The sequence below is a fragment of the Scleropages formosus genome, chromosome 19 (genome assembly GCF_900964775.1).
Source record: "Scleropages formosus chromosome 19, fSclFor1.1, whole genome shotgun sequence".
NCBI lineage: Eukaryota > Metazoa > Chordata > Actinopteri > Osteoglossiformes > Osteoglossidae > Scleropages > Scleropages formosus.
In genome coordinates this window covers 22,702,977-22,847,155 of record NC_041824.1, presented here as the reverse complement: position 1 = coordinate 22,847,155, position 144,179 = coordinate 22,702,977, and the positions used below count along the sequence as shown (strand labels likewise).

General features: G+C 38.8%; 7 protein-coding genes and 1 long non-coding RNA gene across 10 annotated transcripts; 1 reads left to right on the top strand and 7 right to left on the bottom strand.

The window, feature by feature from the left end:
* Window positions 1-39,606: 39,606 nt before the first annotated feature.
* Window positions 39,607-105,093, bottom strand: LOC108939272 (homeobox protein Hox-D3-like). The gene is made up of 4 exons (XM_018760451.2): window positions 105,027-105,093; window positions 46,796-46,940; window positions 46,282-46,579; window positions 39,607-40,379 (listed from the first exon to the last, which is right to left on the bottom strand). The coding sequence occupies exons 3-4, from the start codon at window positions 46,337-46,339 to the stop codon at window positions 39,700-39,702; spliced, it is 738 nt and encodes a 245-aa protein (XP_018615967.2). The 5' UTR covers window positions 46,340-46,579; window positions 46,796-46,940; window positions 105,027-105,093; the 3' UTR covers window positions 39,607-39,699.
* Window positions 65,467-67,001, bottom strand: hoxc4a (homeobox C4a). Its single transcript, XM_018760448.2, has 2 exons — window positions 66,478-67,001; window positions 65,467-65,939 (listed from the first exon to the last, which is right to left on the bottom strand). Exons 1-2 carry the CDS (start codon window positions 66,911-66,913, stop codon window positions 65,560-65,562), a joined length of 816 nt encoding a protein of 271 aa, XP_018615964.2. The 5' UTR covers window positions 66,914-67,001; the 3' UTR covers window positions 65,467-65,559.
* Window positions 91,559-94,233, bottom strand: hoxc5a (homeobox C5a). The gene is made up of 2 exons (XM_018760453.2): window positions 93,711-94,233; window positions 91,559-92,474 (listed from the first exon to the last, which is right to left on the bottom strand). The coding sequence occupies exons 1-2, from the start codon at window positions 94,231-94,233 to the stop codon at window positions 92,260-92,262; spliced, it is 738 nt and encodes a 245-aa protein (XP_018615969.2). The 3' UTR covers window positions 91,559-92,259.
* LOC108939273 (homeobox protein Hox-C6a-like) lies at window positions 96,097-101,352 on the bottom strand. Its single transcript, XM_018760452.2, has 2 exons — window positions 98,049-101,352; window positions 96,097-97,225 (listed from the first exon to the last, which is right to left on the bottom strand). Exons 1-2 carry the CDS (start codon window positions 98,446-98,448, stop codon window positions 96,921-96,923), a joined length of 705 nt encoding a protein of 234 aa, XP_018615968.1. The 5' UTR covers window positions 98,449-101,352; the 3' UTR covers window positions 96,097-96,920.
* LOC108939275 (uncharacterized) lies at window positions 102,732-115,721 on the top strand. Its single transcript, XR_001966499.2, has 3 exons — window positions 102,732-105,098; window positions 109,603-109,705; window positions 115,296-115,721. It is a non-coding gene; the product is annotated as an uncharacterized LOC108939275 (long non-coding RNA).
* Window positions 112,735-116,397, bottom strand: hoxc8a (homeobox C8a). Its single transcript, XM_018760450.2, has 2 exons — window positions 115,723-116,397; window positions 112,735-114,469 (listed from the first exon to the last, which is right to left on the bottom strand). Exons 1-2 carry the CDS (start codon window positions 116,156-116,158, stop codon window positions 114,153-114,155), a joined length of 753 nt encoding a protein of 250 aa, XP_018615966.1. The 5' UTR covers window positions 116,159-116,397; the 3' UTR covers window positions 112,735-114,152.
* Window positions 116,398-120,606: 4,209 nt separating this feature from the next.
* Window positions 120,607-123,166, bottom strand: hoxc9a (homeobox C9a). Its single transcript, XM_018760449.2, has 2 exons — window positions 122,447-123,166; window positions 120,607-121,188 (listed from the first exon to the last, which is right to left on the bottom strand). The coding sequence occupies exons 1-2, from the start codon at window positions 122,991-122,993 to the stop codon at window positions 120,944-120,946; spliced, it is 792 nt and encodes a 263-aa protein (XP_018615965.1). The 5' UTR covers window positions 122,994-123,166; the 3' UTR covers window positions 120,607-120,943.
* Window positions 123,167-132,932: 9,766 nt separating this feature from the next.
* On the bottom strand, window positions 132,933-137,053 carry hoxc10a (homeobox C10a). Of its 3 annotated transcripts, none has more exons than XM_018760446.1 (3): window positions 136,906-137,053; window positions 136,243-136,799; window positions 132,933-133,595 (listed from the first exon to the last, which is right to left on the bottom strand). In XM_018760446.1, the coding sequence occupies exons 1-3, from the start codon at window positions 136,974-136,976 to the stop codon at window positions 133,318-133,320; spliced, it is 906 nt and encodes a 301-aa protein (XP_018615962.1). In that variant the 5' UTR covers window positions 136,977-137,053; the 3' UTR covers window positions 132,933-133,317. The 3 variants fall into 3 exon arrangements, with proteins under 3 accessions (XP_018615962.1, XP_018615963.1, XP_018615961.1); XM_018760447.1 differs by having other exon boundaries at window positions 132,933-133,592; XM_018760445.1 differs by having other exon boundaries at window positions 136,243-137,053.
* Window positions 137,054-144,179: the final 7,126 nt, after the last annotated feature.

Below are 144,179 nucleotides of genomic sequence, written 5' to 3'. Positions count from 1 at the left end.
CCTGTTGAGACTTTCTCACATTAAGTGACAAAACGCTGCTTTGGTCTCAGACAGGACCACCCCCCACCCCCGAACCCCCCCTCCGGTGAAGTGCAGCAAAAAGGCCACCAGAGGGCGCTGTTTGATTCACTGAAACGCTCCTTTTTTAGATTTGCGTCATATATTTTCCTACATTATTTGGTTATTAATGCTAAAAATTGTTTTACGCTTCTATAATTAATTGAGGTTTCACCACATACGTTTTATATGCATTGACGGGTTAAGCCGTTTTCATATATATTATGGTAATAATCAAATAATGATATAACTTTTTTAATTTACAGTAAGACAAAAGTTATGATGTTCTGGATGGTGCAACAGCATTTTTAGATAAGCTGTTGTATCACATTTTGTAGGGACATTTCAGAATGTTTCGAAAACACATGGCTAAAGAATACAGCATGGTATCTTCACCCCCTTACATTGTATTCAGTTTGTCGAAAACAGTACAGACACCATCTATCTGTTCATCTATCTATCGATGGGACTGTACTGTCATATCAAGATTTCAAAAGAAGCTCAGAAAATTAAAGTTCTGATAAAGGTATACAAACATTATGTATATAATATGAATATAACCATATGTATTTAAATTTTACAGAGTTCTGAACTTAGTTATTAAGTGTAATACACAGGGCAACATCCTATAATAAAGTTATGGTCTGTGAGGGGACAGTAAAAGGGACCGTCTCAAGTTAGGTGACCTGCAGTATCAGACAGGTGCAGTATAATACAGAAATATAAACACGTTTGTGTATACTGTTTACAAAACGCACTGATACACACACTGATCTGTCATGTTTAATACTGGAAGAGGAAATGAGGAGACAATAGAAACACAGGATTGACCAAAACTGTTTGACCTCTGGGTGGTGGTGGGGTCAAAGGTCAACTCACTTGACCTCATACCGATACGCACACTCTTAGACAAAACACTTTCACAAATACACATTTGGCCTGATATGCGTCCGTGTGATTTCGCTCACTCTCGTTGCCTCTCTTGCGCACACAAAGAATAAATGATCCAGGGAAGAAGTGATAAAGTATCTGTTTTTCGTAGCTGTACCATCCCCCAGCCCACCCCCCCCTTCCTCGACACATCCTCCCGTCCTCCCGTCCTGCTGCATCGAACCCTTTCCCCAGCTTCAATTCTGTGCAGAAATGGATTCTGCACGAGTAGAAAAAATAATCTGGGTGTGGCTGGATACCATAAAAGCGTAAGATAAAATGCTGACAATTTTTGAAGATTCTGCCATTGATAATGATTAAACTGGGTTCAATCTCCTAATTTTTTCATCTCTTCTCCCATCTGTGAGCTGCGGCTGCCTCGCCCTCTCACTCTCTCCCGCTCTCATCCCTCACTGTCATCCTTCTGCTCCCAGCCATCGACCTCCGACCCCAGTCAGGTTCAGCAGTAGGTCAGGAGTTTGGGAGGGGCGGCGGTGGTGGTGGTGCTGATGGTGGTGGGGGGGGGGCAGCTCGGGGGCTGCCGGCTTACTTCCTTAGCTGTTCATACAGCTGCCGCTGCCATGGCAACGGCACCAGACCGCACACCAGACTGTAGATCAGGGAGATCAGGATACGGAGCCGAGCCAGAAACAGTCCTGTAGCGTTTGCACTTTCCGTGCCTCCCTCCAGCCCAGCTCTTTACTCCGTTCTCCGTGCTTCACACAAAAGTCCTATAAACAAAGGCGCGCGCACACATGCACACACATGCGCGCACGCACACACACACAGGCATTGCATCTTCACAGCTCAATGAGCACATTATGCAGTAAATGATGTCACCAGTTTATAAATTAAAGAAAGAAATTCAAGGGTTGGGAGAGAATTTGGTCGACACATGTCAGCGTAAATGATTAGAGACACATCTTCGTTCACATCATAATCATAATTTCTTTTTCACTCGAAAATTGTGATAGGAGAAAAAGCTGGAGATTGTTTTCACCTTCTGATCAATTATATTTAAATTGCAAAAACAAGGTACAAGCAAGCGTTCAAAAACAGTAAATCACCTTAACTCCTACACTGGAGTGAGTTATTTCGGGAACATATTGTGTTTTAGAGAACGGCTTTTCTCCTGAAATCAGCATATATGCAAATTTGAAGTGCCATGCAGATTTCTGAACCATTCATTGTCTGTAGGCTGGAAGAAAGAGAAGGCCAGATGAGGGTAAAAGCAGGACAAGAAAGAGAGGGAAACAATGGAAGGAATGTGTTTGACATCCTGCCATCTCTCCAGGTGTGCAACCGCGGACCATACACACGTGTGGAGGATGCAAGGTGGAGGGTTGCAGGGTCCCAGCTAGGGGGGAACATCACAGCAGTGCTGTGTGACTCAGCTACTGCTTATTATTCTATGCTCACACAACTATTCTCTTGCTCTCTCTGCTTGCCTTGCTAACAAATAAGAGCAGTAGGATCATCTTACAAAGGCAGAGGCTGTTGTCAAATTAGCTTCGATTGGTAACTTTGATTATTCCTACTCTCGGAATGAACAGCAGAGTTCAGTTGTGCTGCCAGGTCCATGCACTCTACCAGACCTGCAGTCTTCAGCCCCCATCACCAGGGGGTTAGGGCTGTTTTCAGGCCAGTGTTGCCCCTGCGAAACAGGGAGACGTCACATTACGGCAGGAGGCTGGACACCGAGGGCTTACAAAGTCCTTGTTAACCATCGGCTTGTCACACACACACGTGGTATCATTTCAAGTATGTGAGGCCTACAGAGCACAAATTCCAAAAAAAAAAACAGTTGAACTTGTAATAATGCCTAATTATTAAAAACAAAGTCGGTTAAAAGGTGAAAGACAACATTAGGTGATCATCTATGTTTTATAGTTGCTTTATAAATAAAGAGCTGCCAAGTTTTAGATGAGAACACCGAAAGTAAAAAGGTGTCTGGAATAAAGTCCAAGGGTTTTACCTCAAGTTTAGCTTTAGCTGACATTTTTCTCCAAAGCGACTTACAGTGTTAAGCTGCTTATGACTATTTACACAGCTGGGTAATTTTTACTGGAGCAATTTAGGGTAAGTACTTCGCTCAAGGGTACTATAGCCAGATTTCAAACTTGTGACCTTTAGAGCAGCTCCAACCACGACACTACCAGCTGCACCAAACACGTCCTCAAACAACTGGCATCAACAACATGTACTACAGCAACGTTTTCATAAAGACACACACACTCACACCCGAACAGCACGCTGCAAACACACGATGCACCAGAGTCATTCACAAGCACATGAAGTTCCGCAAAGGGCTGTGAGACTGAGCTCAGCTCAGGATCCCCAGGGCAGCTTCCCACCGAGACCCGCTGCTTAGACCCGGTGGCAGCAGACAGAGCCCACAGGGGGAGCTGTGAGCACAAATCACACTCTGGTGGACATCTGCTCTGGGGATCTGGACCAGAAGACTTCCCAGCAACAACAGCAGTAATAGCAATATTGACAGCGACAGAAATGGAAGTATAAGGCTTAAGCTGTTGATGAACGTAAGAACAACTCCACATTTTCCACTCTCGTTCTAGATGTTGGACACTTCTTGGACTATATTCCTCAGAATTATTACTGAAACTTTAAACTGTCGTGATCAGCATACCTGTCGTGTACTGGTTTCTGTATAATGTATCTAATACCTTTTAAATTTCTTGTATTAAGGTTTGAAATGTTATCCCGGCCCTCACCCAGATGTAATTCTGTTTCTCGGAGAAACAATGTCCTGCTCCAACATTTAATGAAAGCCGACATAATGGCTGTTGAAAATACTTACTGTCTTTTATATTTGTTTGACAATTTAACAATTTGGGAAGTGATCAGACTTAATGTTTTATTAATTTTCTGTTATTAAATTTTGTCTTCACAAGTGGATGACATTTGTGTCATTCTGCTATTCAGAGAACAAAGGTAGACAAACACATCTTTATCTTTTGAAGAATGAGTAAACTTCCACTGTACACTGTGGACTACAGTAAAACACTGTAGGGGTCTCACAGGCACCATCCTGCACTGGTGGGTAGGGGATGAAAAACACAGGTACTGATGTGATGCTCTAGGAGTCCCTGTGAGTGGAGATGGAGGAAAAAGGCAGAGACGGTGTGTGTGTGTGTGTGTGTGTGTGTGTGTGAGAGAGAGAGAAAAAGAGAATTTCCCAATGCAGGCTGTACATATGTGAGTTGGTGTGTGGATGCGTGTGTGTGTGTGAGATAATCTGTTTGGAATCACAACGCATTCCCTGAGTGTGTGTGTGTGTGTGTGTGTGTGTGTGTGTGTGGGTGTGTGTGTGTGTGTATGTGTGAGAGAGAGAGAGAGAGAGAGGCCACGTTCTGCTGACCTTGAGGGGACATCTCTGAGGAAACTGTCTCTGCATAGTAAACCCTTCAAGTAAAGCTTGAGGTTCTGCAAGCAAAAAAAAGAACCTTTTTTAAAAATTGTCAGGTTTTTTAAAGGAAAAACTATATGTGCACAACGTTTAATGAGGTCTGAGTTAGGAAACATTTATTATAGACGGAGTGACTATGAAATCTCTGTGTGGAAAGGTAACAGCTGTATGTGTGTGTGCTGTGTACTAATGTGTCTCAAATTACCATGTAATCTGTAGTCCACCATGCAAACTGTGTTCTGAGATAATGCCTCACAGTGCAGTGTGTGTGTGCGCGTGTGTGTGTGCGTGTGTGTGTGTGCGTGTGTGTGTGCGTGTGTGTATGGGGGGGGCACAGTGGGAGACATTCCAGGGGCAGGTGGGCTGTTTGTGTAACCAACCTGAGCATCTCCAAATGGGGCACCTGGTTCCCCCCTTTTCTTAGAGGTAATTTAGTGAGTTATTTCTATGAACTGCCTGGTGTGTTCTTGTCCTCCCCCATCGCTGGGAGTCTTTCTCCCTCCCTTTTGTGGTTTGTGTGTATAGATTTTTGTGTTTAGGAGTTCAGCCTTTTCTTCTTATAATCGCATCACACAGGACTGAAAATGTGCAGTCCCATAAGTCTCTCTCTCACACACACACACACACACACACACAGGGTCACTCATGAAGTGCCACGCACTCTCTAACAGACTGACAATGAGGCAGTCCCGAGTGTGTTTATTGACACACTTCGCACACATACACATACTTTCTTAGCCCAGATCAGAGTTCAGAGGTTGTTGGATTAGAAAAAAGTGAGTCGATAAAATGACTTTGAATGATCAAGAGCTGCACATCCATCCCTGGTATGACGGGCAGGTGTGGCGATGAGCGCAGGGGAAGCAGCACTGTGGCATTTGGAGGGCAAGAGGAGGGGTAAAACGGAACCTCTGACAGGAGGTGGGGAGGTGTTGCTTCGCTTTGCCAGATAACGGCACAATTAATGACATTTAAGGAGGCAAAATTACACCGTTTCAGCATTTAATCTCCACCACACAGAGCAGCAGGACTAAAGTCTGTCCTCACTTGCAGCATCTTGAACCTCAGGACACTTTCGGTGTTTGTCTTGTTTCTCAATAAGACCTGCCAGCACAAACCCTGCCTGTGCTTTTCTAGGAGATTTTTATACGTCTTATTTGTCCATCAATTCATCGATGTGAGTGACACACTTGTCTGTGACAGAAGGTTCGATTGCAGGTGCTGAACAGGGTTGAAGAACTGGTTTTGCCACCGAAAGGTTGCAGGCTCGAACCCGTGGTGCGAAATGGCTGTTGTTCCTTTGAGCAGGGTGCTTAACCACGGTAAAAAATGTAGATATGCAAACAGATAAGAGGCAGATAAATGTTGTGTCTCAAAGGGCAGGACAAATGTTTAAAGAAGAGGCACATTTGCAATGCTAAGTGTACAGTCATTTCCTACAGTTTCTATAAAACATCTCGTTGTGTTTACAGTTTGATCCTGTTTCCTGACACCTGAACTCCCGGAATGAAAAAAACATTGTTATCGATTGGCTTGGGACCTACGGAGAGGCGCAAGTTCAGTTTGAAGAGAACGCACCGCGGGAAGTCCTCTCCCGAGTTGTCCCACACCCTCGGACTCCCTGGGGTTCGAGGTGCGGCGCCAGAGAAGCGGTGCTGCCAGTTGGGTTGTTGCACAGAGTCTAAGTTAAGAACTCTAACAATCCCAGGTGACACGACTGTTTCCAATTAGAGCAGGTTCGGGAAGTGACATAAAACATCGACTGACTTTAAGTGAACGGAGAGTCTCAAGCGCTGCTGAGAGGTGTTCAGGTCGGGGTCCCTCGGCGATGCCGACGGTTCTCTGTAATGGGGCGCGGGGGTGATGCTGATGATCAACAGCAGAACCCGTGCTCCCCGCTGCCCCGACGCCGACTGGGTCAAATCTGTTTCATTACCTCCTCCATTTCTGCTCCCTGGGGTGCTCCCTCGCGCCCGTGGCCAAGCGATCATCTTGGACTGGGTAGGCCTCCATCGATTTCCTCTCAATTCCCAGCTCCCCCAATTACCCGCGCTCGGGCTCACTCGCACCGTCGCCGTCGAGGTGTGAGACAAGGCCCTCTGCGAGCGCTTAGTTTGTGCTGCTAATGGCTTTTGTTGTTTCCTTTCATTAGGGGAGCCTGTTAAGTGGGCCTTCCAGCACATGGTCAGTAGTAAAGTGGAGTCACACATCATCACGTACGATCCTGTGGTCACACATCCACTTTCACGCCGCAAAGATCTTTTTTTTTTTTTAACCAGCCACGGAGTCTGAACGCAGGTCTGTTGAGACATTAAATGTTTTCAGACTAGTTTTGGGGCTTCCTCTCATGATGGCGAGGACTTTCAGCTTGGTACTCTGGCCCCTCTCTGGTTCAGACATGTGTTTATGTGTGTGCGCCGTTTTTATTCCTGTGTGTCTGGGAGATGTGTCTGTAACCCAGCCCCGCCCCCACCATCCAGCAGCACCGGAGACCGAGTACAGCCCTGGCTCCTTAATGACTCTCATCCCTCTCTGTGCCGCGTTATTAATTAGCTCAATGAGCCTTACCGAGGGGACCCGGGCGGCGGATTACGGCTCTGGCACACACACCTATGGATGCCTGGCTGGGTCTTGCAGAGCAGTTCGCACCTTCCGCCCGCAGCCGTGGGGTGTGGCCTGCGAAACTGCGGGGAAGGACACTAGTGGAGCCAGTGAGTCGGCCCACATGGGCTCGCACGTCCCATCCCTCTCCCCGCTTCCCTCTCTCAACGGGATGTGAGCAGGGCACTTGAGCTGTCCGCTGGAGTCAAAGCTCACGTTCAAACAGCTGCGTTTTGAATGCCCGGCAACTGTGGCGTTTAAATCGCCATCAGCATTGTTGTCACAACGGCAAAACAGGGAAAGGCAGGGGAACATCATCTCCTCCAGATGCCTTCCAACTGCACTCAGCTAATGAACATTAATGCCACTGTCAGAGCGGGATGGAGCAGCAGGCAGCACCGGGCCGGCCTATAACTGTGCACGAGGACAACAGGGGAGGATTCGCACACAGAAAAGGGAACTCCATTATCAAACGAGAAGAGTCATCTTTTATAATGAGACAGGTGTTGTACTTATCATTTGTCACGTGAGCTCAAGTCAGAAGCGGGAGCACTGGCTGTGTAGGACCAGCAATGTCGGAGTGGATCACGTGGGGTACATGGTTACAGGTGCACGCGTTTTCCTTCACGATGATCGACAGCTAAAGTACAGTTCACTCACTCGAAGGCTCTGGCTCTTCTTTCGCTTTGCAGACACGGACGATGGTGAAGCCCCCGGGAACGTTTGTGAGCGTGCATGTGCGCAAATTAACGTAAATATACGCGTTTACACATAAAAACAAAACATGCATGAATGTTATCTGCGCGTAACGTCTGCCTTTATGCCTCGACTAATGTATGTTTGTGTGTGTTGCTGCAGATAACGCGTGTATGAATTCATCTGCGCCAGTGACTGTGCGTAGCCGAGCGTGAGGGTCTGTGTTGGCTCGACATCTCCACAGTGACACCTATGCATGGTGTGATTATTGACTGGCTGACCTCCTGGTGACCCTGGCGCTCTGCGAGTAAAGGGCAGGGAGTTAGTGTGTGCCGCGCCACTTGTCAGGAGCTGTCAATATGGTGACGAATGGGGGTGGCTGTTATTAAAGCAGAATTAGAGCGGGGAGGGGGACGTGGGATAAATGATGGCACACATGGCTCTGCAACGGAGGCCGGGGAGCCGGATGGTGCACCATCAGTGTCATCAGTCTTTATTATCCTCCGGGGAGTACGAGGGAGCGGGCGGCCGAACGGACCCCGGGATGCTGCCGGCACCCCTCTGCTATCCGCTGCCTCCGACCGTCCGGTGCCTTGCCCGCCGGGGCCCTTCGCTCAGCCTGGACGGCTCTCCGGCCTCCCTCCATTTTCTCATTTGCTACGAGAGGGGAAGGCCCTGGCACATCCATCATTGTGAAGTTGCAGAGCGCGGTAGTGCACGTGGGGCACGGACCAAAGACAGCCTACATGCAGTAATGGGCGGGGAATGGGACGCGGTGGACACCGTGCAAGAAAGGGGACGCAATGGGCGCTGCACAACGCGGGGGACACGGGGGCGTACTTCACGATGGGGAAAGGAGCACGGGCTGCTTAGCGTGTACCCCGAAGCGTAGACGTGGAGCAAAGCATCAAGGGCTGGTCCAGCAGCAGGCGAAATACTACAATTCCAACATGACCTGTGATTTTCCTCTGCGACTCACTCTGTTAATCTCTCCTCCTTTATTTTTAATTAGTGGCTTATTTATTGACATTCCAGTTAGTGTCACTCCTCATTTTGAGGTGATTCTGTCTTCACTGCACGACAAAGAGCCGTTTGCAGCAGTCACAGCTCCCTGCTTCGGCTCGCACCCAGATAGACCTGCTTCCTTCCGTCTGTGCGCTCACCTTCTCGGAGCACACGGCCTCATCGGGTACATGCTGCTTCTATCGGCGAACTCATGAATAATGCAGCGGCGCAATTGTCTTCTTCTGGAAAACTCTATGGGGATGGTGAACCCAGTGAATTTACCACTTGCTCACTATCTTTTCCCTTCACCTGCTGGCTTAAGCCCCGCTTCTCATTTTCATATCTGGTGCTTTGCTGGTGGAAGGGGGCAGTCGTTCTCGGCGTCACTGGAACAACACAGTCATTCATCACCCTTCGTCACCCACCAGGTTCGCGCCGCACCGTTGCTCCCCATCAGACAGCGTCGAAATCCGAGCGCTCGGACACACTTCGGTCCCGTACTTCTCAGCTGGGTCCTGGGACGAATAAATGTTTTTCATTCATTGTTATAAATATTGCGTTTCTGTTTATCTCCTGTGTATTTCCCTCCATCTAAAACCAACAGCCGCTTCGCCAGTCACGTTGTATCCTGGGAAGGTTAGGGTGTAAAATAAGTTGCATCTTCAAGAGGAACTAAATACAGAACCGTGCAACTAAGAGTCATCAGCATCACCTTCTGTACAGCTATAAACTCTAAGGGTTGAACCTTATGGAGAACATTCACATGCTCACTTTGAGATGCATTTCAATACTGCTCTTTAAAGTTGATTTGAAATGATCTTTGGGAAGCTTAGATGCGGTGAGCGCTTTATAAGAGACTAATTCATGCAAGGAATTGGTACCCACAGGTTACCCAATTAGGCCAAATGAAAGGCACTCTGAGATGATCAGTCATGGGCACCCAGTCAGCCATGTGTTCTCAGCCCTCTATTGTGTCTGCTATCTCCTCAAAACACCTGCAGCCACAGCGCCTCACTCCTCACTTGGGCTCCCCGCATCGCCCCCAGTCTTTGTCCTCTCCCCTCACATCAGCACGGATACGCTGTCTATATATCAACGTGTATGTATTTATATAAAAAAAAACCTGGCTGTGGGGTTTATTGACTAAACATTAGGCGAACATTATCAGGTGACGGCAAAGTTATTTATGAGTCGGCCGTAAAAGCGGCAGGCCTGAGTTATGTGGGAGCAAAGCGCAGGATGATACCTACACATAAACCTGTGTCTGCTTGCATCTCCCTGTGCCAACACAGCAGCTGGCTGTGGACTTGTGCAGATGGCCGAATAACTTGTGGATTTGCAATATGCGCTATGAATGTTTCAGGTAGCCTTCCGTGCTTTGGGTGAACACTTTATTCCCAAGAAATTCAAATATTAGTGTCATCACTGTTCAGTACTGTGGTTGCATATGTATGGTTATGTTCTAAATATATTACCTTTCATCTTAGATATGCCAGATGTCATAAGAATATGGATCTATTTCTAAGATAAATAAGAGGGATGACATGAAATGGACAGGCTATTACAAAGATGACTAGAAAATGAATATACCATAAGTAATGTTCAATGGGCCTGGGATCCCTGATACTCGGAGCATCTAATACTAGCCTTTTATCATTTGAATATACCAGTATAAAAAACATGGCATTTATCAGGTCACTTTAGGCTTTGAACTGTGACAAACAATTTACTTTTCTGGCTTTGTTTAAAATTTTTACTATATTTATATAGAGTATATAAACTTCAGCTACTGTTTTTTTATTTAATAATTTAAAGTAATTACAACCACATCTGAGGGGGTGCGGTGGCGCAGTGGGTTGGACCACAGTCCTGCTCTTCGGTGGGTCTGGGGTTTGAGTCCCGCTGGGGGTGCCTTGCGACGGACTGGCGTCCCGTCCTGGTTGTGTCCCCTTGCGCCCTGAGTTGCCGGGTTAGGCTCCGTGACCCCGTATGGGACAAGGAGTTCTGAAAATGTGTGTGTACAACCACATCCAAAACTGGTGTGCCAAAAATTAGACTGTTATCAAAGGTCATTATGAATCCCTTTTATACAGCTGAATATTTTTGGAGCAATTGAGATTCAACACCATCTACAGGGTACAATAGCAGGATTTGCAGGACTTCAACTTCCAACCTTCAGAATGCAAAAATATTCTGTCCTTGATGCTACACATTGCTCCTAGTAAGGAATAGCTCCCCAAATGAGTCTAACCCTTTTTGAAAAATATCTTAAAAGGGAAAAAATGTAGTGCTGAAAGCTAGGACAGCCAAGAGAATAGGTAACAGTGAGTCCTGGATGCCCTGATTTTGCTGGAAAGTTGCCACATGCCTGACTAGTCATGCGTCCAAGAAGGGCAGGCAGTCTGAAAATAAGCTGGTTTTTAAAGACAACGTCTAGTCAAGGACTTCCTCATGCAGGCAGAGAGAAACCAAGCACACGATTGCCCATACAAGAGACACTCGTTCATATAATATCCTGTCATAAACTCATGGGTATGAAATCACTGCGCCACTATCCACTCTGCTGAAAGGTATGTGATGTGGATCATCTCTTTCATGACTCCTAGTTTTATTTTATTTACTTAGCAGATACCTTTGTCCAAAGGGACATACATCCAGGTTTGTGTATGAAAATTATTGCAATTATTCACCCATTTATACAAATTAATATTTTTTTCTGGAACAGCTCTGGGTAAGTGCCTTGATCAAAGGTACTACTGTAGAGGTGGGGATTCAAACCCTTTCAACTGAAAGGCAAAGATTACCCTCAGAAATAACTAACTTAAAGCAGAGATATTAACATCACCTCCAAAATACAAGTCTTGTGTGGCCTGCAAAGACTGTATTTTGTGACAAGAAGGGGCTGAACAGTCCAGTATTTACCAAATAAAGTGTGTAGTTATCTAAGTAATAAGACTTATCAGGTGCAAAAGTGAAAGCCCTGCCAAACAAACGTTTAATACAAAATGCACTGTTTAATTAAACAAATATATTCTTAGAGAACGTGCATAAGATTGGCTTTTAAAATAAATATTTGATGAAAATATGGTTCACCTGAGAGTTTCCGTCCTAAAACAGCTTTGATTCTTTAAAACTTTTACAGTTTTGAATAAACCCATATGACCTGGTTTGCATGGATTCAAGACTGTCACAGTTCCATCGTGTTTTCCAGTAAGTCTTATGTAAAAGATAAAAATAGTTAATTTTTTCATATTATGTGGAATATCCCCAAAATGATGACACTTAAAACAGCCAAGAACCTCCATTACTAATGATGACTACAGAGGCATCTAAAGTATACGTTTTGGCATGAAAAGGTACAAGTCATGGGACAACAACCTTGCATAAGGAGCCTGGGCAGCCTTCAGCTGAAGCACACACCTATTCACGCTCCACCCCCATCTCATCTTTCTCAGCACTCAAGCAGGTCAACAAACAAAAAGCAATTATGTCGGGCAGCTGCCGCCAGGGAGTGGGTAATTACAGCAGTGTGGACAGCTTCATTCTAAACAGGTACTAAAAGCATCATTAATCTTCCTCACATTGACGTTGCTTCGTAGGTCATGTGACTGCGATAGCCTTGGTTCTGGAAATGAGCTGCGGAGGGGGCATATCTGGAGGTGATTGGCAAACCGTACGCATCCTTGCAGAGGGCAGCCAGTCAGCTGGGAATGACCTGCCGATGACCTTGCATCACTTGACCTGCGAATGCCTGAAGGTCAGCTCTTGATCAGGAGGAGCTCATGAGAAAATGAGGACTGTGATATGCGCTGGGGGAAATGAGGCACACAGAGGAGAATAAAAAGGTCAAAACAGGCAGACAAAAGTGTAGGTGACATAACTATCAGAAAGGCCATTGTTAAAGTGTTAACAATGTTATGTTTAAAAGTTATTTTTAAAAACCTAAAAACTGGGTAATTTCCCATTTAAGTTACATAGGATCAAACACGAAGTGTTCAATGTGAAATACATTTTCAGGTATGCTGCAAATGTTGCATTATTTCCTTGGTTTGCATCACGAGAGCGAAAAATGGTGGTTCACAAAAGAGGTGTTTGAGTTGGCCGAATGCACTGAGACACTGAGAAAGAACAACATGTAGGAAAACATCAGACATCGCACACAGGACAATTTTATCAAACGATGTGCTTTTGATACAGATGCATAATCCGAATTGTTCAATAGATATGGCAAAGACATTTCCTGGATTTATCATATTTTCGCAGCTTTTAATGATCATTTAAAGCCTCTGCCTCTGTGTGTATTTCAGTGATGCAGTGGAGACATGGGGAGGCTATGGACACTCTGTGGATGAGAGATGAGGATCAATGTGTCAGTAGTAGCGGCTGTCCTGACATGATTAGAGGCTAAAGTTCATGCACTGGGTCTCTATTCATTTCCGTGTGCGGACTGAGGGATGGAACACAAAGCCTTATGTGAAAGAAAGCCTCCTCAAACCATACTCCTCCCTCCCACCCTCCTCTCTCTGCTCCATCCGTCTGGAAGACCGTCACTATGGCAACCCCACCCAGGGCAAAAGCTAAGGGGACCGATGTTGTGTACCGTTGCAGGGCTCTTTATAATTTTGGTTGCATTGAGAGAATGGGTCAAAATGAGTACACAATTTAAATGTATTTGTTCACAAACCAGACTCAGCTATGCACAGAGGTGAAAGACAAGGATATCCAGGTGTAAACTGACAGAAGTGATTTTTCTGAGATATCCCAGGATTACTGCTGAACAGCTTTTATATGCATACATATATATATATACATATATATTTGTTAATGTGCTGTTGAAAATAGTTGCTATACCAGATTTGTGTGGATCAAACAGTTTATAGCTACATTTCATGAAATAAACATTGAATAAAATCCTGGATGGCAATTTAATAGCATTGCATTGCATTCATTTCTTATCTGACTCATTCAAGGACAAAATGACCCCTGAGGGCTGATGTGATAGGAGGGAAGCCCTTTTTCTGAAGCCCGGTCTGAGAGGAGAGCCACCTTTTACTTATCATACTGTTACTGAATGTTCTCTTGCTGGAATTGTTTCTTTAGAAATAATGGATATCCGTCATGCCCTCACGGAAGACAAAAATGCGTGCTTCGTAAACAAAAATGGCAGGATATCTTCTTGACCCTATGGTCATGGTCATAATGAATGGAAGAAGGACTGTAACCTTGACATAGTTTCACCTCTATTGGCATCTCTGTCCCAGGCGCACTCCCAGACCTCCCCTCCCCCTCTCCTCGAGAGCAGCTCTCCCTCTGCAGCTAGAAGTGCTGAGTGCAGCTGTTTGTTTCACACACAGAAAATCGCTGAGGCTGTAAGCTGTCCCCAAACATCTGCTCTCAGTGGTGAAAAGGAGAAGCAAGGCCTTTGTGTTTCTGTGCACGCACGTATGTGTCTGTGTGTGCGCGTACATGCGTGCGTGAACGTGAGCGGGAGAGACTGATAATCAACACTGAAGCGTACTACAAAGGATGTGTGGAACAAGGTAACGTGGAAATCCCACATCCCAACATAAAAAGATGTATGGCCTTGTGCCACTGAATTGGGGGAAAAAAACTGTAGTCAGCAAAGCCTTTCAGAAAATGATATTTCTTTCCAATGTAGACCAGCTGAAAAAAGAAAACAAGAAAAATTAATACATCTCCCACAATCTTTTGTTAACTACTGACTCCTCTGAATGAAGCACATTGAAATCCAACCCTCTGCCAACAGAAAAGAGCCCTGAAAGTATTGACTTCCAAAGACCTCAGATGCTTTACAGCCGAGACAAACAACGAGACTCAATGTCGCAGAATGCCAAAGCCTTTGAAAATGTAAACAACCAAGGCAAAGATATTTGCTTAGAAAAAACTCTGCATCTATCCAACAGCCAGATTTTAGTCAGTTTAAAATTTGTAAGAGGTGTGCAAACATCCACATGAAATAGATAAACACGACTTTAGAGAAACTATTGACAGCAACTTGTCATTAAGCTCAAGCATAAAAATGGGCATATCCAAGCAAAAAAAATAAACTACATCTATAATATCGCTGATAGTACTAGACAAAACTTGTTAAGAGGCACAACAAGTCAGGCTTCAACTTGCTTACTGCAATTAGTTTGTGGAAGGGAGAAGTTTTTCACTGCTTTCAGAATTAGATCGAAGCACATATTAATTTTTGTACAATTATGTAATAACAAATTACTACATACCATAGAAGATGGTGAAAGGTGAATGCCAATACAACAAAGCATCATTAAAGTAATTAAGAATGGTTAGCTCCTACATGAAACGTTGGATGATTCTTAAACAACAATGCTATATACAGACCTTGGTATAATAGACCACAAAAATTCAAGAACATTGTGCACTAACAACAACCATAAAAATAGCAACCTATGAAACGTCAGTGGTATTACATTACACAAAAGAAATCTAAAATTAAAATGATTACTAAACATATTTTAAAGAACTTAGAACATTATACACTGACATCAAATGCAGAATAGAAATTATACAATATGTGGTCAATGTTTTCTGAAGCCTGGAATTGGTTATGACTTGACCATAAAATTGATTCAGTCAAATGCAGACATTTTATGAAATTAAAAAAATAAACTGGAGATGCAAAATTGCCTCTGGAAGTGAATACATCCTAATGGAGAACAGAACTTTTCACAAGTTATGAACAAACAATCTTGAAGTCAAATGGGTTCAAGAGTTTTCACCTCTGTGGCCAAGAGATTATGCATTATCAAAATACAATAAGACATTCAAGGGGTTGTGGAGCTGCCTCTTAGTTTTTGACCGAAAACATCATCACAAATACACTAAACATATTTCTAAGCATCTCTGTCACAAGGATTTTGAACCGGTGATATCCAGTTCTTACCCTAGGGACCCAAAGGACCACACATTTTTGTTGAAACCCAGTACAGTACCTCACACACCTGGTTTATGTAATCACACAAAAAACACAACCCTTAAATGACTTCTTCTTGCACTTAAAACTCAGTTTAAATAATTTGCTTAGTAAAAGCTCCTTTGCTGAGAAAAATAACATTTTGGAGACTATGGCTTGAACTTTCAAATAGTGTTAGTTGTATGTTTATATTAGACTATTTAAAAAAATGTTGTTTCCATTTCAATTTTAAATGTGAACCATTTTAAAAAAAAAGAGTTCAGTTCTAACTGTAACTGCAGAATTTCTTCAGTCTTTGTGCTTTCAACTTCTATGGAGTTTGTGGTGTCGGAAGCACTGGAAAATCCTTCTGGAATGCCAAATAAACAGCTGATTGAAGCCCTTTTAAAGTAGAATTTATGTAGAAAGTTAGTTGTGTAAATGCCTGCATCCTGAACCCGACCTTGGGGTTCAAAAGAGGTGTGAAGAAGGATTCGACCTTCACCAGAGTCGTAGTTCTAGATCAATCTCAGAAGATCTCAACACGTATCGACTGGGAAAATGCACCATGTAATAAGACCAGTTTGTCTCCTAAAGTCAATAATTGGTTCAAAAGGCACTGGTTAAAGTTTGTAAAAACTATGAAATCAGCTTAAAAGTCAATGAAATGCATCTGGTCAGTGTCTATTTTTCTTCTAAAAATGAATTGAACAGTTATGTGTCTTTTTAAATCCTATTCGAGACTTCTAAATAGTGACCTGTAAATTGTAGGACAATATCAGAACCTTTGTAAAGCGACAGGGGAACCATCAGGGCTTCCAGCCTAGGATGGAGCGCGTGGGTTCGAACCCACGACCATCGCCGCTTGAGGGTTGCTTTCACAGATCAATATGGTGACAGAGCTGCTGAAAACATTAACAACAATGTTGTTTCTATGAAGGTAATCATATAAATATTAATGTCTTCGAAGATTTATGATTATGCAGTGTCTCCTTCCCGTCAATTTCCATTTCTTACTTGCAAGTTCAGTATCACGAAAAAAATTTTTTGCCTGATAAGCGGTGACAACATTCCGAGTGTGTTTTCAGAACTGGTCCGTATTGGTCTTTTCTGCTTCTCCTCGGAGTTTGAAGTTTCACAGAGGAAAAAAAAAAATCTGTGACTATCCATAAGCGATATTTCATGAAGTATTTTATGAAAAAAACTAAAACAATGCAACAAGAAAACATACACACACCCACACATGCAAATCGTTAAATAATGAAAAAGTTTATTAAATGTGAAACCTCTGTTGACAAAACGATTGCTTTCTATTTTAAATGTGAAACCCTAAAGTATTCAGAATACAGCTTTGCCCTGTATTCCTTTCGACTCTAGATTGTTAGTACCCTTACATGCTCTCCTAGGTGATCATCGGTATTCCTGAAATATAACACACCTGTAAAATTCGGGTACACATAAAAACATGAAAAAGGGTGGATATTAAAACAATAAAAATAAATAAATTTTCACTGCATTTTTTTTCCATTTGTGTTTGATGTAATCAAGTAGTGCAGTAGAAGAGTAATAAACCTGCAATACAGGTCTAAGAAGAGAGGGTTTTACCTGCTGATCTCCGGTACGCACAGGTCAGGTTGTCACAATCGTGACTGAACTGGAAAGGTGTGAGTATCGCGCTCTGGACGAAAAAAGCGGTGGTCCCGCGTCTCTGTCACGCGCTCACCCGCGACTGTCTCGCGCACGGACGAAGTTCGCCTCTGACTTCAGCAGGTTAACGGTCAGTGGTCCAGGATGGTCTTTCACACCCTTAACCCATGTCTTAATGTTAGTAAACAGGGAAAAAACTCCCAAAACTTCACACTTAACTTTTCCAATTAAAAATGTTAAATAAAAATAAAAAACGTGTGGGAAACAGCTAAGAAAAAAAATCATGATACAGATATTTCTTAGTTTTGATCCTTCCTTTAAAAAATTATTTGTGATTTCTTGTGCATAAACGTCTTTTTATAAATAAGTATTACTTTTCATAAAGGTATAATAAGGTATGGATGCTGTTTCCCCAACCCTAGGAAATGATGCCTTTGTTTTCAGTGTTGCTGTGGCTTGTGGAGATTAAAAAAAAAAAAAAAACAGTCATTCTAAAATGCAAGGACTGAGATCTTATTTCATCCTCCCACAGTCAGTCGTGTCCCGAGGCGCATCAGAGGTCAGAAGGTTAAAGGTGAACTAGAGGAGTAACAGCATATATTAGCAGACGCTGGACATGTGCACGAAACACACACATAAAACAAATGGAAATTACTTTTCATACTTAATGGAATTAACTATAAATTATTAAAATGAATTTGACACTGTTCTGACCCCAGTACTATGTACTCCTATGTAATACTATGAAAAGATTCCACACGGGTAAATTCTGAGAATAGCAAAAAAGTGGAAAAAACTGTGATACAAGGTAAGAGCCTGTCTCTGTCTGTGAGAGTCTACTTGTTATGTCTTGTTACACACAAGCTTCAGCCTTTAATTCATTTTGAATAAAATATGTGTATTTACTGAAGTGTTAAAACAATATTTCCAGCATGTCAGCAATTAACTTCCCAGGGTAAAAATTAAAAAAAGCCACCATCACTGCTGCTGGATTTTATTTCTCTCCACATTTCATGGCATTTAAACCAGATATTAGAAGAAAACACCCGTCACAAATAAATTCTAGGAGCACAGTAGCTCTTGTCGGAGAATTTACAGGTTGATTTAGTGAAGAACCTGGCAGTTCACTCAGCGGTCTATTGTTTAACACACCAGGAGCTTAAAGCAAAAATCAAGTGGTAAATTGAAGAGTTTTTCACCGCAGCCAACTGTTACTCAACAGCATTTGAGATTTTTTTTTTTAGAAAATATTTTGTATTCCACCATTCAATGAAAACATACTAACATTAAAAATAGTATAGGATAAATACAAAGAACTTATCAGTAACTCTAAGTGTCAATCAATCAGTGACATTGACTTCAGAACATTCATTGATAATAGACAAAAGAAATACGCGAATGTCAGGCGTCCCCAAACAAAATTATTAATTTAGGGTTCATGGGAGGGTTCGCTGAGAGAGCGCAGAATACCAGAGGACAACTACAAAAATAGTGAAACAGTAATAAGGACATTTGTTACCAACAAAATGCTGACTTAAATAGGGTTCGAAAACAACTGTAGTGAAGAGTACATATTTCGTTAGTAGTATAACGTTCATCGCTTTTGTGAATATTATAAAAGATATATAGAATATCTTTAAATATTTTTTGGATTTCTTGTTAGCTTTTAGTATTCAGTTACTGCTACGGAAAAAGATGAAATTCGGAAATAACGGAAATGTTGGAGTCGGGAAACACACGGACTCCGCGACGGAGGGGACAGAAGTGTATTTTTCAAGATCACTGTGGTCTACAGTAAGAATATACAGTAAAAACGTGGCGAAAAACGCTAAATCATTGTCTTGAAACATCTGGGGATGTTTTACTTTAGCGTCGCTCATCTTTGTGAGGGATCACGGAGCTACTTTGATGTCGGCGACGCGAAAGTTTTTGGTTCAAGGAAGTTGACTTAACAGTGTGTTTAAGGAAATCCAGAAAACAGCTACAGGCGACTCTGAAGAAGCACTTAGGGTTACTTCGGGTCACAGTTCGTTGCTATAATTTCACAGGAAACGAAAGCACGTAATTCCACGGTCGGATTTATTTATATATACAATTAAATGTGCTGTATCCGTGACCCCCGTACCTGTCCAGACGAAAGTGTCGTCGAGAAATCTGACAAACAGAATTGGAAACCATCAAGTTAAAATATTAGAGAGTGAAAAAACACACAACCCCCAAAAAAGCCTCTGTTCTACATCTAAATGTGCAAGTATACCTAAAATAATACTATACTTTTTTATACAGGCATCTTTCTTATTATTTATGTTAATTTTCAGTGTAGTGCACCAATACTTATTTAGCATCTTTAGCACCCGGATCACAACTTTTTGCGGCATCTCCACCATTTCGTCCCTCTCTAGAATCAGTGTGAAGCTGAGAGCTCCTCAAGTGGCCTGCGTGGGTCTGGAGGGGACGAGAACGTGCTGGGGAAACTCCACGGGTTCAGGGATCGGTCCTAAAAGAGCAGCTGCCTGCCTCAAGATGTTGAAACGAAGGAAGTGGTTGATGATGACTTTGCCTCAAAGTAAATCCGTGGTAACACCACAGTACTGCTTTTCTCTTGGGCTCCTTAAATCGGATAAACTCCTGTGTCATGAGCGCATTAAAATCAATGCCGTTCTAAGCTCTTTCGGTTCTTTTGCGGTGAAGCTGCTGCCGAACAGTGTTTGGTCGTGTCTAATATTAGAAGTTTGAATATAAGATATTCAAATACATATATTACATGTAAATGTACCCAGGACTAAGGCGTCAGCCAAACAGCGGACAGTAATAATAATATGCTCCCAATATCGACATCGATGCTTAAACAAAGCTACACTCTGAATGCATATATAATTTATTAAAAATACGAGGAATACAATAGTCTGAGCCATAGTCGAATTAACAGCGAAAATAAAAGTTTATTTCAATATTAAGGTTTACTTTCATATTCCATCACTAACACTAATAAGGTGGAGTGCTGAATAAAATAAGCAATGTCACTAAGAACATCATTTTAAGAGGGTTTTACTGATCAAACGATTCACATTTACAATATTGATTCTCTGGGTTTCTGCCACCAGTAAATCCACAGATCATTTAATACCTCTTTTGAATGTAAATATAGCTTGCTCCATTTCAGACATATTGAAATATGTATTTTGATTTAATAATAGTAAATGCATTGCACAAATAATTAAATTCCTCTCACTGACAGGGAAGCACACAAGCGATGCAAATTTTTAGATTCTACAGTTGCTGTCTATCATGCTATAAAATCTTATACTCTTTTGTTCACCTGAAATTCCATTTTTGGGCACATGGCCAATTATATTATTATTTTGTCCAAAGAAAGCTGGAAAGTAACTTGTTTCAAAGCAAGAAAAGTTATTTATCCATTAGAATTAATTGTAATTTACAGCTTGGCAGTGTGTGCAAACAATTCACTGAGTAGTTCACTGAGTAGCCGGAAGGCCTATTTTTTTCAAAGTATCATATTGTAACATATATCATATTGTTCAAGTATCATATTGTAACACAGACAAAAGATGCCAAGATCATTGCAAAACTGGTCAGAAGCCAATCTGAGTTCACTCAGAGAAAATGAAGGGTCTAACTGATCTTTTGTTAAAGTTGAGCAGTGGACAAATACTTATTCAAAAGTGCATTTAGCCTATTAATATGGCTAGATGTTTACTTGACCAACTGGCAAAATGTCAGCATTATGCAAAGTTACACTGATACCTCTTGTTTCATGGCAAGATGATTTTATAAGCTCACTTGTACTGTTTTGCTGACAGCATTCTTATGTGTTGCAGATAGGAACAGAAATACTGTATGTAAATTTACATTTATTCATTTAGCAGACACTTTACTCCAAAGCGACATACATCTCATAGAAAAAACAGTTTGTGTATTACATTAGGAGAAAGAGAGATAGTTGCAGATGTGTGATAAGTACAGTTAGTTAGTTTCCTTCACCATATGCACCAGCGTTCATCACACAAGTAGCTGCATAAAACTTTACCAGGATATCGCCGATTCCAAATCACATCTAATTCCTAATCACTATTTAGGGTCAACTCAAAGTTCGTAATTGTACACGATACAGTTTTTGTTTGGTTAAATAAATAGCTTGCAAACTGTAAGCTACTGACCTACAGTAGGCTATTTAAATGTGCTTTATTTCATTAAACATCACTATGAGTATTTATAGAGAAATCTTAACATAGATTATCTTGCTTCAGTCTATAAATGATATGCTTGGTACTAGACACCCATCTAGTACATGATTTATCTATTCAGCAAGTTATCATGTAATTACCTTTTTTGTTTGAAATAAATATTTTCACATAAAAATTAAAAATAAAACATTATTTCCATAAATTTTACATATATTTCATGTATACTATGCAGTCTAATGTTATATATTTCTATGAAATAATAATGTACATTTACATAATATATTTTGAGAACTTTTATGTTTTCCACCAACATATAAACAAAAAAGCATACACAGGGAAAAGGATGCTCTTGTTTTCAAATCCAGGGAATTTCTTCAGATTCTCAATTATCTACAAACATATTTGTAAAATATGAAAAATCCTAATTAAAAAAATTACTTAGCACCATCTTCTGCCTTGTGTATCAGATTTAGTTGTGTGTCTGAAATAAATCATGACGTCATGAAAAAACATAAAACTGAAAAAACAGAAACAGAAATCTCTGTCACTTAGTTCGGGGGTCAAGAGTTTGGACTTATGAATTGTGTGAGTCCATGACAGAGTCATGAGTTATCACTGTCAGTTGTGAATCTAATGCTACACATGTAATGAATTGCTTAATAAGACATACCAAGAGTTAAGAAAGCAAAATTTATTTTTAAGAAAAAAAGTAATCTTAATTTTCATAACTAGTTTTTTAGAATGAATATAAAATTAGATAATAATACTGTTTTCAAAGCAACAAAAATTAATTAAAAAATTACAGAGGACAGTGGTAAACAAAAACACATGTATAATTAAATGTGTAATACTCAGCACTCCATTTTGCTGATTTTCCAAAGACTAACAGCTCAGAGTTACTACTTCTTACACTATCTTTTCACTGTAGTAGCAGGTACACATACCGGAATATTTGCTTTCATGGGACATCTCTCCATATACTTTTATGTTGCCACACAATGTGTAGTTCTGCCACAAAAAGTGGGTTTGATTCACTTACAGAGTTCATTTTTAACACATTAAGAAATATGTGAAGTTTTATACACAGCGCACAGTGCAAGTCACAAGTGATCATGTCTGAATACAAATTTATGCCGCCTGTCACTATTATATGAGTCAAAGCAAAGGAAAATGTTGATTTAGTCAGACTCAATTCCTAGACTTGTACATGAGTAGAACACTTTTAAAACTGAAAAGTAAATGGAAATTTACAATTGCTTATAATAATATACTTTGAAGCTGATTCAGAGGACACAATCAACTGATTTCCCATCTGTCTGTAGTAAATCATTTAATACAGTAATTACTGTCATTATTCAGAGTGCTGAACTGCTCTGTACAAACACAAAAGTACAACATTTTGTACACAGTTCTCATTTAAAACTGCATTTCCTGGTTGCAGCTGAAACTGCAATAACGATTTTACCACAGTAAAATGTTGAAAATACTGATAAAGAATTTTTTTTTTAAAAGGCAATATTTGGTTACTGTTGCAAGTTTCTCCAAACACCACATTAAACTGAGAACTTTTTTAAGTGTTTCAAGGCCATTCGTACAGCTGAAATATGGTGCCCTCAGTGCCTGACAAAATTAAAGCAATCATAATGCTTCCTAATTTACTCCTACGCCCACATGATTCAATTGACAGTTGAAGAAAATTCATACTAATGCTAGATCTAACCTGCAACAGGAGCATTTCATATTCAAAAACACAACCATCTACAAAACATACCAAACATTTTGAAAACTACGCCCAACCTATTGTGAAGATTATGTGTAAATGTATCATTCTAAACTGCTTTGTGAAACACTCCAAATTAATGATTATGTCAAGGTATTTTTATTAAACATTCTTTTCCAAGCACCACTTAAAAATGGGCTGCCTTGTTCTAAAAAAATAAAAGTTTTGTCAGTCTCTTTAGTCTGATATTTGTGCTCATCAAAAGTTGCATCCAGTAAAAACATGACAGAATGGCACATTAGCGCCACAGCTCTTAATGTAACTGTTAATGACCCTTGAGGAAGAGCTACTGCAACCAGGGCAGAGCTCTACTGTCTCAGGAACAGTGTTTGCTTTCCATGGATCATTTACAGAGCCAAATAAGACGCAAACAACACGCTTCTGTTCAAACAACAGCAGAAATCGTGCAAATTCACATGTTCCACTAACAGCTGCCACTAGAACATGATAAGCTGTCGCAGTACTGACACAGCTCACAAAACCGTCGCGCAGCCAACCTGTCAGTGTTGTTGTGCTGCTAGCGCTCACATTAAAACCTATTTATTATCTATACTTGCTGCTGGTGTTTGTGAGCGCGCCTCACAAAAAAAAAATGTGCAGGGCAACGTCCGGAATTAAAGGGGAATCATTTTCGGGGAAAACAAGTGATTCGTAAAAAGATGGATCCGCAGGGGAAGTTACTGTCTTGGTCTGTAGCCTAATGACGCAAAGTGTTTGAATTAATCATGTGATTTTTTGGAAGAGCGGTAAGTGCGCTTCAATAACTTTTATTTCTCGTTGTAAACAAAGAAATCTCTGTGGTTTATTCCCCTCGAAAGTCACATACATATTCATATTTTTTCGCAATCTTTTTTCTCATAGTCAAGACAACCGGGGGCAAGTTGTGCCACCGTAGACTACGCGTAGTGCCGCACAGTTGATTAATTGACATGTTACTGTTGCCCGTACTCACCTGCTCTGCTTTGATTAGTCCCACTTGTGCCCATTCAAGAGATGCGCTGCTGTGAGAGATATTAGATTGCTCCTTCAAGCAATCTTTTTGAGACTGATAGCCCGTGACGTAAGGAGAATCCTTGGCTCACAACCGAGAGAGTTACGTGTCCTGTCTCCCAAGTGCATTCGGCTCACTGGGGTATTTCAGGACGAGGGGTCACCTCGTCCACCGGGCCAGTGCTTTGCTGAGGGGCAATCGAAAGAGTGGCAGTAATTTTGAAAGTCGCCAATTTTAGCAGATGCTGTGACACCGGGTGTTAAATAATTTAGAGAGTTTGCTTTAAGGCGCAGGGCAAAGTCAAAATTTGCGGAGTGAAAACGGAGGATGGGCAGAGATGGGAAAACAAGTGCAGTGCAGTGTAAACTTAATGCCACGCAGATCAACAACCCTGTCCTTGATTCAGTTTTGGGATTGTTTCCTAATCCGGGCGACGCGGGATCTGATCATGACCCGGCCGAACACACACCGCTTGATTCTCTCAAAATGCACAAGGTCGGTGGGTGTTTATTCAATAGTCGCAGCTCCTTTCTCGACATTTCATTCAAGCCAAGTTTCACAACTTAACGTCCCAGTCCAAGTTGTGTGGGACGGGCAGCACATCATCGCTACAAATCCCTGCGCAGCCCATGGCTGAGAACACGTGGAAGCGGGAAATCCGATCCGTGATTGAATGGGATGACGTGTCTCGTGGCTTGTAGCCAATGGCCATCCCCCGTCGCTACCGCAGTAGCAATGGACACTTTGATTCACTACTGCCAGCAAGTTGTAAAAACTGACTTGAGAGTACAAAAGGAATACGTTCCCGAGCTTCAAGACAAGGTCTATGAACACTCCGCTGTTTCATTCTCGTCATGTTTATTTTTTTGTTTACTGCGAGTCATCGCTGCTCCGAAATCTTACAGCGGAGTTACTTTGAGTTTCCCGTGCGTGGTACGTTTGAGTTTTATGCAAAAGAAACAAAAATAATTCGTTCTCTGTCGCCGTATCGCTTACAGAGGATTTAAATTGCCTTGCTAGTGGTAAGTGCCCCAGATTCAGAAAAAAAGTTCGCGAAATTGTATCCAGGTAAGGTGACGTAAGGTAAGTAATTTCCTCCAGACGTGTGTCGTCACAAGAGCTGCGTTCGACTGCCGCTTACGAAATGTAACGGTCCGACGCGACATTTCAGGTTTTCAGTGTTGTAATATTACGGAAATAATCCTACTTGCAAAAACAAGTGTAATTCAGTGAAAAAAGAAGTGCTACGTTTTGTTTAGATTTACGCAACCCTGTAGGCCTACACGACTACTGTTCCTCTGATGCTCTGAACTGAAGAATGAATCCCTCAGGCTCAGCGAAACGGACTTTTTTCCGAGATTCAGATTGTCCTTAATTCACTTATAATCGAATATAACAATATTATTGTGAACATTCACTATAACTCAGTTATTAAACGAGGTGTTGAATCTGATCGGGTGAAACATTTCGGAATTAATTTTTCACGGTGTCTCAGCTAACAAATCAAATGTTTGTGTATTTGTACTGCTTTCAAAAAACAGGCCCGATCTATCCACTGACTCATTGCTTTGGGCTGTTGTTGATTACCTTCACCTACAATGAACAAGTATTAGACGTACTTTCAAGATCTTCACTTAAAGAGTAAAGGGTGTTGGAAAAAAATGTTTGTATGCAGCTGCATGCAGTAAATATTTAAAAGCAAATAATGCCTCTATCTATGTACATTGCAGCCCAGTCAACCCTTATGCCTTTACTTCTCTACTTATCATGAGGGTACTTTAGCAGCTCGTGTTCCTCAAACAGCTACATCAGTTGCAGGCCTCACTTCTGGCTTTTCATTTCTTTACTACTTAATGATGTGTGTGAGTTGGGCATATGCAAAATTAATATTTTTTTTGTAATTTTTATCACCCATGATGACTTTAAAACAGATTTGTGTACACCATTTGTTTAATTCCAATGTTACATTGGACACACAAAAATAAACGTGGATTTTTTTTTTTGCATAGATACACATTAATACAGCATGCTGTGCTTTTAAGAAATTACTTGTTTACGTGAGTGTTTTAAAATGTAATAATGTTATGTATTTAGTGAATATTAAAAAGCTCCTACTTTTAAGCCACGTTTGTAAAGCCGCAGAATAACTCCTTTGTGTTGATGTTACAGTAAAAGCCAATTCACTGAGGTCAAAGGTCATAGCAGAGGTTCAACATCAGGTCAGTTTATAATTAGCAGGTGCTTTTCTTTGCTGATAGACCTTGTAGTCAGTTACCTAAGGAGGTGCTTGAGTCCCTGTGAGATTCAAATCGGGCAAAACTGGATGTTTAGGACTTCCAGTTAACACCAGTTGTAATTCTTAATCACAAGTATTGAATTAATAGCTCTCATTCACTCTTTTTTTTCTGGCCCATACATGCCAGGCTTCTTAAAAAGACAATTTAATCTAGTATTTCTCGACTTATTAAATACATATTTCTTTTCTTCTCTTGCCATGATATCTTTCCTAATTATTTATACAGTGCACCAAAATAACACACGTACAATCAGCACAGTCAGAGATTCACATTATTTGGACTCTGTGAGATATTTAGCATGAATAATAATAGTAATAATAAACATTTTTTATCTCTGGTGAATTACAGACTAAACCATGTAAGTAAACTGCATGTGGATATTTTATAGATTATAGGCTATGACATATTCTCTCAGAATGTACAAATGCTTCAAAATGTAACTTAACATTTATGTTCTTTCGGAGAAAAATGTCATAATGATTTTAAGATTTTCAGTTCCTCCTCCCTCCCCAAAAAAGTGAAACATGCAAACCACTTTTTTCTCTCAAGTAAATAAAGGTGTCTGTGATTACATTCACTGGCCTAGTTTCTGCTGCTGCCCTGTAGCAATGTGTCTGTGCAATACTGTTTATGACAGGGTATACATATTATCACATTTCATCTGCTTTACTTTTTTTCTACTTTACAGGTTACAGAAGGAAAAACTTTACATATTATTCTGCAATTTTTTATGACGTTTTTTCAATGGATTCTTACCTGAAAAGGGAGTTTATTTCTATGTTAAGCTGTATCATCTGGAAAGAAAACGAAATTGCACTTCACTTTAACTTCTTTGTAGTAATTAAGACAGATGTGTATTAACAGAAGGAGAACTGGCATTTCTAAATTCATAGTTCTAAGCAAACTAAGTCTCTCGCATTGCGTGATTAAGTCGGTTGGCTTGTTTTGATGTTTCAGTTGTTGGAAATTTTCTTGCACATTTATTTTAAAGAGTACAAAACGTGCAAGTATAATATTAAAACGTTTAAGTTAGCGTAAAGATATTAATTGCAAAACTTGCCCGATATTACTGCACTTATTTTAGATTAATTTTGTCAGTAATTGTCAAATTAGTTGCTGGCAAAGCAACCTAAGAGCTGTATCATTACGGCATCTTTTCATTTCAGTGCGTAATCGCGTGTTTTCGATATTTCCAGGCACCTTTTTTTCGCAGATAAGCCATTTTATTAAAAAGCGCGTGTTAATTTTCGATATGTTGGTGTGCAGCCTGACGGTGACGACTTAAAGTGTATTAGTAAGAGCATCCAGGTATGAAGAGTGTCAGTAATACTGTGTGCAGATGGAATTTAGCGTCGATTGTAACTTTTGCAGTGTTCGAGGCTCTTTTTTTCGCGGAGCGCTAAGTATCGCTTGAAAACGGGTGAAGTGCCACCTTCACCACATAATTTCAGTCAATACCTGAAAAGGCAGTGCCGGAAACCGCTGCAAAGGAATACAAGGCAAAACAAGCTGTTCTTGCGGTACTTAATGTGTAATATCGTTTAATATGTGCGCTCGCTTCCCGGCTAAAGAAGGCGAACAGAAATGAGAGTGGAACTGTCACTGCAATGAGTTTATGTGGACTGAGGGATACCGCTGGAGCTCAGGGCAAAAAGTGTCTCCTGTGGCTCAGTGTTCAGTAAAGAAATGGTAAATAGTCAGTCAGTTAGCGGGTGTTTTTCTCTAAAACAACTTAGATTGTTTAATTTGTTCTTTTGATCATATATGTGGGGGAGAAAAATGTATGGAAAAAATAAAACTCACACATTGTGATTGTCAGACTGACCCATCCTCCATGTAACTACAGCCTTCACTTTACTGTCATTTTAACCAACCCACTTATTTTAGGTCAGACATCACATTAGCTTAACAGCTGTTAGTTTTGTTGGATTTTTGTAGCATTTTAAGGAAAAAATAGAACAACCTGCTGTGTAAATGAGTAAAGTAAAAATATGTGATTTAGTATCACACACAACACTGTAAGTCGACTTGGATGAATTAGTCAAGTCAATAAAATAAGCATATGTCATCCAGCTTCTTAAAGAGAATTTTTACATGTTATATTCATGTTAAGTGTTCAAGTTTCTCTTCAGTACTGAGGTCAATGTTTTCAAAAACCATTATCAACACCTTAATTCTAGAGGAAAGCAGTACTGAACATAAACGCTGTAAATATATGTAATATATTTGCACATAGGGCCCTTTTGCTTAGTGTCATGAATACAATCACAACCATTCTATTTCATGATTTCATATTTAATATTCTTTTTGTCTTGCAAAATAACAGGCTATTAAGGTATACCTGGATTTAGAAAAGGGCTAATTACTTCATGAAAAGGCCAGACTTTCTCCGAATTATTAAAGCCATGGCGAATGAACAAATATAACAGCATTCTAGCAACACAGAAATATGGTCCCAGCTGGGGGAGTAAATGGAATTCTACAGGCAGTTTTGTGCTGAATGACTGAGTGCAATATATGCCCTCCCTCCGTACATTTGCATGGTACACCTATCCATCTTCTTGTCAGCTTCGGGGTCGCACAGGGTTCACTTGCTCGCTTGTTTCTCTCGCTTACGCTCAATAAATAAATCTCTGCGGCTTTCTGTTTACCGCCTGAATATAAATTCGTTAGCAGTCGATCGCAGGACCGCGTGAGGGCATTTGAAATGTTTTTTGTAATGACTCGCATCTGGGAGAGGGGAAAAATTCTTGGCAGAAAAAAACCACTGCTCGCCTCCTTATCCTATACCAGGTTATGCAAATTCCCTCAACCATCAAATGAAATAATTGAAGATACAGCCCTTAGCTCAGTTAAAACAGCAATTTTCCATTCAGGACTTCTTAAAATATTGCTTATTGTTATGCAACACACTACAGATTTCAGCCATCTACCTCCCACATGAATAGCCTTAAGCAGTGGCTCTTAATACACCTTTCTGAATGTGTAGCTCACTGTACAGAAGTAACATATGTTTCCTAGTCTAATGTTTGACATGCTTAGACCAACCACATTAGATAGCAATAGGTATGATTTTAACAGGCTGACCTCAGCGAAGAGTCATATGGAGTTGGCACTAGTCTGCAATAAACAGCTTGCATCACACCAGCAGACATATTTGCCGTAACAGATGATTGTAAGCCTGGGCTCCTGTTCAGACTGAAGCAAGGCAGAGTGATTCAGTTTTTTTTTCAGCTGGAAAGAATCCAAACATTAAACCCCAAGTCGTCTGCTTGATTTTTCTCCCCCCCCCCCCCCCAACAATGGCGTGCCAGAAGCTATTAACATATTGGCAATGGTTGCAGAAATTAAACACTGGGACTATTGAACTGTTTACATTCTTCTATGGTCATTGAAACTGAGATTCCCCATTGTTTTTTATGTGCATTATACGATCTAATTGCAGATTTATTACTTTTCATCTATTTATTACAATAACACCAAAAAACAACTGTTGTTAAAATATGAAGAGTGATGAGCCTACCAATCAATGACAGTGATAGCTTAGTCGCACCCTGATATATTTGTACTGTTACAGAAATTTAAACTGAGAAATTGTAGTCTAGGGCGGGGCTGGGTTCGTTTCCCTCGGTCTTATTAACCTCTCACCTGAAACACCCCTAAATGACACCACCGGTGTTGATACACGGCTGTTATTTAACTCTAACAGATCTGTGGGGCCTCATTATTTTTTCATCTCTTGACCTGAAAGCGCTGGGAATGTACTGGCGCTGACAGATGACTGTCACCACCTGAGAGAAAGGTCATTGCCATTAATGCTGTGCAGACCCACAAACATGACTTGTTAAGGCTGTGCAATCCATGCCTTCTTGTCTAGGTCTTACGCTTTATCAGGTCCTCTGTGGTGTGCCCCCCAGGAGGGAGTGAGCATAGCATTCTGCTTCGGAGAACAAGGAAATGAAAGGGAAAGCATTCACTGCCTGAGACACAGCGGAAAAATATAAATCAGGTGTTCTTTTAGACTTTATTTTTACACGGCTTTTTTGATTGTTCCTTGTGCTGTTCTTTGTCCCAGAAAAATGTATTTTACCATTTTATATACTCACTAAGAATTCCGGGCATCTGCTGCTGAGGAACCTTTCTGAGTTACAATGATGGTTCTGGACTAATTTCTATGACACTGCAGGTGTTATGATGCTGACTGTATGGTATGCAATACTGATACACAGAAAATAATCATTTGGGAGTTGGCAATGTAAAACTGCAGGGCTAAAGAGAAAGTCAACTTACAAAATGTACCAAATGTGTCAGTAAAAAGATAAGCTGTGTTCCCTTATTTGAAACACTGTAGGAAAGTTATGAAATACTTCTTACATCAGATACATTGAGATATTTCATTTGTGACCCAGTGTTGTTGAAACGTGGACAAGAGTTTTGAAAATCGGCATGGCAAATAATACTTCAAAAAACACTTTGAAAATGGCTGTCCTGGTGTAAACTAAATGCTAAGATGATCTCGAGACTGTTACAGTGAGCTGTTACTGTGTGCTTCTCTAATTTCCAGAACTGTTGTGTAGTTGTTCAGAAGGATTTGCAGCTGGATTTTCCTCAGATAGGAATTCTGGAACTTCACCAGTCCTACACCCAAACGAAGCTGAGCAGCCCATACCTTCAGCATGATGACACCAGACCGTCTGTCACCTTTCTGGAAGCTGATTCACTAAACTATTGCATTACTTAAGTTTCTTGCTATGGGAACGGAATGGAATGAAACATGTCTGAGGCTGAACTTTTCTAATCACTGCAGCTCATTAATGTATTGCTTTTCCAGAGGTACATTCTCCAGCATTTAGTATTTTATTGCATTACATTATTTATCTACTTTGCAGACACCTCAGAGCTTATTCTGCTTACTCAGAGCAACTGTTTATTTATCTTAGTGCCATTAACACGGTAAACTGGAGTTATACTGGATTTCTTATAAAGGTTATACATTATGTTCCACACTTGGAAAAATAAGAATATCCTAACGTTGGTTAAACTCCTCATAGTTTGACTGTGAATCTAGAAAAACATCTGGGAAACAACATGGTACCTTTAGAAATTATGATTCTTTTGATAAGATTTTTTTTTTCAATATGCTATTGATAATATATTGTCTCATAGAAATGTTTTATTTCATTGTTGTGTCTCTGTTGAAAGTATGTAAACAAATAAAAAGAAAAATCAGGGACATGTGTAATTTGGCTGTGATTGTATCCAACATGACAAATGGTTGACACACTCACAAGCTCACCTAGGTATATTGTTTTCTAATGCAAAAGGTAAATGCTTTCCCACAACAAAACAGAACTGATTTTCTTACTGTGCTCAATATAAACACTTCTGTAAGACCTGAGAAAGTGTCAGTTCTGTGTAATCCATGCTTCTTAAATTAAGTCTGTTTTAATACTTTTGATGTAAATATGAGTTCCATTTTCTCACTTAACTGTATTAACCTTTTTATGTGCTTCCAACTGTCATAATCAGACAGAAACCAGCATTTTACTTTGATAAAATGTGTCCGTTCAAATGCTCCAGATTCACCTGGACCATTTAAATGGTGCTGTCAATTTCTTTTGTCATCTCTCTGTGTGTTTTTATGAAGATGCATATGCATAGGAAGAACATTTTCACAAAACATTGCATTTCAATTCATTACTGATTCATGTAATCCACATAAGTGCAAAAGTGATGACTTTGAATTGTAATGATTACATTTTGAATAATTTGGCGCACTGCTCCACCATCTCAGCTCTGTAATGCATATTACAATCGGCTACATGTGAGTCATTTATCCAGTCTGGAGCAGTGTGTTGCCGACTACTCCTAGATTATAATATTTTTTACAGCAAATTAGTTAATGCAAGTTTTATGCAATGGCACTTGAAGGCTGCATTTTCTGCATCACAGAACATGCAGAATGCAATGCTACTAGGGTAGCTTCATCAGTGTCTGACTTTTTATTGTCACCAATCACCACTAACTGGAATGCATTTAAAATGCCATTGATCTTGATAATGCAGTGCTTTAATATGACAGTAACAGTTGTATGTGATACAGGAAGTCAAACCCCCTGATTGATGACTCTTAGCAGGTGAGTTATAGTCCTACTACCTGAGTGAGGCTCATGCGCTGTTTCACATGACGAAGCAGAGAAATAAATAAAACCCATAAAGGTGACACAAGGAATGGAAACTTAACGCTCCCGGGGATCATTGTGGAGAGGTCGAACATTCACAAACCTAACTTGTTAACTGGACAAAAATTAGAACGATGAAGTAGTTTATTGCCATATAATGTCCAGGATTAGCAGAAAAAAGCTTTACTATTGTTCTTCCTGTTGCTATTTTTGTAATGCAGCTAGTGTCATGTTGCAAGTGTGTTTGGTTTTGTACCCGGATAAAGTATTGAAAAATTAGAAGCAGTGAAACAAAACAACTTCTTCACACTCTTTTTATTATTGTCATATTTGACATCTTAATTCTTCATGCGAGAACAACTTGTCCCAAAGACCACTCAGTCTAGTAAAACTTGACAAACATACACAACAAGTATATCATTTTATATGACTGACAGAAGACATGAAGATCACATAAAAAAGAAGTAATTCAGCATTATATGTGCAAAAAGTAACTGAATTTTTTAAGTTGTGTAAAGTACATAAATAATTGAACTCCATACTTGAACTGGATCAAAGAATGGTGCACAACTAATAAAAGTAATCATAAGAATTTGCCCAGTTATTGGTGCTAATCTGTGATTGAAACTCAAAATTCAACAGGACTACAGAAGACTCCAAGCTGTAAATCTACAGGACAAGATATACACTGATCTGCAGGGTTTATTGGGAGCAACCTGAAATGTGGGGCAAGACAAGTATGTTTAATTTGCTCTAACCCCGGTTGATGAGCTCACAGCTGGGACTGGTTAACTGCTTCAAAATTTTTCTTGTTTCATTTCTAATATCACTGTACCATGTAAACTGTGTCATGACATGGATCTAATTTTTACTCATGCAATCATTGCTATATGAGTCAAGCAGTGGACAAACTAGCACCTTTCTGCAAACACACAACAATACAAGCCTTTTGGGAAGAACAAGTGGGTTGTCTGATCATGGGTGCCAGCAGTCAGTTGAAACAGCCTTAGCTCTTGAGGTTCCTGACAAAGACAATGACTTTCTCCTCATTGTTTTGGTGATTCTTGAGAAACAATGTGTGCAACAGCTTGTGCATCCAGGTATTCACTATGGAGAAAAGGGCCATTAAACAGAAATACATACACTGGAGGGTAAGGGCCAGGGACATACACCCAGTGAATAAAGGGATGATTGAAATCATTTTTTAAAGGTACGTATATCTGCATTTATGAAAAAAATTGTTTGATGAAATAGTTTTCATACATGTACGGTTTCCCGATAATCTTTTGTCGAAATCATTTCCGCGTCATCGTACCCGGGTTTTTAAAAAATAAATTATTTTTAATGGAAATTACTGTTTACCCTTTAAATTACTATGCTAATAACTGAAAAACATGAGAAAATACGGAAATAAGCCTCTGGAAGCTATTATGGTTCTCTGTCTACATAGCAGTGCTGTGCTTGAACCCTTGACACCTCCACAGTCTCGGGTTCAACGTCACCCAGAAGTGGTGGAGAACAGATGTGGGGACAGCTGAGCTAAGGGGCACGTGGTCGTGGTCTGTTTTTCTCCTTTCGTCCATGCGGCACACAAGTTCACCCAACATTACACTTTTCTGCTATGTATATCAACCAGAATGTTTATAGTATTTGTTTACAGTTTGACTGGGTCTTTTCCTTGTGGATCTGTATGTTTCATGCAATAAACCTCTGTAAAGAAATAAACCATAATGGCAATGGAATAATCACTTCACATTTGCAAGTTACATGAAATAATTATTTACACAATGGTTTTCTTGTCGATGTGAATTCCTTCTTGCTTCTAATAAAAAGCGTTGAATGTAATTGGTCATATTTGTATTGACGAATCCTGCACACAATTTTTTTGCACACCTTAATAAATCCATTAATAATTACAAAGATCACATATATAGTGAAAATTCATTACTTTTGACGCATACCTGGAGGGCCTGTAGTAAAATGGTGCACGAGGGAGAGTGAAAGCTCCCTGGAAACACCACAGTTGTGCAGCAACTTGGAAGGGAAGTTATCGTGTGATCTTTCGCTGGAGCCCCTGTAAAACTCCTTAATGCACTCATAAATCAAATGCCTGCCAATGATTAGGAAACACACTCGACTGTTCGGAATTCAGCTCATCCTCCTCCATGTTCCCCTCGGTGTTTGTCATGAACTGGCAGGTATTACGCTGGTAGACATGTCGGGCAGCTTTCAAATCTCAAATCTGACTAATATATTAAGACAAAGGGGAAAAATTACGACTTGATTCTGAAGCGCTGCTATTAATTGATGTAAGTGCTGGCCTCGGGTCTGAGGCACATCCTAATCGATTTTTAAGGTCAGCATGTAGCCATATAATGATATTTAACCTCACCAGTGAAAACCACTCCATCCCGCCACCCTGAATTTGACTGCACGTTCATGACGTCGTGCGCGTCTTATGGAATATGTTTGCTTCTTGGTGTGTTTATTTTCTGAGAATTACGAGTAATCGTGTGGTGTGTGAGACGGGGGAGCAGCGCTCCTCGGTCGGATTAAGTTGCATCAGAAACGCTGCTCTCTTCTTCTGCTCTCTCGTGGTGTCGTCGCAGGAACATGATTAATGAGGCCTTGGCAGTAATAACAGAATTAGAATGCTACAGCAAACGCACCGCACAGAGCCCGCATTTACTACAGTCGCGCGCAGGGGCCACCGGCAGGCCAAGTCTATTTTGCATAAAAAACACCGTAGCACGGTGATGGATGTTAATTCAATGACACTCTCAATATACATAACAGCAGTTGTGTGTGGAGCGGGAAGGGGGGGGGGGGGTGGTAGTTTGAGGAAGCATTATAGTCTAAAATCTGCGTCTCCACTTTAAACTTTTTTTTTGTCCACTGATAAAAATGTTTAACTAAAGCGGAGATCTTGCTGCTCAATAGAAGCCACATTCGGGCTTTTTTTCCATTTCCAATGCGGCCTACGGCATGATAACCAGACACAATCTGTTGTTTGATTTTCGCGTGCGGGTTAACAAAATTGGAAAGGATTTTAAATTTACGAGTGCAGTTTAAAATATTACAGACAGGACTGAAAAAGCAGGGATGAACAGACGCCAACCTAGCAATAAAGGACTAGGTTGTTGAAAAAGCAACAAAATGAGACACGTTTCGTTGTCCCTTTGACGGTGCTTTGGGAAACGGTACACAGTAGAGAACCGTCTGCTGATGAGGCATCTGGGCACTGAATTGTTTGTAGTCAATGGAAATTACTCACTGCAGATTTGCATGTCTGCGTGGGTAGCCTGCACAATGTGTGTGTGTGTGTGTGTGTGTGTGTGTGTGTGTGGGGGGGGGGGGTTGTGGACCTTTGGATGTGAATTTGCGTGCGCACATGCACTCGCGATTGTGTTTGAATATAAAGAAATGTTTTAATGTTTTAACCTTTCTGAAAAAAAAAAAAAAACTGGCGACAGCCAGTTCAGAGGTGTTCTGTACTGCTTAATAACGGATTTTAAAAGGGAATTACTGGCTAAAGAAATGATTTCATTGCGGAACTGTAATTCGTAAAAATGAGCCGATATTCTATTGGAAAGGGAAAGGCGGAGGGGTGGGGGAGAGGGGGCACGCGGTGGGGGATAATTGGCATGCGGGGTATTGAGTTGGTGGAAGGTTGGGGGGCTGCGGAGTACAGAAGAGGGGAGGGAAGAGAGGTAGGGAGGGGGAGAAGGTGGCAGAGTGAAGGAAGTGAAAAAGTCAAGGATTTGGATCTTCACGAATTTCAGCAACTTCTGGAAATTACTGCTCGAGGATCAAGTAATGCAGCAACTATAAAGACAATAAGCACACTGCGTATTTTAAAAACTCTCATCATTATTTTAGCATTCGCTACTCTTACTCTTTCCCCATCCCAAATTTACAAAATAAGGACTGAATGAAAAATCAGAATCCCATCATGTATCCCTTTGTCACTGTTCAAATAATACTACATTCATTAAACAATCGAAAGAGCCTGATTTTTTTGCACACTGCACACTAATAATCTTCAAAAAAAGCTTTTGCCATTTTAGAAAATCTACAATGGCATTTTAGTTGACCAAACATTGCTCTAATCCACTTCGAGGAGCTCTCCCGGGGGGCACCAGCAGCTGTTATTTGTGGGTGTTACAATTCCGCTACAACTCGAATTCACTCATCAGAAGCGTCCTTTTCCCGTTATACGAGTATCCACACCTAACGATGAGCCCTACTACAGCATCGCTAGTTTAAAGTGCTCTAATTAACGCACTATTGGTAAAATAGCGGTGTAGCTCTTACAGGATGTGCACAGTGAAGAGGCAAAAGGATCTGACCTGGCGGTCCGGGCCCGTTCCACTCCCTGTCGTCCATTGAAAGAGGGAGGAATAGGGGCTACGAGCAGCACCCTGGAAGCTGAACTGTCACTGTGCTCAGCGGGCTGGAAGCGTGTGGCTGCAGCGCTGGAGAGAGTCCTGTGGCACTGATTTATGTGGGGAAGTGGGCGGAGGAGAAGGAGGGAAAGCCTTGGAGACATGCTTTCAGGCCTACACTTTATAATGAAACAAATATATAAAACACTAAGGTCAACACATTATGTTATTATTTTTTCTGATACTATATTAATCTTCAGAGCGATCCTATTTAATATGTTTATGTCTATTGGTGTGTTCTCATCAGATTACGTTGCTTAGATGGTTGGGATTTTTTTCTTGTTTCTTATCCCTTAAAATAATAGCTTATAGGGAAGGCCACAACAGCTAGAGAAATCAGAGCAGCTTTCAATTTTGTGCTAGATTAACTTTTAAACACAATCTATTGTACGTTGGAAAAAGTAATATGCACTATCTGTTCATAATGCCAATCTTAAAAATTTAAAGATTATACCAGGTTAGTCTTTGATCCATAATTAAGTACATACTGTTGCATAGCAAGGTCTCAGTTTTACCCATTTCAGAATGTCATCACAGGTATCCGGTTTTGTTGAAGGAATCACTGAATGATGCAGGCTTTGGTAGAATGCGTTCTAGTATATGAGCTCTTTGTAATCTCTATTTGGGAATCCAGAATTCTACTGAAGCTCTTGCAGATTCATGCTGCATGTATTATCACGACATTTATTTAATTTAACCATAAAATGGCTCATCAACTAAAAAGACACCCTGACAACTCGACTTTAGTAACACAACTAACTCGCTACATTTTTGGAAGTTCAAACTTGTATAACATTTCTACAAGTGTATAAAATTTACAACTGGAATTCAGACACAGCCTCAGACTTTTGTGACTCAGTGTTGACAAATTATGAGACATCGAAGTTTTAAGGGAGTATTGTATTATGTTATAAGAATGATACACTTAAAGATATGGAAATCTCTTTATTGTGTTAAAATCCATCATAGAAAAGGAAATAATTTCGTTTTCCTATTTGTACTTTGAAGGAATTAAGCCAACCCAGCCACAAATTATACATCTTTAAATTGAATGTGTGTTTCATTAAACACTCATAAGTGCTCACGTGACAAAGAACAGTTTAAAATAAACATCCACATACTTTCACTCATATTATATTGTTTCAGGAACATACATTAGAGTTAGAACTCTATCTAGTAAAAGCTTTTAGAAATGTAAAAAAATTAGAAAACATGCACACACAGCAAAACCTACAGTGTTAAATCAGTCTGAAAGAGTTGGACAGGTTATACAAACTCTGAAATATTTATGACATAAAACCTACCATCATTGACTAACACTCTCCAAAATGAGTTATTATTGCTGATTTTCCTCTGTACCAGGTCTTCTTCAACTCTTACAAATAAGTACAATTTACATGTATGACCACAGAAAGGACAGAGCTGATTTTGGAAACCAAGTCATTGTGTTTATGTGTTACTGGTCAAAATATTCTACTTGAATATCATTACCAAAAATAGTTATTAAGTTTGCTACACTTCTTAATCACTTCTTTGTTTCAATGCAATGAACACAAACTCATTTGTAGAAAAAGTGATGGAGACACTACCACTCTGCAGAAGAAAATTCTCCAGGCTAAAAAAGTGATGATGCTACATACAAATTCATAAAAAAAAGCATTAATAAGTGCAGTATCTGCAACTCTTTGTAGTTCAGGTCGAAATAAATATATTAGGATAGTTCTATTTCACAAAAACTTAAAGAAACCATACTTTGGACCTGTATTGAAAATGGGGGCAGTACTGTAGTGCTATATCTGTGAGCTTTTGTCCTCCTCACATTCTTCAGTAGTAGTGTAAACTAGAGAAATAATTAACACTGAACTGTTCAATCAACTGCCCACAGGTCACATTTATTCATCTAGCTGATGGTTTTCTTGAAAGAAGCTTGTAATGTTAAGCATCTTAAAACTATTCATCCATTTATACAACTGAGCAATTTTAGGTGAGAAATTTGCTTGAAAGTACTGAAGCGGGAGTTGAAATTCAAACCCCAGTCCTTCGAGTCCAACAGCTTCTGCTGTAACTTCTGTACTGCTATTCCTTACCTCAACCTTTTGTGCCTTTAAAACAAATTAACCTTATTACTTACTCAGTTTTAAAATGCATAATATGTAAAGAGTCTTGTTAAGTAAATTTCAACAGAAAAAACATTATATAAATGAAAAAATTAAATATAAACAACATTTATTGATTAATCTCTTTTATATCAGTGAATGTATAAATCTGGTTGGAGAATTCTACCTTAAAAGATCATATTTACTTTGAAACTTCCTCATTTAAAATGAAGCAATAGACAAAGTATTATTTTTCCCTTGAATGTTTCATGTTTGGTTATATAATTTTCCATGTCTAATATACCCTGTTTGCTTCATAATAAGAAGAATATAAATCATTTTTAGTCTTTAGTTTTGATTATAGTTGTGAAATGTATAGTTTAAGGTAGTTGCTGTTCATGTTTTTACAAATAGACGAATGGATGAGGACTCTGAATGTCACTATGTGGGTTAAACTGATTTTGCAAGAGCATCTGTGGGTCACCAGAGCTGGGCTCGCCGTATTCTACTAAGGTCAAATAGGAATCAGGAGTGTCTAAAACAGAGTGATGAATGCTCGCAGTTAAGCATGGATCCCTGTTGATGGTGCAGCAGCATTCATTGTTACTGATGCTGCCATAATTGGTGTGAGCATTAGACTGGCTATGGTCATGTGTTTCTGAGGAAGGCACCACACCTTTCTGCTGCTGGAAAGAGGTAGAAAAAGTGTGCCAGGATGCTGCTCTATAAATGTTTTCAGAACATTCATAAAATTCATGAGAAGTGAGGTTTTGGACACTCTTTGTGTTACTTGGGCCTACAAATAGCGCCTCTGGATGTGGGTCGGCAAGTGGCCTCCACCGGGAATCCTTCTTGAACTTCATGCGGCGGTTCTGGAACCAGATTTTCACCTGCCGATCAGAAAGTCTCAGTAGCGAAGCAATCTCAAGCCGCCGTGGGCGGCAAACATAGCGTGTGAAGTGGAACTCCTTCTCTAGCTCCACCAGTTGGGAATCAGTAAAGGCAGTTCGTGCCCTCTTTGACCCCATGGAACCACTGCTAATTCCTGAGGGGCAAGTTTCATGGTCACTGTTGATGGATTCACCTGAGGGGAAAAAATTACATGTATGAACAGTTAGTAAATATAGGCACCCATAAAGGTAAACAGTAAGTTTTAATCCTGGCATTTAACCTGCCAAATCAGATAGTAGTACGTAACATTCACACAGCAGTTAAAAGTAATCCAGTATAAGTGAGATTCATCACGCACCTTGATTCTGATTTGCAGACATGAAGTTGTTAAATGCTCTAAAAATGCTATTTTGAAAGTAACCTTGTGCTCTGTAAGGGAAAGAACACATGCTGGATTGTTTCAACTCAACTTGCTGAGTGTCATTCTGCCTTTTATCATTATATTCTAGGAAATTTCCCTGTGCTATTTTTACACACCTTTTTAAAATGGGTTACACAAATCACCATCATGTTTTCACAGTACTGTAGTATTTATGATCCAGTGCATTGGTTAAGGACATCAGGCAGGGTGATCTCTATAACTCACTATGCTGAGTTGGGTTGTATATTCCATTCCAAGTTGGCCCAGGAGGCTTACATTGAACGAATAATTTGACAATAAGCTTTTCAAGGAAGGGAACCAAGTTAGGAGACCTGTTGATGTTTGTCGTGTCAAATAAAAGGATCGGTCCAAAGCTGATTTGATAGGGCTTTCGTTTGGAGCAGAAAACAAAAAATACATCCCCATAACACGCATGCAAATCCCAGTGCGTTTGGGATACTTCTTACAAAAGCTTTCTTTCAGTAAATTCAATTTGTGTAGAAATTGTCTGGGTATTCCATTGCAACTTAATTGCCTGTCTCCTGCATTAAACCAAAGTCATAAGTCTTCTGAAAAATGCATGTTTTTTTTCTAATAAAATGCAGTGCAACAGCCTCTTTAGTCAATCCTGTCTTCAAACATAGCAAGGTGAAGGTCACTCTACTGATGCCAACTACTCAAACTTTTCACTGACAACAAAAATGGGTGAATTTTTTAACGACCTCAGCTTTAATTATCTTTTACTAAGAATGACTACAAGGTTCATTGTGCTCTTGTTCTTAAATCATATCTAAAATAAGTACACCTCAAAGGTTTAATATGTCTATGTCAGCAGCACTCAGGAGGAAACTTAACGTGAAATAAGAACAGTAAATAATATCTCAGACTAAATTAAGAACTTTAATATAAAAACATTTTAATAAGTTACAATTAATTTCCCCAGAAAACACAGTACAATACATATTCACTCTTGATATGCAGCAAAACCTGACCATATGGAGTCCACTTTTGTGGATGCAGCTAAGCGCAGCCGAGTCATGTCACAACATTTATATCATGCATCTTGAAAAGCACATCAATGCATCATCAGTAATGTAACTGGGGGGACTAAGTGTTTTGGGTCTTTCTACATTGGACTCTCTTGCCAAGGTAACCTGAGCAGGCTTCATCAAGCCCCAACCAGGATGCAGGTAGCACTATTGTGAACACACAGCTCGCTTCTCCTGATCCACAGCTAGTCAGTCAAAAGGCAAATAAAAGGCAGAAGGCAAAAAAAGCTTTTACTGAGGTTGCCTTTTGACTGCCTGTGGTACTCAACATACTATTGGTCCGATACAAAAACTTTCCAGCAAAGCAACCTACTTTGATGGGCGCAAACTTTGCCTCAAGCCTTTTAAGCAGCACTGCTATATCAGGTTTTCATTCCTCGCCATCTTTTTCTCAGGCTCTTCCATATGTTCTTCCCAAGAGACTGTAAGGTTCCACAGAATGACTTGCTTAGAGGTTTAAGACAACAGTATGATGTCTGGCCTCAGAGGTCCCTCCGTGATGGTGGCTGGAAAACTAAATTGCCCTCCTAAGTCAACCATCAGCTGCCAGTCTCATGCCATCACCAGGAGCCCTGAATTCGAATTAGGCGCTGATCATACTCTTTCACCTTGACAAATGTTATGGCCTGCCTTGCCAGCTGGCAGGTTGTGCTGTGTTTGTTCCCACACTTATAGACTCAGCCACAGCCTTGAGCAGCTGGTTGTGGCACCACTGATAGCAACCCTCACTTAGTGCTCATGTATAGCTGCTGAGGATACGCTGCAACGTCAATCTCTTTGAAGCTGACAGTTATCATAAGGAGCATGATGGAGAGTCAACTTCTCCACAGTTAAATAGATTAGATGGACTTGACAGCACCTCATAAACTGCATGTATCAAGAACTTAATGCATGTGTGTCTGCTCTCCAGAGCTCTGCCCAGACGACCTTATTCGCCATGCACTTTTTCCCAACTTGTTCACAACCCCACCACCCCAGACACAAGCTATTCTTGTACCTCTGTGTGCATCTCCTTCTAAATCAGCTAGTGCATTTCCTTCCCGTGGACATTGTCATATTGCTGTGATGGAACATGTCTTCCAGATGTCTTTTTGCCCACCACTATATCATGCTGAATCCCGGTCTCTGTCTGTCCCACTGCAGTAAGCGCACTCCACTTCTTACCTGCTCTCACCTTTATGCTACAACACTGTCAGCTCACCATGTCATACAGAACTATTCCTAATTTCCTGTTCTTCACTGACATCAGCAATACATAAGAAGATGTCTAATTATATCCTGCAGACCAAAAAAAAAAATACTATAATATAATAAATAAAATAATAAATATAATATCAGTGCAAATTAAATAGAAAGTTATTTTATGTACCTTGTAATGTATTAATGAATATGAAACAGACATCTTAAATACGGTGCTGTCAGTTATTTTAAGTGCAGCAGATGCACAAGTTTAAATATAGTTTTAAGAAGACTTTTGATCTAAATCTGATCAAAGAGCAGAATGTGGGAAATAAATTCAAAACGTTATCTTAGATCCATATCTTGCTATTTTTAAATTGCTATACTGAATTTATCACCTGGGCTTATGGTCTGGCAGCCCAATGACAAAATGATTTGTGATTTTTTAAAGAAGTGTGTTCTTGTTAATATTAATTTTTTGTAAAAAATGTATTTTCAAGTGCAGATACATACTGACTGACAGGCTGGGGACAGTCATGAGTGACTTGGGCCCAAACAACAGCTTCATCTGTCATGAGAGTCAGAGTATGACAGACTGCAAACAAGTGTAAAACTTCAGAAAAAACACCTTTTGATAACACACTTTTAGTAAAATCTCATGGAAATTCAGTTGATTATTTATGGTGCATGGGCCTATGATTCTTTCATTGATTATTACTGTTATTCATTTTTAGAGTTACTGACTCTGTTATGCAAGGTGAGTTGATGCAAACTGTTTAAGTAATTATGGCAGCCCTAGTAATTACTTTGATTAAACAGCTTTTTATATTTAAATACAATAGTAACCAGAGATAATTGAGGTTCCACAGTACATATTTTACATGAAAAGACACAATAAGTAAAATAATCCATCTTTTCATATATCAAATTTTCAAGCCGCTTGCTGTGATGAAGATTATATTATTACATTCCATTAAAATGCTTTTATGTAGCAGAGCTTCCTATGAATATTGGAAGTAAGGAAAGTCCTACTTCCAAACAAACTTCTTGGTTGCACCCTTTTTAATAAAGAACATTAAAAATGTGAATAGAAAGAAAATAAATGAAAACTTCATTAGTTCATTAGAAAAATTAGAGATTTTGCAATACCTTTAAGAGATAATCATAAATAAACCAATTAAGAGATAGATGAAAATTGTCTGCTTTATTTCATGATGTATGACTTGGAAAAGCTGTGCTAATGGCCCTTTTTTTCATTCAGCAACTCAGTGCATTCTTATTTGTCTGGGCCCTATTACAGTGGTTAATGGGTAATACACAGAATAATAACAGCAGTAAAGTTAAAATTAAAAGCTAAATGCTGAAAATACAATCAATTCAACTGTGTGTACATGCAGAGGTAATAATAATGGGAATAACAGAAAAAGATAACTGAAGCCAAGAGCATACAGATAAGCTAATTAATATAAGGAGCAAATTCAACGTATGATGTGATAAATGGCTTTGTTTTTATCTGTGATAGACATATAGCCTTCAAATATAGTGTCTTGTTGGTATAACAAGGCATAACATAACAAAAATATGATAAAATACAACTTCTAATTTATGTACTTGTACTTAAATGTAGGAAATTCACTGAATATGACAATTTCAGATTCATTATAGTTCATTAATGACTGAATGTGAATATTCTGTAAAAGAAGTAAGCAATGAAAATCACAGATTTCAAATGTATATTTATTTTACAAAGAAGCATTCACATTATATGAGTACAACCATTGTTTCTGCGAGAGCAATACAAAGCAGTGTGCACAATCCATTTTTAAAACCACAGGTCCTAAAAGAGAAATACAAAGACATTTCAGCAATACTAATGTAACTGAAAGTTACTTTTGCACACTCAAATGTTCTTGATTCAGTTATTGCTTTTATTTTAGTGCTGATCTTATGCCTTCATTCAAAATTACTTACAATATAAACCAGCAGGGTGTAATACTGGAGAAATTCTGGATACTTTACTAGAGCCACCCTTTCATACATCTACATAACAGGTATTATCAGGTATCGAGGTGGACCAAAAATATTATCAATAGTGCTCAGAGGAATTACGTAGAACATTAAGATTTGCTTGAACATTGTGGGTACATGTTCCCCTCTCACATCTATGACAGAACTAAATATCTACTGGGCCAATTCAAGGGCAAGTGGAAGAGGTACAAGTGCAGCATCTCCAGAAAAATCTCAACTTGTGCCCATCCTTAACCACCACACTACTGTTAAACACCTGATTAAACACTAAAAAACATAACATCATGGAGAGGGGTGCATATCTAACTCCAACACATCAGCACCAAAATAAAAGAAGTTAAATCGTAGACAATAAAACAATGAAAAAGGTAAGATAAAAAATTCCAAATTAAAACTTCTACATTTTTGTAGTGTCAAGCATGAAAACAGTGCACTCAAGGTTATTAATTTGACTTGAAATGACATGTACCTGATAGTAGCACAGGATGCATTAAATCTTTGCTTTGTGTTTTGCCAACTCCAGTTACTCAGCTGTAGTCCAAACAGTATTAACTGTACTACCTTTCATGTTGACCTCTAGTTTTTCAAGACTGTAACAAATCTAATAGTGTAGGATACTGAGCTACTGCCTTCAGACTTGATGCTTGTAGGTTCAAACCCCCCCACCTTGTTGTAATACCATTCAGTAAGGTACTGTTGTATAAATAGCTGAAGATGTCTTAATATTAAAAGTTGCTGCAAGTGTCAGGTAAATTAAGAAATATATATGTATAATTGCCCCATGCCAATAAAAATACTCAAAAAGTACAGGACAAGAGATTAAGCTTTTCTTATTCTTCTGTTACTACAGTTGTCAGTATTTAGATTTTGTTGAAAGAAGAATAAAAGAAACACCAGGTATCTAACAAGAGGGCCTGTGTGGAGGAGAACAAAGGAGCAAAGAAACCTCATCATATAGCTAGAAAGTACTAAACCTTCAGATGGTGGTTTGTGGAATTGGATTTTTTTTTTCATTTTAAAATGAATTGCCCGTCGCAAAACGCAGATTTTTCTTTTTATTAAACGTAAGGATAAAGCTAAGCTGTCGAAAAGGGACATCAAACTAAGGAACAAACTGATTTTAAACGAAACAAGTCCAGCCTCGTATCAAAAACAACTACGAAATCTGTTCGATTAGAAGAAGTGTGTGGGCGGAAAAACAAAACGTTGCAAACTTTAAAATAAAAAACGCACACGCACACGCACACACACACACACACACACACACACACACACACACAGCTGTATGATATAAATCTGTGACCTCAGTACATGGTGGAATTATAAAGCTTGTACACTCATGTTATCGATCACAGAGAAACAAACAAACAAATAAATAAATAAGTAACGTTGGTTAAAAAAAATAGGCGTATTCTTACCCGACACCGTGAAGCCGGTACCAACTGTCTGTTTCGAGTTCCTCCGCGTCTCCTTCATCCAAGGAAAAATGTGGTGATGCTGAAAGTAGCTGGAAGACCTGCTCGAGTCGGCGGCTTTGACAGCCCTGTCCCTCGGATCCAGCGCAGCCCAGAAGGGGTTAATGTGGGCCGAGGTGCGCCTCACATCGGGGCAAGGGCTCAGGGGAGGGGGGCAGAAGGGCACCTCCCGAAGTTCATTTGTGCTCAGTCCTCCGCACACCGCGTTGTACTTGGAATCCGTGTGCCATTTGTCCTCCTCCTGTAGGTGACATTTCAACCATTGGTTGTCCGCAGAAGTCAACAGCAGCTCCTGGAAATCTAAATCTGATTTCTGGCAAGCGTGGCCCCCAAAGGGCTCCGCATTTGCAAAACACAAGGCCTCCTGCATGTTAACTGGTCTAAGGGGTGAATTTCTTTTTTTACGCGTTCGCCTGTGGCGAGAGACCTCAAGCAGACAATTAAGTGAAGAGTTCACCTTGAGATCACGTGAGACAGGGCTCGGATAGCCACGGCCCCGGGCTCGAGAGGCTTGAGGTCCAGTCCTTGACGTCACTTAACGGGAATTGAAGGCTCCTCTGCAATGCTCTGCTTCGTTTCGCAACGTACAAAAAGCAGTTCATCTGGAGATGCAAACACATCAGGATATTATTAGACATAACAATTGGCACTGTGCAATCAGCGCCCCAGAGTGTGTGTTCGTCTGTCTGTCACTAGGGGTGAGGGAGGGAAGGGGGGTGGGCGGAGAGAGAAAGCTGCACGGGGAAGTCACGATTTATTTTTCTTACTTCTGCACTTTTCCTCGTGAATAACATTAAAAAAATGAGAGTGTCCTGAATCCAACATCCTGGGATTTTAAGAGTAGTATCGTCTATTTCAGAGAAAAGTTGGGGTAGGTTTTTAAAGATGCCGTTAATTAAGCTCTATTAATTGGAATAAACATGAACAATATGTGTATTAAGAAATGATTTCCATTTTCCGGACCACGCCAGACGCCATGTAATGTTTTTGTTGTGGTTAATTCCACTGATACGTTTTATTCCTTGTAAGTTGTTTATTAAAAGTTTTTTTTGCAGAAAATCATGTGCTTCATGTCGGGCAATCTAGAGAGTAAAATGTATGTCAGTTGTATTGTCTTTTATTTTTCATGCCATGATTTTGTGTTTTCCGAGACAATATAGCTAGAATTATGCACACGTCATTCTCTCAAAGTACCTTCAGTGATGAAGTTTGGATTTTTAATGCAAAAGTGAGCAATTTTTGTGGAATCGTAGGGAGTGGTCAAACAAAGGCTTTTTTGACAATCATTGCCATGGACACAACGAGAAGATCACAATAGAACCCATGTCTGTTTCAACAAACTGTTTTTCTGCTCATGCAATACTCCCACCAGTCATTATTAATTTAGAAAAGTTGCATTTGTGGACCATTTTAATATCGTATGTGATACACGGAAATATAGATGACATTTTGCACAGAAAACTGTACAAGAGAAGATATTAGAACAATAGATAGCCTGACAAACAAAGAAAGGAGGAGAATCTTGACCAATACGAGATCAGTACTCGTCAAAGCAGCGTCAAAAACCACAAAAAGTTGACCAGACGGTGGTCACTTAAGGTGGCGGTTTATGATGGGTGATTACGCTTATTTATTAGGATGTGCAGATCTAAACTTATGTGTATGATAAGTGCGTGATTCACGCCGAAGACTCGCCCAAGCTGGAATGTTCTGGAGCGCTATATAGCACCGAACTGCACAACTTCGGTTCTGGCTTTGCCGTTACAGAAAGAGACCGTGTTTCACATTTTATTGCACACCACGGATGTATACTTTTTCACTTGACACATGTACCACATACTGCTTAAATCCCAACCTTGGGATACATGTGTTTTTCAAATGCCTAGTGCCACTCTAATAGCCATTACATTGTATCACTACTTATTTGTGGAAAAACGTGTAAAAGTAGTCATGCTTCTGTGTTGAAAATTACTTGATTGTGAGCGTAGCTTGAATTTTGCTCAGAGTTTCTTTGAGAGAAGCGCAAAGCAGTTTTGAAAGCTCCCCATGTTTGTCTGGCGTCGTGATGGATGGTGTAGAGAGGAATGTAAACTCGGCACGACCCTGCCTCTTCCCCAGATATAATCTTCCTTTCATTTAGTCTCCCAGAGTCGCTACAGAGACGGGTCCACACCCATGTTTCTGAGACCTATATCGGAACCATGAAGCCGTTATTACAAAAATCTTATGATTACTATGTCGAGCTCGGGCCAATGATCAGTTTTAAAAGTGTCACTATTTCCCGGGAAAGGCGCAGTCCTCAACTTGAGCTGAGCTACTTGACTAACGTATCGAAAAAAACAGACGCACCATTAAATGTCTCCAAATGCACAATTCTGCACTTTTCAACAAAATAAGCTATAAGCTTATTAACGCCGGGGTTTCAGCAGTGCTCCAGGAGACAGAGAAACGAACTGTCCAAGAAATGATGGCGCAAATGTCATCATTTAGTTCCAGAGACGCAAGATATAGCGAGTACTCGCACCCAGTCCCGCGCATTTCTCGCCATTTCAAATGAACAAGGTAACAATATTCAATAAACGCGAAGCAAAACGGACTGATGTCCCGTGTGTCGAAGCGGCGCAAATCGCCACGTCTTATAGGTCGTCAGTACTCGCAGCGGCCAAAGGTGGCGTATAAGACGTAAATATTATTGTACGTATGTTGGATGACGGAACCCATGTGCTGTAGTTGCGCTTCTGTCGTGACACCAAGTTAACTAGTCACTTACAGGCGATTCATTTTACGTCTGCTAAGGAGGATATTAAGAGGGCACTTGCTCCCAAAACTCGTTTCAATTGTTCTTTGTAAATCAGTCTCGGTATAAAAATCATTTGTTATTTAGAGCTCAGTGAATTGCTGTCACCAGAGCTTGTCACACAGAGGCATTCAGTGTGCGTATTTCAAGTCCGGCTTGTGCCCGCCTCGACCGCCATTAACTTGAAATATTGCTGCACTCAAGTGTGCAGTGAATGCAAGTAAGGACGTTACACGGCCCTACTTAAGTAAGTACACAAGTAAATAATGTACAAATTAGAAAACTTGTTGAAATTCGTCTGCTGGCGAGCTCACACTGTTTTATTGCGCTGACTGATGAACTGCAGCCAGCTTTGGAAGTGATATCGACGCAGGATAATTATCATAGTTCCTGCCTGAAATCATCTTTAACATCTCTGCGCAAAACGTCGTATATCAGCGAAATCAGAGAGCACAGAAGCGACCTAATTGCTGGATAACTGCACCAGTAACAGCAAATAATGCGATTTCTTTTAAATATGTATATCTTAGTGCAGCTCGTTTAATTATACATTGCTGCATTTTATTTATCTCAGTCACTGTAGGCTAAAAAGGTTTCAAAGCCTGTGGAGTCGTCGTATGCTGAGTACGTTGTCATATATATATATACGCAGTAGTAATATATGGGCCATGACTTAATGGCATTAGAAGTATTGCTTATCTAGCATAAAATAATAAATACATTAAAACACTTGAATAATACGCGACACATCAGATGAACTTGCGTTGGGCTTCTGGTGCGCTTTCACTCAGCTTTGCTGCTTGCAGGTCTACAGGACACAGTGAAATTGAAAAAAGAATTTCATGGCAGTCAGACTATTGGAGCAAGACCATATTTTCGCCCCTTTCAAGAGGATGCAGCAATTCCCCATGAACTCTGTTTGAACCACGACGGTGGCAATAAATCATTTTTCTTGCTCTCACAAAGGAGCGCAGTTCGCTCAGTGTCAACAGTCCTTCCCTTCAACGCCTTCGGAGATGCTGACACAAACATCTGCCGAAAACATCGATAAAAACCCACACATAGTCCGCTCCTCACATAAACGCTTTACAAAATATACATGCGAACAGAAAACAATAAAGGCTTGCAACAAAGGAAAAAGAGAAAAGAAACATGATTTTAAGGGAAGGTTGGGGACATTTCGGATGCTGTCTGCTGTGCTATGTAGACCAATTTCTCCACCATGCCTAGTCATTTCACATCTTTGTGTTTTTATTGTGATGAGAGGTTATGTTTTAACTCACTGTGTGCGCGCGTGCGGTGTACAATACAGACCTACGTCGTTAAACACTGTTTAGGGAAGTGAAGAAAAAAAGCATGGCATAACAAAAATGTTATCAATTCCGTTACTCTAAATACTGGTATATAACAACAGAAGCTCTAGTTCTTGTATACTTAACACTCTGCCTTAATTTTATAGCGGTCTGCTACTCGGTGGACTAAATAAATAATGTATTCCCTTCCGTTTAGGTTACATTGTAACTTCTTACCGCATTAACAATTAATATGTTTTGATACAGGAAAAGAGAACGAGAAGTATATGCTGAGTGGAAGAGGATGTCACATGGTAGGAGCATTGTTCTTCTAAAACGCTGCATATAAATGGGTGCATCCTGTAGGAGCAAGGATGAGATATGGCTTCGTCGCGATATATTGCTGTTTAGCTACAAAGTTTAAGAGAAACTATATAGTCAAACACAAGTCAATGCAGGCAAAAGATACATCAGAGTACACACTGACCATCCTGCAGGTGCAATTTGTGTTCTAATAAACAACACAATTAGTTTAAAAAGTAATAGGAAAGTAATTTAGTCATGATTCTGTGTACCGTGCATGATTTGAATACCACCTGTTAAAGTGGTAATACGGATACCTGAAATCACTAAAAACGGCTAAAGAGCAGAAAAACAGCAAAACTAAGGGTATACGTGTGTGTCTATGCGTGAGGGTGTGTCTAGTTCAGATTTTTAGAAACTCCTAAACTGCTAATTTGTTTAGACTATCAAAAAAAAAAAAAAACCTGGACAAATATCTTTTGAATATTTATCGACATACTTCTATCAACATAAATTTTTCAATAAAATTATCTTATACTTCTCTTCTCATTCAAAAAGCTATATTTATGTGAATACATTTTCTCTTGCATTTCTATGTAGTGAGATCAATGCCACAGTTCAGGGCAGGAAAGTGAGGGTGCGAGTATCTATATATAATGGACAATTTTCGTTAAAAGTTGACTAAAACAGTTTCAGTTCGATGGGCTATATATGTAATGAATGAAAAGGGTAAATATGCCAAATAAACATTCATGCTGCATCAATTTCACAGTGAAAAGTTTTGAGGACACGTCACTCCCCCGACAAAATATCTGCTGAAGTGAGGAACTGCTTCTGACCTGGTTAAAAAGTATGTATAAAAGGTGAGATGTATGTAGAAGTAACGTGGTAGATTTTTATTGCCGAAACTAAATGTGAAAGAAGGCGGAGAAGTCCGAAAAAGAACAAAACGTTCATTGTTACCAAAGGCAAGTGGTATCTCGGAAACTCTTCAGCCCTCCCACAGTCTGACCCCTACCCCCCCCCCCCCGACAAACTGAAACACAATAACTCTCTCATTCGTCCAGCAGTTATATCTACTCTCGTTTAAGCAATACAAGGCACAATACAGAATATGATTCTTATAATTATTCAGGTGTTTTTCACTTACCACCTCGTACACTTAAGTAACCACACTCGTACTGTGTGTTGCTATTGCATTGACTGCACGCACCAGGCACAACCGTTACACACGCAAATTTGGAGGAAACTACTGTTTTCCGGCGCTCATCTCGATTAAAGTTGTGTAGTGCCTTAAAACATAAGTTATGAGTCTTTTTTTCACACAAAAGAACCGTTAGACCAGACCATCCGTTAGATTTACCAGTCATATCAATTTTCATTTTAATAGAATGCCGTCTTGGTAAAAGCGAAATCAGCCGAATTCCCAAACAATTTTTCTGTTACCAAATAAAGACATTCGTGTGCTTATTAGCTACACAAAGGGGGTGGGGGGTGTTCCCATAATATTCAAGCAAAGCTGTGTATAATTCATAAGTACTGTTGCGACTATTTTTGGGCTCCCATCCCCTGGTGACGCAACTGATTACATTTAAAGATGAATAATCAGTTTGCTTGTTCATATAAATTTTGACAGCCAACAACACAGCAGATATCTGCAGAGCTAAATCAACTCAGAAAGAGTTAAATCACCTCTAATATATCTCATATCATCCATGCAACCCTTTCACTTCAGTGACCGTTCGATTTCTCTCTGTAATTAATCATTAACCCTAAGAGACGAGTCACAGACATATAATCATATAATCATTAATTTAAGAGGTATTCAAAGACTTTCCTGGATATTTTCAGAAGCCCTCAACGACTTAAGGCATCATTTTGCGACTTTTCTGAAGTGATATTTCCACCATAACGTGCTAGACTTTTCATGTCATTACTCAGTCTCTGGAAGAAACTGCAAATCTTCTGTAAATGACTGTAGTGCCTCGAGGGAGATAATAATACAGGGCGCTATATCGTGCCGCGTGACCTCTGGTCGACCTCACATTTGTTCGGATTGTTAGGGTTAGGGTTAGGGAACGTGGAACAAAAGCACTCCCGGTGAGGCACTGCAGCATCTACATCTGAGTGCAGCACTTGCTACCTTCTGCTAATGGTAAGTAAAACACGTGAGCAGTTTGGTTGATGCAGCAAGGCAAGGGGGACTCAGTCTGGAATTGGGGATCTTTACACTGAGTATTTACACCAAAAATGATCTCTCCACTGTATGACAGACAAAATTCTTCTACTTGAACACCTGCTGGTTTAAAATGAGAAAGGAAAAGAGAAAGACGTAGTTCAAAATATTGAAATTACATAACTTGATGCGTATTTGTGGAGACTTTACCTTTGTGCGGTTTGGAGATTGCACATTTTCCAAGTATTGTGGATAGGATTAATGATCCGAAAGCCAATTTCAACAGTTCGGAGATTAAATGTGTCGTCAAACATCCTAAAGGAATGTTTATTTTACCGAAGACTTTACAATCCGTGGTATTGGCGCAATTTTTGTGGAATTAGGTTGACCTCTATTCTAGGTGATCTATTTACAGAGGAATAAAGTACATGGTAAACACACACACGAGACACACGCACACAGGTACTATGTATTAGGGCCATTTTTTTTTGACATTTTAAAATACTTAATTGTAGGATTTGTTTTGATCTGTCACGATTATTGATACATTTTACATTTTCTCAGACGACTTCCCAATTCACAGGCAAATAAAAACACGAAACGATGACAGTTCCTTACATATTTTAGTTTTTAAGGGTATCGCCAAGTATCGAATGACAACATTTTGACACGTTATGACTGCCTGAATGCATCCCACAATTCGAACTGGTAAATGCTGACTTGATGGCTCATCTGAAGGTTCTCTTTAGATTTTTAACTTTATTCAACCGAATTCCTATTATTGACTGAACGGGTATCAGAATAAAACGGTCGGCAGACGATTCAGATTTCTTCCTCAAAATGACCACAGTGGTTTAATGTCAAACAACCCATTACAGGATTTTTTTCTTAGTCACTGAACACTTAAGAAACTGAGGACAATATAATATCAGAATTAATGTTACAGGTAAGTAACCGTCACGAATTACCAAATAACTGAAACATGTTTCACAACCCCAAACGCACCTCCTCTAGTTTTCTTAGGGCGGCATGGATAATGTAGAGGAGGTAAAAAAGAGCAGCCCAAAATATTCCACGTTGGAGACATGAGTGCGCTTGGCCAGTCAGACATCAGCGCGGAGCCGGATGGAAGAGGAGCGGTAAATGCGCACTGAGCACATTCCGCAGACGTGATCGAGGGCATCAGCAGACCACCGAGTCTTGCTATGGAAGTCAGATCACTCTTCATACCTGGAGGTTTAACTAGCTGCATGCAACTCACAGCATGAACACACACCGGAAATGGAAGCTATGGAGAAATTGCACCAATCTGATTTTTCAATATGATGCATTAAGCTCTTTATGTGGCAGACTCATTTCATGGTGGAGATAAACAACATAATATCATTTCTATTTGTACCAGCATCCTTGCTTCCTTGTAGACTTATTTTATACTGTACATGACAGTATGTTTAAATGATAATCTACTTTGAAGTCCCAGGGACGTTTTACATTAGTCAGTATGTTAAATGCAGATAAAGGTTAGAAAGGCACTTTTGCTTTGGTTAAGTTTTTATTATTATAATTACATTGCGTAATTTCTGACTCAGGGTCGGTGTACAATAATTCAGGATTATTCCTGTTGTTAGAGTTCCAGGGTGGCCTAGGCCAGCACTTGGAATATGTGGTATTATGTAAACATAGCCAGATGTCGTTCCTGGTATGACACAGGAAGAAGTAACAGTATGCCTGAGAGCATGGTAAATTGAATGAGATTTATTTTACTTAGCTACAGTGGTACTTTGTCACCAGGAAAACACATTTTCTTGGGAAAAAAAAAAAGTGTGCATGGTTACATAGCTTGTTAAGCTTGTTAGGTTTGTTAAAAAAGGTAACTGGTTACTGCTTTCTTGAGTAATCTGAGTCAAGAAACTGTGTATATGTGCGTATCAGAATGCAACCCTTCATGGAGTTTTTTATTAATGCAGCTACCACTTTTTGGAATAACAAATAAAATTAAAATACTGGGTAAAACAATAATAAAAATCATTTTCATCTGATAGTTTTATTTTGCCTTTTTTAAACTGGGAATTACATGACACTTTCTATTTTCTGTTTTATTTCACATATCATATTATAATTCAATGTTTTAAATATTAAATGTAATATATATTAGTATATACATACCATATAATGAAAAGGTTGCTCTGTTTGTCTTACTTTCTCTTTTTACAAGGAGCAAGATAACCACAATGGATACTTTATGTTTCTTATTTCCTTACATACAAATCTGTCCATAAAGCAATGTCCTATCTTCATTAAAGGAAAACTTTAGTCCTCTCTCGTTACATTTCTTAGCTTTAATGCCTGTCACAGGCCTACCAGTTACTCTCTTAAAAATGACCACACTTGTTACATCACACCACAAATATTTAGGTGTAAATTGTACCTGGATGCACCTGTATTCTCCCGTATTTTGGAATAATGGACTATGAGTGATTCTCCGTTCTTTTTTCAGAGCATGCTGAGCTACTTCTTCCTGACTGACACTGAGCTACTGAGTCGGGCTGCTCCTCCAACCCATGGTGCCCCCAGTCTTTATAGCATCACAGAACATTTGGTCTGCTTCTGGACTATGACCAATACCTCACAAATTACACCTTTATCTGCAATTTAGAAACACAGCTACAAGAACAACTGCCATCATGTTCTTTAGTTTCATGTCTGTATCTAATTATGTAATTCTGAGATAGGTATGACAAATTGCCAGGTATTAATGAAACCAAAGAAATGTTAGTATAGTCAAACTCTAGGAGCTGTACACAAACACTGGGAAGACATATACTAACCCTTTTTATGCCTAGGAATCTGAATGTGTATGATTATACAGTTAGCTGAACACATCTGTCCAAATTTGTTAGATAAGTTACCAAATTGTCAGCCTTTTAAAGTTCTCAAACATGTAAACAAAATAATCTAAGCAATTTTGCTTTATATAAAGCTGCTTCTATAAGCTGCTTTGGACAAGGTGTCAGCAAATATAAATAAGTATGCAAACAAGTAAACAATAAACAAACAAACAAATATAATAACAAGGTGAACAGAATGGGTGACTAATGTGGTGGAGTCCAGTGTTAAGAATAAGGGCTAAAACTGATACTAAGCCAAATGGAAAGAAATGTAATTCTGTGACTATAAAGATTATTTTGCCACATTTATCTCAGCTATTTAACACAACAAAACACACAAACATACACACTTGCATATACACACATAACCACATAAGTCCAGGGGAAGACATGGAACATCTGTTACCCTGGGGGAACAAGGGAGAAAGCAGGTTCACAGATTTATGACACAGCCACTATCGACCAATGAGAGTGTTGCCTTTTCCCTGGAAAACAGCAAGCTGACCTCTGTTTCAACTCTAGGCCCTTGAGCTGCCTTCACTTCTGTGGCTTGTGCCTCACACTTAGGCACCCTGGCATTAATGCTACACGTCTCCATCATTCACATTTTGCGAAGAAAAAAGGAAAATCTTAAGAGGAAAAGAAATACAGAAACTGAAACTGATTTGCTCAAGTTTCAACCGACTGTATCATCTACTCTCACGCTCATTTAAGCCATATCCTTACAAAAAATTTGGTTTTGCTATTTAACGATTGCTGGAGATGAGATTTTAGCATATTTTTTATATACAAACCATTTGAACGGAATGCTGGCTTTGTTGGTTGACAAAGGATAAAGAGAGTATGCGTTTAAAAAATAAGTAATAGCCTTTTCGAGTTTTCCATTTTTTTGTTTTGATGACCTTAGAATCAATTCAAGAAATCATCTGGTCTGTCTTCTGTGCCCTTTCAGTGACTCATCCTTTTGTTTTCAAAACAGTAATATATATCTCTCACATTGCTTGCATTAAATCATTCCATTTTAAAGAATAATGTCTCAAAGTGATGCTTCACTTAACACAAAAGTACATTTCTATGAACATAATGTGAAAATTATGTTTGCAGGTGATACTGTGTTGTTTTCAGCATAAATGTGTTGTATTTTTCAGAGTTTTACATGAGATTTTTTTAAAATTCTTCAGCTCAGTCTTTAATATTGTTTTGTATCACTGTTTTGAAAGTGTGCTTATTTATCAATTTTAGCCATCTTTTGGAGAGTTTGGAGCATTAAGTAATTATTTTATACAGAGTAATGTATAAATTTGTTCTCAAGCTTTCGCTCTCCGTTCATATACTTTCTTCAAAACTGAATACGTTTCAATGTCTTCTCGCTGCGTAATATTACAACTGAGGAATGCTTTTTTTAACCGTATAATTGTTAGACAAAATACTTCTGTACCTAAGATGTGTATAGTAACTTTAATGGGTACACACTGATTCGCTGGAACCCAAGCAGAACCAGTGTCTCCACAAGTTGATTTGCTCTTTGTGGAGTCCTGGTCTGACCTCAGGTGATAGCAGACCTAAGGTTCACTGCCACGATGACCTCTGAATTCAGTCTTTGTCGTTAGAGTTAAAATACAGAGCTAGATAACTGTGCGATCGCAACTGTTCCTTAACTATTACACACACACACACACATTTTCAGAACCGCTTGTCCCATACGGGGTCACGGGGAACCAGAGCCTACCCGGTAACACAGGGCGTAAGGCCAGAGGGGGAAGGGGACACACCCAGGACGGGACGCCAGTCTGCCGCAAGGCACCCCAAGCGGGATTTGAACCCCAGACCTACTGAAGAGCAGGACTGTGGTCCAACCCACTGCGCCACCGCACCCCCTGTCCTTAACTATTAATTAATTCATATTAAATTACAAAGAACATCTGTGCGATCAGGTAAAAGCAGTCAGCTAAAAAACGGAGACAAAGCTCTCAGCGCACCAAATGCTGAGCTGAAACTCTGGATATAAGCAAATGAGCAGCTTGCAAAATCTTAAAATGGTTGGAGGAAGACATGAAAAGTCTTTCAAGAAATACATGAATGCAGCCCAAACAAACATTTAATCTAATACAATCAAAAAATAGTTATTATCTCAAAAACCTCTGTTCGGCATTTAATTATCAAATTTAAGACCCTGGTTATGGCCTACAAATGCATCAATAAAACTACTCCCAGATAGCTACAAGACTTGATCAACCGCTACACCCCAACCAGACCGCTACGCTCTTCCATATCTGCCCGCTTGGTGGTCCTGCACACGAAAGGTAAAGCACTGAGGTTCTCTGTTCTGGCTTCGTTGTGGTGGAACGATCTCCCTCTCTCACTCAGAACTGCTGAGTCTCTGTCCACGTTTAAAAAGGGTCTGAAGACTCACCTCTTCCAGACTCACTTCGCCCATCATCTCTTAAATTCATGTAAGGTGTATGTTCATGCACAATAACTTTATGATCATGCCCGGATAACCTTTTACACAGCTACTCCTGTATTGTACGTAAATGTTTGCGTACCTTTAAAAAAATGTAGGAAGGCGATCAGGAATCGTCTATTCACCTACTCCTGCTATGAACATCTGTGCATAAAGTGGGAAGAAACAAACTACTTAAGAATCACGTCTGCAACTATGTCTCTTTCTCCTCATGTAATGAACACATTGTATTTCTCTGAGATGTACGTCGCTTCTTAGAAAAGCGTCTGCTAAATTAATAAATGTAAATATAAATGTAATTACTATCTCGAAACGTGGAATTAAGTAGTTTCTGTTCCGTAAATTACAATCTGAATAATGATCTTTTGCTGAGAAATAAACTTTAAAACGGTCTCGGTGTTTCCAAGAGTCTCATGTTTGTTTTAGTTAAATTGTGGAGTGTGCAAGTTATGTATAACATTAATTATATTAATTGTTTATGTAACCCTGTTATGCTGTTGTAAACATATTAAGCATTCATTTAGCATTGTACACAAAGTTAAATATTTTATGTAACATAGCTTTTTTTTCTAAATACGAGTCTGACTGGATTTTATGTCGTATTCTTATTAAGTTAAATGGAACTGAATACTATTAAAAACATTCGGTCGAGAAAATTTAGCTGTTATAAAACAAGTCAACAGCTTATCTTCATATTGCTACTGCTTTGTTTACAATCGCCCATAAACGGAATGTTAGTGAAAAGAGCAGTTATTAAATTCCATTCCAGATCCTTAACATAAATTACCTTTATTAAAAAGTATGTCTACAATGTCCATTAGCTTGCTACCACATATTTCATTAAAACTTGAAGTTCAAAGAACCTTGTGTTCCCACTCATCTGTACAACTCCAATAAAGTGCAAAACGACACTTCGTTTAACTCAGTTTACATATTTGTTTACCTCAGTTTATTTACACTGGTATACTTTGAATTACTGATTATTTATTGAAAGATTTTATATGTAACTCATATATATATATTACATTATACATGAGTTATACATTAGTTATACATTACAGATAAATATATTGAAAGAGCTGTATATATAATATTAGTTATTATATGTATTATATAGCCTATACCCTAGTATAAGATATATTATATATAATAACTAATAAGACTATTTTTGATTCGGAAAGACTAACTTTTATAGCCATATGTATGAGAATTACATTTTCTGTTGAATCCCATAATTGTAAAAGCTATAGGTTGTGTCTGGCGGGTGATACCTCCTTCAGAATAGTACACAGCTGGACAAGAAAGTAATGAACATAAAGCAGGTATATACACCAGTATCTATAAGATACTAAGATACTTTATGCATAGATTTGTAACGCAAACACAGGCCTACAGTAATTTGATGTCTCTATGGAAAATGTATTTACTGGCAGTTATATTCGGGTAACTATAGTCAAGCTTAATACATAGTCGTACACATGATTTAATCCAGAAAACACTTCAAAAGTACATTTACCTTGGTGTTATACGACGAATAATAAAAAAGTTATCATGTTAAAATAGCCTGAATCAAATAGCAGCCCAGTATGTTCCGTTAACCCGTGTTGCTACATTATTCAGTATATCGGAGTAAATGCACGTTAAACCATTCATGTTACAGAAATGACAAATCATTTCTGTGGAAATCTTTTTATAGGTTATATTCTAAAACAAAAAATATAAGTAAAAGTAACGTTTTCTGAATGTTGATCACAACCGTACACCTACAATTCAGAAGAATAGAAGACAATTTAGCAGGCAGTTTCTTTCTGGCCACATTGTTTCAATTAATGTGCGATTCCTTATTCCCCCTGATCACTCTGTGTATTAGAAATTTCAGAATAACATTTGTTTCAGATGTCAGTAATTTTGTCATTTCTAATATTCACGCAGATTCTATATGAGGAATGCTGGGTAACTACGATACGGTGTTCGAATTCTGTTCACTGTTGTTGCCATGGCTGAACATTATTAAAGGTAATAATAAATAGCCTGTTTTTCCTTTGTCAGTTATTCATTTATGTATTAATTTCAATTTTAATCCTGTTAGTGTTTGAAGCGACAAAGTCCCAATTCTCTACAAGCTGCCGCGCTGAGTACTGCTGTTATACAAGTTATATCCTTATTTATCTGCCATGAAAGTAGTCGGGCGGGTTTAGAACAAGCTTAGTGTAAATATAAGCAGCCCTTCTCAGAATACACGTGTTTTATCTTGACAGATGTCTTAGACACTTAAACTATATTCATACACCCGTTCTTGACCTTCACACAAGTTCACTGGTGTCCTGTTTTTTGGTTGACTTGTTTTACGAAAAAAAAAACTAATTTCCTCATTAAAATACACAACACTTTGTAATCACACATACAGTGACCACCAGTGCCTCTGCGCAACTGTAAATGTTTTATCTTGACTGTTCGGCACTTTATGTCTGCAGCTTGTTGTTTCCTTGTAGAAGCACGATGATGAGAAGGTGCGTGTGGGGAATAGGATGGAACCGACAGATACAGCGAATCACGCGCAACCACTGGATGTATTTTTCTCAATGAGTTTACCAGTGCAAAAGTCTTGGAGAAACACGGAGGACATCACGGTAAAAGCTTCCTTTTCTTGCCAGTATCAGTTGTTTGAAAAAATTGAATATTTTACAGTGTAGTCTCCATAACCTTGTATGAATGACTGTGTATCTGTGTGTGTGTGTGAGAGAGTGAGTGAGGAAGATAATTAAAAATTAAAACACACAGATGAAGTATGATATGAACACTGCTTTTTAAAAGTCTCAGAAGTAAATCAGATCAAACCAGTCCCTTGAAATTGACTTTAAGTGTCTCTCACCTCCTAGTGTGACGCTAGTGGACTACCCACTGATTTGACGTTACCTGAGTGAAAAGCAAGTCCCTTGGATCCATAAAATTGATTACATTTTTGTAATGAAATAACTGATAAGTGGTTAGACAAAACCTTTGAAGATAAGATGAAAAAGTCTTAAGAACACTGATGGGACCTGTGGTGAAAAGGCAAAGTAACTTAAGGTACCTTTTAATGCCAAGATGAAAAATATTAATTTTTACTGTGTAAAGGGTCGACCAGTGTAAGGTTATTAAATACGTGTTGCGCTCCCTTACTGATAACCAATCGTTTTTTTTTCTGTTTTTTTAGCTAATCTGACATACTTATAAATTCCACTTAAAGTCAACAAATAAGAGCAACATATTTAGTCGTTTAAACTTTAGTCTTCATGCTTTGCTCCAGAGTATCACATAGAAAATTTCATTGGTGAAACTTTAACAAACACAGACTTTCAAACAGCCATTTTACTGTCACTTTTAAGATGAGGGTTATAAAATTAAACCATCCCTTTAACTGTATTTCTGATGAAAGATCTTAAATCAGTCCTCCTACCAGTGAGGTCTGGATGTCATGTGTGTTAGTGCCCTTTTCTGTAAAGTCTGGAAGTCTGCTGTTGCTGACTGAAATCGTATCATTTAGGTTTAGGGCATCACAGATCGTCAATGTGTCAAAAAAAAAAAAAATTGTTGTTCTCCTATTATTCCCATTTAATTATGTTTGTCAACCGTGCCATTGGGCTGACTTATTTGTCAATTTTAAACTGTGTTTGTCCTTTTGCCTTATAGTATTTACATGCTTCAGTCGCATGGCAACTCCTGGTCTATAAAGCAACTTGTTAACAAGCAAGCTTTACGTGTCCTTCCGAAACTGAGTTATTAACATTACTCACGTGTGTGACGAGAGCACAAGGAAGTTTTCACATCACTGTTGTAAATCCTTCAATACACTATCAGGCCCTCCAAGGGCTGTGGGGTTATTGAAGTGGCTGATCCGAGGTTTCACCATTCTCTCTCTCTCTCTCTCTCTCTCTCTCTCTCTCTCTCTCTCTCTCTTTTCTCTTTCTCACTCTCTCACTCTCTCAGTCTCTCACTCACTCACTCTCTCCCTTTCGGGTCACCTGGGGAGCAGCACAAATGCAGCAACACATTGAAATGTCTCCCTTTCCCCTGCTCCATTAATATAGCAGAAAAACCTACAAAGAAAGCAAGAATACTGGCGAGGCCCATGCAAACCTACTAGGGCAACACACAGAAGGTACACGTTGAGGGAGCCAGCCAGGTCACAGGGTTGGAAAGGTCGGCCATCCAGGCTGACATAAACCTAATGGGATAGAAAATGTGACCCCCGAGTGAACTCAGCCTTCTCGCCGTTCGCCCCAAACTTCAATAAAGTACCTTTTCAGCCTCGCGCCATGAAGGCGACAGGGCCGAGAAAGAGATCGCGGGGAAGCTGCGTTTTTGCGCGCACATTAATTTCTCTCTGCTGTCCGGCCGCATAATGGCTTCAGAATGTCAGTCTAGGCCTGCTGTTTTCAATGCCCCTCGAAAGTCATGGCCAAGTAAAGAAGTTACTTATGTTTTTCCGACAACACCTACATCCAGCATAGCTTCCAACTAATATTTTAACAAGGTTAACTTATGTGTCATTTCCAAGAGCTAAAACTGAAATTTTCACGTGCGATGCTAAATAATTTCAGCCCCGGTCGAAAATGATTAATGGTCCGGAATACCTCAATCCTTTGTGCTTTTCAGCACCCCCACCTAGGAAGCCGTTGTGTAATCTTCATTCAAGTCACACCGATTTATAATTTATCAAGCACTCTGTGATTTTTCTTAGGGTCCGCTTTCCCCTCTTTTTGTGAAGTTTGCTTGAGCATTCGGGCAGCTAAAATCCGCTGGGAAATTCGAATCCCATGATCACCGCAATCATGGATTGCCTTTTGTTATATCCCAAAAAATATTATGAACACACCCACCTAAACAGAATTTATTTTGTATTTGAGATTCCGATTGTGAAACAAATCAAGTAAATTGCACTTTATTCGCTAATGTATTTATTAGTGGCATTACTACGTCGTTATCAGTAGATAGCAAGCGTTTCAACAACCGTATCTTATCGACTTTAAACAGCTGTTCGCATGTTGTAGGATTTATGCTCCTGTAGAACAGCGGGGGTTATTCCTCGGCGGAGTTGACATCCTTACATATTTTTAAAAAGACGGTGACGTCGCCTTCTCACATCACCGAGCGCCACTTTCAAAAGGAGAGGCACCTCAACACGTTAAGAGCATGTCTCTTGTGAAGAGAAGGCAGTAAAATTGCACAAGTCCTGCTGGCTTAATAATGTGTCAAAATTGGACAACTTTTAGAGTTTTAAAATTCCTGGTGCTTCTTTCAATATTACGACTTACCACTAATTGTTAAAATTATTATTTGAAGGCCAGATTTAACTTTCTTTATTATTATTATTATTATTAATTTTTATTATTATGTTGATCATCACCTGAAGACATACATCAAGCAGTGTGAATCTGGCATCAATAAAGAGATAGATAACGCAGATAAATTCACATACACAAAAGAATGACAGTATTCAAAATAGTATTCGTGTGAATACAGGCCATAAAATGTCAAAAGACTGCCTATTAAGTAAGTACTGCGGTACATAGGGAAGAAAGCGTAAAACACCGAAGTAGATTCTTCCCTAATGCTTTAATGTGTATCATTCGCTCCTCTTGAAACTGTATACACTGTGAAGTATGTGCTGTTGATCTCATCACGACGTTGAATTAATAGTGTATGAAATGGGACTGAAAGCTATTAAAACTATTCACATTTGTTTGTATGTACTCAACAGGCAATAGGGTCGTAAACAACACCTACAATTTTAACCAATCGATTACACTTGGGAATATAACAGGAAGACTTTGATTTGCTCGACGTGACGAAGTCAAAAGCGACTCTAACGTGAGTTGTTGAAACGACAGGAATCAGGGAATCAGGCAACATCCACGTTTTGAAAAGGACATCCTAAATCACGCTGTGTTACAATTAGCAGTGCTCTAACAAAAAAAAAATACTCATTAAAAAGTAAACTAAATATCAGTATGCGAGTGATTACACTGCGGTTTATTTCACGACATTTAGGGCACGGGCAATTGCATCTAGATGAAAACATGAGCCATAAGTGGTCCTCTCTAGACCATAATTACAAAGTCTGGAATTGATCACACAGGGTCTGCTCCAAAGCAAGATATAAGCAGGACTATTTATTACACTTGAATGAAGAAATATAAGTAGAAAACTATCTCTAAAATTAGCAATGTTGACGTCACTCCATACACTATTTTCGTAAGCCTTTGTTCTCAAAAACTGTGAATTGCAAGGGTCATATGTGGTCATAAAGGCCCACATTTCAGGGATGTACTTAAGGACTCATCACATTACAGTAGTGCTATAGTTTTATTTGTATGGGGAATGTTCATAATTGGCTCAGAAGAATTGTGGAAAAATCCTGTTTCAGTAAGTAACCTATATCAAGAAGCTGGAAGCCACAAGGAAGTGAATTAAGATCCCATCAAATCACGCCAGTGTAAAATTTGTCTCGAATTTCACCTTACATTTACACTGTCAGCCTCTTCACTTGAATTGTTGCATTAAACGCCTCGTTTAATCGTACTGACTGGATAGTGCTCTTATTTGTTCAAATTATTTGCAAGCACATGATACAGATAAGAATAAAAATCACGTATATAAAACTAATTGACACCCACTGTTTTATTGACCACTAAGATTACCACAAAACACTAAACTTTGTTTATTGCATTTCACAATGATCTGCTTAAATCAGTCTAAATCACAACGTTATCACCACAAAACTAAATCATTAATTTAAAATCTGATTTTGTAGTACGCCAAATAACTCACAGCAATACCATTATTTTTTGATAAACAAGTACGTTCAAGGTCAGTACCATTTGTATTTTCTGGCCTTTTACATAGAAAAAATGTCACTCTAGTACTGGTGGTAAAATAAACTGAACAATGTTGTGCATTTAATAACGTGGACATATGGGCGACCGAGTGACCCACAATAACAATTTGTTAAAAATGTCCTTCTTTCACCTTCCTCCGAAACAGGTTTTGTTCTTAAAAGTCATCTTCTTATTTTGAATAAATTAAACCCTGTATATCGTAAAAATCATCCGTTGGAATTCGCATTTATCCATGCTATATAACATGCATTTTATATAACTGTGGACTAAAAGGAAGACCTTTTTGTTTTGCTTTGTTTTTTTTTTTTTTCCTTTTTTTTCCTCTTCTTCTTTTTACGCACAAGAAAACAACGAAGAACCAAAATATATTATATTCTATAAATAATCAGTCATTCTCTCTCTTCTTGAAATAGTTATGCCTTATAACCTTGTAATATCCTCGACTCGTTCGGCTCCGGACACCCGCGGGATTTCCTCGGGAACAGCCACCGTGTTGGAAGCCGCAGCAGCCGCGACAGCGCCGGCCGGGGTTGTGCTGGACCCGGAGGGTGCGCCCGTGGAAGATGACGATCTGACTTTGGTGTTGGGTAGCCTATGGTCTTTTTTCCACTTCATCCTGCGGTTTTGAAACCAAATTTTGATCTGCCGTTCGGAGAGAACCAATGAGTGAGCGATCTCGATGCGTCTTCGCCGAGTTAGGTAGCGATTATAGTGGAATTCCTTCTCCAATTCTAAGACCTGCTGGCGAGTATAAGCTGTCCTAGACCGCTTGGGTTCCGCTCCATTGTAACTGGCGTTCACTGGAAAGGGGAGAGGCACAGAGAAAAGGGGAGAAAGAAAGGGAGTAAGGAGGAAAGGAGGGGGTACACGAGAGTGGTGTGAATTGAGATTTGAATGGATGTGGTTAGGAAAAGGCGAATGTAGTGGCGGAATACACTTTAATACATCTAAAATTCTACATGAGAACTTGTTTAACGCTCCCTAATAGGGGGTGGGGGGCATTTATATTGAAAGAGGCGCTAAATCATTTATGTAACATTACAAATCTAAGTTTTTCCTCTCCCCTATTCCTCTCTCTCCCCACTCGCACACATACATAACAGAAAGAAAAAACCACATGGCAATACGGCTGCCCGGAGTATGGCTCTGCTATAAAATTTATGGTGGGTGTAATTACCAACGCAAGTCGTAAATCCGCCTCAATTGTGCCATTTCAAAGGCTTCTCTCCTATCGTGGCAGGGGCTGGTTAGGATATGTGGGCAAAATAAAGAGAGAGAGAGAAAGGAGGAGGAGAAGACAGCGCAAGAGTGAGGAAGACAGACACATAAGTTTCCTACCGGTGCTGACGTGAATTTTCTTCATCCACGGGTATACTACGGGCTGCTTTGAGGAGACTGTGCTGTTGGGATGCTCCGGTGTAGCTTGGTTGCAGGCGGTGGACGCAGTCGCTGGGGTAGAAGGGGAAGTGGGTAACGGTGGGGGCTCACATGACGCTGGTTGCCCTTTCCCAACAAGCAGGTGCCCAGAATGGGGTAGCCCATGCCCTCTTTGAGTGTCAGGCTCAGGGATGCTTGCACAGTTATACTGGCGCTCCTGGTAGCTCCCTCGCGGAGGATACAACTCCTGGTGATGATGCTGGTAGCCAGTGTCCCTCGTGCGGCTGTAATATTCAGGGCTGTGGTCTGGGATGTAGCTATTTTGCGAATATTCCTCGCATGGAGGAAATTTCGGATCGATGTAGTTAGAGTCCATCAAATACGAGCTCATGATCATTAATTTCTGGAGTGGAAAATAATTTTTCTAGCTTTGTCGTTTTTCTGCTCCATAAAGCCCTCCTACTAGCGAGCGACCCTGTAAAGTTACTTTTACCACGTGACGCAGCTGCCCAATGGCTGCGCGAGAGGTAGTCCCCGGATAAGGAACCGAACCTCAATCCGAACGTGCCCACTCGCCATCGTGCGTGTAATTGAGTCTACACAGGCCTACGTGTGTGTCCTGTGAAAGTGGGCCACCGACACTCTGCTAATTGGGTTAAGATGATGATTTAGGAATTAGTTCACATAATGGGGTATAAAGTAGTCCTTGTTAATTGCTCTGCGCCAGGCTGCCAGATAACCTCCACACGGACGCACAGGACAGGTAGAGGTAATACAGGGCGAGTTGGAGTTGAACAAACACCCCTCTCTCATCCACTCAAATTCTCTGATAACCACGATTTTTTCTTTCTTTTTTTATAAAAGCAAGAATACTCTATATTATACATTACATATAAATCCAAGATTTGGATGTGTATTGCGTATTGTGTGTGTGTGTGGGGGGGGGGGGGGGGGGGGGTGGAGTGAAATGCAGTAACATCTTTAAATGACATCATGTATTAATCTGATTCATCTTCAAAACAGTGCATATTTTAGAGAGGTTCCAAAACAAGCAAGAAGAATATCAGCAGCTCCTTTCATCCTGTATCACAAATTTTCTGCTTTTGAATTAACACTGTTTCATGGTATCTTGCCACAGTGTTTCTTATCATTCGGGTATGGTAATGTTCAATTTAGAAACAGAACATCCATACATCTCATCTCTGTCCTATAGTACACAGCATTTACGTTGCAGACCTACTACATTTACAAGCTAGATTCAAGTGTGAAAGGTCTAAATTTACATTAATCTTGAATCATTGATCGTTCTGGCAGTGTTCCTATTGTAGTTGATCTTATTGTTGCTCTACTGTTATTTGTTTGTGTATGTATTTATGCTACATTTGAATTAGATGCGCTCAATGGTTTGGAGAGCAGAGCGTCCTAGAACGTCAAAACAGTTGTTCCAGTTGATAATTAACCCTATATGCTGGGAACCAAGTGCTGCTTTAGGCCAGAAGGCATAAGTAAAGATCAGTAGGCAGTCTCCACGTTTCCAGTAGTCGTCATCATTTCTTTGCCATATTTTATTCCATTACAATAAAAACGACACATAAAGTTAGCGGTTTATGGTTTGTTTATTAGAGGCGTGCACTCCCGCTATTCCGAAGGTCGTTGGCTGAGCATTTTCCTCGTTTTATTGAGCTGTAAAAGCAGTAAATCAATCACTTTAAAATGATCCGTGGTATTTCACATGTTTTGCAGGTCCCTCGGTGTCATGCTGCTCACTCTGCCAACAACTGTGAGCATATCAGACACCATCTATTGGCTTGGCCTGTGTTTTTTTGTTGAGATATCATGATTAGACCCTCATACGTATTTAGTCTATTACAGATCACATGGAAAAAGATATATTAGCATCTTCCAAAGTAAGTTATCTTAAACAATGAATGGCATGCACGAGAAACGCAAAGTGGGATGAAGTCAAGGTTTACAGACTGGCATCGATGTGACATTTGGATCGCCCATATATTCCTGTAGAGGCTAATTTGCGATTTTTAGCTGTTCACACAAATTCGGTTCTACAGGGTACAGATAGACGACTATTGCATGAAGGTGCAGGTGAAGAGTCAGAGTCCACGGTACAAATAGAAATTTTCCAGTGATAAATAATGGATGTGTTGGCAAGGTAAAAGGAATAAAATGGTCAAACTATGGGTGATGTACAGATGCCCAGATTGTATAGGTGTACGCTGTCCGTTACATTTTTAACTATTTGTCATCTAATTAGAGGTTACAATTTAGGCGGACGAGAACAGTCTTTGCGTAACAGTAAAATGTCACTTAAATGACACGCTTCAATATAACCACTTATATATAAACTTTGCCTAAACGTGCAAGTAGTTAACCTTAAATGCACTTTTACCGAATCCGAATACAGATACACGAATATACAGGTAGATGTCTGTTCTTTTCTTGCATCAAAGACAAAACAAAAGGAAAACGCTAATCATATAAACTACACTCGCCAATATTGTACGAAAACCATTTAGCAAATATGTATAATTACAAACAAAAATAAACAACAGAAGCAGATGTAATAATTTTAGCATTAAAATGGCGTTGTTCCGTTAACGAACAAGGCTGCTGCCAGAGTTTTTAAGCAGTTTGCAGTTTATGCAGTTTTCATATTTTTTCTTACATTGGCAGATGTGTGTAACTTTGGTGTTGCCATACACGAATAATATAGAGGTGTACAAGTAGTGTATAGAAATATTTGTAACAGCACAGCTTTGTTTGCATAAATGACAGAAAAAAATGACTACTCGTGCAAGATTGTCTTCCTAAACCTTTCTAGACTGCTTTTCATTTAGGGAAATCGTGTCGTCCAAGTTAGAAATTCAAAACTGACATCCTAGACATGAGGCATAGCAAGAACACACTGCTGCGGAGCGCGGACATACAGACGCGCGCACGCACACACACACACACACACACACACACACACACACACACAATTTGTGTGCTAGTGTGCAGTAAAAAGCTTTCTCTTTCACTTTCAAATTCTATCTAATCCTAATCTTTGCAGTGGCCCCCAATGTATAAATATTCAGCCACGAACGCGCTAGATACAAAGCGACCGCGTGACAGTGCAGATGAAAAATAAGTTTCCATTGTTCCCAAGGGTTTTATTGTGCTCGCTATTACCATACTGACCGCTCGGTAACCTACCGATCCTCCCTCCTGCATTATCAATCTGGCATCTGCAGAAACACATAATGCGACAGAGGAAGAAAAATATCAGACTTTAATAAAACTAAAACCAAAATAAGTAGCGGATGAAGAAAACACAACGGAATAAATGTCAGATCATGGATAGTTTTGCTTTTTATTTCTGTCTTACTCAAAGTTGTTTGTTGTTTTTTTTTTTCATGAATTTAGCAAGGTTTGAGTGAAGCAATCGTGTGTCCATATTTTGGGCTCCCTGAATTTTTATTTCTTGCAAAATAATGAAATCTCGAAGACACCTATTTGCATGGCTTTTTCGTACACATTTAAAGGTATAATTTTTCCTGAATTCCGCGCGTGCTACCGGCATTACTGAATTTAACCTGGAGGAAAAATGTGTATGCAGTTAGTAATGCGTTTCACGCAGATATCTGCAAATCTGAAGATGCTTTTTTCAGTCCACCTTTACAAGTCTAAACACAATCTGAGAGACCCCCCTCATTCCACCCTAACCCCACCCCCACCAGTGTCTTGGACGCATTTTAATATTAGTTAGACAGCATGACCTGCATTTCACCTCTTGCGTTTGACTCGTTCCAATAGTTCACTGCCAAGGAGTTATTGATGAGGAAACGCCAATGAAATCTGTCTCCACACAAATGGCTTTTAGATCTTGCACCTAGTTCAATAACTAGTTATAATGTAGAAATAGAAAAATGAAGCCCCGAGGCGAACTAATTTAATGTTTCATTTGTATGTTAGAAAAATTGTAAAGCATTTCTACCGTCTCTTTTCCGTACACCGCGCACACAGACAACTCTTACAACGTACAAGCCTCAAATGGTTAGTCTTACGTACCCCCAACCCCCACATAGCCTATTTTCATTTTTTTTTTTTCTCCAAAGCTGTAAGCACCGAATCCATATGGGACGCTTGTGACCTGAAGACTCCTGGTTCATAAACTCCACTGACCTTCTTCTCCATCACAACACTCTTCCTCATTCGAATTCAACCTGTGGTCGAAATCTGTAGGTACTCACATACCCGATGGAGAAAAAGAGACGCATGTTCATATAAAAACTAAAAAAAAGAGCTAAGGTTTAACCGTGAGCTATAAATGCAGCTGACATCTGTAACATGCACGGATCCAGGCTAATTCGGACACTTGGGTCCGGAATGTGTTCCACTAGTGTTTCACTGCTATCGTAATAATTATTTCCATTGAAGAATGTATCATTGTTTCAGTTTTAGCAGTAAATGTTGTATTGATTGAATTATGAGAATTTACGATTAGGAGCCAGGCAAAAGTCACTAATTCAGCAATTAAGGCCATATAAAATAAAACAAAAAATTAATAGCCTCCTCTTACAATCAACAGGTTACTTTCAAGTTAAGTAATAGGTTTAAGGAAATATTCGTCCAGTAACAAAAGAAAATACATCTATCACGATGTGATACAGAGACATGCACACTCGATCTTGAAGTAGAAGACGCTCTTATTATATATGCATCCGAAATCTATTTCATTATATTTAAACATTATGGGAGACTGGTATTGAACTAAGCAAATAAATTTAATGGCACATTTCTCAAGTACTCATTTCTTAATAAATTAATTTACAAAAACTAATATTACGATGATATGATGCAGGTTTAAAAATTAAATAATTTTATTGTCGATAGTTAAAAGATTTAACAAAATCGTTATCATTCGGAGGTGTATGTTGTGGTATATGATGCAAAAACGCCCCTTACTCATAATAACGTGGCTCTTCGCTAGTGATTATGAGTTACATCAGATGTAGTATTTTGTTTTACCACCAGTGATCTTTGGAGCAATTAACTTGACCGCTTCAATTATCTTAATATTGCCATGATAGTAACTGTACAGGTAGTAGATTTTTGTTATATATGTATGTGTGTAGTTATGTGTGCACGCATATGTTGAAAAACACAGATTTACAAGTGTGTCCCAGTTTTCATGACATTAAAAAGAATGTATTCTGCATTTTTGCGTTTAGTACACTTTGGCATAAGAATATGAAGTGAGTTTTCTGATGATGCTGTAGTTAACTATAACAATGCGTTTTGAGGGACAAACCATAATAAGCATTAACTTTTAAAGAGTGTTTTAAAAGTAATCTGCTTTGAACAACATAACACAAAATACTGTAATCCAATAATCTCGACGAGAATTCATTTCAAGAAAAAGTAAAGTTATGTAAACAGCACCACAGGCTGCTCAGGAGTCCAGGTAAACTATTTATTTTGGCTGTTATTTCTTTGAAGCTCATTGCTGCGCACATCTCCGGCACTTGTGTATCTTCCAGCCCTGGAGTCCAGAACACACAGTTATAGGCACAAAATGTGACCATTGTTAGTGTTTGTAAGGTCAAGTTATGGCTATATTGAAACTACAGGTAATTCCCTTCATAACCAGGTAATTACGCAACTAACGTGTGGGTTTTGCCATGTTTCTCCTCGTTTTCAATAGATTTAGGCAGTTAGATTGAATGATTGATTCGTTTACTGACTGATTCTTTCATTCATTGTTTCGCAGGGAAAGCAGGCATGTTGTATGTATGCTCCAGGTGTATTTAGAGTTGTTATGTTTGTCTTACAATATGAAGGTTCCTGGTTTGAACATCCCTCCTGCTGGAGCACTCTTGATCAAGGCACTTGCTCTGAATTGGTACAGTAAGAATTCCTGCATGCGGCATAAATGGGTAAATCACTGAAAGTCGCTTAAGGCTGTAAGTACTATACTGCAGAAAGCTAACAACGTAAGTCGCCTTGAACAAAGGTGAAAGAGTGAAAATGAAACACATCATATGTGTCCCCTGTTTCACATTCATTCTAAAGTCCGTTCTGAACAGGTTGTTTTTTTTTTACTGCAGTTTGGAACCCGGGAGACATTAAAATGATGAAGCAATATACAGTATAGTATATACCTGGAGTTATACATCAGGAATCTTCCAATTACATTTCCAGAACGATTGTTTTCTCATTTAAGGTAAAAGCAGCCAAAATGTGGAAGTATACTCAGTAATCAATTGTAATATTTCTGGTACAACAATTTAATCAATTAAAATTAGGACGTTAGACAGTTAGACGTTAGAACAGTTTCCGTAATATTTGCAGTGAGACTTTTACACGGATACTTTTTTTGGCGGGTTTCTTAAAAATTTCTATACTCTTTACAAATTCTTGTTTTTCTTCTTCTTCTTCTTCTTCTTCTTCTTCTTCTTCTTCTTCTTCTTCTTATTATTATTATTATTATAAAAATATACAAATTCCGGTGGACTGTTTTATGAATGCCTGTTTTCTTATCCTTTTTATGTATTAGGCACTATTTTATTGTGTCATATTCTAGTTCCTTTTATTTCCTGATGCATCTATTTACTGTAATTGTAGAGCGACAACCGGAATTCCGGGGAAAGTGTTAAAAATTACAAGTTTAAAACACCATTAAATATAAATACAACGATTTTTAGATAGATACAACGATACAACTTTACAAAGAATTAACCATGTCCAGCAATGCAATTTAATGTTTTCTATGATGTTAGATGTGTATCAATAGGTTCACTGGTTTAAAACATGCTTTAAATAATAAATCTTCCCCAAACATTTCTTCTGGATTACTTAAACATTTTTGCGATTGTGATTGTGATTTTCTGTTTTAAACAGAATAATGTATTTGTGATTTCCGTATTTGAATTTTGAAATTGCTCACACTTCTAGTTAAAGGGAATATAAATATTTTTTATCAAAAGAAACTGTGCTTTGTTCCCATATTTTGTCCACATACGTACTTAGAACAGTGAATTTGTCAGTAGAACCTGAAATAGAGGGACTACCAGAGTAGGACACAGTTTTATGTTGAACAGGGAACACTGCCCTCTCTGTTGGCAATGAAAATGGGACAGGCACACCAAACACCACTAGTAACATTCATCTTTATTATATATACTAAACATGAATAGTATATGTTGTGTATATATTACCTGGTCGATGTCAGATGCGTAAAAACGCGTTAATCTAGAATTACATTAAACTGAATATGAATTAATACCCAGTAAACAGAGAAATAATACACTGTTTAAATCTGTTAAATCAGACTGTTTAGATGCTAGTCGGGACATATTCGTTTATTTATAGTTGGACGTTCTCACCTATTTCGACAGGAGACATACTTTTCGCAGTTTCATTACATTACATTTACATTTATTCATTTAGCAGACGCTTTTGTCCAAAGCGACGTACATCTCAGCAAAAGTACAATTTATGCATTACCTTAAGAGAAAGAGACATAGCTGCAGACATGTGACTCAAGTAAACACAGTTCGTTACCTACACTTGCCGCTAAATGTCTAAAGAATTCAAATGTTTCGTCATTTATGTTGTTGTAACAGTTTAGAACAACTGTCATTTCATGATGGAGTTTATAATCACATTTACTGTGAACTGTTACAGCAGGGTGGTATTGGTTAAATTCGTAATCAGGTATATTTTAAGACAAAATTAGTTCTAAACCGACACGTCAGTTTAAATAAAAATTATCATTAATTTGTGTCACTTATTTATACATGTTATATCATGGTACGCCTTCATCCACTCATAGGCATTTAATTATATAATAAATTATTCAGCATTCTTATTGCTTTTCGAAGTTTTGTGTATATGAATTTGTTTAATTTTATTAGGATCACTGAGTAACCGGTAAGAAGAAATTGGTTTAAAATGTTTAAAATGTTTATTAAAAGTCTTTCAAATATATTAAAAAGGAAGACTCACATTTGGAATTGGTTGAGCTGGAAGCATTTCTTTGTTCATGTGTTTATTTTTAGTGAAATAATGGCTTTAATCATATTATTTTAGATTTGTTTACACGCAATGGCAGTAAATCTGATTACATGGCAACTTGATTTTATTAATATTGTATATTGTATTATTTTAATCAATTAATTAATTAATTAATTGATTAATCAATTCGTTTTATATTTCTGGGGCGGAACTCAGGAGTGATTCCACCTCTGGAGAGTAATTACATTTACATTTACATTTATTCATTTAGCACACAATTTGTGCATTACATCAGGAGAAAGAGAGACATAGTTGCAGACCTGAACTTAGTTTGTTTCTTCCCACTTTGTACACCGATGTTCATCGCAGGAATAGGTGCATAAAACTGAGAATAGACTAATCCTGATCATCTTCCTATAATAGTTTTTTAAAGGTACACAAACATTTACGTACAATACAAGAGTAGCGGTGTGTAAAGGCTTATCTTAATTACCTGGAGACATTATATTTAAGGGATACTTAGAGAGACCCAACCCATTGATGCGTGGCTATTTTATCCCCTGCTTACCAATACCTTAACCACTTACAGGATACACAGTGAAAGACCATTCACTGCAGGCAGTTTTTACCTTGGCTACATGGATTTCATTATAGCATCATACACTGTACCAGTTTCACTATTTAAGGTTAAACTTCTGTTTTACATGTATGCATGAGTAATACTCAGTAAATGGAACTTTTATGGGCATTCATTGTAATCTGGTAATTTAATTAACCATGGAATGTTGTGAAGGAACCCTCTGATACTTGGAGTTAACATAGAAGGCCCTGCAGTGTAGCTTTCTCTTCTCCCTCTTTTATAAAGTGTATTTTTTTAGGTTAGACAGTTGTTTTTTCAGTGAAAACGATACTTTCCTGCTGGATTGAGTCTATTAAAAATAAGTGTCAAGTATTTTTTTAAGACGGGGGGTGCGGTGGCGCAGTGGGTTGGACCAGGTCCTGCTCTCCAGTGGGTCTGGGGTTCGAGTCCTGCTTGGGGTGCCTTGCGATGGACTGGCGTCCCGTCCTCGGTGTGTCCCCTCCCCCTCTGGCCTTAAGCCCTGTGTTGCCGGGTAGGCTCCGGTTCCCCGCGACCCCGTATGGGACAAGCGGTTCAGAAAGTGTGTGTGTGTGTGTGTGTGTGTGTGTGTGTGTGTGTGTGTGTGTGTGTGTGTATTTTTTTAAGTTTTCCATTAAATCAACGTTTACATCAAATTAAAAAATGCAGCTGAGATGCTATCAAGAAAACTAAGCACAGTATTTTAAAGTTCAACAAATTTTATTTATTTTTTTTTCTGTTTCTCTTTGGTATTTAAATTATACCAATCAGTTACGCCCTTACCCATCTCAACCAAATAAACAGTTCCATTCTGTGAGCAAGACCTTAATGTTTATATAAGTTATTGTAATTTTTACCTTTCTGGTTCAGCTGATCCTCCTTATATTTTTATGAATAAACATCACATAGATTTCCATCTGAAAACTTCGTTAGGATCATCGATGTGATTACAAACTTTGTGTTTTTTCCATCACTCTCCATCTGGCTTTGCTTTTCATAAATTCTTTTCATATGTTTCAGTACACCATTCCCATAAGAAATATTTTTACATAATGCTAATTATCTGCATTGCTTTTCATATAATTTTGCCATGTCCTGTTAAGAAGCATCGTCAGGGCTACAGAAAAATCAGTTTCTTGTTAGGACTCCCAGATACCTTTTATTTGCTGTCCATTCTTAGCAGCTGATTGCCATTATTTTTTAACTGGCTATTTCATACTTTGCTATACTGGTATGTTTAAAAATATAATTGAACTGACTATGGTTTTAAAAAGTGCCAGTGTCTGTACTAGTTTTCCCCCTCAGGTTGTCATAAAGGCACTTTATTCACCATGCAGTGGTATTTAGCTCAGTATTTTGCTCGGATATAATTGCAAATTCTCAAGGATGATTTGAGTTCAATCCAACAGTGAGAAAACATGTACCACAGTAAATATATCTCCCTGGATTTTAGCTAGAACAAGAAAGGCATTCATTTGCTGGAAAGTAATACCAGTTAATCACTAGCCAACCTCTGGTCTGAAGGAAATTTAATCTATGGAGCAACTTGCAGCTGATGCCATGGAATTGGAGGAGACCAGAGAATTGCCTACTTGCCTAGTTAGCTTGATGTAAAATTATATTATGGCAATGAGGTCTTTGCCCTAATAACTACCACTTGAAAGGACACATTGATGCAAACACACCACAAAATACCTCTGGTACCTTTTCATAAACATATCATGTTCATGTACTGATACAAATGAATTATCCTGCTGATTCTTCACAGTAGTGTAAAATGTCTCAGCATGTACCAGATTACTGAAAATGTAAGTACGAAAAACTAAAGTGAGCACAATCCATGCATCTGAAAAGCCATTATCTTTCACACTACGTATACAGTCTCAGTTATGGAATGAAGCACACTGCTTTTATGTCAGTTTGCATGGTTCTTTAAGGAGCACTGGAAATAGGCACATGCAAAGGATAACATGAATCAAAACTGAGCTGTTTTCGCTCTCAAGATATCAAATGACACCAGTTTTAATCGTGTGCCTCCAAAAGTGGATGACGAAGAACAGCACCCCCTATTGGATATTGTAATTTGAAGTCTCCTGTCTTCATTTGCGCAACAGAAATTGTTGTTACATGTTAATTATTAATTGTAATTATTTGTTATTGTTCATTTGCGAAACATAAAAAAGGAGAGACAACAAGAAAACAAGTGAGTGAGTTTCATCTTCCAAAGATACTGCAAGTGAAATCAAGGTATACCTTTCTCATTGTACTCATGTATTTTAGTGAATGCTTAATTCAAGTGACAAATCCAAATGCTGCCCAGAAATGGCAATAATAAAGCTTTGATTTCTCATTTCACTAACCAGATTATCATCCAACAGTTAATTAGCATGTTAATACAAGACAGACAGACAGACAGACACACACACACACACACATACACACACACACGCACACAGGCTGAAGCCGCTTGTACCAAGTGGGGTCGCGGTGAGCCGGAGCCTAACCCAGCCACAGAGGGCACAAGGCTAGAGGGGGAGGGGACACACCCACAATGGGACACCAGTTCATCACAAAGCACCCCAAGCAAGACTCGAACCCCAGACCCACCAGAGAGCAGGACCCCCGCCAAGCCCACCACACTGTCGCGCCCCCCTAATACAAGACATCACTGATAATAAAGCTTGTTTTTTCTATAATATCCAAATGGTAAGACAAATGCAAAGACACATAGATTTATAAGAACACCACTCTTTCAACCCATCTTCAATAGCTTGCTATTTAAACTGAATTAAAACTGTCATCCTATTTAATCTGTAACTAAAAATTGAATTGCCCATTTGAACAGATTCTCTGACTATTTAACAATTTATTAGGTTGCTCTAATCAAAAGATGCAGTAAAACTATTTAGAAATGGCATCCTGATATCCAGCACAATGTTTTGTTGGTAACAATGTCATGGAGTCAGCAAGTAGAAACTTTACAGTCTGCACCATGCAAAACCTTTGTTGTACATTCATTTACATTTATTTATTTAGCAGACGCTTTTATCCAAAGCGACTTCCAATGAACTCTATGTAGTGTTATCAGCCCACACATATTATTCACCAAGGTGACCTACACTGCTAGATACACTACTTACAATGGGTCACTCATCCATATATAAGTGGAACACACTCTCTCTGTCACTTACACACTATGGGGGAACCTGAACAGCATGGTATGAGTCATATTCAATCTGTAATGAAAACAGCATTTGAAAAAGGCACACCTCATGGTTTCACATCTTTCTCATATCCCTTTCTTCCTTGTACACTCTGGGATCTGACTGGTTATGGTACCATCGTCAGGCCCATGATTGTAACTATGAGCTGTTGTATCTTGATGTTAATTAATTTTAGCAGACAACTGAATTAAAGTAATAATAAGACAACTATTACAACAGAAAATGTAATAAATTTGTTAGTATACACTATATTCACTCATTTCCAACAGCCTAGTCAACAAGCTGATAGTGATGAAATAAAGAACTGAGGGGACGTTTTAAATTTTAATTGGGTCTTCTGCAGTAAAGACAAGGAGTTAGCATGTTAATTCTGAAGTCAAAAGTTTAGCTCTGCTGTGCCATTCAGTACAGAATCTGTACATGTTATGTGTTGTGTATAATACTTATACAACAATAAATATAAGACAAAGGGCTGAGCTTCAAAATACAGTGGTGCTTGAAAGTTGGTGAACCCTTTAGAATGTTCTCTATTTCTGACCAAAAATGCGATCAGATTTTCACACAAGTCCTGAAACTAGATAAAGAGAAGCCAATTAAACAAATGAAACAAAAACATTACACTTATTCATTTATTAATTGAAGTAAATAATCCAACATATATACAGACCTTCAGACCTTGAAATTATAAATCACATCCAAATGTCCATCACAATGTCCATCATGTATTTAAAATGTCTGGTATAATTCCATATGATTCCAACAGTTAGATCCAGAGGAAACACAATTAAAGAAGAGAATAAATCAGTCACTGGAGCTGAGCTGCCCTAAACCTAAGCAGGAAACTCATTCAGCACGCACACTGTAAGAGATGTCAGTGAAATTAACAGTAAAATGCTGTAAAATCATGACATCAAAAAATTGTAAATAGAAAAACAATGAAACAGTGTTGAATTTACAGTAATACTATATTAAAATACTGAACCAAACACAACTGTTAATTTTACACTAAGAATATGTTAAAATAATCTTATTTCCTTGTGGAATTTACAGATTACTGTATCTTAAACACAGAAAATTTGTAATACAAATACCACACAGTTAAAATTACAACACGACAGTGTCAAAATAACATTTTTGTCAGGTTGATTTTTTTTTTTAATACTGAGAAAAACCGTATTACATTTCACAAAATAATATGGTATACTTTGCAGATAAGAATATGTACAAAAACTGTAAAATTATGTTAATAAGAAGGGTTTAAAAGACAGGTGATGTGTCTGTTCAGAATTGAGTAGGCCTATACACACACACACACACACACACACACACATTATCTAAACCACTTGTCCCATATGGGGTCGCGGAGCCTACCCGGCAACACAGGGTGTAAGGCCGGAGGGGGAGGGGACACACCCAGGACGGGACGCCAGTCCGCTACAAGGCACCCCAAGCGGGACTCAAACCCCAGACCCACTGGAGAGCAGGACCCGGTCCAACCCACTACGTCACTGCGCCACCACACCCCCCTGAGTAGGCCTATATTTAACAATATATCAGTAGGCTAGTAGTAATAGTGTATTACGTATGAGCTGTTGTATAGCCTCTCTGATAAAAGACCTCATGAGTAAGTGTAGCTAATAGCCAATGGATTTTAAGACATTTGAGTGTTACATTGAAATGTTCCTTAAAAGCTGCACTTTCCTATTTATGTTGACTGTAGAAAATAAAATGTGCTTGGCATAGCTAAGTGCAGGTGTTTGCAGTGAACATGGAGTGTGTTGGTAATATTGTGGAGAGATGAATGACAGATTTACAGTTCGGTCCATAAATATTAGGACATTGACAAAAAAGATGTTTTGCTTGCCCATCACCGCATATTGTAATTGAAAGAAAAATCATGTAGATTTTCACGTTCCAGTTTTAATTTGAGGGTATTCAGGTGACTGGTGGTGGAATTGCAGAAATTTCATCTTTGTATTCCAAATGGAGGGGGGCGTGGTGGAGCAGTAGGTTGGACCTGGTCCTGCTCTCCGGTGGGTCTGGGGTTCGAGTCCCGCTTGGGGTGCCTTGCGACGGACTGGCGTCCCGTCCTGGGTGTGTCCCCTCCCCATCAAGCTTTACGCCCTGTGTTGCCGGGTTAGGCTCCGGTTCCCCGTATGGGACAAGCGGTTCAGAAAATGTCTGTGTGTGTGTGTGTGTGTGTGTGTGTGTATTCCAAATGGACCATTAGCTGGTCATCTGTTCCACAGCTGTTCATCGGCTCTTTCTTTTTGCATCATATTAATTGTTAATGATAAAATTAAAAGTTTATATTTTCATTACAGAATAATGTAATCTGGTAATATTTTTACTGCCTTAAGGCAATTTTAAATGTAACAGTAATGACTTTCAATGTAAACGTCACAGGCATTCCCGCGAGAATAAACGCCTCTGTTTGTATTTCAAATGAGCGCTGCCTCGTCAAATCACTGAGCAGAACAGCTCATTGCTCTTCATTCATTGCACAACTTCATTTTGGCGGGAACAGCCAGACTGGTCCAAATTCACAGAGTGGAGGTTTTTGCAGCGTTATCCAAGGAGGGTAAAACTTAGAGAAACCGGCGGTTTTGTTACTTTGCTAGAAAATGATTACGTTACATTTTTGCAGAAAAATATTTGAGACGTTGAGGGTTATGTGCTGCATTGTTGTAGAGTTCATAGGAACGAACCCATTGCATTGTGTTTTCAAATGTGCTGGCGCTCTGCAAGAGGACATTGCACTTACACAGCTTTCAAAGCTCATTTGATTTCTACCGGGTTCACAATGTGTCTGCACCCGTAGAGCTCTTCTTACATATTTTAAATGTGCCTTTTGCATTTCGCTGTGTGGACGCCAATTTCACATTGAAAGAACTTATATCCCACAGCATATCTCGGAGGGGCAACCTGCGGCATGTCCAGTCAGTGGTGGTAACGTTCTGTGAATCATTTACTGCTCATATGTCCGGGAAACATAGAGCATGTTCGGTGAATAGCGTAAGTGACATGTACAGGTAAAGTAATTCTCAGCTGTCTGAAGTCAATGCATGTGTGAAGATACTTCCCAGAGCTCAATGATGCAACAACAAATGAAAGCACTGAATTCCCACAGAATCAATGAGACCTTTCTTAGGAATGTATGTTTATTCTACCTAAAATTGCAAGGGTAGCTCCTTCTTCCAGCTTCAACAACACAGACGATTGTTGAAGAGATACAAAATGTGTACGAGTTGGGACAGGAATACACTGTAAGTAAAGTACATTCACTTTTAAAAAATGACATGTGTTTAACAGATGATGCTATTGCTAAAATCTGTGATTGTGTGAAGGATTCACATCTGTTCTGTCTGTCATCAGGGACCACTGAGAACAACATATTCAAGAGCTCAGGCATTCAAAAATATGATCAGATACATAGAACTTAAAAAGTTACATTATGAAATGATGAAAATATGACACAAAAGGCTTGCTTACTACATACCTGTGATACAAACAGTAAATAGCTTATTAGAATCAGAATTATGGAAGAATTCAGTGTCACAGCAGTCGTGTCAATCAGACTCAGATTATTTTGGTGACATTACTGTTGGACAAAACTTTAAATCCAACCACTTCTTCATTGAAAATCCAGGATGCCTGAAGCTAATTCTGTACTAGGATGCTTTTGAAATTGTCAGTCCCCTTGCCTCTACTAAGAAAAAAAACACAAAGTTGTTGCAGTCTATCTTTCTGTGCCAAATTTACCTGTTCATCTGCGGTCCAGTACTGATCACATGTCTTATTGTGTGGAGAGAATGACCTCAAACAATTTGGAATTCCTAAGGTTTTCTCAGAGATGTTACCGGATTTAAAATATATGGAGAAAAATGGAATAACTACAAGAGGTGAAACGGTCAAAAGGGCTCTGTATTGTATTGCTGGTGATAATTTGGGTTCACACAGCGTTGGTGGGTTTACTGAAAACTTTAGTAGTTCTCAGTACTTTTGCAGGTATTGTAAAATAACATGAAGTGAGTTTCAGAGTGATGATCCAAATGTATGTGGTCCACAACACACCCCTGAAAGTTACGATTCTGCTGCTGTTGATCTACAAGCTGAAGACAGTCAAGACATCAAAGGCATAAAGGTAAACTCTGTTTTCAATGCTCTGAAATCTTTTCATGTTTGCCAACCCGATCTCCCACCTTGTTTAGGCCATGACATATTTGAGGGTGTCTTATCCTACAATGTCGCACTGTACCTGAAGTATTTCATTAAGCAGAAGAAATGGCTGACATATTCACTTTTGAACCGGCGCATCAAGCAGTTCAAGTACAAAGGATCTGATGCTCTCACAAAGCCATGTGCTGTCAACTCTGAGGTGTCCAAGCTTTCGGGTAAAGCCATTTAGAATTGGAATTTCTTAAGGTTGCTACCGGAAAGCACCAGGCCCAGACGGTGTCTCACCGGCCTGCCTAAAAACCTGTGCTGACCAGCTGGCCCCTATCTTCACAAAGATCTTCAACAGATCACTGGAGATGTGCGAAGTTCCTTCCTGCTTCAAACGCTCCACCATCATCCCCATCCCAAAGAAACCCAAAATCACAGGACTTAATGACTACAGACCTGTCGCCCTAACATCTGTGGTCATGAAGTCACTTGAAAAACTGGTGTTGGACTACCTGAAAGACATCACTGGACCCTTGCTGGACCCCCTGCAGTTTGCTTACCGAGCAAACAGGTCTGTGGATGATGCAGTCAACATGGGACTGCACTACATTCTACAACATCTGGACAAACCAGGGACTTATGCGAGAATCCTGTTCGTGGACTTCAGCTCGGCCTTCAACACCATCATCCCACACCTCCTCCTGTCCAAATTAACCCAACTCTCTGTGCCCACCTCCATCTGTCAGTGGATCACCAACTTTCTGACAGACAGGCAGCAGATAGTGAGGCTGGGAAAATTCTCATCCAATACTCGCACAATCAGTACTGGAGCCCCCCAGGGATGTGTGCTCTCCCCACTGCTCTTCTCCCTGTACACCAACAACTGCACCGCAAAAGACCCCTCTGTCAAACTCCTGAAGTTTGCAGATGACACCACACTCATCGGCCTCATCCGGAATGGCGACGAGTCTGCTTACAGACAGGAGGTCCAAGAGCTGGCTGTCTGGTGCAGTCATAACAACCTGGAGCTGAACACGCTCAAAACAGTGGAGATGATCGTAGACTTCAGGAGAAACATCTCAGCATTATCCCCACTCACCATCATGAACAGCACTGTGGCAACAGTGGAGTCATTCAGGTTCCTGGGCACTACCATCTCACAGGACCTGAAGTGGGAGCCCCACATAGACTCCATTGCGAAGACGGCCCAGCAGAGGTTGTACTTCCTTCGCCAGCTGAAGAAGTTCAACCTGCCACAGGAGCTACTGATGCAATTCTACTCCGCAGTCATCGAGTCCGTCCTCTGCACCTCTATAACTGTCTGGTTCGGCTCAGCTACGAAGTCAGACATCAGAAGACTGCAGCGGATAGTTCGGACTGCTGGAAGAATCATCGGCACATCCCCCCCAGCTCTCCAAGAACTGCACTCGTCCAGAGTCAGTAAAAGGGCTAGCAAAATCATTCTAGACCCCTCACATCCAGGCCACTTCCTCTTCGAACCCTTGCCATCTGGCCGGCGCTACAGAGCACCGAGCACCAGGACAGCCAGGCATAAGAAAAGTTTCTTTCCTCAGGCCATCTACCTCACGAACACCTAAATCTCTCCCCTAGAGAGTAAACCGTGCAATACATAATGCTATTTATATTTATAACTATTTATCACATATCTCTTACTCACACTCCCTTGCATTTGTATCTAGTGACTATTTTTGTATATTGGGTACTTTATATTTTTAAACATTTTTTATCCCTTGCTCACATACTCTATCTTCTCACCTGTCTTGTCACTGTCATTCTGTCTGTGCTGTGGTAGTTCCTGTCACCAAGACAAATTCCTTGTATGTGCGAACATACTTGGCAATAAAGCTCGTTCTGATTCTGATTCTGATTCTGTATCAATTGGTGACAAAGGGCAAAATCCAGAAGATGATGTGTGGCAGTTAACTACAGCTTAAAGATACTGTTGATACGATTTGTGCACAAGAGATTTTGTTGTTACAGGTAGCCTATCTTGACGTTATAATCCAAGAATATTTGGAATCAAGAAAGCTATTTTATTATTAATACTGTCATCTATTTTTCTTATTTCTCCCAAGGTTTTTTCTCCATCAACTCAGAGAAGGGCACTAAAGTGGAGAAGACAAACACATCTCGTCTTCACATTAACCCTAGAGTCCTTTACCTTGATTCAAGAACTGTTGGATCATGAGTGGTGTGATGTCTGGATTTAGCCTAAACTCAGTAAGATTTATGGCATGTGATGATGTGCCCTACTCACTGAGTTCTTCAAGCTGAAGAAGCCAGTAGAGGTTTGATGAAATTCTTAGTTTGTATTCAGTTGTTAGTTTTATTGATCTTTTATGTCCTCATGTGCATGCCTGCACCTCAATTTGCAAAGAAAACTATTTTTCTGTCTTTTGCTTTTTCTTTCTCTTTCTTTCCATCTTTCTTCTTTCAGTTTCAATAAGATCATTGCTAATCAGTCACAATGACTCCATTGTAATGTTTGTAAAGTATATATTGTGAATATGTGTGTTGAGAAATGACATGTTTTTGTTCCTTGCCTTGAGGTTAATAAATTCTTGGAAATGTAAGTTGTTACTGGATTTTTGTAATCTTTCAGTACAGTAACTCCTAAGGTATATCGGGCTTTGCCGTTTAAATGAAATTGTACCGAAAATAGAAGTGTTCAATCTCCCTGTAATGTACAGAAACAGTTTCTATTTTTCATTGAGCAATAATCCTAACAGGTGATGAAAAATACTTTTAGACAGTTTTACAGTTTATATTTTAGATTATTATTAGATAGGATTTTATGCCTTTACATTGTGATGAATAAATTGTACAGAAAATTCAGTTGCAGTATTTAGATGTTGCTTTCACTGTAAAACTCATCATTAATACTGCAAAAGACAGTACATTATAAACAACTTTTGAGTAAAATCTGCAGAAAAATGCAGTTAAATGACAGCCTTATAATGAGGCTTTTACAGTGTAACAGTGTTGATTTTTTGGTATTTTGCAGTGAAATCAAATGGGATTCAATGTACAATAAACTATAGCAGAATGTAAATCTTACTGAAACAATTAGTTTAATAGCAGCGTGGTCATGCTAATTCAGCAGAAAAGGGCTGTTGGATTTACTGGTTTAAAATGTAATTTTTTGTAAATTACAACAGTTTTAAACTGTAAAATTTACAGGTTGTTCAGTAAAGTTGTTTACATTTTGACTATATTTTTACAGAATTATTCTGGCAACCACAGCTGCCAGATGTTTTCTGATACTGAGGAATCTCTAAACATTTGTCCAGATGCCCAAAAGATGTATAAAGTAGTATTTTAAAGGTAAGACAACATGTGCCAGTCAGATGTGACACTTTTCAAATGTCAAATTAGTTCACAGATTGTAAACCACAGGTGCCTTGCCTGACCAGCTCTTCTGTATGCTCCTATTTTGTGGCAAATGCACAAATCTGCCAATAATACATCACTTTTAAATAAGAAGCTTTCAGAAATTGAGAATGCTGTGTGTGCCTCTTGTACCTACCCAGAATGCAGGCAAAATGAAGCTGGACAAAGAAACACAAAGTACAGGCCATAAAAACAATGCTGTCAATAAAATGAATTGTGTGCAAATAATACTATATTGCAACAAGCTTGGTAATGTAGGATAAAGCAACATTTCAGAAAGAATGTTCTTTCTTAAAATGGAAGAGACTGGGTAACAGGAAGAAGGATACAGCCAGTAGATTTTGTAAACTAATATTGCTTTACAGTACCAAGTACAGAGCTTTGCTTACTAACTTCCATTAAAATTAATAGTATATGAGTAAGAAGGATCCGGGACAGGCCATTAAAATGCCTTATCGAATTTCTGCTCATTTGTTTATAGCACAATTTTCCAAAAAACATCCAGAACATCCAACATCACTATGTTATACATATATTACTTCAACTAGACATTCAGTTCACAACATGAGATTTCAGTTGACAAAATCTTTTGTGACACAAAGCTTTATTTTATATAAATTGATTCTTTGTTAAGCTCCACTGCAAAATTGAACTCCCTAATAAGAATAGTCAAAACCCAGCTGGGTACATCTGAATATTAATGATTGTGTGAACTGGAGAATCCATTTTAGTCTATGCACATATATAGTTACAAAACTACGAACACTGATATTGTGCTTGTCTTTTCTGCTATAAGAAATGGAGCTGATTCAACAAATAATGATGATCTTGAATTATTGTTATGCGGAGTGACTTAAAGACATTATTTTTGCATCTGACTCATTTGTAGAGTTCAGTATTAGCCATTGACTTAAGTCCATTTGTTAAAACAGCAGGCCACTGGTAAGTCACAATTTCACAGTGCCCAAAGCCACAGCGTAGCCACTACCAACCATCACTTTGACTGCTGATGTGTATGACTTAAAAGAAGAAACAGGTCAAGTAAAATAAAGTTTAGAAAACTGTGTGGAACCTAGAAATCACCTGCATTAGCTTTACGGACAGTGTTTTTACCTTAATTGCAATGGAAATTTTTATTCTTTTAGTTTTTAAATGTTTCTGTCTGCAGTGCTACAAATAAATACCAGAAGTAAATGTTTGTAATACAGAATGAGATTTTAACTCAAAACACAATGACTGAACCATGAAAAGAGCATATCTTTAGAACAACTTGAAGACAGATTTATGAAGTTTTTTCACTGGTGCAAGACATTGCATCTTTTCTCAAAGTAAAAATGGCAAAAAAACTAGAGTAAAACACCTTATTTCAAGAATTGCTTATTTAAACATTGTCAGCTCACTTTAATGTATTGTTTTATTCCTTTGTGAAAAGATCATGCTTGCAAAACATTGTCAGGTCTGTTTCGGTAAGTTATTTCACAAAAACTGAGCAAAAGCTCAAACACATTTCGGTTTCCAATCAATAGTGTAGGGGATGGTGATGTGGAGGTCAAAGAGAACCGAAAGACATGCATAATGCTTACTCAAATTAAGTTCAAATACAGTTCAACAAATTGTATAATAATTGCCTTACATAGCAGAGACAGTCCCAACAAAATGAACACTGAACATTTCTTTGCAAAGGATTGGCAACCTAACCAGAGTGCACGCTGTCAAGCCCAGTGCCCTACACTTCTAAGATGGTCCATACCACCACAATCCTGCATTGGGATTAGTGCTATTGATAGTGTATGAATGACTGAAGTGACACTGAACACACTAAATGGTCCACACATAGAAAAGTAGCAACTTCTTCTGCATAAACCCAGCTGGTCAATCTAATATAAAGGATGAAGGTCCAGGTAAGAAGTATTAGTGTATATGTCTTGTTACCTGGTTGAGTTTACCAAGTTAGTTTGGTACTGAGGCCCAGACATTTATCTCATGCACATTAGAGTTTTGTATGTTTTAAAACAAATTGATAAAATAACATATTAGACCTTGTTATTTTGTATAAAAGTCTGGATTTAGCAGCTATAGTTTCCAGATCTCTACCTCTGAATTACTGGTTCTGTGAGAGCTCAACTAAGTGAACAGTAAGCTGAACCAGATGGTCATTGCTTTACTGGAACCAACTTCTATACTGTAGCCCTTTAGGGCTTTGTCTATTTTAACTTTTATCAGGCATTCAAAAAAATCATACTTCTGGAAGCTCCACATATGGAACTCAAGGAACAAGGAGTGGTGGCACCACAGAAAGGTCAAAGATATTTCATTAACTCTAGAACAAAACATTAATTGTCGCATTATTGTCTAAAGACTGAATGAAATAGCGTGTCACCAGAAAAGAGAAACAAAACTAAAAAGTTAATTCCATCTGAAATAGATACTAATCAATTTACATTTCCTTGTAAAAGTGATAGGTGGCCCAGCAACAAACAAAGGAAATAGACCTAGGAGCAGAAGCAATAGTGGACTGATGCCCGTCTCTTCAGCAAATAATGGTTTCAGTCAATCAGCTTCGTTACTGGGTTTAAGAGTAAAACTGTGTATGTCAGTTCGGATAAAAGCGTTAAACAAATTAATAACGTGACAAGTGACGTAAGTCGTAATAATGCACGATGTCACCACCTCCTCATACAAATGCCATGCATGGCATGCAATGGGACTAGACTCGTGATATACATGATACTTTCATAACTGCACTATGAAATATTATACGTTACACAACGGAGACACGATTCAATTAGGCCTTTAACGGAGCTTTAAAACTGGAACACAACTCGGCAAGACTCTTCTTACAAAATCGGTTGACTGGTATTTCAGTCAGTGTATCACAGAGAAAAGATTCTCAAAAGTTCGACCTGTTAACAACGCAAAGCGCAAAACATAGTATATGATATACCTGAAACACAAAAGGCATGATGATTTCTCTCTAAAAATATTTAATTAAAGCATTAATTTGACCCCGGGGGTGTCATGAGGGCAGGTACCCATTTCATTAGGAAGTAAAGAAAGAGGATTATTAACTTACTGCGACCATTTGGGATCCATTTATGAGAGGCGGAATCGACGAGGCTTCAGGGTGCAGCGCAAGGTAATCCGTACTAAACGCCTTTATGCCTCTCCGGCCCAGATAAGAGGAGCCAGCAGCTGCGATCCCGGACACTTAGGGTTATATATGATGTAAATATATTGAGGGTTTGTCAGCTCTCCCAAACCATAAAACCCACTTTAATGACCCCACGTGTTCCTCCTGAGCCACTCGCGCTCCCTGCTAGAAGCCATTTGAATGAATAACCTTCAAAAGTTCAAAATACGAGAAAAGAAAGAAAGAAAGAACAGGATTTCACCATTAAAAGCTCACACTCCTCAGTGTCGAGGCCAGAACTTTGTGTCATGGCTGAGAGAGCTCGATCTGCAGGAGTGTCCTGTTTTTTTTTTTTTTTTTTTTTTTTTAATGAGCCAGGAGCAGGAACTGTTATGTGAGACTGCAAGTGAGAAGGGTGAGTCATTTTACGTTTTTTTTTCCCTTCAGAAGGAATAGAGTTAAATGAAATGTCAGATAAATTGTGAAGAATAGTTGAAAACAAACTTTACACGGCATCCAGTTTATTCGTGAAACAATCAGGGACGCTAACGACGAGATTGTGGCAAAGGAAAAACAGAGTTGATCAGCAAGTAATAAATGAGAACAATCAATCACAGCGCTACCTGTGGCTTTTGTTGCTATAAGGGAACTCAGAAAAAGTTGAGTGCTGTTTTCTTTATACTCTCCAACTGTCGTTATTTTTCGATTTTTTCCCCTGCCAGTTTTTAAGTTATGCAATTACTAGTAGCAAACAACATTCAGGAATACTTTCTCTGTCTCTAACATACACGATGACGATTCTGAGAAGTATGAAAGCTTATTAGACATATTTCATACGTGGAAGTTTAAACATTTGCTTCTCTTAATTTAGTAATTACTTTTGACGTTTTCAAATCGTTTTATGCTGTAGTTTTTCTGAACCTGTATATATAGATATTAACAGCTAATATTATTGTTAGGCCACTATGAGGCCTGACACATCTACATCACTAGTGCAGTAAGTCAGGTTTATTTCGAAATGTACTGTTATTGTTACCCACCTAAATCACCATTTTATCAAAACAAATGCACTAATTTACCTTCTACTAAAAGGCATACCTCCATGGTCTTTATTGTGAAAAATGCAACCAAAGTTTGGATTAATGCCAAAATGTGGACCTTTATTTCAATTTCCTTGAAATATACATCTCTTAAAGCAGGAAGTCATTCTCCTTGTTGGAGAGGAGTAAAGAACCGCTGTAAAGTTTTACCATGACCATTAAATTTTATAGGCCGCCGTCTGTAGGCAGAGGAGTCGCTTTTGATTTTGTATGTGTGTGTTAAGGGGAATGTTAAAGCCTGATATGGCAACCCAGCAGACTGCTTGAGAACCGATAAAGCTGCTAATTTTTAATTGCCTGAGACACAATAAATCCGTTTAAAAGTTACCAGGAACATACCCCCTGTGTAAATTGTTCATTTGATTACTGTAAATGCATTCAGATAAACTACAGTACATGCACTGAAAATAGTTATAAAGCATCCCCCCAAAAAAACACTTCTACAATACATTTTTTTTATTAACGTTGCCCTTCCTCGTCCCATTTCAGTTGTGTTTAAACTTCTTTATTGCAAGCTGTACATTTCTAATCTCTTCACACTTGTAAGATTATCATACACTATGTCAATAAATAGAAAAAAAGTTGTAGATGGGAGAAATATACAGATTACACATACCAGTGCAATTTAGAATACTGCATATTTTATTCAGCAATACACAGATAAGCAAAATTTCATAAATCTACCATTTCTACCAGCATGTCATCTTTAGAAGACAACTTGACAAAAACCCGTGGACATAAACCAGGCTAATATTTAAATAATGCATTTCCTGTATAAAATTTGGGCTACATTTAATTTTTTAAAATGTGTTATGTTGTTCTGTCATGACAAAACATCTGCAGTTCCATAACAGATCTTTTTAAGAGCAAAAGAACATTAAAATATCGATAAGACATAAAAGCTATGTTGATAAACAGCAATATAGTATTTCCAAAGCACACATTGCTTAGAACTTCCTCGGAACTTGCTAAGAACTTTCATACCTGCCCACCCACAAGAATGACTGCAATAATTATAATTACATAAAATGTATATAACTGGCTACTCAGCGGTCTGATGGTATTCATGGTGAGGCAATAATAAATTTACTGTGATTTTCTCCTTTTCAAAGAAGTGAATTAAGATACATATTATTTAACAAAAAAAAAATCTAAGGAAGTATATGCTGGTGTACAGTTGGTACAACAAAATATTTCTTGTGATTTATGTCAGTCCAGTACAGTTTACTGTCACTAAACCTTGTGTGACTTCAGTCGAGGATCTCAGAACAGTCATAGCCATTACTCTACTAACCACATGTCAGTTTTACCAGGAATAACTTTGTTTTAGGCCTTATGTATGCCTTTATTTTCTATGTTTTCTCAAAATCAAGTAAAAAGAAGAGCAAGAGGTGTCTTATGAAACACAAAGAATCCAGCATTCGTCATTTCCGAATTATTCTATGAATAACCGTTAAAAAAACGAAGTTTGATTGTGTCAATGAGAGGCCTACTGTCACCACGTGTAGCGGAACATTTGCTGTTTACAGAGCTAGAAAGTCTCGTAGGACCTTTGTCATTTAGATGCACGGTTGGAACACTGTCCGCAGTGGATTTAAGTACAACTCACTTTTTCCGTGATTCAACAAATACATCTGAATCAATGCCAGTCCCTTACAAACCAGCATGCTCCGTATGATGTCATATAATTTCATCTACTGACATAAATATGTTCGGAAATATAAAGAAAGTGAAATTAAACGATTTTTTTTTCCTGAAGTCTCATCTCTTTTACCCATGTCCATATTCAGTTTCTTAGGTGACGGATGGGCGTGGCCTGAGTCCACAGAGCCCCTCCCACGATTTACTGAGCGCGTCGAAACATTCGTCGTCACAAAATATCAACTAGCTTACTTAAATAATGATGACAGTTATAACATAACGCCACATAAGCTATACATAGGCATATTTTACACATACATATCCAAAACATGGAAAGTTCTAATAATAATTTACTGCGTACGAGTATGGGTTGTGCTGGAAGATTTTATGGCCTCATCATGTTTCATCAACAGTTTATTTATTTTTTTCTTAGAGACCAACTGCAGTCCCACACATTCTTTACATGGATTCTTTTAATTTCAGCTTTGAATCCTTCTTCCACTTCATGCGTCGATTCTGGAACCAAATTTTAATTTGTCTCTCGTTCAGACAGAGGCTATTAGCGATCTCGATACGTCTACGACGGGTCAGGTACCGGTTGAAATGGAACTCTTTCTCCAGCTCCAAAGTCTGGTAGCGGGTGTAACTGGTCCGTGACCGTTTACCGTCAGATTCTGGAGTGGCAGAAAAAAATAATTAGCTTCCTCAACACCCGTGAGTTACACTCACCCGTGGTAAAGGAAACAATTCACATTGAATCTACCTGTTGCCGTTTTTTTTTTTTCAAAAGAGAAAGAAAGAGAGAGGAGAAAGGCGGAAGGATGCATAGAAACACTGGAAATAAGTAAAGTAAGCTAAATAGTGATTGTTGCTGTAGCTATTGGTTCGTCTGATTATGGTTTATTGGAGTTTATGAAGGATTGTTATTCTATGATACACCCCATATATGAAGGTCTGCCAGTGCAATGTCAAAGTGAAAAGGCTGAACTCAACGGATGGATAAATTAGCATGTTATGAATAAAATAATATTTATGCCTGAAATTATAAACATCGGTTTAACACATTAGTATGCAAATCATACCAGAATAACTGACATGAATTAAGTATAGAAGACTGAAACCTGGTACACGCTTCTTTGTAGACAAACGAATTTAGACTTATTATCGCTTATTACTGTAACCCAATAAATAAAAATCAACCGTGAGAAGCATAAACAACACCGAAAATGCACAGTACACTGAGAGGAAAATCAATGATGATTTAAGTACAGAAAATTAATTATGAAAGCCATTGCAAATACCTTAGCCATCCACTTGCTGTTGTTATTAAAAGTAACATTTAAAAAGGTGCTCTTTATAATCATCATCATCATCATCGCACACGGTACCGTTATTCGTCTAAGGGAGCACATCTCGGGGTGAAAAGTTCAAATCAAGGGCAGCACGTTGATTCCTGCACCATGCCTGTACTCGTCCTCAGTCCCTGTTCGCGAGGTAATATGTGGGACCGAAATTGAAAACAAAGTTACCTTCTGATTTAAAACAAAATTATACTAACAATCTCGTGCAAAATAACTAAATATTTTATGGCAATCATTGTTTGTCCGTTTGTTGCGAGTTTAGTTTCTCTCATTCAATTATGCCGTCATAAATTTGGACGCAGATCGCCTCTTCGCCTTAACAGGACAGTTTTACGAGCAACTGATGCCTTTGTCATAAAATTTACGACTGCGAGTTTTATTATTTCCCCCCGTACGGCCTATAAAACTGGGGGGAAAAAAAAAGGAAGAACAAAAAAAACTGAATGGCGAAAGACGGCTAAAACGGAGATGGAGAGAAAAGATGGAAAGAAAGTAAGAAAGCCACCCTTTGCCCTTCCTGGAAAAAAAAAAGAAAATATGACACTTTACCGTGACTCATATGCAGCTTTGTCATCCACGGATATATCTGCGGCTGCTGATGGTTGCTTTGAGGCTGGCCCGAGTTATTTTGTTGTGTTACTGGCTGCACGGTTTGCATTGTTTCAACTTTAATGTCGTCTGCTGCTGTCTTGCCGCCGGGCTTGTGGCTCAACTCCGTGTCCCCCTCGCTGCTGTGAGAGAACAGACCGAGCCGGAGGGAGCGCTGCCCGTTGGGGGAGCTCAGAGCCGAGCAAGACTGTGGCCGTGGCGCTTGGGCGTCTGGACTGCCACGCAGATTCACGCTCATCTCCTCCCGTTTGTGGGAGTTCGAAGAAGCTTGTGAAGTGAAGGATCCGCTGAGATCGAGCCCTCCGTAACAGTAACTGGACGGATGGAGCTCGGAGAGCGATCCATAGCTGCCAAAACTGTGCATGTTGTAGGCAGACGCCTCGTGGGTTTGCTTGTAAAACGAGTTGGCTACGTAAGAGCTCATTTTATTGAAGAACAAAAAATGCACAAAAAACAGAAGCATTTAATTTGGAACAATCATTAGGCTTGATAAAAACTATAATTTAGCGACTTAATGGTAACTGATCAACAGCTAGTTTTTATTGTTATTATTATTTATTACGTTTGATTTGTAGCTCTTTGGAAGTTCAGGGGGCTTTTGTCCTAAAAAAGACCAGGATTTATAGGTGGGGGGAATAATCTTCTTTTTTCTCTATTCGACGTGCACTGACCAAATATGGGATGTTTAAATAGAATCACGTGCCAGAACTGGCCAGTCATAAATTGGCTTTATCCCCCCGGGAGCTTATTGATGGATGAAAGAAACGTGTCTGATAACTTGGCAGTGGGGACCACGTAGAGGCGCCCGTGGAGAAGGGTTGGACAGCGGGGCGAGAGCGTCATCTGGTGTCGGAGAAGGGCGAAAGCTCAAAGTACTGGACACCCCTCCCCCACCATCCAGGTTCCCATGTACCTAGCAGCAAAGCAGCTACAGGTCATGGAGGCATGTGCGACACATAGTCGCGCCACATCCAACTACTGAGAAGCAATAGGGAAAAGTACTTATGTAAAAATCACACCTTTTGCAGCAGTCCAAATGGGAGGGGGGGGGGGATCGTGGTATTTACCAGTACTCACAAATACTGAGTGTCTTAAAAGTACATAGAAGCTCAGGAGATATATTTGCAAGGCGTTGTTAAATAAGGTGAGGAAAATGCATTATTATTATTATTATTATTATTATTATTATTGTTATTGTTGTTGCCGTTGTGAGCAGCAGCAATTATGCTACTGTCATCGCATCGTAAAGCCTGTGTTCCCTGTTGAATTCTTGAAACAACAGCACTAGGTATCGACAGGAATTCTTTACTGCTAAGAAATATATAAAGATATAACATTACTTTAAAAATTGCCCTGCAACTGCACCTAAAAAGGTATTGTGGAGGGAGAAGCGCGCCATTGGACACCATCAGTTTGAGGAATCGACGTATTACACATTCAAAATATTCGTATTCAACATATGTTGAACGTATAACAACACATTCAAAATGGAATTATGCTTGCACTGTTCAGATAATTATCCAAGGTTTGGTAAAATCATATTTAAGATGTAATAGTCCAGACCTACTGAGATGTTAATGAAACACATTCGAAAGTGATCTTATAATTGTTCCGGCAGCATAAAAAATATATTCTCTGCATCAGAATGAATGAAAAAAAAAAAGTTTTATAGAACATCTGAAACAGTAAAGATAATTTATTTGCATTTTTGCATTACATGACCTGATTTGCCAAGTTCTTTTTCAAATGAAATCCAAAAACGCAAATTTAGTTTTAGTCAACCCCACAGTTTTGAATATTGTTTAAACACCTCTAAATATTTATATTTGTTGGTATGTTATAGTTGTTCTGGAAGAAGAAGACAAGCTATTCATTTGTTTAACATGAATATTTTGTTATTGGCATTAATATTCGGTGGCCATTTTTTTCTAGTCTTTATAATTTATATGCAGTACATGTTTTCTTTCGGAACAATAATCTGCACACGAAAAGAAACATTGTAATGTTTTTATTTTAACCGACGAACTATTTGACCCAAAAAATCTTGAGGTTTTGGTTAGTGTTTTCATTCGCTTTTCACTTATTAAGCACCAAGTCATATTTGGAAGACATCGCTGCACACCACATTACTTTGTGACAACTGTCGTTTTTATAAACATAGTTTCACTGTAATTTGTGCATCTGAAGAGACGATATTAAGTGTTGCCTTGCACAGTGCTGTCCTCTACATAATCGTCCCCCATTCTCTTCAGTGCGCAAAAATACACGAGACAAAGACTTGAATTTCTAATAATTTTTATTAAATATTGAACAAGGTGATTGGACTTTATTTTCATCCAGTCCATAAAATGTGGATTTATTTGCTGTTAAGATCCTATGCAGTTTTACTAAAACTATGATAATGGACTTTGTCATACTCTTACACAGTACAATGCAAAGTAAGTATAAATAGTGTCTAGGAGCAACTGCAGAATGCACACGAAAAATCTCACAGGAACTGTATATCGTTATGTACAGAGATATTCACAAGTCAGGTAGTATATGTTGTCAAGTGACAACTTTTTCAGCATTTGCAATAACCTAAAGTTTTATACAACAATATACGAAAAAGTTAAATGAATTATATTTCACAGGAGTAGGATTATAGCATTATACCTTCACTCAAGGAGTGGCCGCAATGTGTATTAACACACAACGGATCTTCACCAGAAGGACAGATTTACTGGCAAAATGATGCGAGGGACATGTATTTACAGACTCAGTGGAGCGAATGTTTTCGGGTAACATAAAAATCAGCACTATTTGCGTCATTACACGTTCATCTGCATATGTTTGAAAATGTCAAGTAGTCAGCAGTGGAGCGGTGTCCACACAGGGAACCATCGGGAAGCGTAACGTTTTTCTCAAGACATATTGCATCCGAACTGAATACAAGAAGTGCAACGATGTTGTGATTACGTGCTTTTATGTGGAGTGAGAGCGACAGAGGGGAAGAGTGGGGGGCAGAAGTAGGGAGTACAAAGGAAGAGCAGACAAAGAGGTGTAGCTTTAGTGTCCATGCAATTATAAGTTACTGTATATGTGTACCAAAAAGATACGCTTAGGTAGTTCTGTTATACTGGCGATGCTCGTGGTGTAAGCAGTCAGTTTTCATTCCTTCTTCTTGCCCTCATCTGCCTCCTCTTCTGCTTCTTCTTTTTCTGTTTCCTGAGACCCTCCCGCAGACACATTACCCGTCAGAGTGGAGGTTAGATTGCTTTCCTTTTTCCATTTCATGCGGCGGTTCTGGAACCATATTTTGATCTGGCGTTCTGTCAGACAGAGAGCGTTGGCGATTTCGATACGTCTGCGTCTGGTTAGGTACCGGTTAAAGTGGAATTCCTTCTCGAGTTCGAGGGTTTGGTACCGGGAGTAAATCTGACGGCCTCTCCGTCTGTCTGTTCCGTACCCGACCCCTGGATAGGAAATTTAAAAGAGATTAGATTAGGTTATTAAAATCACATTTCATTACCATCAGTCATATGCAGCCCTAATTTCAATGTCAGTTAATGTCAGTTGATTTGGTGTGCTACTGCTGCACTGCTGACCAGCAAAGTGTTTTTACAAAAGGATTGTTTTCCCTCCCATTTTACAGAACTCACTATCTCACGCACGCGCGCGCACACGCGCGTACACACACACGCGCGCGCGAGCGCGCACACATACACATTTTCCATTAATTTTATCCATGCTTGATTACCTTTCGCCGTGGATGGCAACTTGCTTGCGAAATGAATAGTTATTTGATGCCAGTAATTTAGGATTAATATGAAATTTTGAAATAACCTTACACCCCATTACAATACATCAGCGTGACCACGCTGTACGCGACACTATTACTAGTATCTCTTCAGGCATAATAATACGACATATTAGCATAACATCAAAGCGAGAAACAATTCCAAGTGAAAAAACTACTGTTTACATTTAACTGCAAACATGTTGGAAAAACTGTTATGAGTTTTAGGCTTGAACAGACAGAAGAGAAAATCGATCTCAGTAAATATATACACAACAGCATTTTTTTCTGAGAACATACAGTACAGCATTTATTTAACACACTTACTGGATATTTGGAAAGATCAAAAGGGATTTCGTATGCAGATAAAAGGCCCTTTGCCAGCAAAGCAGTGCAACAGTTAATGGTTTATGGTGCAATAAAAAGTTTGTGCTGTTGGTGGAACTGATCGTAAAACAGTTCAGTCCATATAATTTATCTCTTTGAATTGTGACACTTACCACTGTGGGAGTTCATTCTCTGCATCCATGGATAAATTTGGATATTTCCTTTCTGCTCCTGTGATCCAGAGCGTGTCTGATCTGAGCTGCAGTCTTGTGCAAGAGAGCTCTGTGCGTTCAGTCCCATACTTGTCTGCCGGCAGCTGGGGAGCACGTCCTTGTCCTGGTAGAACACGTTAGATCCATACTCGTAGGGTCCCCGGCTCGATCCAAACACAACGTTGTCTTGGGGCGAATAAAACGGAGAGGAATATATCCGGTTTTGGGCCACGGCAGCCCCGTATGACGAGAAATGTCTCACGGGGTCATAGGTGGTCGAATTTAAGGGCACGTTGGGTAAAACTTCTTGACCACCAGTTAAATGGCAGGGGAGCGACGGGTTTGCGAAATACGAATTCATACCTCGCTCCCACTTTCTTTCTCACCTTCCTTCTTTATCCTTCTCCCACTCTCTCCCTCTCTCTCCCGTTCTCTGTCTCTGTCTAACTCTCCCTTGTTCTGTTGACGTTCGTTGTACCGAATCTTTTACTATTATTTATTTATTTATTTATTTATTTTTAATTTCAGGGCTACAGCAAAGACTCGGAGCCCGAATGTTATAGCTAGGGCTCCGCTCCAAGATGGACAATTTGACAGGGTCAGCTGACCGCTTTCCGCCAATTGAAAGCGAGGAGTCGGGAGGAAAATGGGGAAAAAAACATACCTTCGTTTTTTCTCCTCTTTTGATGAAAAGTATTCCTACTTTTGGACTATACTCGGGTATATTCACAGACAGTGACAGACATATTAAAATATGTTTAGAATGGCAGAAGACTTAATGAGCAAGACCTTATGCATGTCTGAAAATCAGGTATTTGAACACATCATCAGGTAATATACTCTGAAGGTAAAAACACACTGAAAATAACGCATGCAATTAAAAAAAACACTCTTTTGTTACGTGTTATAAGGCTGTTTTTTTAACCGTTTCAAACTGCTTGTTAAAACAATGTTGCTGCATTAAGAGGTTATGGGCACAGAGAGAGAGAAACACGTTCGTCCGTAAAGAACGTACATGATCCTATTCGGAACAGTACAATATTCTGTTTACAGTATGAACCGCACTTCTTAATGCATTTAGCTGTAAAATTTATTCCCAAAGAGAAAGGAGAACGCGGTTCCTGATGAATATCAAACTTATCCTATTCTGGACGTCTAATGGCGAACTGTGTATATGTCTGTGCTTGCTTAAAAATGAATAAACGTCTGTGTATAATAACTAAAACTCAGTCTTCATAAAATGGCACTGAACATGAAAAGAAACAAAAGTACTAGTGACTGATACTTAAAAATTAATGAATAAAATTCATTCTTATTTCCACTCATCGCTGAGCGCTTCAGTTGTAGTATTATAAGTTATATTACTGTAGCAATTGCATAAATAAATATACGGACGAGTATGTAAACAAATTTCTTAGCTAAAACAATTGACGTAAACAAAAATATAACTGTTTTGCATTTAAATGCAATGACTACGATGTAAATATTGCCGTTTGCGCACAAACACTGCTACATGTTCCTGAAAAACACAATGAGACATGTAAAACGTTGGCCATGATTTTACTGACTGTCCTGAATTATGATTCGAATAAATGTTATTTTGGGAATGCGGTATTTTAGACAAGTAGTACGTTTAAAAACACCCCGTTGTAAAACTATATACCTATGCATATACATGTATGGCAACACACACCCGTGTGTTTGTGTCTGTGTGTCCATTTGTGTGTCTGTGTGTGGAGAAGGAAAATAAAGTCAAGCATTCAGACAGTGTTCCCTTCTTTGTATTCAACGGAAATCAGCTCGGCGAGGGGGGCAGGGTGGTGTTAGGGCAGTTGTTCTGCAAAAGAATTCTGAACACTTAGTGGGCAATAAAAGTAATAAAACTAGACAAGTGACAGCTCCCAGACTTCCCACAATAACACTTATCGTACGCGTTCTGCGTGGGGAAAACTTAAAGGACCTTCTATTATATTAATATGCATACGTGTAGAATAACAGTAATGTTTGACACATATTCCAGAAAAACGATAATTACAAATGCTTCCTCTCCAGAGTAATCAGCTGCTGCTCACAAATAAAGGGATTGCAAATGTTAAATATTGCTCCTGCAACGGGTTTATTCCCGAGATCAATCCGAGTTTCGGTCCCGCCTAGAAAGTTTTCATTAAATTTATGTGCTGCATATAAACTATAAGTGCAGAACAGCTCCTTTTCAAAATAAACGCAATTACATCTCATAGCCTGTAGCTTGCAAACTGTGGAGGTTTTTAAATTGGATACAAATATACTGCAAACACACACACTTAATGTAGTGGGCAGCGGATGCAGTAGGGGAAATGGAAGGCCACCTCAGAAGAGAGGTGTCTTGATCTGGGAAGACCAGCGCAGAAGTGTTCATAACCTGGCCTCGGCTATAATGTAGGCCATATGACGAACAGTGTGAAGGAACAAACGGTGTAACAGTGAGAATAACAAGCAACAACATCATCCATCTACCCACGTCCTGAGACCAGTGGAAAGTGTGGAAAATAAGGCACAGCAATACACAGAAAGATACACAGGCCTATTTATAGACTTTGATCGCAAACACAATGAACCACGTAGCGATTATCTCAATATGCAACTTTTCTGTTCGAAGATCAATCAGTCCTCTGCGGTATTTTGCAGCATTTCCGACATAGATATTACACCTAGTTCACAATTTCGAGCTGGTTCCTGGTTGCGTTCTAATATTTGTGTTTGAAAAGGCCAATGAATTTTATAATTAAGAACATAAGGCCTCCTGACCTGCAACAGAAACATGAAAGCTACATTTTGAAATAATGTCGGCACGCGTTTGATGGTGTTAGGTAATAATTTAAGAATTTAAATGTAAATCACATTGGGTATTTTTATGAAGCCACTGTGAACTGAGCGTAGTTTCAAATGTTTTATTGCATGTCCACAAACAAATCATACAGAAAGCTGTAGTGTTTGAAACCCCAGTGCTCCGGTAGAACAGTGGCCGTTATAAGCGTCGCATTTTGAAATTATGTGAAGTTTATCCCCTCTTCATACCTATTGTTTGTTATCAAGCAGCGATTCTTTTTGGGGAAACTCGCTCAAGGTATTCAGAGAAAGGATAAACCAGTACACATTCGTTTATTTGCTTTGCAATGACACTGGCTTGTAAACACACACAGGGCGCAGTAAATGTATTACTCTAGAGACTTATTAAAGATATTAAAAACGAAGAAAACAACTCTATCATGAAGACTGGTACAAACATGATAATACGGTTTAAGATGACTACCTGAACCGCAGTGAAGACAATATTAACCTTTGATATTATATCTTAGTTGAAAGAGGAAAAAGAGCTCACTTAAATCAGTGGAAATTGAAGAAAAAAGTTCTCTCTCTTTTAATAATGAAATAGACTCAATATATAAAATATCTTTTGCACTATGCAAAATCCATACTAATGGAATGTCAAAACAAGCTAGTACAGCTATAGCAATTACCGTAATCTATAATCTTGTCTCTAAAGCCTGCGTTCAGTCAAATCCTTTTTTCTAACCTTTGATTCTTTGGAAACAGATATACCTCACTTCTAAAGTGTATTCACTCATGTTCACTCCTACACTCGTTAATACTGTCCATACATCTTCAAGACGCCTATAAAGTCCCCTTGCCATACTCCTTTTACCATGCAGGCATCCAAACGCATTCGGACTTTTACCGTCTTGCAAATCAGAACCCGTCATCTAGTATTGCAATAAATTCCCAGTCACAGTACTAATGGTAGTGGTGCTGGCCAAAATGAAAAAGAAAATTCTTCAAACAAAAAAATGCACCTTCAGGGATTTATGTAGCAACATACACAAAACACAGAATGAGGCAGACGTATACAAACAAAGCGTCGTTGTACATGTAAGTGTTACAATCGGGTACATTTGTCATGATCGTCCAGGCGACGATGAATGGATGGTCAAAGCGCGGCGTCTGCGCAAGTAATAGTATGACTGAGGCCTGTACTATATTATCGAGGTTTACATGTATTTCTCTCTTAGTTGTAGCCGCATACAAGTGTAACTATTTTAATTATACTACAGCCCTGAAAAAATATGAAACATGAAAAATTAAACTGACACTCTTTTATGAATGTATGCAGTCATTTGCTTCCTTCCTGCTTAAGTGACTCTGTCTGTCGTTTAGAAAATGACTATTGTCTAACTCGTTCAGCCACACTTGTCTTTTTTTGTCTACTTTGTTTTGTAAAAACAGTTTAATGTTAAATAGTTTACAATGTAGGTCGCTAATGTCGTCAAAGCACAGCAATAATAATAATAATAATGATAATAAGAATAATAAGAATAATAATAATAATCTATCTATAATTGTAATGCGTTGGAAGAATTTACTCGAATCTAAAAACACTTACAATGCTTTAATTGTATTGGTGTTTTAACTAAGGTTCAGTTTCATTTATCATCACAAATGCTTTAACGAATCTTTTGTAAAACAGGATATAGAAATACTGGTATCGGTACTGAGATATTCCGACATTATAACATGTAGGGACATTATACTACAATCATATGTATGAAATGTGTTTTTACTATATTTTTCAACTTTCCTTGCTTTAATATTAAAATAAGACGGGTAAATAATTATTTTAATTGTTAAAAGTCAGCACAAATATCAGATAGTAGTCCTACATACTCTTTGCCAGCTCACTGTATCAAAATAAATTACTGAAATCGTTTTTACTTAACGGGTCTTTGTGTGCTGTAACAATAAAAGCCCTGTTGTCACTGAAGAAGGTATACCATATAAATAGTTAAAAATACACTCACTTTGTAATAAGACAAGCCTATTTAACGCTGTATTAAACAACGTATATAACTGTTTGTTTTTAGATACTGTGAAAGGCCACCACTGATGGTTTCTCGCCAGACTGCGGAGGGAGAAGTGAACATCCTTTGCTCATCTCCTATCTCTGGAAGTTTGGAGGCCGGCTGCAAACCTGTTCTGTGCCTCTTCTGTGGCTAATTGTCCTACATTTTTAATTGTTTCACACGTTTTTTATGTATTAGCACCAACATAAAAACTATTTATTTACAGAACTTTTTTTTTTTCCTATTCACGCCTTCTCAGCTGTATACCTATTGTTATTAGGTCTGATTTCAGTCTCCAGTCTGACAGCTCAGAGGCTGCCAGCCAGTGTTCATACTGAAAGTGAATGAAGGCAAAACTTCTTTCAACACATTCATTACAGCCGACGAGAAACCGCATTGCAGGAGAATCATACTTCTCATTTACTCTCACTCCTACTCACAGATACACAATATCACTACTATCGCTATACATTAAAAAAATAAGATCAATGTATTCCTCTTGGATGCGTTATTACATTATTGTTCCGTAATAAAAATGTAAAGAAGAAATGTAAATTCACAGTTACATCTAATTACACATTTTTCAAAATAAATGTAACGTTTTGCCTTGTGGAGATGTTTTTCCCTTGTGTTTAATTTACGCGTCATTCTTTCGCGATGAAAATCCCTCTAACAGTCACCTAAAGGAAAGTGGATGATGTAGAATGTGCACAAGGTGGCGGTGTTGACTTCCATGTACTGACAGCTCCTGATTGTGTAACTAAGAATGTATGTGCGATTATGTATACAGTAAAGCAATACCTGGCACATTAAGTACACATGTTTTAAAACCACTCTGGTTAACACGTAAATCAATTACTATTAATAGACAAACGACAACTCGCTGAAGACCACAAAATCAAAACTCTGCAGACTGTTCAGAAAGGTTTTGAAAGGGCATGAAAAAATGGACCTCCACAAAAGGCAGCTGAAATAACACAAAGTCCCAAAGAATAAAAATATACATTAGACTATTAAAATACCACATATAATTCAAGCTATTTCACGACAAAGATCTCTGAAACTGTTCTCGTTTTTCCTTAGACAAAGCACAACAAACTAAGCCTTCATATAGTGATCATGATATACTTAGACATGCATGCACTTAGGGAGTGTATGTCTTTCTGCTCTATAGTCCTAAAATACATTAGTATACTAACAAGAACAACAGATACATGACAATTTTTCAAGTAGAGGGCATGGAATATTTTATTGTAAATGTCAAAATATTATATTATTCAGTTCTGCTTTGTAAATCTGCCTGTTTCTTTTACACGAAATATTTCTTAACTCTTTCAAAGTTCTTCTGCATCTTCCCAGTACAAATACACTGTTTTCGTGATTTGTATTTTTGTGATAACGTGATGCCCAGCGACAGTTCATAAAGACATTGCAGTGATGCTCCTGACATAAGCAGAATCTTATATAATATGCCGCTGCTGTTACATTTTATTTATACAACACATGTCCAGTGTACAGTAGCATTCAGTAAATCTGCTAACGCACTAGTTTCAATCAAAATACAGATACAAAAGGAGCAATTACACCAACAATAAGCATAATACAGGTGTCGACAAAAAAGACTTAACTCGCCTGCTCTTATTTATCAATGTCATTGCACAATTACTCATGACATACACGTGATATTGGCCTATTACCGTTACTCGCTACAGTAACCAGTCACATTTCGTTGTTCTGTGGCTTTCTTTCAGGTCATTAAATATACTCTACTCCGCACGCTATTCAAAGTGTGAACCTTCAAGAACAGCCCATTCTCGAGCATAACATTTAATAAATTGTCCAGCCTCACTATGAAAAATGAACACAGACTAAATTCAATCACTTCCTCAACATCAAAGCCCGCGGAATCTCATCTCTGACACATCATTTTATACCATTTACACATATAGGTGGGGTGGGAGGAGAGGGGAGGGTTGAAAAACTGTCTGTAGCCTACCTCTCACGGACACGGTCTATTAGATAAACATTCAAGCCAATAAGGAACGTAGAAGCCCTTACTTACCCCCGATCTCTCCGGCGAGTCTGTGACGCACATTTGTTGGTCCCGCAGCAATGCCAGTCAGTGGGGGTGAAGGTAAGAGGAGCCGTGCACAAAGCACAGAAATCATCCTTTTATCGTTGAATTAGCGCAAAGTTGATAAAATTCAAATGAAAAACAAAAAAAGAAAAAGAAAGCAGGCTATTTACAAGCCGCTGTTCTCTCAGTCCTGTAAGAGGGAAGATCGCTTGCGTTTGTTGCGCCTCTGGGGCTACAGAGGAGGGGAGGGGGCGACTGACTGTCATAAAGCTATTACTGGATCGAGGGAGTCGAGTGGCTATAGCGAGACGGTACAAAACGTGCTCCGTCCACACAGAATCCTACCGAATCGAAGAGTATGAAAAAACGTGGCGAAAATAAGAATTCCCTGGCCTTTAATCCGCTTTTCTCTGCTTCTGCTGGGTCTGCAGCCGACAGAACGTGAGATCCGGAGGAAAGACAACAGTATAAAGTTCACGTTCATGGAGGGTGAGCCACGTGACTGCAGTCAGCCAATCTCCGAACGGCTTCAGTCGTAAACTTTTATTACTTAGCTGTAAATTTTCGCCCAAACAACTAGGAATGTGTTGCGCCCTAATCTGTCTCTTTCTCTCTCCCTTTTCTTATTTATTCCAATAACTTAATTGGCATAACTTAAGCAACTCAAAATAGAAGTGGAAAAAACCATATTAGCGTTATTAACTATAGAAAATCATAAAATATTCCCATTTAAAAAAGAGTATTATCCACTATCAACATCAGCCTTATATTTAATCTGTAGTATTCCTCATCCAGACAGTTATAGAGGCAAAATACTGGATAATGCTGAATTGTAAAGTTAGTCGTTTTGTTGTTTTATAATCATAACTGTAATGCACAGCAGAAGCTCTTCTGACACTGGTATAACCATTGCAAAAACCCTTGAAAATGAAACATGCAATCAATATAGTCATTACTGAAGCCACTGACCACACCACATTACACAAATACGTCCATACATAAGAGCAGTAGTTCTAGAGATCCATGCCTTAACAAAATAATTAAATGCAAAACACGTATATTATATTAATAGATGAGGATGCCATATAAATGATGAATCACAAAAATTCGATCAATATTATGTGTTTATGACATAATGAAGCCTACAGTAAGAATCCTTTCAGTTTTAACAAATACATTCGGGCGACACTGGTTACATATTAATCACTGAACCTGAGTGCAGCACTAGAGCAAAAATAGTACAATGTGCAAAAAAAGTGCAAAATGTAATCTATTGTACAGGACTGTAAACAATTCTGAATAAAATGTCATGGTCAGAGAAAATCTTCCTCCTTATAGTATCTTCATTGTATTTTATCCAGAATGCACATAATGCATTCAAAGTGTCACTGCAAATAAAATTGAGGCACTACATCAATATATACAGGCAATGGAACTAACATATAGGCCAGCTGTAACGGACAGGTAGCTTCACAATATGCCGATATAATTCGTTGTTCGATACTTTTCTTGTTTTCACCCGGTTCCAGTATATTCCTGGAGAAACATAAATTACTATATCCAAGCTATTTGGGTTCCAATAAAGTGGTTTCATAGAAAAGTGTGGAAACTCCTGGCGGATTGTATCATTTAAAAAAAAAAAAACAACAGTAAAAATAATCTCCAAAACTCCTAGATTTGTCTGAAAATGTTCAGTAAATTAGCTTTTCTACTTTACACAAATATATTCTGGAATACACACAAATTATACTTGCCGTGAGCACGTAAATTCAGTATATAGATTAAAAGGTTACTTTTCTCATTATCTAATAGTAAAGCAGCGCTTCTTTCAGCTCTGCTCATACCAGTAGGACGAATATGCACCTGCTTTTCAGTCATGTGAAACTGTAATTACCTGTAAAGATATTAATCTGGTCATGAAAATTGTGCCGCTGCCATGGCTTTGCTCTTTTTTCCTAACAGCCATCATGCTAACTTTAACATATTTTTAATAACGATAACATAAGGTGAACATACCTTTCCTGCATTATGACATTTTGGGTCGTGCTCATTTTATAGTTCAATCTAAACGGTAAACAACCAACAGTTTAAAATGAACAAAACGTGTGTTTTATTTACGGATTGTAATGCTGCGCTCTGGTTTATTGCTTCATTCCTACTAGTGGAAAACCGTTTCAAAACAGTAATAATGCATGTTATTTCGGAGCTATTATTAATTTTTTTAAGTGTGGTAAACTCATATAATATCGATGATCAGGAATTAGGGTTGTATGGAGAAAAGTTTTATTTGAAAGGAAAGGTGTCTCAGGTCTAAAATGTTTATTTTAAGGCAAGCATCATTAACAAACTTTTAAAGTTACTTTAAAAAAGTGCGTCTTTGTTTCGTTGGAGAAGACGTAATAAGATTTCCTACAACTTAAATCTGACAATGTCATAATCTTTAGGCTACACACATTTTGGTATGTCATGCCTCAATAATCCAATAACCGGCGTCATGTTTTGTTTTTGCGTTGTGCGGCCTGGATTGAAAAGTAGTTGTATTGTTATAGTTGTCATGTTGGCGTGCATTTTTTTTCTGAAGTCTGAATCTTTTCTGTCGTCTATACCTGCACTTTATTATTTTATGTAGTGCAATGAAAATATGGCATTTTTTTTGCCTAAAAGTAGCACATTATTTAGATTTAAATTTAGGGATTTTATTATTATTTGCAGCATCCATGAAAAAGTTGCATGTTATTGTATCCGCGTTAACTTAAACTGTATAGTTTTAGTGTATATGTATTTATTTATTTATTAGCGTGTTAATGATTAATATTAGGAATTGTCTGAATTCGGTTTTTTCAAGAATGGAAAAGCACATGCACTGATCTGAAATCATAACTACGCCTTAGCATTACATTGTAAGATAGGATGTCGTCCAAAATTATCACCAGCGCTATGATAAAACAGAAGGTATAAAAGACTGCATACATACATATTAAATTTGGAAAAAGGCTAAATGGACTACTTACGCAGAGAGAGGTGGAAAGCTGTTCATATAGCTCGCCTTGTGCCGAAAGGTATTCATTGTACATGATTTAAATAAGAAAAAGGGAAAAAGATCAGTGGGTCCGGAGACGACAGTGCTGGGTTTACACCACCAATAAAGTTTACTGCAGGTATATTTAAGTCCTGACTGGGGACAGGGCTTCCTCACAGCAATATAACACACAATATAACACACAATATAACACACAATGACCAGGCGGGTAGACAATGCTTCCGGACAATTGTCACTAACACTGAAATTTCCGGTATATCCAAGGTGCAATAATACTTATTCCCTAAAGCACAGTTGAAATGAATCATTTTTTCTACAAAAAGACAAAGAGAGCACCATGTTTTACCTAAATTCCCATTATAGTGCATTAATGCTTTGAAAATTGATATTCGAAGGAAAACAGACGAATAAACTCTCAACAGTTACAGCTTTAATTAACTGTTTCGATAATTAAAATCCGAGTTAAACCGGATTTAAATTTTAATTTAAAACACCCTACCGAACACTTGATTAAATTATGTTTTCATTGTCTTGAATGTTACTAATCTTGCCAGCGTGCGAAGGATTGCCCAAGGAACACATACATATCTGTGCTCTTGACTGGCCTAAGCTTTACACAATTTAACCCCAATCTTGAATATTAAAATGTTTTTATTATTTTTATATCTATACATGGAGGTAACATTTACACTGACATTCTGTGCAACACTACACAATACAATAATTTCTGTGGTTGCTGTTGAATAAACGGAGTCTTTTTGCGAGCACCAACAGAAGCAAAAAAAGCTGAGTGAGAACTTTGGGAGTTTATGCTCTTATTGGCTATTGTTTCGTCCATTTCTTCTCACTGATCTATATTAGACTGGGGCAATTGACGCCATTTGTGGGATTATTATGTCACAATATTGAACTTTTACTGCTCCTGAAGCCAGAACCCCACAGTTAAGTTTAATCCATAAATGAAGTTCACTTGATGAATCTAACATTATTTGCACCTGTACACTAAAGTATTCAATATATTAAAACTGTATGCTTAAAATAACCAATCTGGCTTTCCTGATTTCATACATTTAAAGCAATCAATTTGCCATTGGTACCTTTATGTGTAGTATCATCACCAATAATCCATACATTAACATGAGGGCAATTGAAGCATGAAATATGATGGTTTACAGAATTATATGGTATAAAGACAATCATACAGTCGTTTCTACGCTTGTCTATAAAGTAACTAGAAAAAGTGAAACTCGAGGCCAACAGTTTTTACCAACCAACAGCGTATCGTGGTCACAGCACCTTGTTCTACATGAATCACATTTTGTGCGCACTTTGTCCTTCAGCTACTTGTCAAACTCATGTTTCCACCCGAATACTGCATAGTGCATATAAAAACATGATGTTATTTTTCATCAGAATGAAATGTAGAGGCAGATCTAATGCTGAAGCTGCACTAAACACGGAATATTAGATGTGTGTACTAGTAGTGTTCCCTGGTGGTTGAACTCTTCTCTCTTTTGATAGGCACTGGGTGGCGACAGATATTTTTAAGAAGTTCACGGAGTCTGTCATGTTTTCGATTCCCAAACCAGCTCTTCTCCTCTTCCTACTTCCTCTCCGTCTCATTGTAAGTAACCAGTAAGAAGGAAGAATCTGTTCAGGTAAACTTGGGTCACAAAGGAAATTGGAGATTCAGCACTAACGTTTAGAAATTGATTATAAACATACATTTTGAGTTAATTATATAAATCATAACGGCTTTTGTAAGAATTCAGAACCCTTTGACAGTCAACCAGCTGAGTTGTTCAGAGAGTAAGGCAACAGTTTAAGGCAAATTCCAAGATAAATACTGTCTGAGGATGTCAGGCAGATGAACCTGTGATGCTCTATTTTCATAACTGTTGAAATCGGATGAGACTTAAATTAGATCAAGTGCTTTACCAAACAAAACTTGGTGCTTGAGGGCCTTACCGTTCACCAGATGTTACATCTGAAGTCCAGCTCATTAGCACAGAATTACTAATTACTACTTCCAAATTGCTGCATATTTCTTATATTTTCATCAAGCTGCATTTATTAGATCATTTGGATGCATTCTGAGAACTACAGAAACAAAGTTTCTCAGTTTACACTTGTAAGATTTAAAAAATTATGAAAACTGCAGAAATGGAACCTGAAACAAGTAATGGAACCCTTTCATTTTGTCATATCATATCCAGACAGTTTTGTCTCTCCAGAGCTACTTCCCCAGATCCCTACACCCATTAGTAAAAACCAAAATCCAGTTTCCACAGTTAGGATGATGAAGTCACACAAGTGAATGTATTTAGATATTCAAATGGAATTGATTCTGTTTTCTATTTACTTTTCCATTTGCTATAGTAGACTTTCTCATTCTAGGCCTAGTCCATGCCACAAAAATGAAAAAAAAAAAAAAACATGTTTTTTGGTTGTTTCATCACTTCTGTAGGGAGAGTTAGTTTCATTAGGTTTTCCTTAGTCCTGTATATGAATGAAAAATTATTCTAGATGGTAACCTATGCATGTTATTAATATTAAAATTTACTATTTCTTAAAAACTGCAGGTATTAATTTACTGCTCAGTGGCATAATAATGATAAACCAAAAGTAAGGAAAAGCTACTAATACATGAAAATAAAAACAGCCCTGCAGAAGCGTTTCTAATCTTAGATATCCATCATACATTTAGTTATGTGAATGTTTTCCTAACATACACTCAAATTGTGTTCAAAAGGTGAGAGGCCTGTTTTTTATTTCTTTTCTAAGTTTTTTCTTCAGGTTGAGCAAGACATTTCCATGAAATTACAAGAGATGTTTCTGAGATTTGAGATGTTCTGCAAGTTAGTATATTCTAAGTAAAACACTCGTTTTCTGACTCTGAGACGTAGCCCTTCCTCTCAGTAAGAAACACTCCGTAATTTGTCCTGATGTGAGTGAGCAAGTGATAAAATATCTTGACAGTTTGATCAGCTAGAACAGCGATATGTACAGAAAAGCCAAAAACTGAAATGGATCCGCTTGTTTTACCACAAAACGGAGATCTTTCCATGTTTGCTTACAAGAATGGGTTAGATACTGAATTAATGACTTCTTACTTTGTAGACTGCTGCGTTTCGTCAAACATAAGTCAACGGAGAGATTTTCCAGCGGTTAACACAGCGGTTGAAACCGTTTTCTGTAAAATGAACAGATGTCTGAGAAAGACGCTGATTTCATATTTTACAATAAATAAATGAACAAACTGCGACAGCTAAGGAAAAATGCCTACCCTGACACTGAAACTGGAATGGAAAGGTGCTACTCGCCCCGCCAAAAGGCAGGCACTTGTTTGTGATCAATGTGGGATTTCAGAGCTGGTTTGTCTCCGTCCACTTCTGAAAGGTCAGCATAACGATTCCCGAAACCCTTGCAAAATTCTTGTGTCTTTTAATTAATAAAAGAATGTAATTTTAATGTGTTAAAGTTAATTGCTGCAGGTTTCATTTGTACTCCTTATTACTGAAACAGATACATGAAATGGGGATATATGAAGTAAAACGTACTTGGTGAGTAAAATTTGCTGAATATTCTGGCAGAACTGTTGATTAATCAATATTCGTTTTGACAACTATTGCTGAAAAGCGTTTTCGGATGTAGTTTTGCGAAAGGTCGAAATAAATGAGAGAAGTTTATGCGAAGTATTTGTTTTATGCTCTGCACTCTTGAGACTGGTACTTAAACTAATCGTACATTAGGAAGGTGCTTTTTGGACCCAGTGATCGGGAACTTGGATTCGGAACAGGATTACTGCGTGGTGTCAATAGCTTTTTCCTGCACATTACTCTACTTTCTTTTATTTATTTTATTTAGTCTCTTTTCATTGTATGGAGATACATTATATGAGGTGGGGCATCGCGTGTCCAGAACTTTGTTCAAGTCCCAGAAAACCTGTCCTTCAGTCAAATGCACTGCATCCGTTCCAAGTGAATTTACTGTTTTATTTTACTTGGAAGTTTATCAAATCCCCAAATCCACACGTCTACAAAGGTACCCATATGTGCTCACTTAAATTATTTGACTAATCTACTATTAGGAAGTTTGTCCAGACTCTAGTTTGTATCATATCTAATAAATTCATTGAGGAATAGCTAAGCTCTTGCATATTTCTAAACATTAGGGCTGTATGTCAACTGGAGGCACTGCTTTCACCAAGCCTGTGTGACACAGAAAAGCAATTTCAGATCGCAGGGTGTGTTACATTGCGGCCGCCTTCTTCTTTCAGAATATGCCGTTTGGACGTTGTTATAGGGAAAGAAACACAACCAGGGGAACCGAGTTGGAAGAACCAGGGTTCGTAGTTTCCATGTGATGCCAAGTGCAGCAAGACAAGTTGCACACCGCCTTTTCACTACATCGTACCTTCCATTCATACTGTACACACTGCACTCTGCAACCGAGGTTTTGCTGTTTAATTACAGGCAAAGGAAGGGTGGGTTGATCGAAAACTAAACAATTTTTTGGCATGTGGCACTACTGATTGACCAGTAATTGTTTATTTCGGTGTAACAGTCTGCAGGTCTCGCATGTGCTAAAAGCAGAGGCCGGAATTTCTGCTTGTACAGAATTAGGACTTGTTACCAAACGCAGTAAGAACTTCTTTAAATTTAATCAAATGAGAAGGATAGGGGGAAAGAATATTTTATTTTATATTATTGTTGTGACAACACCGGTATGGTAACACAAGTATCTTGTATTCAAAATGAACAGGAAAACAAGCATATGGTTAACAGCTATATACCAAGACGAACATGAAGATTATATTCAGTGCAATTTCAAATCTAGGCTAAAACATCAGCACAAGGAAAAAATACTTGACACTTTATCAAAATGATTCCAAAAGTAGTACACGTAATAGTCTTCATCGCAACAATGTGCGTGTTCCTTTTAGGCAGTTTAAGTTGTTGGGGAAACATTTCGTATAAAACAAAGCAGCACAAAATAATTATGGCATATAAATACTGAAAAGGCATATCTCTAGGTGCTGACAAAGAGCACCCAGGTTTGATATCGACTAACGCGGTAGCTGACAGAGCCCACTTCTACCAAAACTCCCTAAATACAGGCTGCTTGGGAAAGGAAGATACATTTCAGTAATCATATTCGCAGACAGATTAAACTTTATGAAATTTTTATTTAAAAATGTATTGCATTCGTCCCAGTTAGGTAGCATATTTAGACTTTTCAAGCGATTGTATTTCCCTAGTAATTCTAACACTGAAAACGAAAAAACACCTCTTCAGGACCACCCACCACAAATAATACCCTACCTTAAGTACAAATAATTATAATACTTAACGCGTGTTTGAACCTACATTGAAGAGGTGTACATGTAATTCTGTACAAGAGAATGATGAATGCAATCTCAGCAGGGAAGGATAGAAATCTTTTACCTACTTGATTTGTTTATACGTTTTAAAGCATCGCATTGTGAAGTTCTACAATAAAATATTTGCGGGTCTAGGCTGAAGTGTTGGCTCATTTCGTATGTCTATTTAAATGCAAGTCATGAAAGTTTGTAGACGTATATCAACACCTGCTTTTTCGTCCTAAGTGTTGCATTGGTGTGTTTGTTAAGACAATTACATATAAAGCAACTATGTTGTAAACATAAACGGTCTAGGTGGTGAAAATGTTATTTTAAAGTTCCACGGACCAATCTGGACGCAAGAGATTCGTGTATCCTGCCCATTCCCATTTAGCCTCCCACCCTCCCCACCCAGCAAGAGTATTTTGACAAACAGAACTGATTTGATTTCGCTTCGTTTTAACTTGAAAAGACTGGTTTCATTTCACAGCCTGGTCAATATGTAGTCAGCTCTCTGGAGATATTGAGAAGGGAGAAGTTTTTGACAGTTGTGTCTGTGGGCTTTTTTTCCTCTCTCTCTCTCTCTCTCTCTGTTGTTGACTCAATAAAAACGGTGGTCGTAAAGTTGAAGCCGTCTCCCTTTCTTGCTCATCGCCCCATTCGCTAGATCTCCCCTTTTGAAGCTGTATAGCCATAAAAGACCATAAAATTACTCCTTAGTCTCCGTTTTCTCTGCTGTCTCCTTCTCTTCTCTGTCTGCCACTTCTCCGTCCTCGTTGCCCTCATCCTCGGCCTCGGCCTCCGCCTCCGCTCTCTGGCCTGGGAACTTGTCTTTGTTATTCTCTTTTTTCCACTTCATCCTGCGATTCTGAAACCAGATCTTTACCTGCCGCTCAGTCAGACCAAGGGCGTGGGACACTTCAATCCGTCTCTTGCGTGTGAGGTAAGGATTGAACAGAAACTCCTTCTCCAGTTCCAGAGTTTGATACCGACTGTAGGTCTGGCGCCCGCTGCGTCTTCCGGGTGCTTTAAAGTGAAACATGTATTTTGTGTTTATCATCAGCGCACGAAACAAAGTGACTGAAAGAATGCGGCTCTATATACAATACACACGAGACACGTAGTCATAAAGGACTTTTATACTGGCCTGTAATGTTATTAAAACAGCAAGCAAAACACATTTAGTACCTTCTTCCTTTCGGCAAGTAAACATTTTAAGGAATTGAACAGCTAATTCAATATTTCAGAAACAATTAGCCCTCATGTCACGAAATCGTACGTGAATTCTACACACACACACACACACACACACACACACACCCATTCAGAAGCAATGCATGTGTCTTTGGGAAATGGAAGGCAAACTACTGTTAAGGTAAACGTTGAAAACCATTCATGAACACAAATCCGCAAATATACATTTGCAGTTTATTTGTTTGCTCTCTGCCTCGTGCATTTGTCTCAGCTGTGACATTTATCAGGCCTCTTATTTGTTAAATTTAAACTGGGCTGTTACATGCCTCGAATAAAAATAATCCTTCCCCGAAGTGGCATTAAAATTGGAGAGAGAGAAGCAGGCGTGTGTTATGTTAGCAAAATGAAATCACGAGAGCTGGTTAAACTTCATGATCACATGCCACTTTCATTCATATTATCGCACGCACATTAGTCTATGCAAAACACCCGACTTTTTAACACTTCTCTCGGAACCGTCCTAACACTGATACTTCCCCAAGAGTGCGTGGGGGACAGAAATACAGACCTCCTCCTCAACTTGTTCTATCTAAACACAACGCAAAGCACAGTCGGTATGTTAGCATTAACCTGCTGCCTCTTTCTTCTGTCTTCGCAGGAGTGTTTCTACAGCTCGTCACAGAAAACCTGAAAGCAACCTGGTGCCTCCATCCATGTCACATCAGCGGACTTTATGATACGATTAATAAAATCATCCAAGACAACACTAACCGATCTAGAGGTGAAGTGGAAGTATACTGAATAAATAAGATCCAATTTAATTTGACGGGCAAGACCCACAACTGCTAACACAATCTGTAAACCCCCAGAAATTCAAAGACAGCAGAGCAGTGAGCCCAACACTAAATGAATTTGTTTAACACGCTTTTCCTCTTTTACCGAGACAGTGTGGCATATTCAAGGACAGGGTGTGTTTCGATCCATCTCCAAATACTTTCCGTTTCCCTCCTGTCTGTTCTCGCCTCCATGTCTCGCGCTCACGCCACACAGACGGATAGAACACAATAACACAAAAGAATTCTAACCGTGGGGTCTCATCCAAGGAAACATGAGACTGGGAGACGAGTTTTGATTTAAGTGGCCTTGTCCTTCTCCGGGGTTAGTGCCATTAGACGATTTACAGTCTGGGTATTGCGCTAAGCTTGCCTCTTGCTGGGTTCCATAAAGCGATTGCCTCGGAAGGGTTTCGTATCCATAAAATTTCGTGGCGTCTCCATGGCAAGCTAAAGCGCAGGGATTCTGCTGGTATCCGGGGTTAGAAATTCCCGATGTCCCATGGTGGAAGAAGTCCTGAACGTGATGGGCCGGGTGCTGGAAGCCCGGTGCGGGCGCTGCAGGTCCGTACACCAGTGTGTGGCCGCGGGTGACGCTCTGAGGGAACCGACAGTCGTAGTAAGTTGGCTCCAGCGTTTCGCCGCCTTTGTACTTGGAAAAAAGAGGGTTAACAAAGTAGGAGCTCATGTTTTTGTTTGCATTAAAAAATGCTGGGATATTGCTGCCTGTTGTAAATTCTGTTTTGGTTTAACTTGGTTTTTGCCCAAATCTCACACACAACAGAACAGACACAAGAACCGGAACAAGAAGGTAAAATGTTGCTTGTTTAGACAGTCTCGGATGACTCTCGAGTTTCCTCCCTTTGCTCTCTTTCTCTCATGCAAGTCTCTTGTCTCCCCCCCTTTTTCTGTGTTTGCAGTCTCAAATCCGACTCACGGCGTGTACGGGTGGTGTGTAATACGGTCAAAACTGGCTAGCTCCGCCGGCAGAGAGTCATGAGCGATCAGTTTTTTTTGCGCTTCCCACCCAACCACCCTTCGCTACAGCGACCCCCTCCTCCCCTCTTCTCTCCACCAACCTTCATCCGTCCCCCTACCTCCTCCAGCAGCCTTCCCAAGCGTTCACCTTGATCAGCGCAACTCCACACTAGTCAGTGTACGCCTTGCAAACATCTCACTGAAATGATGACACCCTCCACCAAAATTGTCTTCATATTAATCTTTATGGGAATATGAAACACGGACATACATAAAATATTATATTACGAAGAAGCATTTGTTTCGGACGTTAAACACTCGGCTAATGCAGTAGCTAAACTGCATTACATGCCAACAATACGGCCGATACTCTTCTGTGGAAAAGGAAACTCGCGTGGAAAAAGAAAATAAAATATTGCGCTCCTCGCCGAACAATTCAGATGAATTCGTACCATTTCACTGCATGTAACCTGCTCGTTGTTACGGTTTATTATGTGCTTGGAGCTGTAAGTCGTTTAAAGAATGTCTTTATATATTTACCATTAATCAATTATAGGAAACGGATAACCCCATAACATATAAGGGAAATGTGTTAACGGGAATATCAGCCAACAGACAACCTATTCGCCTGCCATGCATTTTGTCACATTCTTACATTTACACGTTATATACGTGTAGAAATAGAATTTCTAGAGATTTAATTTAATCGCATGGTGTAACCCCACCCCCCACACACACACACACACGCGCGCACTCGCTACTCATGTTTGGAAGAATAAACAGTACACCTGCCTTGTCTGACCTGATCCTGTTAAAGTTGTGCAGAAGAGCAGTAAATCAATGGCGAGTGTAGAGTCAATAAAAGCGCAGATTACCTCCCTCGTTATTTCAAATGACACGTTAATGTTTGAGTGTTTTGTTTAGATTTGCTCCGTCGCAGGGCCTATCCCAAATTGATTCATGTGGGTTTTGTGGCGTTACAGACGATTTTTACACATCATCATGAAATATGAGAGAAGGACCTCGGTGAAATTTATAGACTTCAACAGAAAATCTTGCACTATACTAAACAAGATGCAAGCTGGTAATAATAAAAACGTTACTGCACATTTCAGTTGTTATAATGCAGCACATTTATGATAATACGTGTATAATAACAGTTAAAATTATTTTCTTATTGCTGCTGTGAATGTTAATAGTGACGCTTGTTGTTGTTGTACAATTTATTATGTGTATTTGCAGTATTGTTTTAAAAATTGTATTTGTAATTTATTAATTAAATTCAATTTTAAATGCAGTCTTTTCTGGTTTGTTAATTGAATGATGCATTGATGCTTACTTATTTATTAATATTCTAAAACATTATTCGATTATTTGAAATGTTGCTGCGTTTCATTCATTTTTTGCTAAGAATATAATGATAAGAAAAAAGCCCCAGAACCTGCTTTTGCATAACCTATAACTGGGCCTTATAGCGGCGCTTAACATTATTTAATTTTCACTTTATTATTTTTTAATTTATTGACACATTGAGATTTTGAGATTTTTATAAGTGGTATCGTTTTACATACAGAATCACAGAGTTCGTCAGATATTTCAGAGGAAAAATATTCTGAAACAATAGATGCTTTCAAATTACATTCTAATTTTTCCTTCGCTTATAGACTGCTGGATATACCACGTAGCACGAATTAGTACAAAACAGAGAAATGTGTTTTATTTTAAATTCTAGACAAGCATGAATCTAGTTGTAAAATAAAACCAGTTAAGTAAGAATAATTATAAGAAATCACGAGTTCATTTTAAGATTGTCGGAAGCCTACAGCACTGGCCAGCTAGAATTGAGCAGGATATAAGAGAAATATATTAATCCGGTTTTCGACCCCGCATGATTAGAATGGATGAATTACAAAGAACACGTCCCTCATCCTTAACATTGTATTGTTCGGCTTTTGACTAATATGATAGATTCCTTAACCAAGGCTGTGCTTCTTGCTATTCAATCCAGCTTCTACTTCTTAACGTCACAGAACAACGATGCACGTTTAAACTTTGAGGCAACAGCGACATCTAGTGTCCGTCTGCAATGTCGACGCGAATGTTTCTTCATGGAAACCATTGGAACAATGGAATGTATTTCAAACGCTCATGTGTTCCTCGTTTTAGCAAAGCCTTGCCTTCTTCGGGTAGATTGCTATATTCGGTACATATCACGCCAACAATTAATAATGTCACTCATTTGCTTGCAATCCAGGGTACTTTGATTGTTTTCTGCACATCGCAATAAAAACTCGTCACCAAATCGGTACACATTCGCGTGGCTAGCGGTGAAATAGCTTGTGGCCTTTCAAGTTTACTGTCTTTTTTACTCTGTGCAGCTATACAGCCTTCTCCATCCGGCGCTGAGAAGGAAAGTGCTGTGAAACACACGATATGTAACCGGGCTCAGATAAAATAGGCGCAATAACCCTCTTTGAAACAGTCGGCCATCACCGTCCGTTGAAACCATAAAGCAATTTAAGCCAGACGTCTAGCCGGTTCGCAGGCTTTGCTTTGTTCGTCTTCATTTGAGACAAACACCGCGAGCTCTAACAGGGCTGTAAAAGCTGCATTTTTGCGCTCTGCTGCGGAAATGTCGCACTGGATTGGGCTCTAAAAGCGCTGCATCCTGTCAGCATTGTTGTTCTCTACCAAGACGGGGCAATTTTGTCGCGCTTCTGGAAAAAAAATGCCAGACAGAGTAACACTGCACATGCCCTACATGGGAAGCAAGGCTCGTGACGTACAAAGTCCTCCGCCCGCTACGGTAGTCAAAAAAGCATCGCAAAGAGTACATTTAAACACTAGCCCTGTTATTTCAAATTAATATTCATACACGTTACACAGTCACATGACTGTAGCAAAAGGAGCCGGATCTGCTGCGGATGGTGCAGTGGTGGTGCTGTGCACAGGCCAAACTTACATGGTGAAATACTGTATATTTACTGCATGTGAACGTAAACTTAGGCTGATTTAAGGTTTTTAGGTGACCTGTCCTGCTGGGATGCATTGCATAATTTAAAATATGCTCCGAGCTACACAGGATAACTTGTATTCCCAAGACTTGCACAAACTACACATTTATGTCACAGAAAGTCTGTTCATGGCAGAAGCAGTAAAACGCTTCTCACCCCAGTACTTTCTTTATTGGAGATATGCTGAACTTGTGAATGTATTTCACTTATATTATGTGTTTAAATGGGGGAGAGAATAACAGAGCCCTATTTAAATGTCTTGATTTAAACATGTATTCTTCATAATAAGCTGTGCCTAATGTGCTTCACATTAAACAAAACGTGCAGGGCATCAGTCATTTCATTCACACGATACTAAAACGTTTCTCTCCAGAATGTATAGTTTCAGCTGCTAAAGTTCGTTGGAAACTGAATTATAAGATGAGAAATGTGCACAAGAGTTAAGCAGAAGAATAAACTTTAAGCACAACTCTCGATAGGTTTAGGTTGCTTTTGGCCATGTTCCCTTTGGTCGACTGCATTAGGCTTTACTTTGTTTGAAGAGCTGATCAAGGTGAATGTCTTTAGCAACCCAGGAAATATTCGTTAATGAGGAATTCTAAGAGGGAATAATTGCCCTAATAAGCAGCTGCTTCCAATAACCTCTTCCTTGACTGAGTGTAGCTAAAGGCTTTTTACACTAATCTATTTGTACTGCATTCTTATCAAAACAGATGCACTGAGCTTCTTTTTGTTTGCTTTATCCCTTCTTTAAATTATATGCCCTTAACAATACGCATGTTTCATCTCAAAACTTTTTTGGTGCATGTTTTCCATAATAACTGTTCTATTTTCTACAACAGCCATTTATAATATGGGAACAAAGACAGATCTTATTTTTTGGAGGATGACCAAACACATTGCAGTTAAGGTCATAGTGAATATATTTAAATATAACTACATTCTACAATAAAACATAACTTTACGAACTAGACAGAAAGTAAAAATACATGATTAAGTACATCAGAAACTATTAGGATAGCACATGAACACATACACAGACAAAGGTTCTGTTCTTTTAGCTACAGATGACGAAAGTTATAAATTACAAAATAAAAATTTAAAATGAAAAAATATTTCAAGTACTTTCTCACCTATACTTCAGAAACACTCTTAGTGTTCACTAGTGACTATTTCGTTTATTGTCAGATCCTGTCCGGTCCATTTCTGCCAGGTACAGTTTTTTTTTTTTTCCAAGAAGCTTAAGTGTTATACTACAACACTGAAATTAAACATCTCACATCCGACAGTCTGACGAAATAAAACAGACAAAACAAAACATTGCAAAGTTTGGGGAAAAAAAGTTAGAAGCAAATACAAATGTAAAGAGACTGATACGATGGGCCTGGAAGCCTTTTTTTTTTTTTTGCAGCGTGCCTGGTTATGTGGAATACGCTGTTCAGGTGTCTGGCTTCTTTTTTCTTGCGCTTTTCGACTGTTTACTACTGTTCTTTGCTCTCTGTCTTTTCTTTATTCATTTTCTTCATCTTCATCCGTCGGTTCTGGAACCAGATTTTAACCTGTCGCTCCGTCAGGTTTAGGACTCGGGCAACCTCGTATCGACGGTCCCTTGTAAGGTACATATTGAACAAAAACTCCTTTTCGAGTTCAAGTGTTTGGTATTTGGTGTACGGGCATCGTTTCTTCCTTGTTGAGCGCGCATGGATCCAATTCGCCACCGGATTATCTGAAAACCGACAGACAAACAATACTGACCAATTCTGACGAGATGTTAACCAAAGAACCTCTCTGAAATAACTGCAATTCAGTAAAATGCCGCATCTGTGCTCATATATTTATTTGTACCTTAAAGAATCAGCCATATAAAAAGTATATATATGTATGTATGTGTGTGTATATATAGATATACGTTTGTGTTGGATATATATATATATATATATATATACATATGTGTGTATACATATATACTTTTGTATATGGCTGAGTATATACATATATATTTATATATGTGTTTATATATTATATATATTATATATACACACAACAAAAATGCACCCCTAATATTTAATTTGATATTTAATTATAATGACATGCTCTTTTCTATCGACTTCTCCTTTAGTACCACTAGGTATTTAAGAGGAGTGTTCTCGTAAAATTGTGAATGCGCCCATTCGCTTTATAGGCCTATAAATGAACTAAGCACCTTCGGTTTCAAGAACTGGACAGGAATTAAGTCAGTCAGACCAGGAATCTTTAGTACAAATTCTCCCAGTTATGTACAAGAGTTTGCCTACTTTTTATTTCCTGAATTTATGAGTAATATCCACATATGCTGACACACAGACACACACTGATACACATACAAAGACGCACACACACAGGAAAATACCCAGATCATGTAATTCAGCGTTGATCATGAATTTCTAGTTGTTTCATGATCTCTCGTAAATGTCTGTCGGCACAGTAAATAATTCAAATTTAGACTACTATTCCATCTTTCCATAGTGAATACATTTTACATCGTTTAATATAAGTATATGACACATCTGAAGAAGAAGCATCACAACAAGAACGATAATAATAATAATAATAATAATAATAATAATAATAATAGGAAACACTTTTGAAAACATTAAATCCTTACATTGTCAAAACAGACAACCCTATCTGTGCAGGGTGTTTGCTGTAACTCCTCCTCGTCATTAAAATACTTGTTTTTGGACTACCCGCTTTTTATAACCTATTTCCTACTTTACAGCCCTATACAAGCGGCGTTTGTCTTGTTCAGCACTAACACAGCGAGCCCCCTGGCAGGAAAGAGCCCAGCCGAAAGGTACAGGTTTAGAAAGAAAGGAGATAAATCCCGGAGATCATTTCTTTTCTGTGGAGCGCGCAGCCAAACGAATGCAATAAAGCGAAAATGGCCAGGACTTGGCCAAGAGGTCTCCACCGCCGGACTGTAAACAACAACGAGTTCCACTTACTCGGGTCTAATTCGGGCTTGTCGTCTTTGTGCTTGTCTGAAGCCAAAACCTCCGACTCCGGAGACGGGATGTTCTGCTGCGCTTTATCGCGAATATCACCAGAACAGCTGTAGAGATAATCCGTATAGCTGCGTCCGTTGGAGCCCAGGCACTCGGCGGCTCTGCGCTCCGGGAAAGCGTCGCTTTTCAGCCCGTAGTGTCGGCTGTTGGCCGGATAGCCGGTGAAGGATACGGCACCGGAGATGGGCTCCAGCCAGGAACGCACATACCTGGAGTCCGTGCCTAGGTGCGGCTGATGAGTGTATGGATGATAGACCACTGAAGACTGGGAGTGAACTGGGGCCCAAGACGTGGTGAAGACAGGAGGAGGTTTCGGGGCAAAGCTGCAGGACGGAAAATCTGCACACTCCGGCACTGCTAGGGGTGCAGGACGGGAGCCGGAGGCGAGAGCTCCAGGAGCCGAGAAGCGAGTCGCCAGAGCCTCCTCGTTCTCATGGTTTATCAAGGAATCCACATAATAATTACTTATGGGACCCGTGGTCGACATGACGAAGCTCCACTCTCTTTTACATGCGTCCGATTATTATATGGAGTGTATGTGTACTTTTTTATCTGGCCATAGAACAATCAAACCAGGTAATTATTTCTGCAAGTCTCTGCAGCTGCTATTGGCTGCTCGCGCGGCACGTGACTGTATTTACCCCCCAAAAACTGCACAGTGGATCAATGCGCGACTCTTTTCTGGAATAGCAATCCACGTCGGGATTACACATGTGTAATTTCACAGCCGTGGCAGAGCTCGAATATTCACAAAACACATATATTCCCCCCGGTGTTCTGTTAATTAAGCAGAGAAATATCATAGGGATCTGTATCGCCATATCGCAGAACGAGGTACGTTGACAAACCTGTATATGGCACTATTTGCTGATGTAATTAATCTCTGTCTGGCAAACTCTTCTGGTTTACTTGACTACAGTGCGCACCTCTGGCGCTGCTGGTAACACATTTCAATGCCTTTGCGGAGAAAGTAATCATTTCCTTCTCAGTGCCGTCTTCCTTCTGTGCCTCTTTGGTTCAAACCTCTCTCATGCTCTTTTTTTTTTTTGCAACCATCCTTTTACCCACAAAAACAGGTTTTACAAGCCTCGTACAAATAAATGTAGCAGGGATCGCCCCGTAAAGTGACGCTAAAAACTCTTAAGAGGTGGGAATCGCGAGACGCTTGAAAACTTGCCCACTGCGCAGTAGCTATATTCTGCAAGTGGTCGTGCATGTTTTTATGTCTTCCAATAAATTTTTATGAGGACCATTTGATTGTTCATAAACGTGTCGTTAATAAAAAGTCAAGTCGTGTTCCTAGTGTAACATAAAATCAACACTGTGCTTGTGGGACATGTTTCTCTTCAAAGTGGAAAGTGGAAAACTGCGAGGAGGGGTAAAAGACAACGGAAAAACGTAACGAGAGAAAGATTGCTGTAGGTGGGCACCAGAAAATAGATATGACATAATGTATGTCGGTTATTAATGAAAGCCGGGATCTATGAGTGATCCCTGCTGGAGATGGAATTCGGTTTTCTAAAGAAGGGACGATGAGAGAAGTTCTCATTTTGAACAGTCTGCGACATGCTTGGCATTGGCAGTTTCCATCTTGGACATTTTTACCATCCGAAAGGGAAAACAGTCCTTGGTGTTTACTATGTAGCCATTTTTGTGTGACTGGAGACAGTCCTAAACATATTCATGTCTCGTACATAGTGGGGTGCGTCCACAGCAAATCATGTACCACTTTAAATAGTACACGATTTATCGGGACTGATTTATAGGTGACTCTGTACTTGGATGGTGTGTGTTGACAATGCAGATGTGCATTTTGTTTGTCCGTGAATGTCATGGTAACGAATTGTGCTTGCTCAGCCCTAGTTTTTTGTTGTTGTTGTTGTTGTTGTTGTTTTAGTTTTTGCAGCTTTACTGAAATATTTATTGCACGATGCAATTGAATAATACGAACAATTTCAACATTTTATTTATAGCAATAAGGTATCGAAATTAGACTTAATGAATATTGCTGGTAGTCTTCAGAATAGTCTGAATGATTTTATATGTAAAAGGAATAATATTTTTAAGTGACATTAATTTGTACATAGCAGTAAAGAGATGGGTCCGCATTTCTGTTGTTATTGTCTCTGCTGGATCTTCACTGCTCCATGACGTAAAGCTAATAACTTCTAGGCCTCCAAAGGGGGAAAAATAGGATGACCTCCTGGAAAACTACACTCAATGCCTGCAGTGTAATTATTTACATAATAACATTTTTCTATGGAGAGAAAACAGACCACAGTGATGTCAGCTCTGGGTTTTAACCAATAACCATTGCCTTGTCCTGCCAGAAACTCCAAAAACATATTGATTACTTTCATCCACAGAATCCTACCTGTAATGAATTGACATCTTGTGCCACAATACAGTTAAGAAAAGTCCAGACCCTATAGCACATAGAGAATATTCAACTGCAGTTCTACTGTAATTTATGAAATAAAGGAGGAGCTTAGCATGCGCACACTGGGGATAGATTGTATGTATTTTTGTTTCTATTATTATTATCCTCCATATTCTTCTGGTTGCATTTTTGACTCCATTTGATTTTAGAAACAAATGATTTATAGCTTTGCGATTTAATACAGTTTGTATGAAACAAAAATGCATCTAACACACTAATTTTATTTTTTGATATTATTCATTTAACCATTGTTTTCTGCAATGGCAGAGGAGCAGTGGGGCATTGTTGGGTAAGTTCAAAAGTATTTTGTTAAAACTTTGCACATTTTTTTTCAGCAAAATATAATGTAAAATATAAGTGCATGCAGGTACTGACAGGACACAGTAAACTGCTCTTCATTAGAGTAACTGCTAATAAAGGAGATTATGATTAAGTGTGAAATATAACGCCCCCATTGGCAAACCTCTGTATCTTTAGAAATAGCTGTAATTACCTCTGTACTTCACTGACTCCTACAGAAAAAGTCAAGTTCATTTTGCTTTTAGCTATGGAAAGCAGATGAAATATTTTTAACAGAACTGTAAGCCCTGCTTTGTACATTTTTTTTTAATTAATTGGAAGTAAAATTGCAGAACAATGGCAAAATAACCTGCTTCAGTTTAAAGGGATTTTCCAGCGGCCTAAGGTGTGCTGGAGGGCATTGGTTCAAGGACGTAAAACTGATTTTATTAGTCACTTTGCGAGCTGCTTAAATCTTAAAGGAAATATTTCAATTGAGCGTTAAAACCCCAAATATCATCCACACGTTTGTACAAATGTGTAGATATGAATATGGGTTTAGAATAATATTTTGCATTATGTATGTGCTTTTGTCGTGTTATCGTTTCCTATTATTATGTTTCAGACTTAGTGTTGTAATTTATCTTATTTTAAAGGATCGTGTTACTTTTGCGGTGAATATGTATCTTAACTAAGGACCTTAGTGAAACCAATTATGGAAGGAGGCAGTACTGATTTGCATCTGCTTGATCTACCTCATCATACTGTGTGATATGAGTTTAAATATGTTTTGGCATTTTCGGAACTTCATTGTAGGTACCCTGTGTGTAAATTGAAAGCTACTTTTTACGCGTAGGGTGCAGATTTATGGACCACAACGCCAAATCGATAAGGCATTTTTGTTGTTTTTATAAGACAGGCGATGTTTTACATATGAGCCTCTGCACATCAATAATATGATGAGACGTCTTCACCTCGTACACCACACAGTGTACACAGAATTAAATATTTTTGAAAAGGGTGACCTACAACGCATTTGCATTTTTTGATCAATTTTGATAACATTTCTGATACTGTTTCTACACCGTCGAATGCCTAGACTTGCCCAAAACGCCTAGATGAAATTGTTGATATTCATAGTCATTTTAAACATTTTTTGTGATTGGATGAGGCCCAGACACCAGCACAACATTAGCATGACGCCTGTTGTACAATGTTACTACTATTTAAGGTCTATGCCCGAAAACTAGACCTTAAAACTGCTTTAATGGTGTTCAGACTTTTTTCAGAAATAAATAAAATATATACCAGTACACATTTCTACCTGATCCTGCAAAATAAAGGTGCAACAATATTACCTAGCATCATTTGAAATTAACATTTCCTAGAGAATCACTATGTATATTTAAAAGCATAATTAAAAACGAACAATGACTTTCCACGAAGAAATGACGATGCTTCTTTTCCATTGTTAGAATGACTATTATTGTTTTCTGTAGCATGTCTTTAATATGAATAAAAGTAAGAAAGTCTCTAAAGTCTGTGGGCAAGAATATATGTTTGGTTGTTTTAGATCAGCTTGCTTTCTTTCCTTCAGCCCTTGACGATTCGCTAGGTGTTTTCACTTGCTGTGATTTCCTTGTCCTTTTCTTAATGAACCACTCACACCTATCTTATACATATGAATGTGCTTGGTTGAACAGCATTATTCATCTTTCTCATCTCCTCTATAATCCAGTATGCTATATCGACTTGTCATCCGAGGTGAATCCGATACTATGCGAAAATTAACTTTTGTCCCATAATTTCCATGGACAGAAGCAAGAACAGTGGCGCTAGTAGTACCAGGAACGGCTAGCTGAAACCGCATACTTACAGATCGTACACTTTTTCTCGTGTTTTCTGCTTCACGCATTCATTGATCGAGTTAATCATGTAAAAATGACACCTCTAATTATTTGAGGAAAAACGTGTAAAAAAAATGCGCGGTTTTAATATACTGGCTGTATAACCCGAACCATATTTGAGTTAGTCCATAAAACAATTATAGTAATGCAGATTTCAATGGTAGCCCTGTGTTCGAAGCACTCAGCGCTCGCTTGTTTGTCGTCTCTGTATTCCACGCGCTGAGAGCGTCTCGTCACGGAAGGATCCGTGATCGTGCGCGTGCGCGAACGCCCTGCCACACACGTACTCGTTAACGTCCAGCGTGCAGTGGTGTGTGCTGATTATTGCCCTCTTCTTAGCTCATCAGTATCCAGGCATTTGGTAAACGTTATCAGTAGATGAGTTACATTTTTAGGAAAACTCCAGGGCCTTCCTTAGAGTCAAACTCACCGTCCCCAACCATATAATTTTTCATGTTAGTAATATATTTGTATTATTACAATATATCTATATTATACGTTCCCAGGTGTATGTGTGTTTGCGTACTTGTGTGTTTATTTTTCCATTAGCTGCTGCTGTGTCTCGTATTTATTGAAAACATAATACAACACTTCCTTGATTATTTCAGTGGTGGGTCATCTAATGAAGCACGTCGTATGATTCTGCTTGCGTGGCGACATTCTGCAGCAGTAAAAGCAAAACTGATTTTTCCATTGTCAGTAGCTTTAACGAAAGCTGATTAGGTTGGTTAAAGTATGAGGTTATCACATGCTGCATGTCACATCAGTAAAACAGCGGAATGCATCTTTGAAAGATTATTGGTCTTTGCTGATGAATAATAACCAGACAAATGAAATTAGTAGAAATACGTGAGTTGGGGCCTCTTTACTCTATTTTGACGAAACATTTTGTAGTGACATCATCAGTAAGATTAATATTACCATTGCTCTGTACGGATTTTTTCTTTGGAGCGGTGTTCTTATAAATGCAATAGTGCTCTAAAGCATTTTGAGACTGCATAATAGAATGAAAAGCGTTTTAAAAAATAATAAAAGCGCAATGTCTTTAGCGCAGTTCCTTAAAATGATATATTTGTGTACATATCGAAATTAAGAACAGAACTGTCGTTTTGCTGACACTTCTTGTATCATAAATGTCCGGGGTCCAGTTTTCCTGTACAATTCTGTGTTAGGTGTACATGATTCTTGTCACGAATATCTAAATGTGAGACAATGCCCTTTTTCGAGAAAAAGACGTGGTAATTTGATATTTCCTCCAGATGTTTCCAGTGAATTCAGTATATCTTTACAATGTATAATGTTACTAATGACTTGCTCTTTTTGGAGGTACACAGATATAGTTTGTGACACCCTGAGCCTTCTTCGGTGCGCACTAACAGTGTCCACGCACTTTCCACCTTACTTTCATTATCATTATTATGGTTTTCGACCATACGAAAGTGAGAAGGGGTGTCCTATAGAACTGCGTTTTTACAGTATTTATATTCATAATTTTCCACTGCAGTGCTACGTATTTTATGGTGGCATGTGAGCCACAAACATTTGTACAACTTGTAGCATTAGTTTAGTACAAATAACAGATGTTGAAATAACCACCATGTTAGACGCAAGTATTCTGCAACAAAAAATGATTAGATAGATAGTGATGTGTCATTTTCCGTACAAAAACAAAGTACACCAAACACAAAATTTAAAAATCGGCAGTGACTATGAAGCCAATGATCACGTCCATAAGTTATCATATTCAGTACCGTTTAAAATTCATATATCCGTGCCAAAGTTCTGAATTACGTTTTGTCAGGAGTTGAGGCTCTATCTTATGGCGCAACCCAGCCGCTCTCTGTCTTGGCTGCTATGCGAAAACTCACTATGTTCAATTTACATTTAATCATGTACTGCATTCCTGTCTGCACACAAATCCATTAGACACCGCGTCAAAGTTACATCATATCAACTGCATATCTTGCTGTTACTTAACAACAACAATAACAAAAGCAATAGCGGCTAAAAAAAAAACAGTATCAGTTCACAATTCTGCATCCATAAAAGAATGGAGGTGTTCGTGATTTTTTATAAAAAAGTATGTTTAAAAACTTTCCGTCTGGATTTCTGCTTTCTAATGTGCTGTAAGCTCTTTGTATTGGACGCATTCCTGCTGGAATGCCCATTCATTTCACTGAATGAAAATGACTTTGGATTCCAGACTTCAGGCTCCTTAAGTCGTGCAAAGACAAGGGAGGGGGGCTGGGGGGGGATTCACAGTAACATGAGAAAGCAGAGCAAATACAAACACGCAGATTCTCCAACGAAGGAAAGACATGTGTTCTGTTTCCTGCAAAAAAAAGGGGAGTAAAGTGGTGTCCCTATGCAATAATAGATGACAGAATATTTTCATATACATGTGTCCACTGGCGCTGAAACAGACTGAAAACAATTGCTTGTTGGCACATCGATGGCGGAGCCCAAGAACAAGACTAAAATAATCATTTAAATAAATTTTAATGAACGAAGTCTTAATAAGACTCTTATGTTCGCTTTTTTATTTGAAGCAGGAATCTCGCAAGTCTTATGATGGTCGCTTCCCAAGGCAGATAAAAGAAAACGTTTCGTTTTCCGAGTTAAAAAAATCGACTCGACAGTATTTGGCTGTGTGGCTTTTTACCCATTTTTAAAGGAAGTAGCACTGATTTTTTTCTCAAACGTTTCAAGAAATCCTTGTGCGAAATGATAAAAAACATACCAATGCAGTATTTTATTCGCTTCATTCAACAATTCAAGTTGACGCCAAGAAATTAGTTCGGTGTATAGAACTGTCACACTTTTTTAATTAAAAACTAAAGCAAAACGCTGTTCAGTGTAATAAAAGACAACTTTATTATTAACATCTTTGAATAGACAAGACTACATGGTAAATAAATTTTATTGTATCATATTTCACCTACTTACGTCATTTAATTATGTCTCGTTATTTGTTCAGCGCACACAAAAATATATATGAACAAAAATGCTGCTTTAATTAACTGCAAATGTTATTAAGACGTAAGATCGCATATATTTGGTCACTGTTTTTACATACCTCTGTTTCATTCGTGCCATTAGTACCAGTATTAGTTCTTCCTTAGCCGACAGGTGGTTCGATCGTTTTAGTTTGATGTAACCTTTCGACTCCATTTTTAACTTTAATTCCAGGCCTTTTTTTAAAAAAAAAAAAGAAAAGAAAGATTTAAGTTGGTGATTGACCGTCCAGAACAGGTAAAGGAGACATGCTCAAATAAACTGATGCGATACCAGTGTAGCCAAACTTCAGCAAATTCTCAAGAAACACGTACACAGCCTTTATCGATTCACTGGTGCTATTACCGCGTTTCCTTTAGGTTGTGCCTTCGTCCCAGGCGACTTGGAATGTTAGATAAGATATTTTACACTCATTGACCCCTGTACAGCAGAGTATTTTACTAGAATATGCGGTAATCACTTTGATGAAGAGTTCGCTTCCATCCGAGAACCTTCTTATTTCAAAGTTATAGCTCTATCCTTAACACTGTGTGCTGTCCTATTATTGCAGAAAAGTCTTTTTCTTTGCTTCTTTCCAATAGGTCTGCGAGGAGCCAAACCCAGATTAAAGAGAAGGGAAATGACCATGCTCTCCGTCTGCATTCCACCAGTTTCATCACATGGACTTTCAAGGCCGGAACTGTGTGTTAATAACTTTGTTACCTGTAACACCAATATTCAGGGTCCAGGAAAGTTGCCCTTTGGTTATTTTTAATCCTAATCCGTTACCCATAATTAGCATTAATTATTGTTTTTTTTTTTGTTTAATTACTATTTTTTTAATCCCCCGACATCAAGAAAGCATTAAATGTTAGAATTACGTTAGTAAGTACAACTATTGCACTGATAAGTAACCCAAACTAAGATTTGTCTTCATTCGATGTTCCAGTTTTTCCTATAATGTATTTAGTAGATGCACAAAATATATAGACAAAATAAAATATATATATATATATATTTTAATGGCGTTCTCAAGGATTCAATACCCAACGTTACTGCAACCTGTCTATATTATTGTCTCTTGTACAATGCGATTGCACCAGGTAAGGTCAACACTACTGCCGCAAGTCATCTTCACTGACACCTCAGTTTCTTCATTCATAGCATGAACCTCTCCACTTTTGCTTGCTGGCTTTTTCGTATACAGCCAGACACGTACTGCTCAGGCACAAAATGCATGTAATATTTGAATCGAAAAGAAGCTTTTCAACCTCTCACTCACTCACTCACTCACTCACTCACTCACTCACTCACTTATTAATATAATAACGTTAAGAACAGAGTAAATCAGTTGTCACCCACGCAGATGTATGTGGAGCCTCTCTGTCTTTCTCTGTCACTCGTTCTCTCTCTCTCTGTCTTCCACACACACACACACACACACACACACACACACACACACACACACACATAAATGCGCCAGAAAATCCACAGCTGATGATCGAAGCCGAGAACTGTAATGTGTTTAGGCTTTCATCACTCAAGGAGGGAGAAGGGAACAAGACTCGGTGGAGGCAGAAACTCTTCCGTCAGTGCAGTTTGCAGAGACTCTGGGACTCAGTGCGCAATGAAAGAGAAACAGTCGCCCTTGATGAAGACGAACTGACGTAATCAAGGCAGTTTCTTGTTGCCGAGCCAGCAAGCCAATCCCAACAACATGAAACTACCTAAACCACGCATCAGCTGTTATACCTGGGGAAAACTCGGCACGAGACAGATGGAAAGGATATTGCTCAAATCAACAAGTAAAAACGAGAGTGAGTAAAGCCAAGAGATCAGGAAATCGGGGAGAGACAGACTGCTGTTTCCGTTATATCAAAGTATTTTCCAAACTGGAAGTTCTGCACCATTCCTTATGACTATTATGTCAATAACTCTTTGAACAAAAATGTGTCTATGCAATCAACCAGTCTATACAATGTATTCATAAGCCTAGGTTGCCTAAGAAAATCTCCAGTGAAACATATTCTTTCTTTAAATGACAGTATACACATGGTAGACCTCTATTCTTCTGAGGTCTTCGGCACAAAGTTAGAAAATGCACCAAAGCCTTAAACAGTAATGTAGATGAACAAGTTAACGGCAATTCTATGGACCATTCCGTCCCACCAGACACCAAAAACGTTCTGATTTAATTTGTCAGAATAAATGAGCAAATGTAAAAGTGGAGGGAAACCGTCATGTCATGACAGTCGCATAACTCAGCTGGCATTTGCGTGTTTCTAGAATTCGGACCGAGCGGCGCTGGTCGAAGACAAACAAAAATCCATGTCATTTCTTACCTTCGCTTCATCCGAAGACGACAGAGCGAGCGCTTCAAATGTCTAATTGTGCAGTATTAATCAATCCTTTTCATTCATAGCTGTGGGTTTGCTCCACTGTCCACATTGTAAGGACGTTTAGTCGTGAATCCAGCACTTTGCCGCCTCAGCTCTGCGGATTAGTCCTCCTCCACTCACCTTTGAATGCATCTTTACAGCAGCAGCACATTATATTTGCAGATCATAAAATCCACCCCCAGCGCTTTCCAGGACTGTCCTGACATTACAATTTTATGACCTTGACTTACTGTGGTCACCTGGATAATATTTAAATCAACGTTATGGTCTCCCATTTATATTAAAGCTGCCATGATCCTATTCTGCTTCTTTCATTCCTTGCCACAAAGAACACCGTAACTGATTGTAAGGGAAAGGACTTAACAGGACAAATAAAATGCCAAATTCCGTTCTGTTATTTCCCCTAGTTTTATTTGTTGGGGCTGCTTAATTATCACATACAGAGAAGTAAAGAATGAACATGCAAAGTGTTTTATACGCAATAAATAGTACAGGGCATTGCCTAACGTCAAAGAGAATAAAACAAGGTAAATAAGCCGAGAGCCAGAAAAGCACATTTCTGCAAAATACACAAACACATAAATAAATTCATATACAAAACTATAGTCTAAACTGGACTTTCATCAGTTTTGAACTTATACAATAAAAGGCCAAATATATTAGATCAGACAATATCTTCAATGCATGGTAACTGCAACGAGATTTTTCAAAGCGCTCCCTTCGGAATGCTTTTATCCACTTCTGTTCTCGCGAAAGGAAGAGGAGCGGTGGGACCGGGAGGGGATTGGTGCTTCAGGTGTAGCTGTAGCCCGACGTGAGCTCGCGCGCGCGGCTCTCCCTATTCAGCTTCTTGAGCTTCATCCTGCGGTTCTGGAACCAGATTTTGACCTGGCGGTCGGTGAGGTTGATGCTCTTGCTGATCTCCAGGCGGCGCTCGCGAGTCAAGTACATGTTAAAGAGGAATTCTTTCTCAAGCTCCAGAGTCTGGTGCTTTGTGTATGGACACCTCTTTTTCCTGCCACTTTTTGCTGTCAACCAGTTTCCAGTTGTCCTTTCAGTTTTGGAGTCTTCTAAAAAAAGTTACATGAATCGTTAAAATGTTCATCAAACTCAAGCAAACGCAATCACATCAGCTTTCACAGACGCATTTACGCAGGTTTACATCATACATCATTATGAATCCAGGATAAGTTGTGCTCAGATTTGTATTTCTAGTTAGTTTTCTTCAGCAGTGAACCCCTTTTTCCACATTCCATTTTATGTTCCCTGTTCATATGTTGAAGTTCCTTCAAAGATTATCATCGTTATCAGAATCGTATCAACCATTTTCATTTTGCATTTCGGAAAAAGAGACTTTTACTGTATTTAATACTTCATTATTGTGTCTGCTGTCTACTATGTATCTTAGTTTAGTTTTACCAGTATGACTTATATCAATTAAAATTAAATAAAAAGATGACAAAACTGGCCTATATCCGTCGCTTAGCTGCAAAAAGGTTCAGACACGTTTATTTTTCACCTGCAGTTTTACAGATTTATCCATTGACAAAATGGTTCTTAGAAACTGAATTTATGGAGATCATAAGTTATTTTAAGTGTTGCAGCTAGTTCATTTGGTGTATTGTTATTTTTGTGATACAGTATTTCAAAGATTTTATTTAAGAATAAAGGTGATTTACCACAAAATTTACCACATATTCTGGGACTGTTGACATGTTCAAATTAATATACTCAACAATCTTAAAATTTCACGAAGTACATACCAGTTTTTGTACGAAGGTAAATAACGTCACGCGATATTAAACAGCATAATAAAAGAGCATGTGGTTTTCACGTTTATTTATCTGAAAACAGATATCAGTGGAAACTGTTTCAATATAATTCGATTTTTTCAAAGGCGTCTTGCACGCGCAGAACTTCCCCGTTCAGTGGTCATTTTAACAACACGGTTGTACTTGTTGGTTTGAAATGTAAGACATGCCTTTCCCTACCTGTTGTGGTTTTACAAATATATACATTTGCAAGTTAGGCTGCACTGCAGTTATTACAAAACACAACACAATTCTTTTAGCTGAACTTTAGTTTCTAGACATTCTATCTCGGTCCTTAAATGTTTACCATAAAGTGTAAATTGGGTCTCATAATTGTTACTGCTCTGACGTGTCTTTATTTTTTACCGCTTTCCAAAATAATGCAATTAATTTTTAGACTCACTTCACACCTTTTATTATTGTTATTTTTGAATTTATAGTACATTTATACATCCTGAAAATCCTGAAATTCTAATTGTTTGACAAGAGATAATAATACAAATAAAGGCAGATTTATTTGCAAATAAAGATGTTTAAAATTAAATTATTTGCAAACAAAGAGAATAATTGCTAAACAGTGTTTGAAACATCGAAAATAAAGAAAAAGTGTCTCAGATCCTTATAATGAAACTTTAATTGCTGTCGGCATGTATTGTGTTATACCATTACTGATAATGTAAAATGCGCCCTAATGTTAATAAGTTAATTTAAAAGGTTCTGATTTTCAGTTTTTGGTATAACTTCCTGTGCGTGCAAGAAATGTGCAACTCTCTTCTCCTTGATAGAAATATTAAACGAAATGCCCATAATTTATAGTATCTGAGTCTCATTTTTTAATTTGGAAAAGGATATGAATGATCTCATTTCTTTGGACTTCCGTTTCATTTTAAGTATTGCTTAAAAATATCACTGGGAAAAATTTAAGGCCACAAAACCGAGACTTCCAATATTAGTCATAAATAATAAAGGCAGAACAAGACTGCTTATAACTGTATAAGAGTACGGTGTACTGTAATGGAATATAAACAGCCTGTTTAAAACCCGAGAAATCACAGGAAAGGGCTACTAAAGAGCAGCAGCCAGAGCTGGCACAGACGTGGGGTATTTCTGAAGATCACCAAGCAAATGCATTCACTAAAAACAAAGAGCCCTGCAGTCCACAGTCACGCTGAGACGTTAAGATTGCCTTTGATGTTCCGGTGCTGTTTTCATGGTTCTACACACAGACAGACAACAATAAAAACACACGAATAGCACCAGTAAGTGCTCTCTCTATCAGCACGTTTTAAAGTGGGAATGAAACATCATTATTACTGGATTACTCCATTTAGCGAACGCTTTTCTCTAAAGCGACTTACAGCTATTTACCCATGTAGACAGCTGGGCAATTTTTACTGGAGCGAGTTTAGGGTAAGTACCTCGCTCAAGGCTACTACAGCTGGAATGGAGACTCGAACCTGCGACCTTTTGAATCCAAAGACAGCACCGCTAAGCTCTACTCTATGAGCTTCCTCTTTTCGTCTTCTTTTTCTTATTTTTAGTCTAATATTGTTATAAAAGACAGTGCAAGACAAAAAGCTCCACACTAAAGTTACCCATTTGTATAGCTTTATATTTTTCTGTAACAAATAAGAGTAGGTACTTTTGGTCAAGGAGATTACAGAGCAGGACCCTTCAGAAGACTAGAAAGCGACAGAAACATAACCGGGACAGTCGGGTACTACTTAGTTCCACGTATGAGTGGAACACCGACAATGAAGTTTCGTGGGAAAAAGTCAGTGTCCATATTATCTGTACGCCCGTGCGCGTGTGTGTGTGCGTGCGTGCGTGCTTGCGTGCATGTACAGTACATACATGTGTGTGTTTCTGAGTCCGGCGCGTCGGTAGTACTTGTTTGTCAGCTCACCTTTGATTTCGCTTTCCGAGTTGTCTCTACTGCTGTCCCTCGTGGAGATATTTCCTTCAGGTGATTGTTTTCTAGCCGAACAGTGTTGGTCCTCACTGCTGATATCTTCGAAGGCCAGATCCTGTTCCGATCTGCTGGTGTCAATGAACGTTTCTGGACCGCGGGTTTCCACAGGACTTGTCATGTTTGCAAAACCAGATTCGAAGTCATTTCCATCCCGTCCCTTGTCGCCCGGGTAAACCTGGTTCACTCTAAAATAACCAGGAACAGACTGTGGAGCTTGATCACAGTTTGACTGATCGCTGTCGGCCCCCAGACGCGTATAGGTGGCCGGGTCTGCAGTCTCCTTACCTCTGTCAATGTCATCACGGAACAAGCAACACATGGCCTCTTCTTTCACATCATCTGTTGTAAAGGTACAGGAGGGCAAGTGTCGGGCAACAGGTTGCTCAATCCTGCATAGAGTTTTGGATTCTGTCCCCCACGTGTCCAGCGGCGACAGGTAGGGCGGGTGCTGGTAGGCACTCAGAGGCACTGCCGTTGATGGAAGCTCGTCTCTTTTGGAGAGAGGTGAAGAAACAATTCCACAATTTCTCATCACCGAACAGCTATACTCATTACCCGCTTGCATGTACATCTCAGGGTTGGTAGGACAGCCCTCACCTCTGTAGGCGGATGGTCCTCCCACCTGGGAATCCATAAGGAAAGAGCCGGTAGCCAAGTTGTTGGGACATGACATTTTATTTTTTGGAGTAATTACTATGGTTTTGGTCTCAGTTGTTTAAGAAATTTCCAAGAAGATTACGGCAGTTAGTTGACATCTATTGGGGGGGCAAAAAATTTCAGCAACATAATTATGGATGCACCGTACAACGCCACGTGATTTTCGGACCAATGGGGTTTTGGAAGTGGCCTTGATGCTCCAGACCGAATCCACGTCACTGGGGTCAAGTTGGTGAGAAAGAGTGACTTTCCGTGGACCAAGAGCGCCATCTAGTCACGGCGAAGATGTAAAGACATGAGCAGCGAACGGAAACAAAGAGCAAACAATATTGGTTCTGGAAGCCGGGCACTGAATGAGGTTCCTGCGGTCTTGAGAAAATAAATCAAAAAAAGAAAACTTTAGTTTTCCTAAAACCTAAACCGAAGTACTTCGGAGTCATTAGAAGTCGAATATGTTTAACTATGGAGTTATCTGCATGCCTGGGTTTTAAAACTGATAACTTCTTTTAAGAGGTTTTTTCATTTCTAAAATGTTGGAATTGATCTTTTTTTCGACACCTGCAATTAGAAAACTGCATAAATTACCTCGCCGTATTGGTTTATTTATTTAATAGTTATATCTTACATTTCCAGAATGTAATTATTGCAAAAGCAGTATACGACTACTGCTGCAACTACAAGTAACAATAGCGCTATTAGTAATAATAATATACAGCGAATAATACAAATATAACATTATTCAGAGTAATATCTCTAAGTAGTAGTAGTAACGTTGTAGAAATGATACTACAGCAGAAGCTGTTTTTTTTATAAATTTTACTACTGTGGTTATCAGAATAAACTAACAATGGGTTACAATATGAGTAATAATTTTAAAAACGTGTAAATATCACAACTGCATTTTATTGGTTTTTGAGTTTAATTTTTTATTGCATTACTCGAAATGCTCAATTTCAAATATAAGCCAAGAGTCGTCATATAAATGTCAAAAATATAAGATCAGGAAACACTCATAACGTTTGAAAGGCTTTTTTCTCAACCTTTGGTAAAATGATAAATGAGCGAAAGGATTCTTTTTAAATTATTAAAGGCTAAATACATTTACGGATCTGCATGGTATTTTTTCTCGTTTTAATCACGAAAACGTGCTTTTATTCTTCAGAATAGCCATAGAGTTTTATTATGGTGAGTGTTTTTTTTTTTCTGGTGTTGCAACTAGAGTGTAATCATTATTGCCGCTGTGCAATGAAAATATATAATTATCGTCCAGCAAAAATCTCAATAGTAATAAACATCTCGCCACTCATATTCATTTCCAACACAAGAGTTGTTGTAGTAATGTCACATATTTTTGAGTTTTGAATGTCGCCATCCATTTTCTTTGTTTGCGCGGTCAATAAAAATCGCGGTCAGTCAAAAATCACATTTCCAGTAATACACGATTAGCACAGTAATTTCTCAACAGATCTATCTATTACACGTTTTTCGAAAAATATTTTCTTATATTTATATATATAAATGTGTATTAAACATATTGACGCAAAATGGAACTTGAAATGACATCCTGTTTTTTTATACCTTTCATTTTCTTTTTCAGAGTCTGTTTGGGCGATGAAAAATTATTATTATTATATTCTTTATTCATTTCGCTGACACCGTTTTCTACGGTCACTTACAGCGTTAAGTTTTTTTATAGTAAACAATTTACCTAGATTCCCCCATTTACACGGAAGGGCAAATTTACTGGTACAGTTCAGGGTAAGTACCTTGCTCAAGGATATTACAGCAGGAACAGGGCTTCGAACACAGGTCCTTCAACTGCAAAGTAAGGGCTCTACCCACTTTAAGCCTATTAATCGCTGCTAAAAGATTAAAAGACTAAGACTAAATGTAAACATTCAGTAAAATCTCCGAATGGCGTATTAAAAATATTAATGTGTTAGATCTTATACAATACGCTCCTACTTTGACTGGGCCTTACAGAGTTATTTACTCTGTTTGCTTTTTAAAATCTTTCTATACCTCTGCAATAACACCAGTGAGCGATTTTTTAAAAAATCCAGACGATTGTTCGCAAAAAAGCTTAATGAAAAATGTAGTTTCACACGAAGGTTCGGAGGTTTCAGTGGGCATTCAGATGCTGTCTCACTTTCAATGGCGCCAACAGAGGGGTCACTGACAATGACCCCCCCATGAAAGAGATTGGCTCAGTGCGCAAGAGCTCCTGCGATTCGTCAGGCACAGTGTTCTGTAGCCTGATAACTTTTCCATTCCGTCCCATACCTTCCTAAGCAACATAAGTGCTGCAATTGTTTTTGCTATTAAAAAATATTGTCCGTCCTACATTCAGACTGAACTTTATCTTTCACATGATATTTCTACAGATAAATTACATGTAAAACGGGTCCATTTAAAATTTCTTCTTCATGAAAACTGTACAAGAAAATAAACTGTAGTGCATAGCCGACAACTTCCACAGAAAATTACAAGTGTAACTACAAGAGTGTCGATATGTAAATTTAAACATTGGTACCTTCAAGTATAACACTCTGACCTGATGGCCTAATTCTTTCTCCAGATTTTTTAAAAACAATTTGGGCAACTGGATTTGAGTTACAGTACAATTTAAACATAGTAGTTTCTTTAAGGTACTGTTTTAATTAGAAGTCATGAGTGCACACAGCAGTTTGCTTTTTCATTAATTATAAAATAACACTATGGCCACTTGTCAGGTCTTCCAAGTTTCCTCGAATACTGTTCTGTTGTTATACTGTTAAAGGCATTAAATAGGTACACTTAAGCTGTTCTCATTATTTAACAGCGCTTTTATTCCTATAGGCCCACGGATGTACTACTTACAGATTTTCCTGTAAGATCAGATAAAGCAGATAAATCGTGTTTCTCTTTTAACGGTGAATTTCACGAAAAACCGTTTCCCTCATTATGCTCTACGATCGCACGCGCATATATGTCAACGTGATATAACGTAATTAATTTTAAAACATAGAAATTTCGTTTTTCTAAATGTGGCATTGCAGTATTTCGGACATAACGGTACAGCATTTTCTAATGTTGCATTTTGGTCTTTTGATACTTTTTTACTTTTCCGATTGCATTTGTGCCCGACGTTGTTTTTCATAAAATTCCTCGCGGTACGACCAGAGGTGTAATTTAGAAAAGACTTAGATTATGGTTTTGTGTTGCACTGTCGATGCTACATTGCACAGTTCACTGAAACCGCTAAAGCGTGGAATTGACCTCTTTATCAAAAAAAAAAAAAAAAGGAAAAAAAACAGTGTCACGTTTCAACACAGAAAACGCGGAACCGACGCACTGCTCTATTTATGTCTGTCTCACGTTTTTCACCTGATACTGAGCTGATGGCCATCGCTCTTCGAGGCAATATACTTCCTTCAGTACTATATCTAATCTCTGCTACATCCTGCGTCGATAGATCTGCGTTTTATTTCCTTGTAGGCCTATTAATTGCAGTATTCTCTAGATATGATTACACTACAGGCCATGAAAATTTGATATGCCATTAAATACCCATGGATAAAATGTGCATATATAATTGCAAACATGCATGTAAGAACTGGCTGAATGCTTCTTGCAGCGCAATGTATGAGTGTAGGTGGAGGCATGAAAGAGAGGGAGAGCCTGCGTGCCAGAGAGACAGAGGAGAGGAGAGAGAGGGAATTTCGGACTCTAGAGGAGGGGCATGAAGGGCCAGAGACAGAGGCCAGAGAAGAATTCCACTGGGAGTACAAATATATCGCTCTCACTCGATCCAAACCTCCTACGGCTCACCGGCAGCACATTGCTAAATATACTGCGTGGTATAAAAGCCTGTCAAAAATAATAAAATAACAAGGGGTCAGACCGAGAAGGACGCACTCCTGAATCATACAATGAGCGAGAAAAGCAAAACAGAGAATCCGCCATTCTTTTTATTGCTGTGATAACAGAAGTAAAAATGTATGCTGGAATGATAAAAGGCCAACAGCGTGACAATGTAAACTCTAAAACGTTATTGCAAAATTAGAACACACCAAAGTGCGCAGTAATTTTATTTCAGACATTTTCAAAGACATTTTCACATGAATTTCGCCATTCTCTGTGATCCTTGTGAAAGATCAAATGCAGCCATTAAATTAATACATTTCATAACATGAAAATTTAAACAATTGCTATTCTTGGCAATACAGTAATGTGAAGTTAGGTAGCTACATCAGACTGTACCAACAGCTTTGTAAGCATCTCCTAGCTGACCAGCTGCTACTCCTGCTCAAGAAATTTCATCAACTGTAGTGCTAAATGATATTCATCAGTTTATTTCATTTTCTAGATTTGCATGTGCTCATGAATATCATGGTTAAAGGCATGCCTCCCTGACATTCATAAGTGCCGTCATGCGCTTCAACTTGCTTTAGCTTTTGCACATCCAGCAAAGGAAGTGTTTCCAGCAGTAAGCTCCATCGCACTGTTCTCCTGCTGAGACCATTATGCAAAGGTCATGAATATCAACTCGCACTGTATGGACTTTTGTATTGTACAAACCTAACATTATTACTGTCATTGTCAGTGGTAAAGTGATCAAAACTATACTTAATACTTTTTTTCTAAAGGAAAACGGACATGAAATCATCAGTGTCATTCGGTGTGGATAGTCTTTACTGCCTCACTTGCTTTGCTAATAAGAGGAGAAAAGGGTCTCTAAAGGGAGAAACAGGGATCACCGACGTCAATGCATCAACTCTGAAATATTATTCCAATTTTAAGTATCAGGTTTAGACATTTTTTCTTTACCAAATGGACTCCCAGGTTATATGCATTAAAGAATTTATGAATACAGCATGTTCTGTCTTTAAGACAATTATAAATCAAGACAGCTATAATCGGTACCCAAGTCAGCATTGTATTAAATTTAAATATCGTGAAAGGCAAAGACAAATCACTGCACTGCACTGTGGTAATTTATAGCTTTCATCACATGCGTGGGAGGTTGTTGAGCTGCACTTCAAAAGCGTAAATAAATGAACGTGTATGTTAAAATAGACAACATGTAATTTCATTTCCGCAATGAAACTACTGGAAAAACTAACAACAGCAATCAATGTGATTTTTGGTGTTACCTCGCGTTTGTTTTAATACGTTTTACCCTGTGCGTAGGTTAATGGAACCGATGGTTTTCTGTTCAGCTATGTCTTGCAACTGATGTTTGATGTTAAAGGCGTTTCAAAGAAGGGACAAACTAGCACCGTGTTTTGTTGAAATGTAAATATTACAGTATCATGTTGGTGAAAATTATATTGCAAAAGCCTGGCTCCAAAATAAGCAATGTGACACAAATATAACAAAACATTTCAATACTTTCAATAACAGGTGGTAAATGTGTATTGCAATCCAATTAAACGCCTTAGTTTGGCCTTAATACTTTGAAGGCTTTCAAAAACATACGATTATAAGATAATATAGACCAAACTGTTACCTTGATCTGCAGCAAAGGCCTAACACAAATCTACCATTTTGAACACAAAAATTAAAAAAAGTAACGGTGCATAAAACTAACAGTTTCACTTAAATGTATCTTTCTAATAAAGTACATTGCTGATCTTTACCTCTAGCCTTGGAAATATTCTTACACACAACAAGTGGCTTGTGGCAGTCTGATTGAAACCTCGAACTCCACACTCTTGAGTTTCTTTGTTTTTACAATTTGTCATTTCGGCATAAAATGAATTTAAATCCAGACTTGTTTAGCACAGTGTTGCAACTTCAACTCCATTTCGATTACCATTTATATATTTATATTAATATATATATACACATACATATATATATATATAAAACACTATTGCCAGTGAGCCTATTGCGATGGCGTACAGCAGTCCAGTGACTCCAAGCAGTGTCTCAGACACCGCATGGCACAGCTTACACAGTGACAAGGGACATATTTCAAAACCGACAAATAAAAACGCAGGACGTGTTTTGTGTTGGACAGCAATGTCCGCTTTGTCGTTCACATAAATGTGTCGCTGTTCCAGATTGGTTATTCCACACGTCTTCATTACGTTAGTTGCGTTATGGGTTTAACACAGTGTACCTAAAACAAGCAGGAATACCACCAGATGATTCATGCACGGTGTTTGATGGGCAGCGCGAGGACACCATTGGAAAACTGGAAACGGAGAATCCAAAAAGTCAAGTACGTCAGCAAGCCAGGGCCAAGGTCCTCGGGGGTGTGACAACCAAAGTCTGCTAGCCTTGATCTCGGGCCATGTGTCTCCTACCAATCGCTTACAGTTAATTTAGAGCGCGCACGTACAAACACGCGCATGCACGCATGCACGCACGCACACACACAGCTACTTGCACGTTATTGTTGTCGTAATCGCAAACCCCGTCACCGTCACCCCCTTCTCGTGCACTCTTTCATTCATTCAAGAATCTTAAGTAAACATAAGACACCAACACACTGAGAAGTACTTGAAAGCTTTTCATTTCTGACCTCCCGTGACTGACAGAATATCACAAATACATTCAGGAAATAAATAGAATTAAACGAAAATACTTGTAAAACCGCATGCCAGGCAGTACGTTATAAAATTTTCCATGCGTGAAAATATTACATTTTACAGGGACAATAAAGAGTATTTACAGAGCGCACTAAACAGCGCTCTAAAACAGACTAAATTACCTATTTCAGTGTTATATGGAAGGCCGTCGTTGGCTTCGTCCGTTTCCCCTTCTCTCAGTCCGTTTCAGCTCTTCTACTGCCTGTTCTTCGTCAGGAATAAAGCCGCTCCTTTACTTCGCTTTATGGTATAATAGGGTGTACGGTGAAGGCCTTGACGTTACTGAAGTTCAAAGACAATGCACAGATATTTTCTTGTCCATTTTTCCTCTAACAGGAACACAGACAAATGTTTCGTGCATAATATTCTGGAAAACAAAACAAGCCCCGTAACTGTTTTAGTCCATTCGCTTTTACACGTGAAAATATTTATGCCGTACATATCAGAAGTAAAACGCCACCCTGCCCCCACCTCCAACACACACGTCCCTTCCTTATTTGTCTCGTTCCTCTGTCATTCTCCTGCACTTAAGCTCCACGTGGTCAATAAACTTGGAGTTTTACAGGCAATTTTAGTGAATCCGAACAGATGAGCGCTTTGAACTAGCTGGAGCTCCAGGTTGAAGACGCCATTCAT

What these genes read in the sequence shown, in the direction of transcription:
- LOC108939272 (XM_018760451.2), bottom strand. Translation starts at nt 46,339, where the DNA reads ATGAAGGAGACGCGGAGGAACTCGAAACAGACAGTTGGTACCGGCTTC. An exon ending in TACCGGCTTCACGGTGTCGG is followed by an intron (nt 40,380 to 46,281) that starts GTAAGAATACGC and finishes TTTTCCCCTCAG; the next exon opens with GTGAATCCATCAACAGTGAC.
- hoxc4a (XM_018760448.2), bottom strand. Translation starts at nt 66,913, where the DNA reads ATGATCATGAGCTCGTATTTGATGGACTCTAACTACATCGATCCGAAA. An exon ending in GAAAATTCACGTCAGCACCG is followed by an intron (nt 65,940 to 66,477) that starts GTAGGAAACTTA and finishes TCCCCTTTCCAG; the next exon opens with TGAACGCCAGTTACAATGGA.
- hoxc5a (XM_018760453.2), bottom strand. Translation starts at nt 94,233, where the DNA reads ATGCTTCTGTTTTTTGTGCATTTTTTGTTCTTCAATAAAATGAGCTCT. An exon ending in AAAGCTGCATATGAGTCACG is followed by an intron (nt 92,475 to 93,710) that starts GTAAAGTGTCAT and finishes CTGCCACTCCAG; the next exon opens with AATCTGACGGTAAACGGTCA.
- LOC108939273 (XM_018760452.2), bottom strand. Translation starts at nt 98,448, where the DNA reads ATGAATTCGTATTTCGCAAACCCGTCGCTCCCCTGCCATTTAACTGGT. An exon ending in GAGAATGAACTCCCACAGTG is followed by an intron (nt 97,226 to 98,048) that starts GTAAGTGTCACA and finishes TTTCCTATCCAG; the next exon opens with GGGTCGGGTACGGAACAGAC.
- hoxc8a (XM_018760450.2), bottom strand. Translation starts at nt 116,158, where the DNA reads ATGAGCTCCTACTTTGTTAACCCTCTTTTTTCCAAGTACAAAGGCGGC. An exon ending in TCCTTGGATGAGACCCCACG is followed by an intron (nt 114,470 to 115,722) that starts GTTAGAATTCTT and finishes TTCACTTTAAAG; the next exon opens with CACCCGGAAGACGCAGCGGG.
- hoxc9a (XM_018760449.2), bottom strand. Translation starts at nt 122,993, where the DNA reads ATGTCGACCACGGGTCCCATAAGTAATTATTATGTGGATTCCTTGATA. An exon ending in CAAGCCCGAATTAGACCCGA is followed by an intron (nt 121,189 to 122,446) that starts GTAAGTGGAACT and finishes GTCGGTTTTCAG; the next exon opens with ATAATCCGGTGGCGAATTGG.
- hoxc10a (XM_018760445.1), bottom strand. Translation starts at nt 136,981, where the DNA reads ATGTCATGTCCCAACAACTTGGCTACCGGCTCTTTCCTTATGGATTCC. An exon ending in CTCGGAAAGCGAAATCAAAG is followed by an intron (nt 133,596 to 136,242) that starts GTGAGCTGACAA and finishes AACTTTTTTTAG; the next exon opens with AAGACTCCAAAACTGAAAGG.